At 47.6% G+C, this 138,619-nt stretch overlaps 10 protein-coding genes and 2 long non-coding RNA genes across 22 annotated transcripts; 3 read left to right on the forward strand and 9 right to left on the reverse strand.

The window, feature by feature from the left end:
- Positions 1-1,546: 1,546 nt before the first annotated feature.
- Positions 1,547-3,502, reverse strand: lratd2a (LRAT domain containing 2a). The gene has a single exon (XM_048993717.1). The coding sequence runs from the start codon at positions 2,694-2,696 to the stop codon at positions 1,875-1,877; it is 822 nt and encodes a 273-aa protein (XP_048849674.1). The 5' UTR covers positions 2,697-3,502; the 3' UTR covers positions 1,547-1,874.
- A 2,943-nt stretch (positions 3,503-6,445) lies between these two features.
- On the reverse strand, positions 6,446-20,741 carry fam91a1 (family with sequence similarity 91 member A1). The gene is made up of 24 exons (XM_048993467.1): positions 20,437-20,741; positions 19,482-19,566; positions 18,378-18,529; positions 18,230-18,287; positions 17,776-17,843; positions 17,341-17,454; positions 16,977-17,067; positions 16,274-16,336; positions 15,813-15,919; positions 15,694-15,732; positions 15,155-15,267; positions 13,786-13,895; positions 13,473-13,582; positions 13,268-13,354; positions 13,066-13,189; positions 12,079-12,227; positions 11,281-11,415; positions 11,096-11,209; positions 9,977-10,049; positions 9,728-9,874; positions 9,302-9,406; positions 8,991-9,114; positions 8,827-8,896; positions 6,446-8,378 (listed from the first exon to the last, which is right to left on the reverse strand). Exons 1-24 carry the CDS (start codon positions 20,506-20,508, stop codon positions 8,193-8,195), a joined length of 2,496 nt encoding a protein of 831 aa, XP_048849424.1. The 5' UTR covers positions 20,509-20,741; the 3' UTR covers positions 6,446-8,192.
- Positions 20,742-22,624: 1,883 nt separating this feature from the next.
- LOC125719042 (protein spire homolog 1-like) lies at positions 22,625-40,515 on the reverse strand. The gene is made up of 17 exons (XM_048993468.1): positions 40,138-40,515; positions 37,334-37,365; positions 32,574-32,792; positions 31,467-31,592; positions 30,378-30,452; positions 30,107-30,271; positions 28,993-29,079; positions 28,668-28,797; positions 27,882-27,929; positions 26,816-26,991; positions 26,546-26,636; positions 26,296-26,438; positions 25,578-25,715; positions 25,378-25,448; positions 25,034-25,061; positions 24,816-24,952; positions 22,625-24,708 (listed from the first exon to the last, which is right to left on the reverse strand). Exons 1-17 carry the CDS (start codon positions 40,409-40,411, stop codon positions 24,456-24,458), a joined length of 2,193 nt encoding a protein of 730 aa, XP_048849425.1. The 5' UTR covers positions 40,412-40,515; the 3' UTR covers positions 22,625-24,455.
- A 7,143-nt stretch (positions 40,516-47,658) lies between these two features.
- Positions 47,659-71,320, forward strand: LOC125718837 (E3 ubiquitin-protein ligase UBR5). Of its 7 annotated transcripts, XM_048992970.1 has the most exons (59): positions 47,659-47,918; positions 53,991-54,035; positions 54,113-54,194; positions 54,357-54,433; positions 55,349-55,468; positions 55,665-55,920; positions 56,025-56,184; positions 56,387-56,536; positions 57,133-57,344; positions 57,576-57,692; positions 57,850-57,960; positions 58,055-58,209; positions 58,308-58,425; positions 58,522-58,706; positions 58,790-58,899; positions 59,126-59,238; positions 59,631-59,774; positions 59,853-59,964; positions 60,056-60,210; positions 60,291-60,488; positions 60,568-60,778; positions 60,967-61,093; positions 61,225-61,376; positions 61,461-61,556; positions 62,086-62,209; positions 62,290-62,387; positions 62,476-62,630; positions 62,714-62,805; positions 62,893-63,039; positions 63,148-63,266; positions 63,446-63,572; positions 63,651-63,789; positions 63,868-64,028; positions 64,149-64,388; positions 64,464-64,587; positions 64,673-64,784; positions 64,875-65,006; positions 65,352-65,609; positions 65,689-65,954; positions 66,044-66,255; positions 66,482-66,715; positions 66,807-66,880; positions 66,967-67,139; positions 67,249-67,362; positions 67,533-67,750; positions 67,835-67,955; positions 68,040-68,385; positions 68,473-68,560; positions 68,644-68,788; positions 68,886-69,016; positions 69,104-69,164; positions 69,244-69,425; positions 69,510-69,594; positions 69,716-69,871; positions 69,983-70,096; positions 70,253-70,397; positions 70,490-70,575; positions 70,682-70,918; positions 71,130-71,320. In XM_048992970.1, exons 1-58 carry the CDS (start codon positions 47,857-47,859, stop codon positions 70,892-70,894), a joined length of 8,460 nt encoding a protein of 2,819 aa, XP_048848927.1. In that variant the 5' UTR covers positions 47,659-47,856; the 3' UTR covers positions 70,895-70,918; positions 71,130-71,320. The 7 variants fall into 7 exon arrangements, with proteins under 7 accessions (XP_048848927.1, XP_048848925.1, XP_048848931.1 ...); XM_048992968.1 differs by having other exon boundaries at positions 70,682-71,320; XM_048992974.1 differs by having other exon boundaries at positions 65,382-65,609; positions 70,682-71,320.
- Positions 71,321-73,231: 1,911 nt separating this feature from the next.
- On the forward strand, positions 73,232-76,948 carry rrm2b (ribonucleotide reductase M2 b). Of its 2 annotated transcripts, none has more exons than XM_048993735.1 (9): positions 73,232-73,371; positions 74,171-74,314; positions 74,587-74,703; positions 74,879-75,012; positions 75,365-75,459; positions 75,547-75,680; positions 75,949-76,053; positions 76,279-76,392; positions 76,472-76,948. In XM_048993735.1, the coding sequence occupies exons 1-9, from the start codon at positions 73,339-73,341 to the stop codon at positions 76,622-76,624; spliced, it is 1,029 nt and encodes a 342-aa protein (XP_048849692.1). In that variant the 5' UTR covers positions 73,232-73,338; the 3' UTR covers positions 76,625-76,948. The 2 variants fall into 2 exon arrangements, with proteins under 2 accessions (XP_048849692.1, XP_048849693.1); XM_048993736.1 differs by having other exon boundaries at positions 73,235-73,371; positions 74,255-74,314.
- Positions 76,949-77,807: 859 nt separating this feature from the next.
- Positions 77,808-79,774, reverse strand: LOC125719185 (uncharacterized). The gene is made up of 2 exons (XR_007385031.1): positions 78,919-79,774; positions 77,808-78,456 (listed from the first exon to the last, which is right to left on the reverse strand). It is a non-coding gene; the product is annotated as an uncharacterized LOC125719185 (long non-coding RNA).
- Positions 79,775-83,804: 4,030 nt separating this feature from the next.
- Positions 83,805-91,906, reverse strand: LOC125719184 (2-iminobutanoate/2-iminopropanoate deaminase-like). Of its 2 annotated transcripts, XM_048993737.1 has the most exons (7): positions 90,390-91,904; positions 88,152-88,257; positions 87,900-87,954; positions 87,204-87,272; positions 85,939-85,994; positions 85,718-85,821; positions 83,805-85,597 (listed from the first exon to the last, which is right to left on the reverse strand). In XM_048993737.1, exons 1-6 carry the CDS (start codon positions 90,452-90,454, stop codon positions 85,762-85,764), a joined length of 411 nt encoding a protein of 136 aa, XP_048849694.1. In that variant the 5' UTR covers positions 90,455-91,904; the 3' UTR covers positions 83,805-85,597; positions 85,718-85,761. The 2 variants fall into 2 exon arrangements, with proteins under 2 accessions (XP_048849694.1, XP_048849695.1); XM_048993738.1 differs by lacking the exons at positions 83,805-85,597; positions 85,939-85,994 and having other exon boundaries at positions 85,674-85,821; positions 90,390-91,906.
- A 104-nt stretch (positions 91,907-92,010) lies between these two features.
- polr2k (RNA polymerase II, I and III subunit K) lies at positions 92,011-93,146 on the forward strand. The gene is made up of 4 exons (XM_048993621.1): positions 92,011-92,093; positions 92,332-92,397; positions 92,563-92,655; positions 92,862-93,146. Exons 2-4 carry the CDS (start codon positions 92,337-92,339, stop codon positions 92,882-92,884), a joined length of 177 nt encoding a protein of 58 aa, XP_048849578.1. The 5' UTR covers positions 92,011-92,093; positions 92,332-92,336; the 3' UTR covers positions 92,885-93,146.
- A 1,278-nt stretch (positions 93,147-94,424) lies between these two features.
- LOC125719115 (E3 ubiquitin-protein ligase RNF19A-like) lies at positions 94,425-107,167 on the reverse strand. Of its 3 annotated transcripts, XM_048993620.1 has the most exons (10): positions 106,952-107,165; positions 99,359-100,089; positions 97,581-97,789; positions 97,324-97,468; positions 97,072-97,234; positions 96,534-96,648; positions 96,294-96,455; positions 96,003-96,204; positions 95,787-95,930; positions 94,425-95,697 (listed from the first exon to the last, which is right to left on the reverse strand). In XM_048993620.1, the coding sequence occupies exons 2-10, from the start codon at positions 99,928-99,930 to the stop codon at positions 95,280-95,282; spliced, it is 2,130 nt and encodes a 709-aa protein (XP_048849577.1). In that variant the 5' UTR covers positions 99,931-100,089; positions 106,952-107,165; the 3' UTR covers positions 94,425-95,279. The 3 variants fall into 3 exon arrangements, with proteins under 3 accessions (XP_048849577.1, XP_048849575.1, XP_048849576.1); XM_048993618.1 differs by having other exon boundaries at positions 95,787-96,204; positions 106,952-107,167; XM_048993619.1 differs by lacking the exon at positions 106,952-107,165 and adding an exon at positions 106,588-106,920 and having other exon boundaries at positions 95,787-96,204.
- Positions 107,168-113,104: 5,937 nt separating this feature from the next.
- Positions 113,105-115,753, reverse strand: LOC125719203 (uncharacterized). The gene is made up of 2 exons (XR_007385036.1): positions 114,157-115,753; positions 113,105-113,787 (listed from the first exon to the last, which is right to left on the reverse strand). It is a non-coding gene; the product is annotated as an uncharacterized LOC125719203 (long non-coding RNA).
- Positions 115,754-116,679: 926 nt separating this feature from the next.
- Positions 116,680-121,483, reverse strand: pabpc1b (poly A binding protein, cytoplasmic 1 b). Its single transcript, XM_048993776.1, is given in 16 exon segments — positions 116,680-117,055; positions 117,178-117,276; positions 117,360-117,490; positions 117,571-117,655; positions 117,742-117,864; positions 117,866-117,891; positions 117,972-118,082; positions 118,179-118,269; positions 118,359-118,631; positions 118,717-118,812; positions 119,082-119,219; positions 119,293-119,387; positions 119,520-119,659; positions 119,833-119,948; positions 120,058-120,251; positions 120,919-121,483. Coding segments are annotated over 15 exon segments (1,905 nt in total). The 5' UTR covers positions 121,112-121,483; the 3' UTR covers positions 116,680-117,055; positions 117,178-117,183.
- A 3,952-nt stretch (positions 121,484-125,435) lies between these two features.
- ywhaz (tyrosine 3-monooxygenase/tryptophan 5-monooxygenase activation protein, zeta polypeptide) lies at positions 125,436-134,154 on the reverse strand. The gene is made up of 6 exons (XM_048993779.1): positions 134,004-134,154; positions 130,829-131,134; positions 128,880-129,003; positions 126,546-126,709; positions 126,362-126,457; positions 125,436-126,270 (listed from the first exon to the last, which is right to left on the reverse strand). Exons 2-6 carry the CDS (start codon positions 131,120-131,122, stop codon positions 126,211-126,213), a joined length of 738 nt encoding a protein of 245 aa, XP_048849736.1. The 5' UTR covers positions 131,123-131,134; positions 134,004-134,154; the 3' UTR covers positions 125,436-126,210.
- Positions 134,155-138,619: the final 4,465 nt, after the last annotated feature.

The following is a 138,619-nucleotide window of genomic DNA, read 5'->3' on the forward strand; positions in this document are numbered from 1 at the left end:
GAGTCTATCTCGAAGGCTATAGGCACAAGGCAGGGAATAACCCAGGAGGGGGCACCAACCCAGCGCAGGACAGGGAATAACCCAGGAGGGGGCACCAACCCAGCGCAGGTTGTGTCATCTTGCTCAAAATAATAAATAATACAAAATAATAACAAATGTATCACAATCTTGATTCTAAGTTCATATCTTAAAAAATTGCTGCCCTTCTGTTGTACGCACAAAAAAAAAAATGCATGTAATGTCTAAATGGGGTCTAACAGGGGTATGCAGAATGCGTGCAGGCGTACAGCTGCAAGTTTTATTGTTGCATGTAATTGGAGGATTCTTGTGCTACATTTTCAGAGGAGAGGACAGGCACACAGAGGGACAGGAGAAACAACAGTGCAATACAAGACAAGACAGGGCAACGTAAGAACAAGTAAACTATAAATAAATAATGGATGATGCAATGGGGATAAGTGTGTCCAAATAACTACAAAGGTAGAAAGACACTGGCACAGTGCAGAAGTGAAATATTAACAGCAGACAGTGGGTGAATATATACAAATACACACAACCATTCAGCTTGAGCAATACAGAGATGCCAGTTAGCCTAATGCATGTCACTGTTTTGGGGTACAAGACTGTAGATCCAAACCTAACAACCAGAATATTTGCCAAGGTATTTCATTCAGTCTCTTGTTATTATGTGTTATGTTTCACGTGTTCAGTTTACTAACTCTAGAATCACAGCTATATCTATACTGTCAAAGCTAGCAAACTGAAGTCTGTTTCTTGCTACATGGAAATGGGGAAACTCAAACATGTTTGTTTACCACTTTCCTGAAATGTCGCAGCATTAAAATGTACACCCACACTAAGTATTCACTTAAAGCACCAAGTACAAATGTGACTGACTAGATATACACTCTGACATTCTGTTTGGCAGAGAATCGGAGAGGGAGTTCCTGACTATGCTGATCACTCAGCTAAAATTTACATTTAAAAGAAAATTAAGTTAAAATCAGCGGCAATCACTGAATCCCATCTGGTCAAAACTCTAAGAGGAATCACTCTTAAATATGGCAGGATGCTCCTTATGTTGATTTTTCACACTGGTTTTCATTGATATGAATATATATTTTTATAAGCCTGTCAATTCAAGGTGTTTGTTTAAACTCTTTTAAACTCTAACAGGAGTTGCTTGCCCTGGGTTCAGCTGCTGCAGCCTAGACCGCGAGGGCATCGCAGCGAAAAGTCGCAGAAATCACAGAGAGCGTATCTACTAGGCCAGGCAGTAACGTCTGGAGATAAAATCCAATTACCGCAAAATATAACGGCGAGCCGCAGACTGATTACAACTTTCACGTTGGAGTTCTCTAAGAGTCAGAGAACCGTAACAGTAAATACGGCAGAACGAAGGGAACCATAGATGAATTGATCATAACACATTAAGCGGAGTTCGTCATCGGCTTAATAATTAAGCTTTGACAATTTGTTTGTAAAATAATTAATTTATTGAAGAAGGTGATCTCGGTCGTTAGGACACTGCAGTACTCCCCCTCATTTTTGGCTTGCTAGACAAGAGTTATGTTCTTTTGAAAAACATTTCCACCCAGAGGAGACTGTAAATTACTATCTGGTGAAGCTTTTTTTTTACTCAGAATATTAATGTCATAAAAATCACATGACACCTGCATGACATAATTCTCCATTATAAAACCATCGCTGCAGCGTCTGACAAACAGGGACTGCAACGTCCGTGTTACTCCACATCAACTTCTGCTCATTGTTAACTCTTTCATTAGTCAATAAAATCGTGAATTTATGTGACATATTACGTGTCATAAAATATCTCTATTTTAATTGTTTTTTCAACTAGGAACATGAGATCATTATGAGAGTGCTTCATGAGACGCCTTTAATTGTAAGCCGTCCCTCCTGCTCTCATACTCCCGAATCACCGCAGCCCTGCCGATCTGCTCGATCCTTCTCTTCTCCACGATCAGATCCTCTAGACTCTGAAACTCCAGCACCTGGCTCTTCTTCTCGGACAGTTTCACTTTTAACCGGTACGGCTGCTTTCCGATTCTGATCTCGCCTCCCGTTTTGAACTCCCGCTTACCGAACCGGCACCAGGCGGCGAAGCACTCGGAGTTTCTCCAGCTCAGCTCTCGGTCTCTGGCCCCGACATGCTCCATGGCGTTCCGAACCACCACTTCGGGGTGGAAAGCTTTGTATTTATAAAGCTCATTCACAATTCTCCCCCTTTTACCGTGGCTGGCATCAGTCAAATAACTATTTTTAATCTCGCCTCTGTACAAATGGACCACCTTGAGGTCCCCCACGTACACCACCCAGTGCGGGAACTGGCTAGTGGCCACGAACTCCACCAAGTCGCCCGGCCTGCACTTGTTGGACAGATTCTCTGGGGAAGATGTCACCATGTCCGCGCTTTTAAGGTTCTTCTCGTAGATGCATTCATTTCGGTTATAAATTGCATATTCCAGCTCATCGCTTTTATCGTAATGCGTTGCGTCCTGTACCTGCTCCTTCTCTCTTCCATCAACAGTATCCTCCAGCTCCTCGTCATCGTTTGAGAAGATGTAGGAGACCCCGATCCGCGAAGCGTCCTCTTCAGCGTCCATCCCGTTCGGGTCCGCAGTCGGAACTTCTGCGTAACTTAAATGAGTCAGTTTTTCGACTTGATTCCCCATCCTATTATATGTTTTAAACGTACAGAACCACCTGTTATTGGGAGGGCCGAAACCTTCCGAAATTCAACTAATTTCACGATGCTCCGGGTTTCCAATCCATTTACCGCCGGTGCCGCATGGTTTTTGTGAGGAATCTGGCTGGTCCGATGAACAAACGGTGCATGACAGGAGTCACCGTTCCAGAGTGATGCTGCGTGGAGACTCCTGCATGTCCAGCTAATTCAACGCGACTCTAACATGTGTTCATTTCCACATCCATCTCGGCAACAAAGTTGCAAAAATTCAATAACAAATGCGTCTATTTAACTTACCAGAAATGGTATGCAATTACGTACAAATCAGCCAACGTTAGTGTGTTTATTAAAAAAAAAAAAAAAAAAAACAGCTCTCTCCACGGACGGCTTACCCGTATTGTCGAGAAGGGCAGCTTCCCGCAGCTAAGCTTTGATTGTGCGGCTGCGGGGAGCTGAGGAGACCGGACCTAGAGCCGCCGCTACCGCCGTGCAGGACTCTCACTCCCCGTTTAAAGCAGCAGCGCGCATTTTCCCTCTACTGACAACCGACATGCAGGAGATAGCTGAGCTCAGTGATCCAGATGAGACATTAGTGACTTTATAATTATGGGTCACTGTCTCTAATGTTCAGCGAAAATTTCAGAGCCCCCCACCGGGGTCTCAAGCGGTGCCATCTGTGACCAGTGAAATTACTGGCGGGTTCCAGCTCGCGTTTCCAGGTAGATCGGGCAAAGATTTAGGAATTGATTGGTGGCTACTGCAAACGGATCATCACCATTTTTGTTAAGGTGGGAGGCCCGGCAGCATTTTAAACGAAGGCGCATTTTGGATGCGATGCTATTAAAGAAATGTTTGCGTTATCTGAAACGCCTGAAAACACTTGTTCGGTAACTCCTGACCGCTTTGCAGCCTCCTCGTGCTGAAGTAAACGTGCCTTTAAACACCTGTTCAAATGCTTCAGCCGTGTGAATAAATTTGTTGATAACTGATCATTTATATGTCGTTTTAATTATGCTGGAATACTGTCATAAAACGATGTTGACACTGTGGATGTTTACGCTGCAGTTTTGCACTAGCATCCTGTCCATTTTGCTCGTGTTTAAGGCTCCTCGGGTGTTGTCCTAACTGCTTTGATTCGCAGCTCTACTCCCGCAGCGTGATTGAGACAATCAAGGACTATGCAAATCGTGATGATGCCGATCCTCACTGCTGGATTGGTCGCTTATTGCTGTTTTATATACTTTTCAAGATTTGAGCTGTGTCAGGATAGCATGTCCACATAGGCAGGATTTCCAGAGCTCCAGCTAAGAACGACTTAGTCCTTAGCAGATGCGGTCTTGGGACAGGCCAGACTTTATCCTCTTCGATTCCTCAGCGAACAAGCACGCAGGCAGCAGCACACTATCTCGTTTTTAATGACCTCCCGTGACAGCTGGCCAGGGCGCCGTGTGTGAGAGCGCGCGTCCCTCCGCCCACCTGGGGGAAAGTGTCAGCCAGCCTTCATGTGGCAGTTTGCCAGTCTCGTGTGCCAACATAGCTATACAAAATGTAATTCACAGCAATATTTCATTCCATAAATGCAAAATCGTGACTCGGATGCAGGCAACCTGGTGAGGTGGATTCAAGACAACATAACTAACATAACTTGTTAATCATGAAGTGAATTTCTTGCAAATCGTAACAGTAACATTAGGAACAGCATGAGCCCACCCGAGACTTGGGAGTTCGCACTCACAACACTGGACTGAGTCTGACCCTGCTCCCTTCGTTCAGCTCCAGATTGCTCTGATTACAAGCTTGAGCCTGGAAGTTATGTGAAACCATCACAGGTTCACTGCCATGAGAGTGTGGAGGCAACAGCAGGTGATCAGCCGTTGGTGGCCTGATCTCCACCTGTTATTCTGCAGCCCCCACTAGGTTTTGCAGGCCTGGAATAAACCCAGCTCTCGTCTCTACTGATTCCTTTCCAAATCCATTTCTGGTGGCTCTCAGAGAAAGCAACCATCAGTCAATGCTACAAGCACCCTGCCAGTTTTCACACTCAGGAAAAAGGGTAGCAATTTGTACCGTTGCTTGTCACTGGGCCTTTACCCTCATGGGCCTGCCAATTGTACCCTTAGCTGTAGGTAATTGTAACTTTTAAGGTACAGAAATCGACTCTGAGGTACATTTCTGTACCATTGATGGAGAGCATGGGGGGTCATGAGGTCGCTGGAAAGGGGTGTGTGGCTCCCAATATCTTTGCAAGAGGACGAAGGTCCGAGTCTTTAGAGTCCTGGTGCTCCACATCTTACTGTGTGGCTGTAAGACATGGACGGTATCCGGTGAGCTGAGATGTAGACTGGACTCTTTTGGTACTGCCTCTCTCCAGAGACTCCTCAGGTACTGCTGGTTTGTGTCGAATGAGCGGTTGCTAGAGGAGTCCCGAATGAGGCACATTACCCGCATTGTGAGGGAGCCTCAGTTACGGCACTACGGCCATGTGACGCGCTTCCCTGAGGGTGATCCGGCTCGCAGGATCCTCACTGCTGAGGACCCAAGCGGCTGGACCAGGCCGAGGGGACGTCCACGTAACACCTGGCTGCAGCAGATGGATGTTGATTTCCGGAGGGTGGGACTGGGCCGTGTGTCTGCCTGGGGAGTCGCCAGCCGGGATCCCGAGGAGTTTCACCGTGTGGTGGGTCCGGCTACGCGCTGGATAAGTGCATGTTCCCCAACCGAACCAGACCTGTACCTTTGGGATGTTCCTCAGAGTCCATTTCTGTACCTTAAATGGTACAATTACAGGGATACAGCCCCAGTAACAAGCAAAGGTACACATTTTTACCCTTTTTCTGAGGGTGCATGTCATAATTAGTGGTTCTGTTTGGGACATGTATGCAGAGTTGATACGGCTAGAGAAAGTGGGGTTTTGTAAAACTTTGTCCACTGTGCAGTGCTGAGCTGCCACCTTGTGGCAGAAAGACATTACATTCATCTTCAGCGGGAGTCAGAGGGCGGCAGCAAACAGCGGCCCTGTTGTTTTAATCAAATGCAGACAATGAGGTACATTCCAGGGATACTCTACGGTTTGCTTTCCCCCCCCCCCCCCCCCATCTCCCTCCCTCTCCTACCTCAGTGCAGCTGTTCAGCTCCCTAAAACACATGGCAGTTTGGCCATCCTGGGAAAACAGGCTGGGGGCAGCCAGCATCAAACGAGCGGGAGGGCTTACGAAAGGCGAGCAGTGCAAACAGCCGCGGCAAGGCTCCACCATCCCCCAGACGGAACCAGCGCTTGGACAGAAATCAGCCAGTCGTATCAGATTCTGTTCAGCACCTTTCAGATGCTGCAGAGGACACCAGGCATAGAATGTAGACACAGAGGGTTTCATTCCATAATCATAGCACGGGGCACAATTAAATCATGTAATTAAATCTCGCTCGGTAATGAAATCAAGCGGGTCTCCTTGAGGGTGTTCTTGTGGGAACGACGTGGAGCTGATACAGGTTGATATGCGAAAAAAACAGCTCTGCGTCCACAAAGGCGCGACAGGGTAAGGCATCAACATGTATGTGAAGTCAGCATGCACACATGCCCAACACAGCCGGTGTGCGCATTCGGCCAACAGCTGTGCATCACACTGACATCTCCTCTCCTCCAGCCCAGACCCCCCATTTCTGTGATGTCATCACTATAGCGATGGTAGATCAGGAACTCCCTCAGAGCACGGATCCACAATGAGAGCACAGTAGGCCTTTCTGGGGTCGGCACATCACATATTTATTCATATATTTTTGTTTTACATAGTAAATCTGTGATTGCACATTTCTGGAAGGAGGAATGTCACGGCTGTACCATTTAATTACAGTGGTAGTATTCACAGTCCCAACAAACACACTACAACAAAATTTTCTAAAAAGCAGACCGACATTACAAATCTACAGGTAATTAGTCCTCTAACACTGTGACAGGTGGTGCGATGCAGAGGCCAGGGGACCTTCTGGACTGAAGGAGTGGAGGATCAGGAGGCCAGTTTGCTGATAAGGCTGGCGAATGGATGGGGGGAAAAATACAGGACAGACACAGACACTAGTCATGCTGCACGAGGAGCTCAAGGAGAATCACCAGCAACCACACCAAAGTCCAGCCAAAAATCCCAGCCTGCTCCTGTACAGGCCAGCGCCTCGGAAGAGCCAAGCAGAGTCGAGCCAGACAGATCTAGGCTCAACACAGCTGAGACGGACAAAACTAAGCCCAACATAGCCGAGTCCAACAGAGCCAGAGAGAACCAGGATCAACACAGCTGAGCCAAGCCCACCAGGGCCGGATAAAACTGTGCCCATCATAGCTGATCCAGAGAAAACCAAGCCCAACACAGCTAAGCAAAGCCCAAAATGGCCAGAAAAAGCAAAGCCCAACACAGGTGAGCCAAGCCCAGCACAGCCGAGTCCAACAGAGCTGGACAAAAGCAGGCCCAACAAAGCTGAGCCGAGGCCAACACAGCGGAGTCCAACAAGGCCGGGCAAAACAAGGCCTGATAGCCAAGCCAGACAAAACCGATGCCACCAGAACCGGGCCTGCCCGAGCACATCCCGCCCCAGTGGGTCCTGATGCCCATCTGGGTGTGTGGCGGTTCTGTGACCAGCCTTTGGCTCCTAATGCACAACAGATGTTCCCATCAGGTGATCATTCTGTAAACAGAATCCCAGTGACCCTTCACTGCCGTCTGACAGCACCAGGCAGAGCACATTTGGCAAGCTAATCAGCATCTCCAGCAAATGCATATTCCAAACAGAGCAGAGGAGGGCAGGCCACAGAAGTGCTCTTTGGTGCACAAAGCAGGTCAGCACCCCCGCGCCGACCGAAACACAGTCACCTCCTACCACACCTGACAGTGTCTGGTAGAAATGAACGCTACGTAAGCAATAAAGTTATATCTCTCACTGGTCCACAATCCCAAACATGAGCGCGCGACAATAAAATCCACCTTACAGCGTGTTCTCTTCACTGGCTGGTTCAGTCCAACACTCCTTACGAACTCCTGTGCAAATGAGTCGTGCATTAGGCTACTGACATCAAACAAATTTAAGAGATCTGGGTTCAAGTGCTAGATCAGAAGAGCCTCTAGGTCACAGGCTCGGTCCTACAAAGTTGTTTTCCTGACGTCGTCCATATACACTTGGCCAGCAACTGGCCTTTTCTTATATCTTTGTACATTGTATATATAAGTTATCATTTAGCAGAAATAAGATCTGATAATATTTTTTGTGAGGGTTTAAAAACCAGATTTGCGTCTCAATAAATACCCACGGTGTTAGTTTTGGTGCTGTTTCCTGAGTGTCTCCAGTTTATCAACACCAGTAGGGAGCATCGCAGACACGCCTGTATCTCTGAGTAACACCGGCTATTTACGAGAGCAGCCAATCAGGAGGGGTGGGGTAGGCGGGGCTTGCTGTGGACATGTTGCAGGTTGGCTGGGTGTGGGAGGGTGGACACAAGGCCCTAGGTGGGCTGGTCTTTCTGCAGCTCTGAGATATGGATGGGGGGTGGGGCTCGGCCGCTCCACTCGTTCAGGTGGCCGTCCTTGAAGAGCAGGTTGAGTGCTGGAAGGGGTACGCCGGACTCAGCAGGGGGTCGGCTCAGGTTGCTGGAGACCCCAACCTCGGGGTCCACAGGCTGGGCACTCTCCTGCGGATACAGGTGGATGAGAGGGCAAGTGAGGGTTACTGGTTTTATTTCCCAGAGTCCCATGCTTTTGTACTTTTCCATCGTTGCCGTGTGATCGCAGGCCTTGTAAGTGGGTGACGCGCTATTTGAAGCTACTCTGCACAGATGCGTCTGTCGAGCAGGAAGCTGTTAGGTAAATAACAGGTGGTGCGTATTTGCATGCGTCCAGCTTCCTGTGAGCAGCTACAGCGACTCACTGGACTGGCGGAGTGTGTCATGCATAATTCATTATCCGGGCATTACGATTGAACTTGTGCTGTGAGATATTTGTGGAAATAATCCGCTGAAAGTTATGATGGAAATAATGCAGTTTTGTAACCAATAACAGAAACAGGGATCCTGAACACTGAAGCAAAAACGTCAAACATAATAAGTCCCTGTTTAGGAAAAAGTGAGTGAATTCCCTTACCTGGAAGGACTGGACAAAGCTCAGGACTCTCAAGGACAGTTTTCTGCTGGAGTGAAGCAGCTCCTGCAGACTGGGGAGCAGGATTGAGACTCAGTTCTCTTTTTCATGCATGGAGTTACCGCAGCATCCTGCCAGCACTGAGCTGACAGAGGAAGTCCCTTTACCTGTCTTTGCTACACAGCCGGTGAGAGATGATCTTCTCACAGACTCTGCGGTTTAGCTCAGAGCTGAAGAGAGGCATTCCGAAACACAGCTCCAGAGGGACCCAGTCACCCTCTGATGAGGGCGCTGTGAAGCAAACGTGGGGGGAGGGGGGGGGGGGGGGTTTCAGACAGAAAGAACGGATTATGTCACTGTCCTTCAAGCTAAAAGCAAGAATGACAGATGGGTTACATTCTGGCCTTTAGATTACACTGTTAATTACAAAGTGTTTTAAGATGGGAGTTTTTGGAAGGGGGGGGGGCTGCTTACGTACCTTCATTTCCTTGCTTTTTGTTTGCCTCGCCGTTAATCTCCTCCGTGACGAGCTCGAAGGACTCTGTGCTTCCATTGGCATCATAACCGACCAGCTCGGTGTCACCTAAGACACAGCATGGAGGTTTAAGGTGATGACTGGAGGAACATGCACAGGGCACACATACAAAGTCACATCACCCCCCACCCATCATAATACTTCAGCTTCAGTTCTACTGTTCAACTTGGCAGATTGCTGCGTGTTATATGAGAGTCTGAGCACAATGTCACCCCATAGAATCTCTGCTCCCTGGGGGGTTTACATACCCTTGAGTCGAGTGGCTCACAATCATCGCAGGAAACCCTATGAGAGGCGTAGCTCAACTGCCGTTAGTCAAACTGCCTTCAGCTGCAGCTGTCCACCCCCAACCCCCCCATCCGCACTGACCTCTGCCATCCGAGCACTCGCTCAGCCTCCGACGGTGACGGCTGTTAGGGTTCAGCATGGTCACGTAACCACACAGGTGTTCCAGGTCCACCTTGTCGCGGAGGGTCTTCAGAGCCTTATGTGCACACATATTGGAGTAGGAGAACTCTGGGGGGGGGGGGGGGTTAGGGTTAGGGTTAGGGTTAGGGATACTTAATCATCAATATCGGAACATTGGTCTCAATGTGGAAGACAGTGTGATTTCTTTACCTTCTTTGAGATCTTCTTCATCAAATGGGAACGGGACATGAACGGTTTCTCCATGGCCGTGGAGTCCATGGCCCTGAGCACATGCACATGCACATGTTGTTAAACAGATACCTGGTCATGTCTTCAAAATGTTCTTAGCCAATCATCCACCAAGACATTCCCAGCTGAAGTCAGTTAAATCAGACTATCCCTACACTGTTTACCTACAGGAAGTACCAGGTGACACATTCATATCTAAATGGGTACTTTTAATTTGGGCACAATACTGCAGAGCACCATATCTGTCAACTCCAGCCCCGTGACTGCTGACCTTATCTCCAGCTCCCATCCCAATGGGTTCACCTCCAGCTCCCATCCAGTTGCTCTGGTCTCCTGCTCATATCCTATTAGTTTTACCTCTTCATCACATTGTATTAGGTTAATTTCATGATTCCATCCTACTAGGTTCCTCTTGATTCCATTCTGATGGGTCCACATCTAACTCCTGTCCTATTAGGCTGATCTTTCGATCGCATCCTATGAGGTTCCCCCCCCACCACTTGATCTCACCCTACTAGGTTCCCCCCCCCCACCACTTGATCTCATCCTTTTGGGTCCACATCAGGCTGCCATCCTATTAGGTTGATCTCTCAATCCCATCCTACTGGGTTCCCCTCTTGAACCCATCCAGCTGGGTTTGTCCCCGACTTCCATCCTATTGTCTAGATCTCTTAATCCCATCCTGTTGGGTTCATCTCGTCACCCAGCCCTACTGGGTTCAGCTCCAGATTCCCATATTCACTCCACACTGCTCCACAGCTTAAATACTTAATTTTAAAGATATTTAAAAGGCCACTGTCAGAAATCATGCTTCTACGCTAATCCAGAACATGCACTAAAAGACATCATCTGCTACAGGTAACTTGTCTTTTCCTCTTATCACTAATAACTAATATTAAACGAACTTATACAAATCTATAACAAGCAAAAGGGTCTCCCAGAATAAATTCTGGTTACATGTAATTCTTGTTTTCCTTTGATTGCACAAATAAAATACAGCATAACTCCTCAGTCCTTTTACACCCCTGTCTGCAAGCTGAGGATTTCCACAGCCAGTCCAGCACTTAGTCCAGGCCTTACCTGAATCAGCACAGCCGAATGGGTCAGCGCATCATTCAGCATGGTCAGCACATTGGACGTTGGCACAACGCCGGGGTCGTGGCCCCAGGAAGTGATCAGCAGCCGCTCGTAAGTCTAAAAATAAACCCCCAATCAATTCAACTGCCATTCATAAGCCAGAAACTCAGGGATGGAGCATGGCTGACCTGGAAGATGTCCGGCAGTTTCCGCAGCCTGGAGCCCTTGGATAGCAGAAGGGACGGCGGGCCCTGGCCGGTCACATGGTACAGGTAGAGCTTGAACCAGATAGAGCTGACCTCTGGGATTGCTGGCCCAATGTGCTACAGAGATGTATCGTTACACACTGAGTATCTGAACTGGAACATGCAAACATGACAGACAGAAGGATTGACGGGATTGATGAAGGATTGATCAAGCTGTGTGGGCTGTAGGAGAGAGACCGAGACCCTTTGGGCAGGAGCTCCTCACAGTCCGTCTGGTGCTCAGCATCGCCAGGTCTGGTCGCAAACAGATCCTCAGAGAGGTACTTTACACAGAAGCTCTTATGTGTATCAGCTACATCCAACAATTTTGATTTGATAATTCCCACCAATGAATAATTTCCTCCTGCTGCGCCCCACTAGATTGGTTGTATATAAGGAATATAAATAAGTATTCAGATAACCTTTCAGATAATGACAGGCTTTTCCATGAGCATCCAGCCCAGCAGAGATGCTGCAGCCGAGCAAAACAAGTTCTGCAGTCAACAGCAATCATAATTATACTCTGCCATTTGTACAAGTACTGGTACATAGGAATTCTGTCCCCATCTCACTCTCCTATGAGAGCATGGACTACTCTGCTGCCCATGGCAACGGGCGACCTACCAATCATAGACACAGTCTTAACCTGCAGTGCCACACACTGCCCCATGACACAACACCAGACAAACAGGAGCTGTCAACAAACACAGGACCTCTACGGGCTCCCACGCAAAGCCTCACCTGGGGCGTGCAGCTGCTGATTGGTCGGATTTCGTTGCTAAGCGGTGCCATGGAGACAAGCAGCTTGTAGTTTTTGTTGAGCACACGGCTGCAGGTGGCCGGGTCAAGGCCCAGCAGGCTCTCGCATCGGAGGAGGTCCAAGGGCAGGCCTAGGGACACAGACAGCAGCCTCAGGCTTGCAGGTTTAACCCTATGCTTACAGAAACCGTGTTACATCATGGGATTTCTCTCATGTATGCATTGCCACCCATCGGCCCAGAGGTGTGAGGTAACAGTGCTGAACCACAATACTGTCCTCTATACATTCCCACAAAGTAAATCTGCCTTACTATCACGTAATCTGAACATGCAAAAAGACGTTGAACCTCAGTATCAGTTTTAACACATACTATACTATGCAAAAGTCTTAGGCAGTCACAGGTCTTGTGTGTTTCTGTAAACCAATTACGCCGGTCAGCTGTTAGCTTAGCCATCTCAGAACCTCTCCTCAAATCAACCCTGCATCTGCAGCAGCCGTCCACTACATCAATGTATTTTTGGACTCGAGCACTACCACCCCTTATGCAACTAATTGACTAGCCAAACAACTCAGCCAACACTGAAGTATCAATTAATTAATTGACCTGGTAGTGAAAACATATGGAATGGCTAAGCTGCCCCTGAGGAACCAAAACGGTGCTCATCTAGCCATCCGATGGGATATCAGTTTGTAGAGAACGGAGGAAATTAGTTTATTTTTATTGTGTCACTATTAATTTGAATATGTGTTAATGTATATTAACTCATGGGGAAAAAAAACACAAAATAAAACTTACTACCCAGATAAATAGCTTTAAACAATTTCTTTGACTGCCAAAGACTTATGCGGAGTACTATATGTGATGTCCCACGACTGCTGTGCCATTCTAAATGCTAGACTGGCCTTCCAATGACTTGCCTGCACCACAACACCCTGTTCTGATGTTAAAAACCCCGGTGGCTACGTACCGATATTTGGTAGCTCAGGGTCAGAAGTCAGCTCCTTGTTGTAGCGCAGAAACAGTATCGTATTCCTGAGAGTTAGTGCATGGTCAAAGTAGCGCTGGGCCTCCCCTTCCGCCGTGCTCTCCACCTATAAAGGGGCGAATTCGGTCACCCCAGGGAATTTCAGGCCCCCGGCGGCCGCACCGCCAAAAAGACTCAGCCTTGCCTTCTCGAGCTCCATCAGGAAGCTGTCCAGGGTTTCGTCAGAGAGCTTCCCCACTTCGAACATGGTGACAGCATGACTTTTAAGGTTCTATGGAAGACAGAATTCTTTATCAGTCATGTACAAGGGGACTAAAAATAGACAGACAGACAGACAGCTAGCTAGCTTCCGGTCAAGGCCAAGCACGGTGACACCCCCCCCCACTCACAGGCGAGAGGTTCCCCATCATGAGGAAAGCCGTGAGAGTGGAGTCAAACAGGAAGGCGATCCGCTTGGTGGGACCGGCGGGGATGTTCAAGCTGCTGACGCTGGCAGAGTCTGTAAAAGCAGACAGACGGGTTCAGAGCAGAAGTCTGTCGGTCTAACAGGTTTGATGCCTGCAAGCTCGGAAAAGAAATGCTTAGAAATGGAGCTGTCGGGAGTTTAAGGTAGCAACCAGGGTAAACGTGTTACCGCAAACCCTACATAGAAAGGCCAGAGGTTTCAGATTACAGGGATCCACCCCGATGCCTAGTTCCCACCTTGGTCCTCCAGGCTGGTGGTGTCCGTGTCTGTGGTGGAGGATCCCGCCTCCATGATAGGACTCCCTCCTTCCCACGAAAGCAGCATCTTCTGCGGGTCCATCGTACTTCTGCAAGGGGAGGCTAACACTTTACTGACCGTGGTGCTGAACGCGAGCTTCACGCCGCGCTCCTGTCACGCATACAAATCATCTACTGCCTACATGACGTGCTTCTTTTCCATTTTTCACTGTCAGCCATAACCTGCAGGAAGTTGCATTGTTGTTTCAGCACGGTTACTAACTGCATGACAATCACCACCCGGTTCATGTTCGTACGTTCCACAGTGCCACGGTAAAAGTCATGCGAACAACATATTTTTATGCATTTAAATGTAACTGGGTGTTGTGTGTCAGTGAGCCAAGTCTGTGCGCCTGTAATCAGAAGGTCACCGGTTCAATCCCAGCCTCAGCACATCTGTGGGTCCTTAAGCAAGGCCCTTAACCCCCAGCAACCTGGGCGCCCCAACAGATCGCTGCCCTTCATGGACAGCTTACTCTACAAAGAGCAAGTTGAGGGAGGCATAAAGACAATTTCCCCGTGGGGATTTATTATTATTATTATTATTATTATTATTATTATTATTATTAACTGAATGGCATCCTGTGTATGGATCAGGACTGCACTTAATTAAAGGTAAGCAGTGGAGATGCACTTGTGCACCTGGCCCTATCTGCATGAAGCAGGCAGTTTCAGAAGTCTGCATTACATTAGAGAAAGAGAAGATGCTCAAACTCACACTTTCAAAGGGAGAAGCATTACAAAACAGTCCCAAAACACCTCACCTTGAGGCAACTTTAGGTCCCTTAGGAGGAAATTACCTGAGATAACCTTTGGAACTCAAATAAGGACTTAATTACCTTAAGGAGGGTGGCACACTGACGCAGCAGTCAGCATTACTGTCTCAAACCTCCACGACTGAGGGTTCAAATCCCACCTCTGCTCCGCATGCGAGCACGTCGTTTGTGTGCTTCCCCCCGCAATCCAAAAACATGTATTTAGGCTACCTTGCATCTAACCTGTCCAGCAAAGTACTGGAGTCACCTCCAGCATGTACGTTAGCCTTGTACCCTGTGCTGCCTGTGATACACACCAGGTGGTCAGAATGTGGGTGGGTAAATTAAAATAAACAAACAAAATGTAGGCTATCAATTAAAAAATAAAAGTAACCTAACCATAGGAACTCAATAAATATGAATAGTAGGTTAATGGTGATGCCCATAATGCAACAGAAATGGCTAATTAGTGATGTGTCTGAACATTTAAGGTGACAAACACTACAGATCGTACAGAGCTGTTATTGGATGCAGTAGACGGTCAGGTGACCTACTTGAGCCTGTTAACACAGGGGACGTTCCTCCAGGAGAGGTGAAGCTGGTCCTGACTGATCACCTGACCCTTCTTCACGGCAAAGCCCAGGCGGCAGTACATGGATACGGCGTTCTGGACGAGGAGAGGCACATGAATCCATGAAGGGGCACCAACCACGGAAGCGTGAGACAGCTTACTAAGCAGCGTTTCATTTGATCTGAATGTACATTCACTGCATATTTCATGCAATCTTTTCCGTATCTCTGCAATAAATCCTGAATCCAAATGAACCATGCAACATAACAATCGCAGCCTGTAATTAAGACAAGCAAATTCAGCTGGAAGAAGGCCACAGGCCTACGCCAAGTATCACGGGCTGAGTGGCCTCCTTTACAAGGCTGCGGCGTAAATGTTTACTGTGTGAAAACTGTTATGAGCCGTCACATAATGGGAGGCTGTACTGAGAGCAAGGGAGCCTCAACAGTAGCCAGAAGCTACGTGGGCTCACACAGCCAGCAGTAACAGCATCGTTCAGTTACAGGGACTCAAAGTACGTACCTTCACCAGACCCAGGTCGATTTCCAGCACGTTAGCCAACTGAAAGGAGGAGGAGAGGAATCAGATGGGAACAGGCTCCATGAACAGTGACTGTAAACAAGAAGCATCACGTGACTCACCTCCGACACATTAGTCTGCTCGTCGATAGACACAAAGATCTTATAGAGCAGCGTCTCGAAGTAATCCCCCTGAACCCTGTTCATCACAAATCCCTCCAGCGGTGGGACTGGGAAAGAGGTAGAAGGAAAAGGCTGCGAGTGAAAACGGACATCAGAGACGCAGGAATATAAGCTGGACAAGCGAAGCGAAGCACCAGTGATCAGACTTCGCTCTTCCAGTGACTTTGACCAACATTACGTGCAGGTTCAGGTCCGAAAAAAAGTCCATAGTGGGACTGGCTTTTGGACGGCAAACATTGAGGCACAAGTCAATCAAACAGAAGGGAACGTACACATTTAACATGAACAAAAAGCATTTTACACACCTTTTACCCACAGATGTCTGCAACACTCAGTTACAGAAACCCTTTAATTCTAAATCAATGTGCATGCTAAATGTGCACAAAAGAAAAAAATCTCACCTGAAATGCAGCTGTCATCCGATATGGGAACATCCAGGTATATGTAACCTCGGTTGTACAAACCTTTTAAGAAAGAAAAAGCAGCCTGCCTGAAACACATTTCAGCCGGTCGTGCAAGTTTTCAACATTTATATAATGTCTCGATGTCATTTGTTTAGGGTACATCTCAAACGAAGCACTTACACACAACCAACCACTACCACTCATCCTGGATAGAGAAAGACGGATTCTGGGTGCGGGGAATAAAGAGAAACCCAAACAGAAAGTACGAGGAGAGCGGCAGGCAGACATCAGGGGGCGCGCTGCATAGGGGGCCCGTCAGGGGAACAAATTCCACTACCTATCTGTAGCCGGAACCCATTCAAGCCGCTGACTCATCTGGTCAAAAGCAGGCGACAGCGTGTGTGACAGCCTCCCCCGGACAGAGGAGTACGACGGCCAGGTGCTCCCTGACAGTGCGTTTGACAGGTACATGTAGAAGGTTCGAAGGAGACTCGCTGGAGTCAGATGGAGGAGGCAGGAAGAAAAGCATCTCTCATGTGACTCGCGTCGGTTTGTTATTTTTAAAGCCGAAAAAGCAGACAGGGAGTGCAGTCAGCCACGCGGAACTCGGTGGCCTGGGAACGGGCACACAGGCTGGTCACCTGACACCCGGACTATGCAGAAACAGTCAGCCAGACTGACGCCACGCCCACGGACTCACTCAGCACCACGTTGTACTCCATGGAGCCAGCTAGCTGTGGACCAGCGTCGATCATCTTGTCAATGGCCTTCTTCTCTGCCGGGGAGCAGATCTGGAGGGGTTGGGGGGGGGGGGGGTTGACACATATATCAGCAGTCAGAAGAGCGAAGTTTAAAAGTGCTGTGAAAAGGTTCCAAAAGCTGAAACAGGGCATGAGCGAAGTACCCGGGTCATGTTTCACCTCGTCTCATACATGACAGACAAAGCCTGGCTGCAGATGTGAATGACCCATTCATTCATGGCTGTTCTGGATGAGCACACACTGAACACCTAAAGACCACCGAACCAGGTGGGAGCCACATCATCCAGAAGAGATGCGTCTCACCCTGATATCATCCTCCGTGATGTAGCCCGTCTGCACCACCCACCATGGCTCCACGGCTATCTCCACGGGTTTTGAGGGCAGCAGGTCCCGCGCAGATTTCCTGCGGAAAAATTTCTGGTGGGGGGGAGGAGGCACTGGTGAGCCATGACCTATGAACTACAGACACAACCTTCAGGTCTCATAGGCAGATCCTCGATTAGCTTCCCTGAAAAATGTAAGCTACATCTTAAAAAAAAACAAACAAACACATAAGCTCACTTTGCTTGGCATTTGGTAGGGCACAAAAAGTTCTCGATAACCTCAATCTCTTTTCAGCTGCACTAGTCATACTGTAGTGCCTATAAAGAGCACACAGAGAACCTGTCTGCCATTCCGAGCACAGTAATGAAGTCAGATGTCAGTGAGGTGTGGGCAGCACCGCTGGGAGATTCTTACTTTGGAAGACCTGCACTGGTTCATCAGGTCGATGTACTGGTTCCTGCCAATTCCCAGAAGCCTGAGACCTGAAAGCGGATCGCGGGACAGTCATGAGCAAGGAAGAATGCAAAGGCGTGTTCTGTGGTGACACGTCTGGCTTGACATCATCATCACTCCAGGAATTCAACAGCACAATGGGAGGGTGGCTGGCGTAAGGGAAAGTGGGCGGGGCCTCGGGTTCAAGCGGTGGACGGTGCACATGGTTGGCCAATACCCTTAGTATACACTATGGGTACAAAATAGAGGAAGGTACAGATTACACAATACCTGCAGGAGTACAGAGCATCCGTACACAGTACAATATGGATACATAGTTCAAAGGTCGTGGTACAAAAGAGAGTAAAGGACCCTAGTACAGATTACACTGCACAGAGCACACCTCAACCACAGTCCTCTTCCCAGGACTACTTACAGTCAGCAGCAGTGAAGTTGGGAAGCGAGTCGTAGCTCTTCTCGCTGTTCATGATGTCCTGAAGAAGAGAGACCATGACTGAAGATCCCCCCCATCTTTCAGTAGGTATCCCTACCCAGCCCACATACTCCAGGCCCCAGGAACCTACCTCCATGATTCCAATGTAGTAGGAGAACGGGGTAACCCTGAGGCCCTTAACCATGATGTCCGACAGGTGGTACGGGTACAGCATGAGATGCTCGCGGCTGTACTTCAAGAGCTCCTCATAATACTTCCTCTCATCTTTCTTCACATGCCTCACTGGACAGGGAGAAAAAAAAAACAAGGTTGCGACCTTCAGGGGGACGGTCTCACGCATCTCCACATATCATCTCCGCATGCAAGCTTCAGACTTTCGATCTTCGCTTTTAAGTTGAAAAGCGTCCCTTCCAAATTACTACGACCACAGAATCATCCATCCATCTTTCCACCGCTTACCCTATCCCTGTCCTGACAGCATAGGGAAAAACGCCTGGACAGAATAGGGCCAATTAGCCTAACCGTATGTCTTTGGATGGAGGCAGGAATCCAGTGCAACGTGGAAAGAACATACAAACCACAGAGAGGAGGTCAGATTTGAGCATCCAACCCAGATGGTGTGTGGCAACGGGGCTCCCTGCTAAGCCACTACGCCATCCATTATCAGAATCATAATCTACTAGAATACCTAGTATTCTACCTTCAGAAAAACATGTAGTTTGAACCATTAACCTGTTAGAACAGCTTGGTCTTTTTCTGGAGCAATTCAGCCAGCACCTCCTGGGACTTAAGCCTGAAACTAAGCTACACATCCAGCACCCCAGCTGAACTTCTGGCTGAAAAATACACTGTACCATCACCACAGTGCAGAGCAAACTCAACAGGAAACTAAGGTGTCCTATGTCATAAAAAAACAGAGATTATTTAACATCCTGAACCCCTCACAGTCACTTCTCCAAACTGTATGGCAGCCTACCAAATTTAATAAATGAAAAGCCGTTTACAAAGCTTCCAGTTAGAACTGGACAATTTTATGGGAAGCTTTTATTGAAATTGCCATTAAAGACTTTCGTTCTTGCGGTCACAAGTCCCGCTCTGACTGTTCTTCCTAGCCACATTAACAGAACTCTTTTCCGTAAAGGGCGCAGACAAGTACCGACAGTTCAAATCTAGATCCTCGGATGACAGACGAACACTTTCTAAAAGGCAGAGACATCGGACACAGTGGACTCACCCAGGTTATTGCGAAAGCGCAGCTGGTTTCGAATACTGTACAGCAGGACATGCTTCTCATATTCGCGCTGCGAGTTTCCCAAACTCTGACCGACACCACAAAGGAAGAATTGATGTGTTAGTCGCTCGGCTGACCATACAAGGGGACACAAAAGTATGTTTCAATGCAGCCAATCTGCTTTAAGACCCTAGCACGGTACACATTTTGCTAATCGCCACTGACTAGTTAGCTGGTCATATATCAAAATAAGTGGCCTTAAGCTCACTGATTGTGTAAGTCTGTCAAATGGGTAGGTGGGGTGGCTTTAATGAGTTTCCAGTGTGGAATCGTCACCAGGTCAAAGACATCAGCTAAATAACAGAAGAATGATCACGGGACGACAGATCATTTCAGTAAAAATATGACACTCCGTGGCAAATAGCCTGCTCTTACAAGTATTTTTTTCTCCAATTATTTGCTCCATTGGCTGATCCTGTTTTCTCAAATGTATGTTGCTTTGGATAATTATGCACCAGTAACAGCAACACTGTCAAAGATGATGACCTGGTAAACGGTGTAAAAGGTGACACACTGGAAAATGTGGCATACTAGTAGATGTGACACACTGGTAAAGGTAATGTCATAAAAAGTGACACCCTGGTAAGAGTAATGTTCATACACCAGTAAAGGTGACACACTGGTAAAGGCAATACTATAAAAAGCTAACACCCTGGCAATGTTGGCACGCCGATAAAGGTGACTCACTGGAAAGCATTGGTAATGTTGGCACACTACGGTGACACACTAGTAAACACTGCTGTGATGCTGGGATCAAGGTAATGCTCTACATGGTAACGCGCAGCACCGAAGAAAAAGGCGGCAGACTTTAAAAGGTGACACTGCATCTATCAGACATTCACAAGAGAACTGTGCTTATTAAAAAGACTCGCTTTAGTAGACGGACAGGACCCGATACCTGGCGGACGTTGGCCGGCAGCTTGCTCCAGGGGTAATTCTGCCTGATGTGAAACTCTACGTCCGTGTTCATAGCGACCTTCCGTCGAACCGCTGAAAGCTACGGCAACGAACCGGGCTCCGGGCAAGACTGAGGCCACCTTGCGCCCCGACGCAGCCTACGCTCCCAGTTAGTCCTGTGTTAAAATATAAATTTTCCGTACTGTGCAGCGAAATGTCGGCTTCCCCACTTCCTTATTGTATTTTGGAGATACTCAGCGAGTCGCGTAGACGTCACTTCCGCCTCCGCAGCTGTGGTTCTGACGTCACGCGCCTCGGGGCGGCTGGCGCGGGAGCGGCGGGAGGATGGGTTTATAAGCTGCGCCAAGAGCCCGAGCGAGAGTGGGATAAGCGGGTGAAAGATAAGAGCGCACATATGCACAGAATTTTTTTAAGGATCGAAAAGTGTGTCTTCTGAAAACTGTAATTGTACAGAGACAGAATCTCTCAAAAAAAAGATAGGGGGGTAATTTTTTTAATTTACTTTCCAAATACGTGAACTGGTATTGAGAAAAAAAATCGATCAGTGGTGTCTTCTTTTTCACATATTGCTTAATTCTAGGCAATAACATCCCCTATAAATGGATCAACTGCCAGTTATTTGAAATATAAACAACGTAAAATGATTTTGCTGCATTTGTTAAATTGTTATCTCCTGGTGTCCCCTGAGACACCACGGATAGAAGCCAAAGAAATTAAATCTGAAGGGGGTAATGCTCCATCTGCCACAATGGGACATCATAGATTCAGGTAAGTGTCAGGTAACAATTGTTATGTCTTCCAGAGAGAGACCCCTTGATTACCAGAGGACTTACATTTCAACAGAGAGACCAAGAACCTCACTGTCCTTGTCATAGACCAGCTGTGTTGCAAAGAATCAGGTCTTTCTGTGTCTCAGGGAAGTCAGGGCCATGTGCTACAGCAGTATAGACGCATCTGACTATATTTCTAGTCTAGTCTAGATTTGGCTGTGGTCATGGATCCAGGAGACACACAGCATCATATACAAGCTAAATTTAACCCAAATGTGTGGAGTGGTGGCTCTGAGTCTAGAGCAATCAGAAAGGTGCTGGTTTGAATCTCGCGAATGGCAGGAGTAGTTATGCCCAATTGGGCCCTTAACTTGCAATTGCTTTGTTCTAGGTATGATGTTAATCTACATCTGGCCCTGTAAGCAGGTCCTCCATCTTTCATGAAAATCTTGGGTACTGGTGGCAGGATTGAAAAAACGTCACACTATTCCATTTGAACTGGTGGAGTGCTGAGGCATCACTAGCTGCAGTTGAATTCTCATCCCTGTGGTGGGTGTGGCAATGTGCTGTATCAGCATGTGCTCTTTACCTCAAATGTGGACTTTAAAAACACTGGATGCCTTGTGTTTTTGGCTCAACTCTGCCCTCTGAAGAAAATTAGCCGTTATAGCAGCTCAATAGAAAAGCATCAACAATCCATCTTCCATAAGTGCTTCTTCTGTATAGTGCCAGAGAAAGGATGAGGTACGAGGCAGGGGACACCCTGGTAGGTGCCAGTAACGAAAATTAAACAGGGAGTTTTAAACGTGTTTTGAACTTGAAATTGTTGAAAGGTTGACATTTTATATAGTTTGCAAAGTATTTTTTTCACGTTATTAGTGTATCTGATGCTTTTATCCAGAGCGACTTACAGTATGGGGAAGCATTGCAATTTATTTGTGCTCCCTGGGATTTAAACCCACAACCTTTGTGTTGTTAGCAGAATGCTCTGTTGGTTTAATTTCAGAGTCACTCATTCCAAGGCAGAAGATAAAAGGTACCAATGATCAGACATGAAGTCTGTTTTAAACCTACTGCACTGAGACTTTTTGCATACACTGTGCAACAAAAGATCAAAGATATATCCAAATTTTGGCAGGAGAGCTGTTACACTTATACAACCATACCTGTGAAACAGGACACATCCACGAGGTGAGAGATTGCTGGTGCTAATCCTGGGCGGCATTTGGGCCAGGAATGTAACTGCACTCCCACAGGAACACTTCACAGCTAACCGTCATGGGTTTGGGCCTTAATGCTAAGTGTCGCTCTGACACAAACGCAAGATTGACGAGGAAAAGTTGTGGCTTAATGTTAAACGAGAAGAGGCAGAAGGTACTCAAGAAGAAGATGCAGTAGTAACGACTCACTTCGGATGGTTCTTTATTCTGTGTCCTACACATTCATTCATCCATTCATTGCAGTTGACGTGTCAAACAGTGCATGAGGGGTAATAGCATTAGGACCAGACCCATCACTTTCTGAGCTTCAGGTACAAGTGCCAAGATTGATGAGTTATCATACCGTTTTAAAAAGTCAAATGAAAAAGCAGGTTGATAAATGAAAATACATAGATTACAAACTCTCAGAAGTAAATAGCAATTTAAATAAAAAGTATAATCTATATCTGTACTCCACTCCCAATGTGGGAATATTTACATTTGAATACACTTTCATATGTGCTGAAATAACTGAATTCAAAGAAGTGTCTGAATGTGAACCAGTCTAACAGAGATTAAACTTAAAATGGATACGGTATCAAATGGGGAAAAAAAGCAGAGACGTGAAGGATGTCAGGACATGTAGCCCCCGTGAATCCAAAAAAATATTGAAAACATCCTAGGGTTGGAAACAGATTTTGGTCCACAGAGAGCTCTTACTGCATTTGAGCACCAGGCAAACTGTCGAAGCAGGTTTGCTATGGACTCAGGGGAGCTGGAGAGTTCCAGAACCTCAACCTCTCCTATGAGCAAGTCTTCAGCAACCAACAGCTCTCCCTCCCTCAATACAGCTGTGTTTATAGCTAATTGAAGTAAATGTGCGTTGCGCACACACACAGAGACAAACACATATACACAGATAACATGTATGAAGTAGAAAAAGGGGCACTGCTCCCTACCGCTGGTCCAATGCATCCAAGATATTAACAGAAACAACAGGATCTAATTTAAAAACAAAAAAAGTGTTCTGCCAAGAACCAAGATCACACCACTGAGAAAGTGCAACATTAATATTATAATCATTATTAATAAAAATATACTAAAAATTTTAGCTCAAGGAAACACTGTACAAACACACAGCAGAGACAGTAACATTCATGTCTGTTCCTGCTGGTGCCTCGAGAGGTTCAAGACACGTAGAGACCCTACTGAATGTAGTTGATGGACAATCACACCAGATCAAAACACCATTCAGAGAACATCTTATGGTACCGACCAAACCATTAAGGAAGAGAGGGAAATAAAGCAACCACCCACTATATGCTCTCTCACACACTACTGTATATAATATCAACAAAAGTGTGGCCATGGTTGTTAAAGGTGGTGGTGCATTGTGGGTACCCATCCTGGCCCTGAAGAAGCAGGACAGAACGCTGAAACAAAACTAGCTTTGGCTAACCCATCAGGAAAAGAAGAGTGCCGTGTTTAAATTTCAGACATAAATTTCCAAATCGTACACAAAAAGGTCCTCAAAAATAGAAATTAAAATTCAATAATAATAAAAATATTCTGACAGATTTTCAATAGGCAAAACCTGCATCACCTATGTAAATGCCTCATTCTTCTCTCCTCAGATTGAACCACTTAGAAATAATAAAAAGCAGAGCTTTACTGGAGCTCTAGGCTGCTGGGATGTGTATAATCAGCCCCCTACTGAGTGGAACAGCCCACTTTTCCTGAGATGGGGTCCCCACAAGGCAGGGCAGGGTCCTCTCCCACATCACTCATGTACCTCTGCCCCCTAGTGGGACAAATGTATTACACACTGATGAAGAACACACAGCTACGTTATTCTGAGAGGTGGAAAACGAGCACGCAACTACAACAACACCCATAGCACAGAAATCCCTATGACTGTGCTGCATTGATTCAATCCTCAGCCTGAGTGCCTGTGTCCTCTGACTTCACTGTAACACCTGATGGAGTCGCCCCTGCTCAAATCTAGTCTCCTGAGAGATGACATCCAGCACCTACACCTCACTGATCGTTCTCTCAGATGGACAGTAGCCGGCAGAGTCGGCCGGTGACGCATAGAGCGAGTGTGTCTTGCGATTCAGCCGTGCACGTTTGGTAGCCAGCGACATGCTGCGTTTGCTCGATGAGATGATCTCCGAGATGAACTTCTTGCAGTCTACGCAAACCTCCATGACACTCCAATCTTCTGTCAGTTCCTTGGGAAGCTCCAGGTCATCATGGGATGTCTTTGAGCCATGCCTGGACAACCTTGCAGAAGTGGACACGGCACAGTGTCAGCAGACATGACATGCAAGATCATTTGGTTGGCAGTTCCTCAGCAGGGGGGCACGGTTTTCCCAACAGGTCCACAGTACCTGGAAACCGTGCGGTGAAAGCTGTGCCGACTGCTGTGGGCCTTCTCAGGTTTCGGGGTGGCTTGGCCTTTGGCCAGGGTGCTGGGCCCCAAGGAATAGATGGGCAGACTGGCATAGGGCTTAGAAGGAAGCCGCATCTACGGGACAATGTTGGCATTGTTGGTAGAACATCACATGTCAATCTGAAGGCGAATAGTGTCAAAGGTGGAAAAACCTACCTTTTTACAGCACTGAGAGCATACAGGCCTGAAGGATAGGAAACAGGAAGTGGATATTATCCAATTATCCTACTGCTAAGAACTGTAAGAACTCCCCAGTGTGCATCCTTGACATAAGTACAAAATTGTTCTCTAGAACCAGTGACTTTGGAATGATGTATCTGACCATTGTGTGCTAGAAATTCAATATAAAACTTTTTTTCTCTCTAGGTTACTAAAGTCTCATCGCAAACAGACTTCCTGAGAAATGCTGAACATCATGTCTGTTTTGTCAAAGTTTTTGGGATCTTCTGCAGTTAGATGTACTCTGGGGTGTTGAAGTGCAGAGGGAGGGCATTCATTACCTTTTGCAAAACTGACATGTGTAGGACCAAGTGAAGAAGGAGAACCTCTTGGTTCGGCAGGAGAAGCAGAGCTGTGGGAGGTAAGGAAGCATGTTCATAAGGTACCTGAGCCACCTTCACAGCATCCACATCGGTGATTATCATCTAGTGTTTATGGAAGAATATTAGAGTAGTGTTTCTACGAGAACTGTGACACTGACCTTCCCTTTCTTGAGTGCGTTGTACACGTCCCTGTACTGCTGGAATTTCTCCAACTCTGCCTTAACCAGTACCTGCCGGATGTGCATCACCTCCTCCACTGTGAGGGACAGGCATTCCACTGGGAAGCAGAACTCCTCCTACAACAACATATCACCAGGGTTACCCCTCCAGCCAGACAAGAACTTTGGCAAAGGTTCAGATAGATTTCAGGGGCAGACAGAGACGAGGGCCAAAGCACAAAGACATACTTGAGGGTGGCATACACACTCGTATCCTGGAGACAATATATTGAGCGAAAGGGGGACTGGGCACTGCATTAGGGATCAAGCAGAGAATGGAAGATATTTCCAGACTTTTCTGACTATTTCGGGCAACTTCAGCTCTTGCAGAATAAAGTATGATTGTTGGATGAGAACCCAGACATGCTTTACAAACTCCAAACCGTTCCTTGTGTTAGTTCTGTTAGCAGGGTGGCCTACAGAGTGCAACACAGCTAAGCTTGTGTTCTTGCAGTTCACAGTAGACTATGGCACAGAGATGAGGTAATTGAAAGTACCTTTAGGCTACACTTCTGCCCATCTGCAAGCACCAAACTCAGTCTTGACCTGCCTTTCTGCTAAGGATGCTTACTCTCACACACTCACCTTCAGAGTCCGTACGGCAGGATCCCCACATTATAGTGCATTTCCGGTAGTTCCGTTTGTGAGAGCTACGTACCAGCGACTTTGAGCTCTGTCGTGTTGGCGGCACAAATTGGCGGACACTGGTGGGGGTCTCCTTCTCAATGGAGTGTCTTCTCTGCTGCTTGGGACGTCTCTCTGGTTGGGGGGTTGACGAAATAGGCAGGAACATGGGCGGAGCTTGGAGGCGCAGGGGAGAACGATACAAGAGTTATGATGCAAGGAGGAACTGGGGCATAGTTCAGGTCAGCGACTCTGTTTTGGGGGACGGAGGAACACGGACATACTTTTTCTGCCCTTGGAATCAGGGGAGGTTTCATCCATCAAGGATGTGGATGCACTTGAACTGCTGGCTGATTTGCGTCCTGTAATATCCTCCTGAAGAATACGGAGAATCCAGTGCTAAATAATCCCACACACAGTGACTATATAGTTAGCCTACATGTCCACCTCACCACATTTACCATCCTCAATAAAGAGGTGTTTGTTTTTTTTTTTTTATCAACACCATGTGACTGTAGAAACTAAATCCCAAACGACTGGCGAGTATCACACACCTCTGAGTCAGAGCTGTCAAGTTCTGCCAGTGTGGGGGCTTTCAGCAGCTTCTTCTTCTGGGACAGAGCCTGAGCGCTCGTCAGCCCCCTACCCTCACTCTGGACTAGCAGGGTCCCGTTGGTCAGAGCCAGGGTACTGATGGCCGTCCTCCTGGGGGCCTCGGGGGTGTATGTATCTGTGACCAAAGGCACCACAACACACCTGGGCTCCAAGCACCACAGAAGATGATGAGGGTACCAAACAGCTCCCAAATACCCCCAAGCCCTCTGCAGCTGCAGGCTTTGTAAAAGTTCATTGAAATGAAATGTCTCAAATTCAGATTTTACAGAATTCTCCTTAACCACATATTATATATTTTTTACTTTTGGTAGTTTATTTTATATATATATATATACTTACACATCTTTATTTATTTTCTTCCCTCAAAGCCCTGTGTGTGTGTGTTTGGGGATTAGGTTTATATTACATTGTGGGGGACATTCGGTCCCCACAATGTGATTAAAAACCTGCTATTTTGACGCTGTGGGGACCATTTTTCAGGTTCCCACAAAGATCAGTGAATGGAATCAAAAAACTAAAAATGCCAAAAGTCTTGTATTTTGTTTGGTTACTAACAGTTAAGGTTAGGTCTGGGTAGGGGTTAAAGGTCGTCATGTTGGGATTAGAGGTTTCGCCATAGAAATGAATGGAGAGTCCCCACAAATATATAATTAATGTGTGTGTGTGTGTGTGTGCACGTCTCTGCTTAGCAGGGCTTGGAACAGCATTAGACACACAGAAGCGCTCTTTCTGTCGGGTGTGCCAAAACAGGGTCTGTTCATTCACACAGGCAGCTGGTAACAGCCTAGCAGACAATCCAGGGCATGACTGAGGAGGCAGAAGCATGTGACACACACTGATCTATAAGCGCAGGAGGCCAAGAGCACCACAAGGGGGAGGGAGGGTGGGACTACAGCAGCCACAAGCCGTCTGCAAATTCAGGGCCTGGGGGTTCACAGTGAGACAGACCCCGGCAGAGACAGACAAGTGCGTGGTGCCTAGCTGAGCAGAAGGCGGCATGTTTACCTGGACCGCAGAACTGAACGTGGGGAGTGCTGATGCTTTTCCCAGAACCTGCAAAACACCACCACCTCCTTTAGAGATGATCAACAACAGTGACAGCCTCACCCCTCTACCCCCCAGCGCCTGACATGCAATCATCCAGCAACATGTGGTCACACAAGAACATGTGGGGTGAGGGCAGAGATTCCATAGTAACAGGGATTGGACTACATAAATATAAATGGATCCACTCTGAAAGGAAGTCCTGAAGAGAGTAAGTTTATCTCCAGATAGGAGGAAAAAAGGAGGACAACCTCTCCAGATATCTCAGTGGTCATTCCTGCAACCTTTTGACTCTATGTAATTGACTTGTTGAAATCCCACAGGGAAAATAGGAGAGAACACTGATGGTAGATCTTAAGGTCTACGAGAAGCAACAAGGGTATAGCAGACCAACGCGGAAGATGTGGCTCTCGCACAGTCAACGGTCCTGTTTGAAGGTCTGTAAAAGCCCCTTTCACTATTTTTTTTTTTGCAATGGTCTTAAACACAGGACAAACAGCTTTCTCACCTGTCAAATAAGGCTCTAATGGCAACATAACTGATTGAGCAGAATGAAGCAGGTGAACAGCTGTGACAGTCGGTCAGTCACACAAAATTAACACGAATTGACAAAAATTGACACTACTAACTGGTTTGCGGGCAGATTGTTCACAAATATGGTAATCTTACGAGATTTAATATCCATGGAATTATCCCATCGTACAGCTGCGTGTGGGAATGTGAGCACGTAGCCGCCCGGCCTCTCACCCAAGCGGCTCCTTCGAATCTGATCAGGGGACACCGGCCGAAGCTTCCTCTCGGTCTTGATCTCCTCCAGGATTCGTTCGTGCAGACTGCGTGGCCTTGGAGGGTGGGGCTTCAGTTTGCGAGCAGCCACCTACACGAGCATGCACACACGCACATCAGCAAGCTCCGTTTCCCCCTTGGTATTGATAGTGCTGCTGAAAAAGGATCCGGGGAGGGTGGGTAACCCTTAAGATGGGTAGCTATGACTATGGAGAATAATAGGCACCATTTTAGTGGCATCATCATCAATGACAGCAGACATGCACAAAAGGAAGGGTCGACTCACAGGGTTGAGAGGAGGTCTAGACCTTATGAAGTCTAAGATGACCTCGTGGGCACTCTTCTTTAACCGCGGCGGGATGTCGCCATTAACCTGATAACCAATCAGGAGAAAGGCAGGTCACACTCACAGAATCGCTGATCTACCTAATCGCCACGCTGCCACACCTGCACTTATCATGACAATGCGTCACACAAGATGTTGATCCTGCGCATTCGGTTCGGTTGACCACATGCCAAAGATGGTACATAACAGCATCAGACAGAATGGCAAACATTATTAGAAAGGCGCAGTGAGCCACAGGAATTGGCGTGGTGTGTGGTACCAGCAGAACGATCTCCCCACACTCAGAAGCAGAAGCTTTTCAGTATTATCCAAACCCAGTGTGACTAGTGATAGAAATGGCACACCTCTGATACCAAGCGAGATATACAGCCCATTTGTCAGTAGGCTGCTCAGCAGTCACATGTGATGGGTATTGATGCCATTAGACCTTTAGGCATGTTGATGCATGGGAGAGTCTGCATATCTATCGCATACTTGTTATAAGTAAAACATCTAATGGAGTTAAATATGTATTTATGAGCCACTTTAATGAGGGGGTGTGCAGGCTTAGACATTAGTCATTGAGGGTGTGGTTGATTGTTTGCTGGATTTGGGCAGATGGGCGAGTCTGTATTCACTCCCTTCGGCAGGTACGCACAAAAGTGCCCTGACCAATGTATGCTACTAGACATTCCCCTTATTCACATAGTATATCGCCCAGTTATGTTAACACAAAACCCGAAATTCTTGACGATTAAGTTTAAACAACGAAAGGCCGTCTATGCTGTACAAGTTGTTCATATATTTTCTTACATAAAGAGGGACAAATGTATCAAGGCAGACAAGAAGTGAGAAACAATGCCGATGCTGCTGTAAAACTGACTTTCAGAATGTCATCATCTGTACCCTTTGCTACTAGTAACAAAACAGTTAACAGGTTCGCACATTCAAAAGCAAATACTCTGTGTACTGACCAGATGGAAGGTAAACACTGCTTGTAGAACCTAATGGGTGTGTCTGTGTTCTATCCTCATTCCCGTAACTAGCCTAACACCACCCGCAGTCCCAGACTCACCATGACTTTCCGCAGTTTGTAGCGTTTGGATCGGATGTCGTCCATCAGCATCTCATAGGGCGTCAGCTGGAACTCAAATGGTAAGGGATCATACGTTCTCTCTTCGACTTTCTTCAGTTTGACCCCATGCCTCAGGTCCCTCATGACCTGCACCCAGAACCTGGCCTGAAGAAACAGAGTGGACCGATAAGGCAGTACTGACATAAAGGGAGAACATAAAGAACCCTCTCCCAGAATCCTCTGTTCTGGACCGATAAGCCCCTCTTTATACCCAATCAGCATTCTGCAGCTCTGTCAGGTCTTGGACAGATTCCTCCGTTCTCTCACCCTCCATCTTCTGCAGGTTCTGGTTATTAGAGAGAAAGACCAGACTTTAGATGAGCCGCTTAACGCCAACATCTTCCCAAGCAGTCAAAGTCAATCACAACTCGTGGAGCTTAGGACTCAAGATCTGGCTGTGGACGAATCAGGAAACCTGCAGGCAGGACAGTTTTGGATATGCAGAGATGGCCTACCCAACTCTTCAGGTAAATTCTAGCTTGACACAAGTCAAACGAACAACCTACAAAAAGCGTTTGCTTTTAATAGCTGAAATATATGGACTTTCCTCTGAACAGTATTAAATTGAAGAGGAAATGACAACATTCATGGACAAAGAATCTGATCAACCAGCTGGTTGTCATTCTTCAGGTTCCTCAGCCTACTGCTGTGCTCCCAAATGGAGGAAACTACAAATGGCAGAAGGAATTTGGTCATTCAAATCCAGAGAGTAAAAGTCCAGACCGGGATTTTGTTTCAACCAAGCAGTTGAGTACTCTATGACAGTCACTCTTTATGGTCAACTGGCTGGTTGAAACAAAATCTTGGTCTGGACGTTTACTCTCTGGACCTGAATTACCCAACTCTGATGACAGACACATGAAAAGTACCACAAATACAGCAGTGAAGTTCAACATGGATCTGACAAACAGGAAAGTACATTGGTGACCCTGAAATTTGTCTGGTCCAGCCACCTCAGGCAGCTGTACTGTAGTAGGAAACCACAGGACCAAGCTGGGGCCGGAACTGAACCCACATCTCAGGCAGATAGTAGCACTGCTCACAGCAGATCTGCTACATTGTTTTCAGATCTGTGGAGGGCATTACCCTAAATATTTAAAGGCAATGCAAAACTCTTCCAACCTCTAAGTTCCTACATTGTGGGATACTCCTATCAGACATGACATCACCTTCTGATCTCCTGTAAACGAGGGGACTCAGGAACATAGTAGTCACTCAAGGTCTGAAGATCGAAGACCTTGTGTTAACACCACACCTCTGCACACCCTGCAGGTTCACCTCCACCAACAATGTGACTCACCTCCTTGGCACTCTTGATTTTGTGTAGGAACATCCGGAGCTCCAGCGTCTCAGCATGAAGGGCGCGACATACAGCTTGGTAATGACTGGGGGCGTCCAAGGGGCTGGGTAAGTGAGAGGAGCAGAGCTGCCCCACAAAGGAGGCAGGTCACACACACACACATACACACACAAATTGCTTCATATTTATTGACGATAACATGGCTCGTCCAATCAGGGATGCAGGAATCCAAATCCCATCACAGATCTGCATGAAGCACATTTCACAACATCTTTAAATTTCATATAGAGGAGGTGGAAGGTACCTTGCATCTTGCTCTGAAGGGAGGGTCATGTGAACAGGGTTTATGGTAACGATTAGTTTTGCTTGTGTTGAATAAAATTACCGGGCTCCTTTCTGCTTCTACCCACAGGAAACCAGACCGATAGCCATGCACATTGTTTAGTCAATCCCAACTGCCACCACAAAGTTTGGTCTAGCACAGATAACATGAAGAAAGAATAAGCAGGGGCGCGGCTAGACATATGAAGACACAATTCAAAATCAGAAATTTGGTTTTAGACAACTGTACAAAATCCAAACTGATCAGAAAGAAAGGAACATTGAAAATCAAAACCAAGATATCCCAGAAGTTACTAGAGGGGTGATAATGCTGCTTAGCAGAGACATTCCTGTCTAACTCATGACGCACCATGAGCAGCAGTTAGCAGACCATCAGCAGACCATCAGCAGACCACCTGACATCCCTGCATTACGCTTCAGTGACTTCAGCAAGGAGGAATGCAAAAGTTGTGTAATACCGCACTGCCGCATCGTGGATAAATGAAACATGTGCCATTTCAGCTACAGACGTCACGCACCAAATCACGAGAATACAACTGTATTTTGTCTCAGATTAGATAAGTAAAAACAAAACGATAAATCAAAGGAATGCGTGGGATACAGTCCTAGGAAGGTTTTACACCACGACAGGCGCTTCCACCATATCAGAGGCCCAACTAAAGACATCTAAAGGCAATGAAGCTGCGCAAATGATATGAGAGGTAAGATAATAGAAGGTAAAGCAGAAATCACAAGCAAAGCAGCCAGGAGTTCAGCTATGCCTACCTTAAGGACGTCCCGGTAGCCATGGACACGGCACACATTAGCAGAGTCCACCTCATCAGCGGGAGCCTCGTAGCCCTCGTCAGGGCAGATGTCACCCTCTGCCACATTGGTCATGAGGTCGATGAGGTGCTCCAGCGGAGGACTTAACTCCCGCTCCTCGTTCTCCTTCAACCCATAGTCCAGTGCCTTGTAGATCATGATGCCCAGCGACTCGATCACCTGCGGAAGTAACGCCACACCATTCGGACCTCCAGGCAGGGAGGGATGCCAGGGCTCGCGGAAAACGCACACCAGCAGGGCTGCTTTCTAAAGCAAAGTTCCATGCATCCATTACCCAGTTACCAATGGCAACCAATCTCTGAGACAGATGGTGGTTCCCTCAGAGACGGAGTCATGTTGGGGAATGTGGATGAGCTCATTCAGACAGAATTGTCTGTTGTGACGCTTATCCTTAAGTAGGGCTGGGACATATTTCAATAAAATACTGTATTGTGATTGTGAACATACATATATTCAATTTATGTTCAATTTAGACATCATGTCATGATATAGCCGAAACACTTGTTTTCTTGCATGACTGACGATCATAGTGCACTCATTTTTACACAAAATCTATCAAGGTATGAGTCTGTTGCTGGCATAATTTATCAACAGACACGTCAAATGCTCCATTTGTATCAGAAAAACACTTCGGTCATCAAAAAAAAAAATTAAAACCACCATTTTACCATTTTATAAAAATGCATTTTAAAATATCGTGATAAACATCAGTATTATAAAAAAAATTCATCCATCCATCCATCTTCCAAACCACTATATACTGTCTGCAGTATGCTGTCGTGCCCGTTGCTTCCGGGATAGGCTCCGGACCCCCCCGATCCAGTAGGATAAGCGGTTTGGAAAATGGATGGATGGAAATCAAGCACAGCACAATCTTACTCAGGACACAAAGACCCCATTTCTTGCGCAAACTACACCTCAAGTCATACCCCAAGGTAGACATCCTTTCCATGAGGCACATCCACTTTAGAACATTTCACAGACCAAAATTCTACCCATAATTCCCTTCATTCATATTAGTATGAAGGCCCGGAGCATGTTTATAGATCTAAGTAAATTAGGGGAAGAGCCAGAGCTTTATCTACCTGAGATGACCCCTTGCAAACACACATACGGTCATCAATTACTGAACGCCTCAACCATGACAATTACTAACAAAAACAAGGCCCAACAGAGATCTCCAGTAGAGAAGCCATACTTTTGCGTCTACATGTTGGATGCAAGAACAGTTTTTCTTAAACATGAAAATTGTAACTTCGCAGTAGATCAGTCACATCGGCAAGGCACAAACACACAGCGATCCTCACTCCGTTTCTGCATCAACCTACCCTGTACACACCGAGTGGAATTTGTAGTTTAAGAACCCTAACATCACATAGCATATACTGTAGTCTACCTCAAGCACTGCGGAGAGACGTGGATCTCCAAGCGACATGCAACACGCAGGCTGACCGGAAGGATCTCGCCTCGGTCTGCCAGAGACATACGGCTCCTCAAGCCACCCTTCACTGGGAGGAATAGACACATGCCTATTCTCATATCATAATTTACTATAGTACTATGTGTCAGTGGGAGTTGTATACAGTACAGGGACAACAGAAAAACATACAAATCAGATGCACCCTTCAGTACGGGATCAATGTCTGTGCATCATGCTACATGTTTATTTTACTGGTTCAGTAGTCAGTCAGCAAATACTGAATTCAGTACAAGCACTTCTTAATATATTATTTGAAAGCTACAATCAATCATAGATACTGGATATAACAAACAGTCCCTGCTGGACCCATCTTATTGACCTTAAAGCCAACTCGTAGAGCGTGAGGACATGGACCCCAAACCCAAAGCAGAGACAGAGTTGATGTTACACCATGGCAACGCAAGCGGTGGGAACATGCTGTTCTCCTGGCACACAGGCCACGCCTACACCCGCTTCCCTAACCCCCCCCCCAAATTAGCCAGCAACCTCGTGCGCAGGCTTGTGACTCACAGAAGAGCAGGAGGGAAGAGCAGCTCCTACAGAGATGCTTCTCACGTGGATGCACCACTGCTCCAAACTCGGGGACGATGCCATCACAAAATCTGCTACCAGTGAACATTGATTCATAAGAATTCTACAATAGACCACAATCAACCTTATGTCATTTTGTAGATGAGTACCAAAGATCCAGAGAGTCTATCTTTCAGGAGCTAGATGCACCTTCAATAAGGGCGGTACCTTGCTCAGGGTACCTCAGCAGCACCTTGCTGGCCATGAATTTGAACCAGCAACCTTTCAATCACAAGCATACTTCCCTAACCATCAGGCCACCTTTGCCCCACTGTGACCAACCTTTCCTCAGACTAAAGAATCAGCAAATGCATAACAGACCTTAGGGATGTAACTTCGTGTCAAGGTGTTGAGTGAACTGAGGAGAACAATGAAAATCTAGAGGGAAAGACTAAACGCCAGCCATGTGATGCCATCAAGCAGACAGCTAATTCTGCCAGATTCTACCCCTCATAAACCCCCACCCCCAGTAGAACCAGGAGGAGAAAATTTTTTTAAAGACCAGTCATGTGCCTTCCCAAGTCTGCCGAGAGCCTATCTTAAGGAAGAACCCATTCCCTGCTGAGAGGCTGCTTGACCTCAGTGTGACCTTTTATATAATGATGGGAAACAATGACCTGCTATCGCCGACATGTGTTTTTAGAAGGCAGTGCCTTTAATAGATAACTTGAGCAGTTGCACAAGCAGCAGCCTTAATAATGCTGTTATCCATGGAGATGCACATCCATGTAAATCCCCATTTTAGGCTACACACCAGGAATTGCCAGAACACACACACACACACACACACACACACACACACACACACACACACACACACACACACACACACACACACACACACACACACACACACACACACATTCTATGGCAGGGGACACTAGAAGGGAGGTGTTTGTGTGTATACATGCATAAGAGCACCCAAAGGGCCTTGACTGTAAGCCAGGCTTCACCAGGAATGCGTCTCTGTCAAAGAACAACTCAAAGAAGTGTGACTAATGTTTTAGCAGAAAAAAATCCAGACCAAGATTTTGTTTCAACCAACCAGTTGAGTACTCTGTGACTATTAGTACTGAACTGGTTGGCTGACAAAATCTTGGCCGGGATTTTTACTTTCTGGACATGAACTATCCACTTCTGCGTTTTATTACTTACATTACCTTTTAACACCATGCCAGAAAGGAGGGCTATATTCGCAGTGAGAAAATGGACAGTAAAATAAACAATTTCAAAGGTTAAAACTTCACAAATCAGAAATTGTTGCATATTCTATATCCTAAGATCAGTTTTCTATTAAAAAAAAAAAAATAAAAATCTTAAGAAATCAGAAAAATGATATGTTTTCAGAAGGGAAGTAAAAGAAGGAACTCTCTGCGTTTCTGAGAAACGGATTCCTCACACTGCTCTTAAGCTGAAAAAGCGTTTGTTTCCAAGCTGCTTTTCACAGAGTGGTTTCATTCACACTGGATTCACACTGTGCAGTGCAGTGCAGAGGCGACCCCCACTCCCTCTTTACATGGAGTCAGAGGACATGCGGTATGAGCAACTCAACAAGCAACTGGCCCTCAGGCTGTTTGGGCATCACAAGAAACTCTGTCGGGGGGGGGGCATCAGAGGAGGGTGGGGAGGAACACAACACACCTACTGTTTTAATCCAGTGAGCGGAACGACACAAGAGCACTGCAAGCTGTTAGCCAGCTAGGCTCACTGCTGGGAACCCCGCCTGTATCATGGAGCTTAACATCCAACACCTCAAGCGCATCACAGGAATGTGCACATCAACATTTACTGACCCACTGGCTACATATACCATAACCAGGGCAACAGACAAGCAAAAGCCACAATTGGACCTTTCAAAACACCACCGGGGTAGTCCAGGGGCTCATGCTTGGGACAGGGAAATGACTCCGCAGTAGGGATCTATGACCAGTCATCCACACCCATGGAGAAGATGAACACTCAGAGGTGGATAGTTCAGGTCCAGAAAGTAAAAATCCAGACCAATATTCTGTATCAGCCAACCAGTTAAGTATAAATGAGTCACAGTCACAGAGTATTCAACTGGTTGGTTGAAACAAAATCTTGGTTTGGATTTGCGCCTCATTTCCAAGAATCTCAGAAGAGAGACTCATAGTCGCGCAAAAAAAAAAATCTAAACTCAAAGTATTTTTGTCTGGACTAGAATCCGCAATGAATCGGGAAACTGAAAACAACATCAACCGGGCAGTGCCAGGCAGTTAGAACACAAAGCTCAGCGATTCAACAGAACGGCCACGAGAACAACAGAAGGGCAACGTCCAGGAGCAGAGAACATGCTGAGCCTCAAACACTCCAAGCTGGCATCAGTCTGCTCCACCCAGACGCTCAGTTCCATCAGGAACCTTGACCCACTTACCAGGATTTCTCTGTCAGGACGTTAGAGACCAGATATAAAGCCACCTATCAGGGATTTATCTGTGAGCTGCTACAGAAGCCAAGTCTACAGGACACCAGTGAGGTTACATGCCCGCAATGTGCATGGATGTACTGGGAACAATGCTGAGGAATCTGTTCCTCCGAAACGCAGAGTTTTGAAAGCAGAGCTGCTTCTCCACTGAAGCTGCGTGACCCAAACTCAGACACTTGAGAAATGCATTGGATCATCACTTACCTGAGCTGGTGAGCAAGGCTTCCCATATTCATCTGTGAAGACACAAACAAACAGGGGTCACAGGAGTGCAAGAGCCAGGAATCCAGAGAAATTACCATTTTCAAACACCACACCAATTTTCCCTCCATTAGAAAAAGCTGAACACTGAACCGAACCAATTGTTGTTACCGTTATAATCATAAAAAAGGCACCTCTAATTAGAGGTGGAGATTTCAGGTCCAGAGAATACAAATCCAGACCGGGATTTTGTTTCAACCAACCAGTTGAGTATAGAGTGTCACAGTCTCAGAGTACTCAACTGGTTGGTTGAAACAAAATCCCGGTCTGGATTTGTACTCTCTGGACCTGAAATCTCCAGCTCTGCTGCACACAGTATATAACTCTCAGTTCCCGTCCTCTGAACATGAAGAATACTCTCCCTCTGCCTCTAAATACACCAACTAAACAGTGTTCAAATTTTGGTTCATGTCCACCCTTACTGCCAACATACTCCCACATCCTGCCTAAACACAGCTGTATTCCAGAGCAGTCAAAATCTCATCAAACTGACGCCCCCTAGACCGACCATCCAAGCAGTTACCCCAATAAATGTAAAAAAAACATTAAAAATATTAAATTGGATCTGCTGCAGCCACAGGGTAATGGCTGATGTCACTAAAAACCTGCCGCACGGCCAAAGGTCAGGACGCCATGACCCTTAAAAGCTGAAAAAACCCGATGAAGACGTTCAGAGAACCAGCAGCCTCACAATTGGAGAGGCACTCAGTGACTCATGTTACATCCCCTTTGGAGAGCTCCCAGAATTCCCAGCCCGATCCTGTGTGAGCCACCGCTGGTTACCATGGAAACCTCCCCACCAGCTGGCATCACAGTAGGGGGAGAGTAAAGGTCAAGTTTAGATACCACCAGGCCCTGGTGGTTTTACGTTCTGCTGTGATTGGCTGGTTAATCATCCTCCCAGGAGTGACGATGCACGATTAACGCTCACTTTGTTTAGTGACTCACTGGCAAACAACTTCTGAAACGAAAACGCATTCCGATAACAAAAAATGCTTAAGGTGACAGTGTTAAAAAAACACACACCTACCCATCACACCCTGAAGCACTAGAGAGACTGCAGGGCACATCATAGCCCTACAGACACAGCAGAAAACAAACAGTAATCCCAATGAAAAGTAAAAGACAATTACTCTGGAGGACACAGAGAACAGGGGAAATGTCGCCTTTGATCATTCGACATGGACGTTTTATTTGTAAATCTGTATTCATAAAGCCCTGTTAACCACTTTATAATGACTGACTGCTAAACTCAAGGCATTTGCACAAATGGAAATATGATCCATCACTCAGAAAGGAATATTCATATTCATTCGAAACAGTGGTGTAGCAATGTCTTGGCAGGTGGGTATATTGTTATACCGTACAATTGCGTAAATGCACTTCTCTGACTAATACACATTTTTGACAATTATTAGGTGGATATGCAGTAAATCCTTTTCTCTAGATGTGACACGCCACATACCTACATATATCCACAATTACACCTGATTTCAAGGATACAAAGTGTGTGAAGCACCACAGCATATAGACATAGAAATTAGCGACTGCAGACAAAGTGACAGACTTCAGCCACACCAAGTACCAGCAACACAGACGAGATGCCCGTTATCATTAAACCAAGGAAACCTGTCACTATGATGCTTCCAGGAGGTAGAATGGAAGATCAGCGCACAGACCAACAGACACATTTACAATGAGCCAGCGGGTTCTGCAGTTTGCATCCAGTGTCATGTTTCAAAACGGCAAAAGCGGCCAAAGATCAAACGCCGGCTGTGAGACGAGGCATAAACTGTGAAATCGGATGGAGTCTAGAGCTGCAGTCACTGTGTACTGGGACCAGACTGATTCACACACCACCACTGGCCAAGCAGGAAGACAGCTTGGCGATAAGCAGCCACAGGTAGGACAAGAGCACAGTCCCACCACATCAGACCAGGATGTAGCAGATTTACAGCCACCTTGTTCTGCGAGGGTGGGGAACACAACCGCATGTGTAGTATTTACCACCGCTCCACCCTGAACCACACCTGCTGTAGCTTACCTCAGCTGCTGCCTAGAAGTTCAGCAAGATGTAGGCTGTACAATTTAAAATCCCATCCACATCAGTCAGAGTCATCATCTTGCCTTGTGTTGTGTTCATTAGTTTAAATAAAATATATAACAATAATGATGCCTTTGAAGAATCAATGTTGAACTTAAGCTCAATGTAAATTCAACATGAAGCGTCTCTTCAACTAGTGTTGTTAGACATCGTTTTGGATTCTAGCAGGAAATTGAGCAGCTAAGATTCTGCTAAGGCCTGTTTGGCAACCAATTGACATGACTTTTTACTCATGCACCTTAAAAGACAATTACGTTCATTCCTGCTTTCTAAAAAAATCACAATCTGCATCATACGCAGTAAGCCTCCGTTATCCACCTTGTCCAAAAAGCTTTATCAGCAAAACAAACCTTTTCACACACTGAATTATGCTCAGAACCCATCGCAGTTTTTTCTAGACCTAACTTGTTCCCTATAAACGCTGTGTAACCTATGTTTATCTGTCAAGACTCGGCTGGGCACGGGAACGTTCCGTTCCTTACACCGATTTTGCGCATTTATATTGTACGATCCGTATATAAAGAGACCGCAGCGTTTCTGCCTATGCAGCACTGGTGCCTGGCCGCGGTCCCACCGAGCCTTTCATGCGTGTATAGATGCATGGAGGAGTTGCTGCATGGAGGAGGTCTCAGTACCGACGCACCTGCAACACCTTGGTAACTCAAACTGACGGTTCCGTCTTTCTGTATGCGGACATCTCCCGGACCCTCCACCCGTCCAGCAGGGTAGAGCGGCGAAGCTGCCCTGCATCCCTGGTAGCACACTGCCCACGCCTGCTCCTCGTTGATCGGCTGTCCATAGAGCATCAGAATGTCCTCCAGGGACAGCTCGTCCGCCGCATCCTCGCCGTCCGCGTTCATTTCCCCGGGACCCGCTTCACCCCGGTCTGCAGAGACGCTGATCAACTGCTTGGCCATGTTGTCATTATTACAGTAATTATTATTATATGTCCACTAACGGGACGGGAGGCTCATCCGTTGAACGGAGCCATTGCGGAGCTGCTTCATTCAAACAGCCCCGACGCCTGGTCGCCGCTTTTTATGAGCTCCGGTCATATGACGGCTTCCTTGCCCAGGTCTAAAAGCCGGTCAGGTTTGCGCTGGAAGACGGATCCTCAGTTCTTCACCGCATAAGATCGACTGCATCGTTCAGGTGTTTACCCCTCGTCCGCTGGTGAAAATGTATAAGCAAATAATATTAAGTGTAAACCATAATTAGTAAACCTTTGGGTGATCTTAAACATTGTGAATATATTTCCTAAACCAACACGCATGATTTGGCAGACGGGATGCATGATATTTTTTTTACCTGAAATGGCATGTGGCGTGATGAAATGATCATATTGTTTTAGCTTTAAGTTTTCTTACACACGTGTGCATTTATTAAAGACACGTACTGTACAATACTAGATTCACTTGTTTCAAGTTCTTCAGTAAATTGTTAATGCCTTGCATTTTGTATTGCGTTTCATTTTAACTGGATGAGATGTACGTGGAATGGATGAGAAGAAATGGTTGTATGCAATACGAATAACATTTACTTTATCAAAGTTTGTAAAACTGTTACTGTGTGAAAACGAGCAAACGAATGGGCTGGAATTGGGATAGCTGGGCTTTGCTTCTAGAGCAGGAAACATACAGTTCACATTTACCCTCGCTGTCTGTACAATTTGTACCGCCATCCGCCTTCAGATCAGCAGCTCCTTAGAAAAACTGTAATTACCACCAGATGGCGCAATTTCATTGGAAAGATGGAATATCGCTCGCGTTTTAGAATTCACTATTCATCTATCCATCCATCCATTTTCCAAACCACTTATCCTATTGGGTCGCGGGGGGTCCGGAGCCTATCCCGGAAGCAATGGGCACGAGGCTGGGAACAACCCAGGATGGGGGGCCAGCCAATCGCAGGGCACACTCACACACCATTCACTCACACATGCATTCCTACGGGCAATTTAGCAACTCCAATTAGCCCCAGCATGTTTTTGGACTGTGGGGGGAAACTGGAGTAAAGCCCACGACAACATGAGGAGAACATGTAAACTCCGCACACATGTGACCCAGGCGGAGACTCAAACCTGGGTCCCAGAGGTGTGAGGTAACAGTGCTAATCACTGCACCACCATGCTGCCCCCAGTTCAATTCAATTTATTTTTATATAGCGCATTTTCACGACGGACAAACTCAATCATAGGAAGAAACCAGACTCAGGGGGGAAGTCCAAAGAAAGTCCGAGCCGTTTTGAACTGAATTGCGTCTTAATGACTACATTTAACTTTTACTGTCCATGAGCAGATTCCTATGTGGGGGGCTCCTCCTCATTACGATGCCTTTGATTTATTTCCTTTTTATTCCTATTACACTGATCGTTAAGACCACTGATATTTGTGATGACGGCACTGCTGTCAAGGTGCTTGTATAGTTCATTCCGGACCTGCTGCAGCTTCTTCACGTTCTTCTTGTTGGGCTGAAGCAGCATGGCCTGAAAGCTGACGGGCAGGCCGTACCTGCAGGCAGAACAGCGGCGGCCTGCAGGGCGCAGAACGGCGGCGGCCTACGTAGTGTACGTGTAACAAAGTGCTTCGCTGGAGCTTGGTCACAAATCCATCTCCTTAGATATTTTATTACATTTCTAAGCAGCATTTCTTCTTTTCTTTTGTCCCTTACCGCGAACTCAAAATACACACAAACCCCGAGCGCTGTCTTACTTGATCCAGCAAATGAATCCTTCACAGAAGTTCACTTTCAGCCACCGGACCAGGGGCTCCTGTTGACAAGAGCAGAACAATGGTGCGTGGGACACAAAGAGTTCCTAATATTATATTTAAACTTATCTCCTTCCAAAGCCTTGTGTGAAAAGTGAAATGCAAGCCAAAGTTTGTGCTGCCTCTTGACTGGCCCATATCTCCACATACATACAAACTCCTTCTTGTTCATGGAGAACCAGTTATTTCCTTTCTGGTACTGGAAGTCCCTTTGTCCAGGCTGCTCCTGGGAGACTTGAGTTATCACGTTTCTGAATAGCTATTGAAAAGATCAGGGGCTAAGTCAAGCTGACCTGGGGCTTGACTTTTTGATTTGTCTTTGGCATCAGGGAAAAATACTCGGGGCTACATCCCCGCGTGACCGGAGCTAACGACGCCCATGCCTGCACGTTCTTCCTCTCAACGTTCTGGACGTTCCAGCTCAGGGTATTGTAGTGCGATGCCTTGGCCTGAAGGTGGGTGGCGATCTGTGTTACTTGCTGCCCAGCACAGGAGAAAATAGACAGCCCATCAGAGGCCGAGACACCATGACACAATTTAGTAACTATGGCCAAAAGAGGCTGCATCATCGTGGACCTGCCCCTGTAGACTTACCTCGGAGATTTTGACTGTTGAGACTGTTTGATGGGATACTTCACCATGTCCCATTGAAACCTTGATATGTAGGTTACCAAATCTGCTGGAATGAGAAGGGAGGTCACATTAAAACTGCACTCATTAACCTTACCTGAAAGTCCCTAGTTATACCAACGTGAAACTGAAAGTGAAACAATTAACACATATATACTGCTTCAATTAGATTAAAATATTTGATCTAGTTAGCAAAATAAGTTTGTACTGGTTTAAATACTAATTTCAGACCCATGATCCCAACACAGTCCCTTGTAGCCAAGAAGCCTGAGGATCTCCACTGCTCTGTGGATGGTCACGCTGATGTCTCACCTCTACTGGCAAGCAGGTTGTCCTGGACGTTGTCAAGCTGCTCCCATAACAGCCCAATAGAGCTGAGATCCTGTGACTGTGCTGGTCGCTCCGTTATACACAGAACACCAGCTGACTGCTTCTTCCCTAAATAGTACTTGCATAGTTCGGAGCTGTGTTTGGGCCAATGTCCTGTTGTAGGACCAAATTGGCTCCAACTAAGCGGCTTCCACAGGGTCGGGCATAGCGTTGCAAAATGGAGTGATATCCTTCCTTCTTCAAAATCCCTTTGACCCAGTACAAATCTCACACTTTACCATCACCAAAGCAGCCCCCGACCATCACACCGCCTCCATCATGCTTGACAGATCCAGATCCAGGTTGTCATCCAGCATCTTTGCATTTGGTCTGAAAATAATGAAATCAACAACGGCACTATGTCAGAGAGTTTCTGCTCTTTTGACTAGATTAAGTGTGAAAGTGTTATTCCACATGCAATCATTAACATGTGAGTTCGTGGACAGTCCTCTCATTAAGAAGAGAGACTTAAGGTCATTCTTGATCGTCAAGAATGTAAGGGTTGCACTGCAGGGCCATGCCTGGTAGGCTTTATGGTAATAATGCAAATAATTATAAAAATACTAGATAGCTCCGTAAAAAAGGTATCCTACATTGGCACGTTGCTCATGGCTTAAATGCCTACATAACATAAGCTACTAGCAGCGCTGGGGTCTGCAGAGGTGTACGTTTCAGGTCCGGAAAGTAAAAATGCAGTCCAAGATTTTGTTTCAACCAACCATTTGAGTATAAAGAGTCGCACACACAGAGAACCCAGCTGCTTGGTTGAAGCAAAATCTTGGCCTGGATTTCTACTTTCTGGCCCTGAAATTTCCACCTCTGACTCTCTGGTTTATAGGATAGAAAACATAAAACATTGCACAATTGCACTCAGTAATGTACATTAGTAAATGGGATGTCTTGCTGGCGGGCCAGGGACTGCTTAGTGTGTTATAACTGCATTTCAGATTCAGGAAAGTGGCCAGCAAGGACAATGAGGAGGATCATGAATATAAAATGACGAGGTATAAATAACTGCGCCTGTCTTTCACAGACATCAGACGTCCCGCATTTTATATAGACCAGAATAGGTCTGTCATGGTCAGGAGAGCGACAAGTGGTGAAAATCATACAGGACACAAGCGGTTATTTTTTTAGTTAGGTTATATTGAGTCGTTAAACTTCACCCTAAATAGCATTACTGTTATTTTAAATGATGCAATCATTATTATTTTACAATTACTTCAAAATCTTTCTTATATTGCATCCTTTGAAGATGCAACCATGCATGTGTGCCCATTGTGATGTCATGCAATATATCACGCACCCCTCCCTCCCCATGTTAAACGCCACCCAGTCAAATCTACCTCCCCCCCCCCCCCCACAATGTCAAGCTCCTTCCGACATCATTGTATGTGCCACATACTTAACACCATTCTCTGCACGTGATGGATGTGTTCATTGGCATGGATTTTGAATTCAGTCCAATTTCCTTCTGATACACCAAACGTCACCATTCTCACCAAGTTGGAAGTCACTCGGTGTTAATGATGTCTAGCTGAATCCTTGACAGCACATATGCTTGTAATGTGCTATTTGCTTCACCAGTGCATCGCTTTGGACAAATGCATCTGCTAAATATGTAACATCTATATATGATGATCTGATAAGTTACTCAGTGTTGAATTAGAAAAACAGATTTTGTTGATCCCAAGTGGGAAATTTTGTCTCTACAGCAGCGCATGTTAGAATAGTGTATGAGTGCAAGAACAGTACAGACAGGTCATTTGGAGATTAATGGTCCGTGTCCTCCGGAAGTCACTCTTGGGAACGAAGCCTACGTGGGAACAAAGCAAAGAATCGCTAAAAAACTCGCAGCAGCCAAGTGGTGTTTGACTTAGTACACTAGGTAGTACAGGTGCCTGGGGCAACCCATAAACACGCAACTGAAGACTACCACCTAGTGGATACAGAAGGGAGCACAACAATTTTAGTTTCTACACGGCCCGCTATTTTCAATGGCTCTCATCTTACAGTATTACAGAAGCACGTTCAAATCTGATTCCTCACCTGGGCAGATACCAAATATATACTGAAATTCCTTTGGGATTAATTACGGTAATATTTTTATCTTTGAAAATATGGACAGTATATAAAGATGGGTACTCATTAATTTCCTGACAAGTTTTTCAAGGCCAATGGTCATCATATTTCGCAAAGCGTTTCTGTCTGTTCAGTGCCATTTACTGTGGCGATATCTGCGTTTGTAAACAGTAAGATTAGATCGAGCATGTCAGTGAAGTTAGCTGGCCAGAACATGTAGAAGAGTGAGCGGAGGGGGAGCACACACTAAAGCCGTGACTTTAACGAGCAGAACTCATGCAGCATGTCTGAACTCCGCCCATCAGGAAGCCATCTTAGAGTCAAAGAAACAGGGCTTATTCTGTAAAGCTTACGGCCATTAACTATTTTTTCAGTTATTTCTTAATTTGTTCTTGCTGTTGTATGTCTGTTCTATGCATGTATAATCAACTGTATACTTGCTGACAAAACAGAAAATAAAGAAATGAAATTCAAATTTAAAATACTGGATGATCATGCTTATGATTAGGGTGGATTTTGGTAAATTTTTATATTTGAAATGTTACGTACTCTCTCACTTTAAAAATATGATCCTGGTTACAAATATTAAAACATGCAAACATTATTGAAAGCTCAAGAACTGAGCTTAAGTTACTCGAGTACAACAATATAAATGGGTGTGTGGCTCGGTAGGCTAAGCCTTTGTGCATGTAACCAGAAGGTTGCTGGTTTGAGCCTCAGCCTTGGTAGAATATTCACGTCTGTAGGCCCTTGAGCAAGGCCCTTAACCACTGTCTCCATGGGCCCTGTAGGTAGCTGCCCTTCACTGTGATCCCAAGCTTGCTCTTGACTGGACGTGGCTCTTAGAGATCAGGATGGGGTTAGAAAAGAAGAACTTTTTTTGCTCCCAGTGGGATCAATACAGTATTGTTCTATTCTAGATATAGCATATCAACTATATAAGTGTTCCAGTTCACCCTTTGTCCTACTTAACCAATATTCACCCTGAATAACACTGCAACTTTGGGCCTTTGAAGAGACAAATTAGGAAAACAGTGTGAGTTTCCGCACAGCTTTCCATGCTTATTGTCTAGTCGGGGGGGCTCTTTATCGGGGGCTGGCAGCATTCAGCCCTTGGCCAAAGCTGTCGGTGTGAGGAGCGTGAGCAGGCAGCAGCCAGCCGCGGGAAGCAGGAGGCTGCTGTGCTACAGCTGCTCTCTAAACCCATTTCATTTCCACCCACCCACCCATCCATCCATTCATCCATCTCCTGTAATTACTTATCAATTATCTGAAGATGAAATAAGATGAGGCTGGGGGATTGCTGTTTGCTTCCCAACAGATTCCTGCTAAAGGCACTGTCTACACAGAGCTTTAAGCCGGTACCTCGTGGGAGTTTTACTTGCACGTAAATGTTCTGAGGGCAGATGGAAAGATGATTGGTTCAGAGAGACAACCAATCAGATTGCAGAGGAAGTGGGCCCATTGATTATCTCCCTGAACCAATCTTTTTTTTTTGTTCTGCCCTCAGAACATTTTTGTGTAAAACGCCCATGAGAAAGCTGGTGTCCCTCTGCTTCCAAACCTGAGGCTGAACATCAGTTTCAAAGACGTAGATTACTAAAACTGATCTCACTCTATTTCCATTTTCCTTTCTCTCCATTTTGAACAGTATAATTTAAGAATTGATTTAAGAATATTTAGTATCAAGTTTTCTAACTTGGCATCTGCCAAAATTTGGAGTGGGATGTTTTTGTAATTATGTAATAAATATATAATCCTCTCATTTATAGATAGATAGATAGATAGATAGATAGATAGATAGATAGATAGATAGATAGATAGATAGATAGATAGATTCCCAGTAGTCTGGACATCGAATATATTTATTTTCATATCTGAAATTAATATTTCACGTAATATAGGCCTCCATAAATACTCTATGGCGAAAAACATAATTTGCGGAAAATGGAAACTTCCTTATATAAGAGCAATCAACGCTAGATTCTCATTTTTTATACAGCACAAAAGTTAAAATATTACACAGATTATACACATAATTTATAACTGCGCAACATTTTTTAAAACTTTGCCCTATTTTATGAACAATGGGAAATGGGGGGAATCTAAAACCACATGTGAATGATTAGTGCGAGTCATAACTGTGTGGTTTATAGTCATGTTTAGTTAAATATGACAAAGTCACACACACATTTGAACCTTAATGCAACAGAACTATCTACCCCGGATTCCTTTGATTGTCTTTATCTGTTTGGTCCAGTCACTTTCGCCGAGACATCTTTTTCCGTGATCGCTTACTGACCAATCAGCGTCGAGCTTCTATCTGCACGAACGAGCACTCAGCGGAGTGAACGGCAGCACTAAGATGGCGGAGTGTGGCTGAGGGGGCAGCACATTAATTCCCTGCTTTTCGCGTTTTAGTCGAAATATACGGATCCGCGCCGCATTGTCGGAGGGTGAAAACGACCGAAAGGTCGTAGTTGGAGCATATTTGACTCGATTAGGACAGAAGTCATGACGTCTATCCACTTCGTGGTTCACCCGTTGCCTGGGACGGAGGAACAGCTGAATGACAGGTATGTGTTGCGGGGAAGCGCCGTGAGGCGCTGTGCTGCGGGGTGTGGTAACCCACTCCAGCGCCGGTTCCTCTGTTAGGTCTGGTGGCTATGTTCACACCAACCCGACCCGGGCGGGGCGCGACGCCGAGGCCCGGTGGGGTGGTGGTGGTGGTGGTGGTGGGGGGGGCGGAGAGAGCCGTTAGAGAGAGCGGCCGAGGCGGACAATGCGGTTTGGGGGATGGGGAGCTAAAGCGAGGGAACTACCGCGGGGCCAGCCCAGGACGCGGGCCCGGACGGAATGCCGACAGCCTTCCCTGCGCTTGGTCAGGGCTATTCCGCCGAAATACGGCTGCTGTCGCACGTCCAGCCCGCCCGGGCTTCCGTCGAAAGAAAATGGGCCAGGCATTCGTTAGCCGGCAGAGGCCTTTAGCCGTGGCGCTCGGGGACCGGAAAAAGCCGAATTCGCTCCGAGAGATGCGGTAAACAAGGTCACACATGTAGGGGCTCTGCCGGCGGGTCGAGCTACCTTTCGGTGCTGCTTTGTTCGCGTTTGACACTGGCTGGGTGGCTAGCCGTCTTTGGATGGGCTGTTCGGCGCGTCGCCATGGTGAACCCCCCTCTCAAAGCTCCATTTAGCGCATGGACGTCGGCTGGGGGTGTTCATGTCGGTAGTGATTTATGATACGCGAGTCCCTTGACACTGACGCATTTTACGGCGTTTTACTTCGTTTACGCAGCGTTTTTTTGTCTTTAGGGTGTTTCAAGAGTGTGGTTAACAAGTGAAACGTCAGGACTAACTGGACCTTTTAATCCGGTCGCCTTCGTTGCCTTCACGTAGATCGTGCTCCGGGTTTGAGATGGTACAGCAGAGGTCCATTGACGGGGATTTAAACTGGGGCTGAGCCCGAGCGCCAGAGTGTGGCCACGAAGCTGAGTTCAGGCGAAACAGCGCGGGTGGGGATGGGTCAGCTGCATCCCTACCTGTGTGTCTAGTTGGAAAAATAGAGTGCCACAAAAGTACGAGATGGATGTCCGGTAACAGTTGTTTTGACTACGAGTGGCAGGTGAATATAAACCGCCTTTTTCATTTGGTTGGATTGTCACCAAATGAAATAATTTATGTTCTGCATAGTTTCGTAGGTTTGTGTGTAAATGGATGACTTGTGGTTCTCTCTTATATTGCCTGTCATTTCGAGGGGATTCTTAACTGGAACAGCTTTGCATAGTGGCCCTGCCGAGCCTGTCACTGCCTGCTTCAATTGAAACGGTCCTAAAATAAGCAGACATGAGCCCAAAGAGCTAAATGGTGCTGTTAAGGTGATGTTGCTGAATGGAGTTTGGCCTTATTTAGTAAATTCTCTGATTTTGCTGCAGGGATGATTTTTATTCATGGTCTGTTTACCTTTGATAAGTCATTCATGCTGTTTGTTAGGCGACAACTGGCCTGTAAGGAAGTGAAATTCAGTTGTTTGACAGTAGGTTATAGAGTGCGTTGTGCTTTGGTGTGGCTCTGTCCCCAGAGGTCCAGTGTTCTCAATTGGCACTGTAAGGGTTCCCCCTTTCTCACTGGTACCAGGCGCTGTGTTTCTGTAAGGCCGCTGGTCGCTTAGCGTCAGCGAAACCTAATTTATCTCCTACTGCGCACAGAGCAGTATCCCTGCAGGGCTGAGTAGTGTGCTTTCATCCACACACCCGCAGTCGGTCATTTGTCCACAGCTGTAGATTCTTCTGTTGTTCAGGAGAATTGATCTGAACTTCAGCCAACACGACTCAAATGCGTGGCCTGTAATTTTGCCATCTAGCTTTAAAAGTTAACTCTCTTTAAAAGCAGAGTGTCTTCTGATTTTTAATTTTGCTCCATACGCACAGCTGGGTACTGATGACAATCTCCAGCCGTGATTTTTTTAGATGTTAGTCATATTTGTCCTTAACCCTATTCCTTCCTTCTATTTGTTGCTGTCAGATTACATCAGTTTAAATAGGATAGTGAAAAGCAACATATACCATGAAATACTGACCCAAAGTCCATATATCTCTATACCCATCTCCTCGGGCCCAGTGCCCCTGGATTGTGTGCCTTTCCTTATGGGCTGCCTGTGCTCTGAACAGAGTCATCGTGTGTGTGAGGACTGGAGTAAGTGCTCATCTCTTTTCCTTTTGATTTGGAGACTGGGCAGCTGCTACCTTATGGTGGCCTCTTAAGTGACTTCTCTTATGTGGCCACATGATGGTGTTGACAGCATCATTGCTGAAGCAGGCAGTATCAAGCCATACACCGCTGCTGCAAAATCTCCTGTGACCTGTATGAGCATTCTGCTGATCTTTCCCTCTTGCATGACCTATGTAGGTTTCTCCACACCATTTCCAGTCACTTTGAAACTATTTATAAATACATTACCTTTAGAAGAATGCCTAAAGACAATGGGTAATTTGATGAAAAGGTGAAGGTTAAAAATGACCCGACCTCCTAAGCAGGGGTTGTTAACTAGAGATTGACTAATATGGGTTGTTCGATGGCCACTGCCTTTATTTGGTGGGGGGGGGGGGGTGATGGCCAATATTAGGCTGATTTTTATTTTAAGTAGAAAAACAACAAATAAATAACACATCTGCTTAACTTTAAATATTGACTTAACATTAATGACACAGAAATACTCTGAATGTTAATCACACTGTAAACAAGGACATGCGGCAAGTATTAAAATAAAACAATGATTTAACCACATTCGGTGCCATCTCTTTGGCGTTTCATTATTTAGTTTCTGACGAAAGTAACAAAACATTGTTTCCAGATTGAGATCGTTTCGGCTGTGTGGCAGTGTTTATCATAAAGTGAAACTGATGGAAGTGGGAAGAATTAAGAAGAATAAATTAGTCACATAGGCTCCCTACTGTAGGTGCTGATAAACCACACTACAACACTGACAACGTGAGTGCTCTGCCAGTCATGTGCGGGCATCTCTCTCAGCAATGCAGTCTGATTAATTGGTAGATGCTGACTACAATAAAATGCTTAAAAATCAAGCCTTTTTTTTCTCTCTCTCTGGTTGATCGATTGGTCAACCTGTAGTGTTAACATGACTGGCAGGCACTAGGATACTTGCTCAGTGCTTTGACATCAGATTTGTATTCTGGGTATTCCACATTAAAATCATAAAGGTCTTTCTCATCCATTGTATTGCTTAAAACTTGTCTTGGTTAAGGTACTTTAACTCTGAGTTCCGCAACCACTACTCTTAAGGTGTCTCTAATCTTGGGTAGTAATGCTGCCCATACCATTCGCTGGGTAAGGGTCCTCTCTTTCTTTGAATGTGTGAAATGGATCACTTTGATCTTCCTCACCCGTGGGTATATTTGGTGCTCCTTGCCCTTTGTGTAGAAAATATTCCTTAGGTTGACCTCAACACCAGTTAGTCTGTTGGAAACAGCCGCACACACTGTGGATTTGTGAAGATGCAGACACTCCCTTGTGCAAAAGTCACAGGCTCTGCGTTGCTGTATTGCTCACCACAGAGTTGCTGGAGAATAAATGCGAACACTGGAATGGCAGTGATCTTGGCAACCCAAATGCATCACTGCTAAATCACCACTAAATAAGACAGGGGTGTTGAGAAGGTGAAATGGGGCGGCCTGTTCTTGTACAATTTATAGAAATCTCCACAAAATACTGTGAGCTAGGCTTTAGCATATAAGAAGCAGCCGATGCAGCTGTGGCCCACATTACCTAGCCAGGTTCAGTGAGCAGTGCTGTTGCCTAGCAGCCACTCCTGTCCTGCTTAACAACTGCAACCCCCTCAAGCAAGGTGATTGCTAATCTGCTTACTGCTGTGTTTTCATTAATGTGCCATTAAAATGAAGTTAACAATTAGTTTTTGACCAGGACCACTGCTTTTGGCCAGTAGATGTGTTTCTGATCATACGTTTCAGATGCTTTCTATTCCATTTCCTTTAACACTTGTCAAACTTTGTAAGCTTCTTTGTCCAGATGGCGGACAAGCCTAGACCGACACAGGGAGCGGAGAGACCAACCCTGAACCACAGACCTTTCGAATAATGTTGCTCTATTCAGAGCAGAAGCCTTTCCACTGTCTTGCGACTTTGAAGTTCAGTGTGTGCGTGTGAGCTCTGAGTACATGTGTGTTGTCTTAATGTTGGAAGTACAGTAATTACACATAAAATTAATAATATTGTCAGCCTATATCTTAACCATAGGGATCAAAATGTCATTTATGAATCTGTTTTTCCTGAGCTCAGAGCTGCATTAGTCTTTACGTTGGTTATATCGCATTCACAATGGTGGTCACGGTACTAACACACACACTTTGTTGAAACACCCTCTCGGTTTCTTTCTGGTTTGGTTTGAGCTCAGCAGTAGGTCTATTCCCAGAAACCCCTATGACTTTAACACATAATCTCTGTACTTTTATATGAAGCATTTATAAATGGATTTGTTACTTCCTCTCAGGGAACAAGCTGTGGTTAACCTCTTAGTGTTGCGTATCAAACTTGAGGCTATTTAAAAGTGTTTACTGGATAAGTGGCCTGTTAGATTTGGCTAATAACAAAAGTAGGTGGGTAAATTCATCACAACTTGCTGTTCAGTATATGGATTTTTGCCTGTTCCTCATGTTCTTCTGGGTTCTTTGGTTCCTTCTATGTATGAGTGCATGCAATGTCATGGACTGGCATCCCGTCTAGGATGTACCCTGTACTGCCTGTAACAGCCTCCAGGCCACCATGTAACCCTGACCAGGATAAGCAGTTATAAGATAGCTGGATACATTCATTAAGGTGGGCAAGTGTGGTACATGCCAAACTGTGGCCCATAAATTGCAATGCTGGATTGTATTAATGAAGTGTAGAGTCAAGGCGGAAAGGGATCATCCAACCAGAGACTGGTGTATTTTGACATCCCTTCATTCACTCACTCTCAGTACAGAAGGCTGGAAGACCAGAGCATGTGGTGCATGCCCGGCAGAACATCCCCCCCAGTCCTCCCCATCTCGACCTGTGCTCATGACTGGTGCCCGGAGGCAGCTCAGCACTGAGCAGTAATTGGAACAGATTAAAGCAATCCGGAACGGGGTCACATTCTCATTTCAGTGGGAGAGTGACCTGAAACTTATAGCTGAAGTGCTTCCACAGCGAAAGTCGGTGTCCTCTAGAGCAGTGTTTCCCAACCTTTTTTGAATTGTGTACCCCCTGAGAGATTTTCTCATACCACAAGTACCCCCTTTGTCAAATGTGTTGATGATTCAATAAAAGTAGAACGTACAACTGATTATCAAATTTAAAACATTTTATTAAATCTCCATAACTTGAACATTTAATTCATTAAGCAACACATCCCAGATAGATTTTCTTTCTATACCAGGGCACAGCTAATGGAATGGCTGATAATATTTACCCATCATCAGGGAAATTTAAATATAAAAATTTTTTCCACGTACCCCCTGTAATGTGCTCGCGTACCACTAGGGGTACGCGTACCCCCGGTTGGGAATCACTGCTCTAGAGGCCCAGCCAGAGTCAGAACCTCAATCTGGCCAGATCTGTGCAGGGCTTATGGGTTGTTGTCCACCCCTGGTCAGTAGTGAACGTGTCAGCTGTGATAGTTTGACTTTGAGGCGTTTTGTAGGAATGGGCGTAATTCCCACTGCTGAGCAAACCCACTGCTGGCCTGTAAAAATGAATTACGCAGCTGGAGCTCCTGCCAAGGCACTGGCATTCAAGTGGAGCGGAGGTGGAAAGCAGCTTTGTTTTCGCTTGCCCTCACTGACAGAGTGTTGGATGGGAGGGAGATGAGGCTTCCTATATAGGGAATTAATAGTAAGCCACCATTTCTTACATAGATGGTTCAGGCTGAGTAGGAAGTTACTTGTCCGTTCTTCTAGTTTGACCATGTGACACGGTTAGTGTCTTTGGTTAACTGATGTACTGTACATGATACATTTGTGGCTGATAGCTTAAGGTGTGAAACTCTGCCGTGATGCAGGGCCAACTACCTCCCCATCATCGCTGTGTGGCTTGTGTGTCGTCGTGTGTAGTAATTGAGTTCCTCAGCTTCTATTTTTTTTTTGTCTTTTACAGACTGCGGGAGGTGTCAGAGAAACTCAACAAGTACAACTACAGCAGGTGAGCCGAGCCGAGCCGGTCTGTTCTGGCCAGGGCTCCCGCAGGTGAAGATGCTAACGTGTGTCTTTCTCCCGCAGTCATCCCCCACTGAATGTGCTGGAACAGGCCACCATCAAGCAGTGCGTGGTGGGCCCGAGCCATGCAGCATTCCTCCTGGAGGTAACTGGGCTCCGCTGACGCCCAAAGTCATGCACATTTCAGCTCGTTACTGCTGACTTATTGGTAACGGCAGTGATATTTCCATGGAATCTCTGGGTGGTTTTCTAGTGGCTTCACAGGGTCTGTGGGGGGGGAAGGTGTTAATGAATGTACTTTTTGTAGGATGGCCGAGCTTGTAGGATTGGATTTGCAGTGCAGCCAGATCGCCTGGAGCTGGGGAAACCGGACACCAGTGATGGGTGAGGACATGGACGCCTGCCTTGCATGTACACAAAGAGAAATCATGCACATTCTTCTGTGTATTCTAATAAGCTCCAGATATGTCAATTTATGAGGTTCGTGTGTGCGCGCCCCCCCCCCCCCCCCCCATCCAACTAAATATCGTTAGTTCTAGTGTGCCAGCACTCTGTGGTCGGTGACAGTTGCCTGGCGTCTGACTCATTATCCCTTTTTTAGAGGGTCATGGTGTGCGACAGACTGTGTTCTGTCACTCAGTCCGGTGATGTCCCCTTATGGAGGATGTAATGTGACATTTGAGTGTGGGATTCCTGACCTATCGGCATAATCGTGGGCGAGCCTCTAGGTCTCCTGCCTATGAGCTTCCCTTTATGGGCAGTCTTAAGTTCTGATAGGACCGATCAGGAGCAGAAATTAAAGAGCAGAATGCAACAGGTGCAACAAGTAATGATACAAGTCTGTACAGTCAGAAGCTGAACTCCCCTGTTTGTACGGCAATAATGTGTTAATGTGTTTCGGCTTTAAAGCCCAGGGGGGCCCTGCTGGTGTCAGTCTGACACATCCTGCTCCGATAAGAGGCCTGACATGTGGCCCGCACCTGCAGATCAGTCTCGCGAAGTTTTGGGTGCAGCTCACTCACACACTCACTCGCCTGGCTTATGTAATTATTTTTACTTGATTGTTTTGGGATGGTTAGAGAAGCGTCGGCACGCTTTCCTGGCAGCATGGACTGTTACGCAAAAGTAGGGAGGTCTACCTCCCCGAACGCCGTAGCTACTGAGGCCTCAATGTCTCTCTGCAGTCCTGAGGGTGTTGCCTGAGCGAGTCTCCATGCCCCCCCAATTCATGCCAAGCTGCTCAGTGACATTTTGGGGGGATTATAGGCTTGTAACTCATTTCCCATCTTTTATTTTCAGTTCAAAGCTGAGCAGTGGTTCAGGGACAGGAAGGAGCCCCAGGCCTGGCAGGACTAGTGATCCGCCCTGGTTCCTCTCTGGCTCTGACACACTGGGCAGACTGGCAGGCAACACCCTTGGGTAAGTTTTGGCAGGGCCGTGGCTAACAGCCTGAGCTGACAGCAGGCACATTCAGGTTCTGGGGGTCAGTGGTGTCGGTGCTGGACAGTCTTGACGCCGTTTGAATGCAAAGGACGGTCCTCTGTGGTCCGAGGGGCCAGGCACATCTGTTCCAACCTCTCGACCTGTGTCTCACCTCTGGGCTTCGTCGTGACAGGAGCCGCTGGAGTTCTGGGGTGAACGGTGCGGCCACAGCAAGCGGAGGAGGGGCCGGGGGTGGCAGCAGTGGTGGCACCGGAGGTGGAGGAGGAGGAGGGGGCAGCAGCTCTGGCCGGTCATCGGCGGCGGCGCGGGATTCCCGCAGGCAGACCAGGGTGATCCGCACGGGAAGGGAGCGAGGCTCCGGACTCCTGGGCAGCCAGCCGCAGCCTGTCATTCCAGCCTCCGTCATCCCCGATGAGCTCATCACCCAGGTCAACCCCCAGCGTCCTTGAGCGCTCCCCAGCATCCCTGGGCTTTCCTCCCCTCTTGCCAGAACCCGATGAGAGTTTTTGCTTTTACCTTCTACTTCTTCTAGGCCCAGGTAGTTCTCCAGGGGAAGTCCAGAAGCGTCATCATCCGGGAGCTCCAGCGTACGAACCTAGACGTGAACCTGGCTGTCAACAACTTGCTGAGCAGAGACGACGAAGATGGCGACGATGGCGATGACACTGCCAGCGAATCCTACTTGCCAGGAGGTGTGTGAACAGCTGGGTGGAGCAGCCGGCCCCTTGGGTTTACGTCACCGTGGTCTTCCTGTTTTATCATGTCCTGCTCTTCGCTGCAGCTCCTTTAGGACGTATTCTCGGGTAGTCAGAGCAGCGTGTCGTTCTGCCGCTTGACAATGTGCGCCGCTTCCCAGACGCTTGTGTAAAATGTTTTCCTGTGTGATGGTCCCAGAAGACCTGATGTCCCTGCTGGATGCAGACATCCACTCAGCCCACCCCAGCGTCATCATCGATGCCGACGCCATGTTCTCTGAGGACATCAGCTACTTCGGATACCCCTCCTTCCGGCGCTCCTCGCTGTCCCGGCTGGGCTCCTCGCGAGGTACGTCGTGCTCCGGGGCCTCTGTGCATGGATTGAGCTTCTACTTCCTTACACTGAAGCAAACCAGAGAGCTTACAGCTCACTTTAAGTCATAACTGTCATTTTACCGCTGTGCTCGTGGTAGTTACATAGACCCGTTTTTTTTTTGGGTGACTATACATTAGCCTGTTTGTAAAATGCTTGCCCTCGGGAGGCATACCTTAAGCCACGCTGCTGGCTGCCGTGACCTCCATAAAGATGAGTGCGGCCACACGGTAGGTACAAGCTGCCTTCGGTGTGCTGGATGATTGGCTGAGGTGAAGTACCATGCATGGGCAGGGTCCCAACCTGCAGTGAGCCCTCTGAGAAAGGCCCGCCAGGCATCACAGACCCCCTCCCGCATTTCTGAGACTGGGACAGATTTATTTATTTTTTTTTGCTGTCTTCTGATGCCCCAAATTGGTCTCTGCATGCCTGAACCTCGCAGTACCCCGTAATGCCGCAATTCACCGTTACTTTTCACATCTTTATCTGCTGCAGTCTTTCATTATTCTGAAGGGTCTTTCCCAGAGAGTGGCTTATTTTTATCCCACTGGTGTGACCCCATTGCATACCAGTTCTCCTTCTTCCCTTAGAGCGAGACTCGGAGCTGTTGCGTGAGCGTGAGTCTGTGTTGAGGTTGCGTGAGCGGAGGTGGCTCGATGGCGCCTCTTTTGATACGGAGCGAGGCTCCACCAGCAGGGAGGGCGAGCCCGGCCTGGACAAGAAGAGCATCCCCTTGCAGAGCCCCGTCTCCCTGGGGGAAGACCTCCAGTGGTGGCCTGACAAGGTCAGCTGTTTGCACGTCTGTCTTGTCAGTTATATGCATTGTATTCCATGTCTCCTTTGCTGGTAATGTCCGTTTTCAATCTTGTCATGTGTTTTGTGTTTTTGTAATATTTCTACACCTCCCTGAAGTGGATGTATTGTGTATCAGTCTTAAGCAGGTTATCCCTGCTCTGAGTTTACTGCAGTGGATAGTCACATTGTGTTTATCCTTCCTGTCTTCTCTCACTTGCAGGACGGCACCCGGTTCATCAGCATCGGCGCTCTTTACTCTGAGCTCATAGCGCTCAGCTCTAAAGGAGAGCTCTACCAGTGGCGATGGAGTGAACCTGAGCCCTACCGCAATCCACAGGTACTTTGGTCGTAAGTGCTGAGCCATTGAGGAACCTGGTTCATTGACTTGATGTATCAGAGGCTTTAGTGGATCTGCAACAGATCCAGAGGGTGCAGCTGCCGTGTCGGTTGGAGACCTTGTATAAACATGGCATCTGACCTTCTCTGACCTGCAGAACCCAGCAATTCACCATCCGCGCTCCACCTCCTTGGGCCTAGCCAACGAGAAGATCACTCTCTTGTCGGCTAACAGCATCAGGGCCACTGTGGCGACGGAAAGCAATAAGGTCTGTATCCCCCACCCCCCCGCAGAGTGTCAGCCTGCTTGTCGGCCCATTCCACCTGAATGAGATGTTACTGCTGTTTTTGCTGCATGTTTAGGTGGCCACCTGGGTGGACGAGACACTGAGCACAGTGGCGTCAAAGCTGGAGCACAGCGCACAGGCCTTCCCCGAGCTGCTGGGGGAGCGCGTCATCTCCCTGCACTGCTGCGCCCTCTACACCTGCGCCCAGCTTGAGAGCTGCCTCTACTGGTGGTGAGTGCTCCTCTCTGGCTCCAGGCCATGGGTCTCGGGACTGGGCCTTGTGGCACTCCCGACACTAACGGCTAAATGCTACGCTTTTGTATCCTCAGGGGGGTCGTGCCTTTTAATCAGAGGAAGAAAATGCTTGAAAAGGCCAGAGCCAAGAATAAGAAGCCAAAGTCCAGCACTGGCATCTCCTCCATCCCCAACATCACGGTGGGAACTCAGGTGAGGTGACTGGGGGGAACTTTTCAGTCCAAGGGCAGGTACAGCATGCTCAGCCTGATGTCTGATTACTGATTGGCTGGACCTCCTGCTCTCCAGGTGTGCCTGAGGAACAACCCCCTGTACCACGCGGGCGCCGTGGCCTTCTCCGTCAGCACGGGGGTCCCCAAGGTGGGCGTCCTCATGGAGTCTGTGTGGAACATGAACGACAGCTGCAGGTTCCAGCTGCGTTCTCCGGAGAGCCTCAAGAACTTGGAAAAGACCAGCAAGAGCCAGGAAACTAAGTAAGAAGGCAGCCAGCGGTCCATCCGTCCACCATTATAGCGGCTGACCGTGGATGGGCACTGATCTCTATCTTCGCTCATAGGACAGAGAGCAAGCAGGAGTGTGTGAAGACCGAGATGGGCCCCCCGCCTTCCCCAGCCTCTACCTGCAGCGATGCGTCCTCCATCGCCAGCAGCGCCTCGCTCCCTTACAGTATGTCCTCAGTGGGCTGGGCAGGGACGCCCGTCCCGTCCCACCGCCCTCACACGAGTGGCGGCAGCTCCCTCCCGTGTCCCTGCTTTGCCAGCAGGCTTGCGGGTACCGGGGGCGTGGGCAGCTTGTAAACGTGTAAACATGACCAGTCCCTTAATCTCAGTATCTCTCTCTCCCAAGCTGTGTGTTACCTGTGTGTTCACTAACCATGTGCCATGTGTCACAGAGCGACGGCGCTCCACCCCCGCCCCCAAAGAGGAGGAGAAAGTCAACGAGGAGCCTTGGCCTCTTAGAGAAGTGGTTTTTGTAGAGGATGTTAAAAACGTCCCTGTTGGAAAGGTGTGTGAGACGCTCTGTGGCTCGCTGCCGGGCGGAAGGCGGTGGCATCGATCGCTATCCACTCATTTTCTTTTATTTTTTGTTAAGACTTCATCCCCGATTGGGAGGGCTAGCAGAGTACGACGTATGCGGATAGCCGAAATATTTAAAGTGTACTTCAGTCGTGTTTATACTACTGTTACAAATTGAGATGGATTAGACTCGCGGCACGTCGTGAAATGACCGGTTGATTTTTTCAGTCAAGTGTTGGTAAAGAGCTTCGTCTCTGAGATTATAAAGGTGTGCGTGCCATGCTTTCTGCTGTCTGCTCTTCTCTCTGTGCTGTCGTCACTGTGTGACGTGCTGTTTCGATGACCCAACATTTGCACCAGCTCTCCTCTTTTGAACTCAAGGTGCTAAAAGTCGATGGTGCGTATGTTGCTGTGAAATTTCCAGGGACGTCGAGCAGTGTGGGCAGCCAGAGCGCAGCTCCCTCTGACTCTGACCCGTCCTCACTGCTGCAAGACTGTAGGCTGCTCCGAATAGACGAGCTACAGGTACGCGCCCCACCCACCAGGGATCTTTGCCCCGGAGCCTTGTCCTGACGACTTACATCCTGCTCCCTGTCCCTGCAGGTAGTAAAAACTGGTGGAACTCCAAAAGTTCCTGATTGCTTTCAGCGCACACCTAAAAAACTATGTATACCTGATAAAGCTGAAATCCTGGCGGTCAACGTCGACTCTAAAGGTGCCACGCTCACTTTTCTGCATGCGTTTCCTCCCGAGAGGGTTGCATCTTGATAGCGGTGCTGACTGCCATTTTTGCACCCCCCCTGCAGGAGTCCATGCAGTGCTCAAAACAGGCAGCTGGGTGCGCTACTGTGTGTTCGACCTGGCCACAGGCAAGGCAGAGCAGGAAAATAACTTCCCCACCAGCAGCCTGGCCTTTCTGGGGCAGAACGAGCGCAATGTGGCCATCTTCACGGCGGGACAGGTGAGCCCCATTGTTCCCATCTACTGGCCGCCCCTACAGTGTCCGCATGGCGCTTTATGCTGTGATGTCGTGTTCCCAAGGAGGCCCCTGTCATCCTGCGTGATGGCAATGGGACAATTTACCCCCTGGCCAAAGACTGCATGGGGGGGATACGGGACCCAGACTGGCTGGATCTGCCCCCCATCTCCAGCCTCGGCATGGGGGTCCACTCCCTCACCAACATTCCCACAAACTCCACCATCAAGAAGAAGGCTGCTGTTGTTATCCTAGCGGTAGAGGTAAGTCTTGGAGGAATTTAAGTTTGTGACTTCTTTTTCCCCAATAGTGATTCCTTACTGATCCTAGCCTTCCACACAGAGGCAGGCTCTGATGCAGCACGTCCTCCGCTGTGACTACGAAGCATGCCGTCAATACCTGGCCAGCCTGGAGCAGGCACTGTTGCTTGAACAGGGTCCCCCGGCCCTGGGCGCCGTGCTGGAGCATCGCTGTGACGGCAACCGCAACGTGCTGCATGCCTGCGTCTCCGCCTGCTTCCCTGTTAGCAACAAGGAGACCAAGGAGGAGGAGGGTGAGTAGTGTCACAGGTATAGGCTCAGGAGAACATCTGAAGGTCTCGGAGGGAGTGGAGTTTCTCGCTTTAGGCCAACCGCAATGGGCGCTCTAATTCGTGTGTGATGTGACGTCCCCTGTGAGATGGACGTGGCCGTCCGTCACTGCTGCGTGTCTCCCTGTGACTTGGCCTCCCCTGTCTTTCAGAAGCGGAGCGCTCCGAGAGAAACACCTTCGCCGAGAGGCTGTCGGCGGTGGAGGCCATAGCCAACGCCATCTCGGTGGTGTCCAGCAACAGCTCCGGGAACAGAACGGGCTCGTCCAGCAGCCGGGGGTGAGCAGCACTTTCTGAGAATGCCTCTGACGTAGCTGGGGTACTGTAGCATGGCGTGAGGCATATGAGAGGCTTGCTGCTGGCCCGTATGGGCAGGGCTGGTGTGTGACCCAGGTGTGCCCTCCCCCCAGGCTGCGGCTGCGTGAAATGATGCGCCGCTCCCTCCGAGCAGCTGGACTGGGCCGCCACGAGTCGGGCCCCTCTTCCAGTGAGCACCAGGACCCGGTGTCCCCGCCCATCGCCCCTCCCAGCTGGGTACCAGACCCCCCTCCAATGGATCCAGGTGGGTGTGGCTGCCATCCCTCGATGCCCTGCCCCCATGCCCTTTCTGCAGGGCACTGACCTGCCATGTTCTCATCCATGATAGATGGGGATATTGATTTCATCTTGGCACCGGCTGTAGGGTCGATCACGACCACTGCTTCCAGTACCGGTCAGGGGCCAAGCACATCCACCATACCAGGTGAGCTCTGGGGGGCAGGCCCTCTTTACTGGCTCACTGATGGGCTCTGACTTTGCTGGTTGGATTGTTTTAAATCAAGCTCATTTTCTCTGTATTGTATAATGGGTGGGCAATCTTATCTAGAAAGGGTCTTTCTGTATTCGGGTTTTCACTGCAACTCCATAATTAAATTACTGATTAGCAGACTGATTGGCCTCACACCTGGGTGTGAACAGCAGACCTAAAGGTTACCCCAAAAACCTGCATACATACCGGCCCTTTGCGGATAAGATTACCTAACCCTGTTTGATCATGTTGGCATGCAGTGCTGGTGAGGTGTGTAGCCAGTCGACCTTGGACCCCAGAGTTAGCAATACCTCTCCTGTCCTGTCTTCCGGTATTTTCCTTTCTTCCTTTCCCTCTTCTCGGTCTCATGCACTATTTTATATAAATGATGTATGAATCGATTTCCACGCACTCCTGTCAAGTGCCTTGGGGCAAATCTTCTGCCTCAGAAATGGATTGAATTGAATGTACTGTCCGTTTGCAGGACCCTCCTCTGAGCCGTCCATGGTGGACTCCAAGGACCGGAAGAGCAACGCTCACTTGATCCTGAAGCTGATGTGCAACAGCGTGGTGCTGCATCCGTACCTCCGCGAGCTGCTGTCAGCCAAGTAGGGGCCGCGGCCGTGGGAAGGGACTCTTTGTAGCTGCGCGTATCTGCCGTGCAATGCTCACGCTGGTGCCTTCACAGGGATGCCCGGGGGATGACCCCCTTCATGCTGGCTGTCAGTGGGAGGGCTTATCCGGCTGCCATCACCGTCCTGGAAGCGGCACAGAAGATAGCCAAAGGTGAGAGGGCCGGTTCCCTGCAGTGTCCACAAGGGGACCTTGCGCCCCTTTGGTACGCTCTGACCGCACAGCTCTCTGTGTGCCACAGGTGACCCAGGCCCTGGTGACAAGGAGGACGCGGACTCCATGTTCATGGAAATGATCTGCCCACCCGGCACCAACCCGGACGACTCCCCGCTCTATGTGCTCTGCTGCAATGACACATGCAGCTTCACCTGGACAGGGGCGGAGCATATCAACCAGGTATGTGAGTTCTCTCCCCACCCCCCCACCCCCAATGGCCCTTGTGACTCTTATGTCCAGTGGCTGATCTCTCTCTCTCTCAGGATATTTTTGAGTGCCGGACGTGTGGCTTGCTGGAGAGTCTCTGTTGCTGCACCGAATGCGCCAGGGTTTGCCACAAGGGACACGACTGCAAGTCAGTTTAGCTCACCAACACCGGGTGACATAACGGATCAGGGTCATGAGGGTTAGGGTGTCTGTAAAGTGGCCCATTTCCTTCCAGGCTCAAGAGGACCTCCCCCACTGCCTACTGTGACTGCTGGGAGAAGTGCAAGTGTAAGACCCTGATCGCGGGCCAGAAGTCGGCCCGGTTGGACCTACTCTACCGGCTGCTCACCACCACCAACCTGGTCACCATGCCCAACAGCAGGCGAGTGCAGGGCTGCGTCCACATTGAGGATGATGCATGATATTTATGTCAGATGTCATGTTATGTCAGCCTGGAGTGGGGCTCATTCTGTGCCGGTTCGTTCCACAGGGGGGAGCACATCCTGCTGTTCCTGGTCCAGACCGTCGCCAGGCAGAGCGTGGAACACTGTCAGTACCGTCCCCCGCGCATCAGGGAGGACAGGAACCGCAAAGCAGCAAGCGCTGAAGGTGTGTGTGTGTGTGTGTGTGTGTGTGTGTGTGTGTGTGTGTGTGTGTGTGTGTGTGTGTGTGTGTGTGTGTGTGTGTGTGTGTGTGTGTGGGGGTTAGTTGGAGAATGGCGGGCAGGGTGCAAGGCTGCGATTTTAAAGCAGAGAGGGACGCTGACCCACGGGCCCTGTGCCATTCAGACTCGGACATGCCGGACCACGACCTTGAGCCCCCGCGCTTCTCCCAGCTGGCCCTGGAGCGCGTCCTGCAGGACTGGAACGCCCTGCGCTCCATGGTGCTCTTCGGCTCCCAGGACAGCAAAGACCCGTGAGTACCGCAGCGCTGGTTCGGCCCAGCCTGGTTGGCATTTCCAGGCGCTGAGCCCCTGCCCTCCTGTCCCTCCAGGCTGAGTGCCAGCAGCAGAGTGGGCCACCTCCTGCCCGAGGAGCAGGTCTACCTCAACCAGCAGAGCGGCACCATCCGGCTCGACTGCTTCACGCACTGCCTCATCGTGAAGTGCGCCCCGGACATCACGCTCAGCCGGGTACCGTCCTTCTCCCAGAGCTCTCGTCCCTCACCCAGACTCCTCCTTCCGCTAACCCCTCTCTCTCCCCTCCCGCAGTTCATCGACACTCTGCTGGGGACTCTGGTGAAAGAACTGCAGAATAAATACACCCCGGGCCGGAGGGAGGAGGCCATCGATGTCACCATGCGGTTCCTGCGCTCGGTGGCTCGGGTCTTCGTCATCCTCAGCGTCGAAATGGCCTCATCCAAGAAAAAAAAGTAGGTGCTGCAGTCCTATGACCCCCCCCCAGACGACCCAGTCTCCCGGCTGGGGGGTCCCACGTGTTGGAGCTTGACATTCCCTGACACAGTCTTCCTCCCTCTCTCTCACCCCATCAGCAATTTCATCCCCCAGCCGATTGGAAAGTGCCGGCGCGTCTTCCAGGCCCTGCTGCCCTACGCCGTGGAGGAGCTGTGCAACGTTGCCGAGTCGCTCATCGTGCCAGTGCGCATGGGCGTGGCCCGGCCCACCGCGCCCTTCACCCTGGCCAGCACCAGCATTGACGCCGTGCAGGGCAGCGAAGAACTCTTCTCGGTGGAGCCGCTGCCACCTCGGCCCTCACCGGACCAGCCCAGCAGGTACGGGGCGGCCCGGGGCACGCGGCGGGCCGCGATCCGGGGGGCGCCGCCGGCTCACGCCCGTCTGTGCCGCAGCTCCGGTCAGCCGGCGTCCTCCTACATGATCCGCAACCCGCAGCCCCGCCGTAGCAGTCAGTCCCAGCCGGCGAGGGGCCGCGAGGAGGAGCACGACGACATGGTCTCTGCGGACGTGGAGGAGGTGGGTTGAGACCCCTTCGCTTACAGCCCGCCCCGGCCTGCGGTGTGGATGGATGCCGTCATGCTGTGCTGTGTTCCTGTGCCAGGTGGAAGTGGTGGAGGGTGTGGCTGGGGAGGAGGATCAGCACGATGAGCAGGAGGAGCAAGCCGACGAGAACGCGGAGGTGGAGGGGCAGCAGGACGAGCACGACGAGGATGGTGAGGGCAGCCACCTGACGACACCATTCGGGCGCCGGTGGCTTGCCGCTGTCGCATGCTGATGGCCTCCTGCTCCCCCCCCCCCCGCAGGCAGTGACATGGAGCTGGACCTGCTGGCAGCCGCGGAGACGGAGAGCGACAGCGAGAGCAACCACAGCAACCAGGACAACGCCAGCGGGCGTCGAAGTGTCGTCACAGCAGCCACTGCTGGCTCGGAAGCAGGTACCCGCTTGGCGTCCCGGTGAAATGCAGCACATCTGTGGGAAGGGACTCTTTCAGTGCACGCAACTGATCACGCCTTTCCTGAACCTCAGTGCTGAGTATAGGGGCAGTTCACCCCAAAACTGAAGAATATAGCATGTTCTTAGCGTGTCGACTCGTGTATGCTGGAGGATTCTCGGCTGCCTGTCATCCTGGCGTACATGTGTGTGAAAGCTGCGTTTCTGCGATCCGGCTGCACGGCCACGGGAGGAGCGAGGCGCGGGACCCCCAGGCCCGGCCCCCCTCCCCCCTGCCTCCCACACTGAACGCTGTCTGTTCTGAACCCCTCCTCCCTCCCTCCCGAAGGTGCCAGCAGTGTTCCTGCCTTCTTTTCAGAGGACGACTCGCAGTCCAATGACTCCAGCGACTCCGACAGCAGCAGCAGCCAGAGCGACGACGTGGACCAGGAGACGTACCTGGTGGATGAGCCGCTGGAACGTACCACGGGCGCCGCCCACGCCAACGGCGCTGCCCAGGCCCCGCGCTCCATGCAGTGGGCCGTGCGTAACGCGCCCAGCCAACGTGCTACCACCAGCGCCCCCTCCGGCTCCTCCACTCCCGCAGGTGAGACCTCCTCCGTCCCCACGTCCCAGCTTGGCTGGTTCTCCTTGGTGTCACTAATGGGCTGATGCTGTTCCCACAGCAAGCTCCACTGGCCTTATCTACATCGACCCATCGAACCTGCGCCGCAGTGGGGCCATCAGCACCAGTGCAGCAGCCGCCGCTGCCTTGGAGGCTGGCAGCTCCAGTAGCTACCTGACGTCAGCCAGCAGCCTGGCCAGGGCCTACAGCATCGTGATCCGGCAGATCTCTGACCTCATGGGCCTCGTCCCAAAGTACAACCAGCTGGTTTATTCCCAGTACCCTGCTGCAGTCAAGCTCACCTTCCAGGACGCCGTCCATCTGCAGGTGCGTCCGGCTCTGTCCCTGGTCCGTCTATTCTGCCAGGCTGTGTGGTGCCCCACTCCACTCCATCACCCGTGCCTGTCACCTTGCAGAGCTATGTGGAGGAAAAACTGATTCCCACCTGGAACTGGATGGTGTCCATAATGGATTCCACGGAGGCACAGCTGCGTTACGGTTCGGCGCTGGCCTCCGCCGGGGACCCGGGCCACCCCAGCCACCCGCTGCACGCCTCGCAGCACGCCGGTCGTCGGGAGCGCGTCACGGCTCGTGAGGAGGCCAGCATTCGGGCGCTGGAGGGCCGCAGGTGAGACAGGCCGGAAGTCAGGCAGACTGTAGGGCCTTGGGGGGTCTTTACAGGCCTGTTTGCTACAAATATAAGTGGTGCGGTCATGGGTTCAAGTCCCATGGTTAGCGGAGTAATCATTTCACCCGTAACCCCAGCTGCTCCAGTTGACCCTGCACTTTCCTCACTGGCATGTCGCTTTGTACAGGAGCATCTTTTATATAGATTACATGTGTGTCTGTTGCAGACGCACTGCCTCTCTGCTGAGCGCACGCCAGGGCATGATGTCGGCGAGGGGTGACTTCCTGAACTACGCCCTCTCTCTGATGCGCTCACACAACGACGAGCACTCGGACGTGCTGCCCGTCCTGGACGTGTGCTCACTCAAGCACGTCGCGTACGTCTTCCAGGCCCTCATTTACTGGATCAAGGCCATGAACCAGCAGACCACCCTGGACACCACGCAGCTGGACAGGAAGAGGTGAGACCCCAGCAAGCATTTTTTTCCCACACGAGCCACACCTTCCAGTGTGCTAATCTTTGTGTTCTCCACAAATCACCCTTTGTCTCAGGACCCGTGAGATTCTGGAGCTGGGCCTGGACAATGAGGACTCTGAGCATGAGAACGATGAGGACACTAATCAGAGTGAGCTGCCACCGCGGTCATCATCCACCCATCATCCATCCATAAACCCTGTGCCCACAGTTCTGGCTCACTCTCCATCTTCACAGGTTCCACCATCCATGAGAAGGATGACGACCCCCTGTCTGCAGAAACGGGTCAGAACCATCCCTTCTTCCGCCGCTCTGACTCTATGACCTTCCTGGGCTGCATTCCTCCAAATCCATTTGAGGTGCCACTGGCTGAGGCCATCCCACTGGCGGACCAGCCCCACCTATTGCAGGTGAGGATCCTGCCTTCTGAACTTTGTCTGACGTGTCCAGCAGGCCATACACATCATGGTACATTAAGTGAAATAGTGCACTGAGCTGTCAGGTCCGATGTTCATGCAGCCAAATGCCAGGAAGGAGGATCTGTTTGGGAGGCCAAGCCAGGGCCTCTACTCATCCACATACAGCACAAGCAAAGGCCTGATGGACATCAACCTAGACCGCAGCTGCTTGGAGGTAAGAGCTGAATACTGAGGCACCAAGTCGGCTTCACACAGTGCCACTGTTAGCTTGCGTGTTTGCTATGCTCAGACTCCCAGTGCAGTCACTGTAGTTGTGAGGCTGAATGTTTGTTAGCGTACAGGTGTCTTGACAGCGTACCGGCACTCCCCATGGCTCTTCTGCAGGTTCTGCCCACGAAGATGTCGTACTCGGCCAACATGAAGAACGTGATGAACATGCAGGCTCGGCAGAAAGCTGGCGAGCAGCAAGCCCCTCCCGAGGACCACCTGGCACCCCCCAAGCCCGGGCCATCCGCCCACGACCTGGCAGCCCAGCTGAAGAGCAGCCTGCTAGCGGAAATCGGCCTGACGGAGAGCGAGGGCCCACCTCTCACCTCTTTCAGGTACGTTGGTCCTTTATCTTTGCAGAGAAAGCTGGTCCTTCCAGTTTGATCGTGTCACTGTAACAGCCATCCCCCCCGTTACAGGCCACGCTGCAGCTTCATGGGCATGGTCATCTCCCACGACATGCTACTAGGCCGCTGGCGTCTGTCTCTTGAGCTCTTTGGACGCGTCTTCATGGAGGACGTGGGCGCAGAGCCCGGATCGGTGAGTCGCAGTCCACTGCCAAGGCGGTCAGCAGAGAGCCTTCTGTCTGCTTCGGACGCCCTGTGAAAGCACGTTTCCCTGCAGATCCTCACGGAGCTGGGGGGCTTCGAGGTCAAGGAGTCCAAGTTCCGCCGGGAGATGGAGAAACTGCGCAACCAGCAGTCCCGTGACCTTGCACTGGAGGTGGACCGTGACCGTGAGCAGCTCATCCAGCAGACCATGCGGCAGCTGAACGCCCACTTCGGCCGACGCTGCGCCGCCACACCTATGGCTGTACACCGCGTCAAGGTCACCTTCAAGGACGAGCCCGGCGAGGGTAGCGGCGTGGCCAGGAGCTTCTACACGGCCGTGGCCCAGGCTGTCCTGTCCAGCGAGAAGCTGCCCAGCCTGGACTGTGTGCAAAGTGTCAGCAAGGGCATGCAGGCCAGCAGTGCGTCAAGCTCCGTCACTCATCTGCATAGGGGGGGGGTGCGTTTGTGCAGCCGAGCCGCATCTGAAACCGTTTTTATTGCCTCAGATCTGATGCAGAGGCTTCGGAACCGGGACCGGGAGAGAGAGCGCCGCAGCGGTGGACTGAGGGCTGGTTCCCGCCGAGACCGGGACAGGTGAGGGTGCTGCCCACTGGCCTGTCGCACTTGCCTCTCTTCCGTTTCGTGAAGACGCTCCAACGTGACTACGTCTCCTTCAGGGACTCGAGGAGGCAGCTGTCTGTCGATACGAGGCCCTTCAGACCGGCATCGGAGGGGAATCCCAGCGATGAGCCCGACCCGCTACCGGCCCACAGGCAGGCTCTGGGGGAGAGGCTGTACCCCCGGGTCCACGCCATGCAGCCGGTACTTATGGCCTGAGACAATCTGGGTTCTCCTGCCCGTTCGAGTCTCTGTCGAGCCTGGCCATTTTCACACGCTGACCTCTGCTCCTGTCCTGCAGGCTTTCGCCAGTAAGATCACGGGAATGCTGCTTGAACTTTCTCCAGCCCAGCTGCTGCTGCTCCTGGCCAGTGAGGACTCGCTGAGGGCACGGGTGGAGGAAGCCATGGAGCTCATCATTGCACACGGACGGTACGGCCTGCAGCCCTGTCTTCTCCTCGCCTGGCCCTCTTACTATAGTGCCCCCACCCTCACTCACGGTCTCCTCCTCCTCTTCAGGGAAAATGGGGCAGACAGCATTCTGGACCTCGGCCTGCTGGACACGTCAGACAAGGCTCAGGTAGGAGTCACTCCGTGATTCACCAGGTGGGACATCCTCCTGTCTGCCCGTCTGTGCTCACTCTCTGGTCGGCTCTCAGCCACAGGACAACCGCAAACTGCATGGATCCAGCCGCAGTGTGGTGGACATGGAGTTGGATGACACAGATGACAGCGATGACAACACTCCGCTCTTCTACCAGCCCGGCAAGAGGGGGTTCTACTCCCCCAGACCTGGCAAGAACACGGAGGCCCGGCTCAACTGCTTCCGCAACATCGGAAGGTACGGCTGCTCCAGGGTTCACTGGTGCCGGTGGAAGTGTGTCTTTGTATGACTGCGGTAAGGTGACTGTTCTTCTTTCCCCAGAATACTTGGCCTGTGCCTCCTGCAGAATGAGCTGTGTCCGATAACCCTGAACAGACATGTCATCAAAGTGCTGCTGGGGAGAAAGGTAAGCGGGGCAGGAGAGTGGCAGCTGCTGGGGTTTGGAGTGAATGGAGCATGGGGTGGGTGGGAGCTGCTCAGGAAAAAGGTCGGCACGACGGCATCCCTGACATTGGCTCTCTGAACAGGTGAACTGGCACGACTTCGCCTTCTTTGACCCGGTGATGTACGAGAGCTTACGGCAGCTCATTCTGCACTCTCAGACGGGAGAGGCGCAGGCAGTGTTCGCTGCCATGGACCTGGCCTTCGCCATCGATCTCTGCAAGGAGGAGGGGTCTGGCCAGGTACACGGCGTGCTTGTGTGAGAGTGCCTGGGGCCTGCAGGCCTTCCGTGGACAGTGGGTGAAGACAAGAGGGTTCTGAAGCAAGCCTGATTGACTGATGCTTTGTTTCAGGTGGAGCTCCTATCTGGTGGCGTAAACGTGCCGGTGACTCCGCAGAATGTGTACGAATATGTGAGGAAATATGCAGAACACCGAATGCTGGTGGTGGCTGAGCAGCCGCTGCATGTGAGTATGGGCCTCCGGGTCAGACCGGCGCTTCCAGGTTTTAGTTCTGTGGGTGTGGTTAGAGGGTCACTTGCTCGGCACCTACACTGCGTCCTCTTATGGTTCATCTCGGAAGCAGTGCTCCTTAAAGGACTGTTACTCTGCTCTGGCTCACAGGCGATGAGGAAGGGACTGCTGGACGTGCTGCCCAAGAATGCCCTGGAGGACCTGACAGCAGAGGACTTCAGGCTCCTCGTGAACGGCTGTGGAGAAGTCAACGTGCAGATGCTGATCAGCTTCACTTCTTTTAACGACGAGTCAGGTGCAGCATTCGTGCGGCTTCCGGCTGAGATCCTAGGGCTTACCTCTCAAAGCACCGCTGTTAACACGCCGACATCCTCTTCATCTCCGCAGGAGAAAACGCAGAGAAGCTTCTGCAGTTTAAACGTTGGTTCTGGTCCATTGTGGAGAAAATGAGCATGACGGAGAGACAAGACCTGGTATGGGTTCCTTCTGGGTTTTAAAGCATCACATGGAATCCATTCCCTCCAAACACTTTATGTAGACCGGTGGCAGTATGTCATTATCTCCCTCATCACCCTCTAGGTGTACTTCTGGACTTCCAGCCCGTCCCTGCCGGCCAGCGAGGAAGGCTTTCAGCCGATGCCCTCCATAACCATCCGACCCCCTGACGACCAGCACCTGCCCACCGCCAACACGTGCATCTCGCGTCTCTACGTGCCGCTGTACTCTTCCAAACAGATCCTCAAACAGAAACTGCTCCTGGCCATCAAGACAAAGAACTTCGGATTTGTGTAGAAGTTAACGAGCGCCTTCTCTACGGTTGTGTAATATTACTAGTTCCATTTTTGTAGAATTATTTTTTATTTGTCTATACTATTTTATGATATTCGAAATGCCGTCAATCCCTGGCGGTAACTCTTATTTTGCGTTGTTTTATTTCTGAAGAAATGTACATTCCTCCATTGAGTGTGTAAAGTTGAAGCCCACAGCACAGCCCGCTTAAACTCTTCCCCTTCATTTTGCCCTATAGGATGAACCCCAGCCAAAGACGACAGCAGACATCTTTAAAATAACATTTCACTGTGATTATGGTTTAATTTTCCCCAACCTAAAAAGAAATACTTAATCTCACTCAACGTTCACTGCTGCCTTTGTGAAAAGTCTGTTTTTCTTGTATAGGGGGAGTAGGGAATTTAAAAATAAACTTGACAATGCAAAATATTTACATGTCTCTCTTGATATTTTGGAAAATCAATGGTGGGAAAACCAATGCTGTTTGGAAATCATGAGTTGCTGAACTACATCTGGTCATCAGACTCACTTTCCATCCATTATCAAGAAACTCATCTCTTCCTCTTACAATTCCTCTACTAGCCTGATGCCTCTTTGCCTTCCCTGAATGTTCTTATGTGGTACTTTTGATCACTGAACAGTCTCATTAGGTTCTTGCTTTGTTGGATGACATGTAGCTTTTGCTCCAGTCCTGCTTACACTTTTATGTGGACTTTCACTGGAAGCTCAGCCTAGCTGCACCTATGCTTAGTCGACTCCTTGACAGCCGTGTGTTTGTAATGTGCTATTTGCCTCGCATGTAGGTCGCTTTGGACAAAAGCGTCAGTTTAACTAAGGAGTAACTAAAAGTAAGTCAGTTTAACTAAGGATCTCAGGTCAGGTTGAGGAGCATGCACTAATGCAGTGCATTGTCACAACAATAAACACCTTGGGATCCTGGTTGGACATCCCAGGCAAACGTAGTCTAGTCCCGCCCTCCAGAAATGACCGTCTACCACAGCAAAGTGTTACTTGGGTGTCCCTTCGGCATGACCTAGCCGATCGGGTCTTCGGCAATGAGGATCCTGCGAGCCAAATCACCGTTAGTGAAACGCGCCACATGGCCGTAGTGCCATACCTAACGCTCCCTCACAATGCAGGTAATGTGCCTCATTCGGGACTCCTCTAGCAACCGCTCATTTGGCACAAAGTCAAACCAGCGGTACCCAAGGATTCTCTGAAGAAACACTGTACCGAAGGAGTCCATTCTTTGTGTCAGACCACTGGGTAGCGTCCATGTCTTGCGGGCAGATAGCAAGACAGGGAGCACCAGGACTCCAAAGACTTGGAATTTAGTCCTCTTGCCACGATATCAAGAGCACCACACACCACTTTCCAGTGACCTCTTGACCTCTCATGCTCTTCCAGTCCGTCTACTGACTTCATATGAACAGTCTCCAAGGACAGGAATGTTGCTGCTGAGGTAACTGAACCTCTTGATGAAGTCAGCATTCCTTCTGCAAACAGACAAGACTGCTGATTGCCTGTGTCCAAGAGGTTATTAAAGGCCTGGATCAAGGATGTGTTTTGTTGGATGTGTTAATTGTGCTATTTGTAGTAAATCTCTATTCATTACTGATTGTACAAATTTTGGATGACTGTGTTACTTGAATAGTACATATGTCATTTTCAGCAGTGCCAGTCAACCCATTAAACGACATAAGCGGCTACCAGTTGATTTGTCTCGCACTGTATATGCACTTAGAACAATGGTATTCAAACCGTTTTGACAGGGCCGTCCTAGGGCGGATAAATATGTCCTGATTGCCCCAGCCATTCACACACATAGATCCCACTACCTTGTGAGAAGGAAGGTATATGTTTTCCTGCACAAAGTATATCAAAGTCCAGAAAATTTTTGGATGCTACAAGCCTCTGAATTTTAAATATTTCTAATAGTTATAAGTATATCTGTTCCCACCTCAAATCCCCCACAGTTCTCCGCTTTTTCCCCACACGTACGCCCTCCTTTACGTCCTTCGCGCTTCACAGTTTGAATATATTTGCCTTAGAAGAACTTGCGCCCTCTGCCGTTCTAGCACAGAACAGCTACACAATGCTGCAGGGGGGGGTCGCCGGTGATGCTGACCTAGGGCTCTACATAGACTTCGACAAGCACTACATATCAAACTAAAACAACTCTAATGCTGCAGACATCTTTCAGTTATATTTGGATGTCTTTTCTTTGCGTGCGTTTACGCGCTTAACGTATTTCCATAGGAATGCGTACCTTACGTACATTTTACGTATTTACGTACGCATGCGCACGTTACTTGCCTTTTTTGCGTGTTTGTACGCATGCGCCTCTTTAAATTCACTTAAAGCTCTCAGAGTCAATCGCCCGGAAGCGGGGTGCGGATGGCAGTGGGGTTCGGCGGTTGCCGGGTTCTCTGTCCTCCGCTCTTGCCATGGATCCTCAGAACTTAGCGTCGCAGTCTCAGGTGAAAACCGGGGAGGGAGTCGCCCGGTCGTTTGTGGGACCAAGCTTATGGGAGAGAGACGCCGCGGCCGGGGGAACCTGGCGTTTAGGGGGCACTGTGCCCCGTCCAGATGGTAACCCGCCGGGTCTCCGCGTTAGCAGCTTGGCCTCCGCGTACATTCGTGAACAATAACGTATTACTAAATTCAGGAAGGAACGGTGTTTATCTGTCAGTATTTCATAGTCAAGTGAGAGAATTAACGTACGTATGTATGTATAGGGCTTAGATGTGATGTTGATTTTCTTCTTACATAACTAGTCCACAAATAGCCTTGCACCTGTTTTGGTATTAAATTTAAGCTATCAAGGTATATTCTGATATTCTTAAGTTAGTTTAAAAAATTATGTACCTTACTTTCAAGTTTAAAAATATGCTATTTAAATACGTTAATTATATTACAAATCTTATTTTCCTCTTAGGTAAATATTAGTAAATGTGAACTTTTATAACTTGAATATTCTTTCTCTTGAAAAATCATTTTCATTTTATGTTCGATGTGTACTTGTATAAAATTACCGATGTGTACTTGTATAAAAAGGTTGTGGTTTAACTTGTCGTCAGAATTTCTTATTTACTTGTTACGATGTGCCCTTTTTATTTAAAAAAAGTCTTACATTTATGCACTTAACCAGGAGGACTTAACATGGTGGTTTGACGATGTGTATAAAAGGAGTCTCATGGGTAAATTTGATTGAGTGGACCTCTGTGAGGATACAGCGGCATGAGGCATGTTGACGTTAAACTCCCTATGATGTTGCAGAACGGTTTCCAGGGGAACACAGAGGCAGAAGATGAGCCGCTGTTGAGGAATAACCCTCGGCGCTTTGTCATCTTCCCTATTCAGTACCCTGACATCTGGAAAATGTACAAGCAAGCTCAGGCCTCCTTTTGGACCGTTGAAGAGGTCTTTCATATCCGTCATGCTTCACTCCCGTCATTCTGCTTTCCCGCTTTTAATCTTTAACCTAGTCTGTCTAGTATTGAACTCGTGATGGTAGGCTGGTTAACATTACTTATCGGTTGTGCTTAGTGGTGCACCGATGTGGAAATTTCGGCCGATACCGATAACTGGCTAACCTTTGAGCTTCTGCCGCATGTAGTTCCAGAAGCAGGTGCTTGTTGAAGGTATCTTATCACCTAAAACCAAGACCAAAACTGTGTCCTCGCTCTGCACAGGTGGACCTTTCCAAGGACCTGGTTCACTGGGACCGACTGAAGGCTGACGAGAAACACTTCATATCCCATGTCTTGGCTTTCTTTGCAGCCAGCGACGGCATCGTCAACGAAAACCTGGTGAGTCTGCCCTGGTTGTAGCAGACCACATGTGCTTAGTCTGTAAGATTCCGAATGAGCTGGTTTAAGCACAATGCGTCAATCGGGAAGTGTGATTAGGGGTGTGAGATGGTCAAACCAAGCAGTCTGGTTCCCCATGTCGCTGTGACCCCTGCATTCACCTCCTCCTTTTCAGGTACAACGGTTCAGTCAGGAGGTGCAGATACCAGAGGCCCGGTCATTCTACGGATTCCAGATCCTCATTGAGAACGTGCATTCAGAGATGTACAGCATGTTGATAAACACCTACATCAGAGACCTGAAGGAGAGGTTGGTGATGACATCACGACTCTATCTCTGCGTGTTATAGTGTTCTTATGACCAGAGGTCCTGGTGGTGCTTATAGGACTGTACTTGTAACTGCAGGTTGGCCAGCTCATGTCCCGAATAGATCTGATGTCTCTCCGTAGAAAAATCAAGTCAATGAATGTGATGTGATCTGTGTAGCTCTAGATAACCCTGTGTAAAACATAACAGCATTCACCTCTTTAATGGTTGAACTGGCCACAGATAATCAATGCTCATTCCTGGTGTCTTGCAGAAGTTGCATGTGACGAGTTTAATTCACGCTCCTAATCATGTACGATTGAGCCTGACCACTTGGTAACCCCCCCACCCACAGAGATTTCCTGTTTAATGCCATCCACACCATGCCCTGTGTGAAACGGAAGGCTGACTGGGCGCTGCAGTGGGTGTCCGATGCCAAATCCACTTTCGGTCTGGTTTACCGTTCCTTGTTCTTTCAGCACGTCCTGCTCTGTTTCGGTGGTCATCGGGTGCTGACCCACGTATCCTTCATTACAGGCGAGCGCATCGTAGCTTTTGCCGCTGTTGAGGGCATCTTCTTCTCTGGCTCCTTTGCGGCCATCTACTGGCTGAAGAAGAGAGGCCTTATGCCGGGACTCACGTACTCCAACGAGCTCATCAGCCGGGACGAGGTGAGCCGGGTGGGTGGGACTGAGCTCCATGCGTGGGAATATCTTCACATAGTCTCCACTTTGTGGCCAGTGGGTTAGGACACTGAGTGAAAGGGCATCAGTTCAGGTCCTTGGATTGCCAGCTTGGTGTCACCGTTGGGCCCTTGAGCGAGGCCCTTAACCCCAATTGCTGCAGGGACAGGCTGACCCTACTGTCTCCCTTTTTATGTTGCTTTGGATAATAGTCTCTGCTAAATACGTTAATATAAAATATCTCCTGTTTCTCCAGGGCCTGCACTGCAACTTTGCGTGCCTGCTGTACAGCTACCTGCAGAAGAAACCGTCAGAAGATCGAGTAAGAGATATCATCTGCGAAGCCGTCAAGATAGAGCAGGTCAGGAGAGCACTGAACAGGAAGCCGCCGGCATCATAACGGTCCAGACCTACCGTGGGGCGGGAACCCAGCTTGGCGTGACACGTGCCGCTGTCACTGCTCCAAGAGCAACACCTGGACAGTCGCTCGGAATAAAAAGGCTTCGTTACTGCAGCTGAATGTCGCTTTGGAGAAAAGCAACTTGTAAAAAAAAAAAAAAATGTAAATGTCACCCGTCTGTTTCAGGAGTTCCTGACAGAGGCCCTGCCAGTGAACTTGATCGGGATGAACTGCTCACTGATGAAGCAGTACATCGAGTTCGTTGCTGACCGCCTGCTCACAGACCTCAAATTATCCAAAGTTAGTGAGCTCTGCTATTGGTGAGATGCACCTGCCGTCCTATGGTGTCGCTGTACTCAGTGGCCGATCCCTTTTCCAGGTGTTCCATGCGGAAAACCCCTTCGACTTCATGGAGTCCATCTCGCTGGAAGGGAAAACCAACTTCTTTGAAAAGCGGGTTGCAGAGTACCAGAGACTGGGCGTCATGTCAAACACCATGGACTGTGAATTCACGCTGGATGCGGACTTTTAACGTTTCCCCACCTCACCCCCCTCGCCCAATACTTTTAATTTATTATGCTTAGGATGGTTTTATGAAGTTATTCTGATATTATTGCAACTCTAAAGCAAACCATAGACATTGAAAAGCCCGTCAGTGTGTTTTATATTAGAAGAGAGCTAACTCTGGGGCTAGGGTGCCATGGAGACAGGCGTGCGGGGCAGGGGGGTGGCAGACAGCCGGGCCTCGGGCTGAGCAGAAGCCTCTTGATGTCTCCTGTGGTAATAAGCAACTGCAGCGTTTCCCTGGAGATTTGCATCACGGTACATTCTCAAGAGTATCGACTTTGAAAGCAAACCGTCCCCTTGTGGTTTTTTTTCCATCCTTGACACGTGCGTTATGACATGTGGCAGCTGCCGTTGTTTGCCTCGGAGTCCGTTAAAGTAACAGTTCTCTCTCAACACATGTCCAGGAATCTGGTGTTTGTGTACGAGAGCGGTCACATGAGTGCGTGTGAGTGAGAGAAACAGTATACTGTTCTGCACTTTATTTTTGTATGTTTAGGAACATATCTTGTGTATTTTAGGTTCCTTAAGTGGGATATTTCTGGTGCTTTATATGCAATTTTTATTGGATTTGTTTCAGGGTAAAATGAATGTATGTGTCTTGCAAACATCGTCATGGGGGAATGCTGTTTTGTTTCTGCCATACATTTGTATGAAACAAAAGATAAAGAATCTCATTTCAAATAGGTCTTTGAAAGTCAGCGGTTCAAGTGGGGATTCTAAATTGCTTAAATTCGTCGGTCTGTAGTACTCATGTCTGAGAAGAATTACTGGAAGGATATGCCAGAACAAGCAGTAACATGGCTGGGTAAACGCTGCAGTGTTAGCAGGAGGAGAGGTACGGGGAAGGAGCTGGCCTCGCTTCTCATGGTCATATAAAGGCTAGTGTACTGTCCGTTTTCCTTGCTTCCCTCCTGTGATTTTTGTCCCTCTTGTGGTGCCGTAATTCTAGTATCCCGGCTGTTTGCAAACAGATCAGAAGGTCTTTATAAAGTCTCAGTGCTGTTTGCATGTTGTTGAGAATCACCAAAGTGACGGCAGGACTGTTGTCAAGCCACAGAAAGATGAGGCGCCTGTGCTTTCCGTTACGTTCTTTGCCTCGGGGCTCATAAACATTAAGTTCTTACAAACACCTGCACAGGAAAAGCAGCTCACCTGTCTCTGCCCAGTCAGTTTATTATAAGACAGCATCTGGGAAGGAAATTGCACCCCATGACACGATTTCAGACCATGGGCAGGATCTGCGCCCAAATACTTCACCGACCGTTAAACAGTCACCAAAAGGAAGCGACTGTGCACCTTGAAAGGGAGCGTTTCTGTCGTTTTCAGAAATATCTCACCCACTGTTGACACGAGGAGAAACCATTCAGTTTGCATCTCAAAGCTTGTGCAGCAGTGGTGTACCGGGATTATACTGGGCTCGTTACCCAGAAGCTGCTAGATCAAGACCTTCTTTGTTGATGTGACTCATGCTTTCTAGGGGGTTGGTGTGTGGCTCAAAAGATTAGGACAATGATTGTGATTCAAATCCCAGAGTTGGTTGACTAATTTCACCACAGCGCCCTTGGGCAGGTCCCTTAAACCCCAATTCTTCTAGTGACTGTCTCAACCTGTTTTCTCACTTGAACAATGTGGAATTGGACTGGGGGCAATTTGTGGTTCAGTGGGCTAAGCCTGTGTGGCTGTAATCAGAAGGTTGCTAGTTCAAGCCTGGTCTTGGTATGTATGTATGGATATGTGGGGGGGTCCTTAGCAATCTCTCAGATACATCAGTGGTGAAACGAGGACACAGATGCAGTGCTGTGGAGATTGGAAAATGTAAAATTAATAAGTTGTACAGGAATAGTTCTCAAACTATTTACACGGTTCGGAAGGTCGGAAAATTTTAGGCTCTCCATATGACCAACGTTTAAATACAGCTATACCTCTGCGTACCAGTAGGGGGAAGTCGCGTACCACCCAATGGCCGCAGAATCAGAATCTGGTTGATTTGGTCAGGTATGTTAGCACATACAGGGAATTTCTGTCTGGTTGTCAATTCACCATTAAGATCAGACAAGGCACTGGTCAAATACAGTCCGGTTGTTATATATAGTTTAATAGTTCTTATAGTTTAAGAACAAGGTCTGTAATGTTGGAATCCAGCTAAACATTAAACAGCAACAACACGAAGTCTGGACTGGTAGATACAGTGAAAACGACAACTGAAAAGACGCCTGCCTCGTGGAAACACCACAAGATGGATTCTGACGGGATGCTCACCAGGGTCGATGATCGCCAGCGTGCACTCTGTAGTACCGCCCACAGGCCGTTCCCAGCTCAATGTTATTCCCACTGTAGTGAACACCAGTCTTTGCCAACATGGCATAGTACTCAATTTATGATTTCCCGAAAAGGATGACATAACATCATCAGGTCAGTGATATATCAGGGTGTCGCCGCTGTTTGAGGTGTTACCCACACCCATCACAAAGACATCCAATCAAAATCACGATCTAATGCCATAAAGTAACAGTTTGAGACCTAATCTCAGAAAGACGTGGGCCGTCATCCTCCATGTTTACCATGATTTGGTCACTTTCTCCACTTTTGCAACACAATTTGCTCGGGCTAAAACACAGCAGTTACCCCAGTGCCAGGCAGTTGTTGCCCAGAATGACCAGCTTGGCTTTGCCCTGGCGGATCATCTTCAGCGTCTGTTTGTATCCCAGCACATATTTTCCGCTCTTCATCACCAGCTGGAGCCTGCAGTTGATGGACTCCAGAGACTTTTTCTGCGTGTCAGAGACAGTACATCAGCCGGGGGGGGCACGCAACTGTCAGACAGGACACCAGAGGCCAGCGGATCTTAAACTGCACCGACACTTCAGTGACATTCTGTTCAGTGACATTCCGTCCTGCACATGTTCTGCAAACTCCCATTCTGAAGCGCTGCTGAAGCTGGCTGGATAGCATGTGGTCGGGGGGGTTGCGTCCCTCCCCGCACTTCACTCACCGTTTTCTCCGGATTAGTACTTTCTGCCCCCGCCGTACCCCGAGCGTAACATAAGATAAATAAATCCTCAACCTGTACTAGTACTCGTCCAGAGCGAGAAAAGCCCGAGTGCCCGGCATCCACTGCGGCTGCGCAGTGAGGTCATCGTTGCGAGGAGAAGCGACGCGCCAAGATTTAAAGGGACAGTTTCCAGGAGAGCAGCAACTAAACAAAAATAAAAAAGAAAAACACGTAAAAATAAGGACGGCTGAGCGGCGATCTGCGAAATAAATTAAAGTCAAATGGGTTTCTCTTCCCCTGTTTGTTTGTAACGTCACCATCATTTTGTTGCGTTTATATGTCCCTCCGCGACCATCAGAAGAATGATAAAATTATGGTAAGCACACAAGCGTTAACCATTTGTTATGTAATTAGATCCTGCAGGTGGCGCTGTTTCTAGGTCTTATGTGCCCATTTCAAGTTAAGATTAGATTTGTCATGTATAGCCGTAACACGGAAATTGGCCTATTTCTAGATTGTGCACAAAAAAACAACGTACAGAGATTTTAAAAATAATTTATATGACCATATACATATGGTAAGTTTTGACAAATTACAGATAAGTGTGTACAACTCAAAAATGTAATAACCTGTATGCAGCATTATGGAACTGAAAAGCGCCCAAAGGTACCACCGTTGCATTGAATAGCTATATTTTTGATCCAGGGCGAATTTTAATAAGTTATGTGTCCAAAGTCTTAGTTTACCAGAAGCCGTCATAATAATATGACACAAGGCAAGGACTCGTAACTTGGAGGTTGTCCACCTATCATGTGAGTGCAGGGTTGCACATCTGCGATGTTCGAAACTACGATTAACATTTTTAAATGGTTGGACGGGATCCTGCACACATGCTGTAAAAAACGCGGTGTCAGGTGAATAGCTTGAACTGCATGGGCGGCTGCTCCTCGGCACAGGCTGGCTCCGAAACGCACGCCCCTGGACTGGTCCTCCTCAGCATAAACATCAGCATCAACATCAGCATCAACAGCAGCATAACCGGGACATCCTCACGGTCTCTCATTCACATCGTGCCGACGCTCCTCCGTACACCGGGGCGCCAGTCATGCGTAAAGACGCGTTTGGCGAAATGAAGGTGTTAAGTGACTATTTCAAACAGTCACTCTGAACTCTACACATGCCACGGGAGTTATCGATTTGTATGTTTTTTAATAAACACTTCGGGCTTTTAATTGCTCGTTTTGATTTTGCCTTCATATAGTCAGGATGGGATGTTCAAGCAGCACTCAGACTATAGCAGGAGAGAGGAGCAGAGCAAGAGCGAAGCCGGAGGAGACCAACGGAGCGAGTGTGGTTGGTGAGTCAAAATGCAGCTACATCCACTTTGTTAAAGCCCAGACCTTACGAAATAGGATTTACAGAAACTTATGCTTTGAATACGACCTCTGTTTATCGCCGAAGGCATTGAGTTTAATTTTTTAGCTTTGCCAGACTAGTTGTAATCGTGTTATCTACGTGTCTCCCGGAGAAACTTCAAGTCGGTGGTATTTAGAAACAGCAAACTTTCTCAGGGAAATTGAATGAACAATGCAGATATTTAATACTTCGATTCCCGTGCCATCTAAAACCAAAGGATGCATGTATTTTATTATTAAAGAGTTTATTGTCGTATAGTCATTGTAGCTCTTCATCTCTCTCTTTTATTATCGCCACTGGGACGCGGATCTCATGCTGTGAAATTACCATACAGCATGATTACTCTACTGTTTGTCTCACCTTGATTTATCGATCTTAAAACTTTACATTTGAAACTACACTTTGCCAATTAAATAGCCACTTTAAAGTATTTTTAACTACCTGTGAATTTTTAAATTGAGGAATGCCATTTATTTCTTAAATGCTAGTGGATAATAAATATTATTAAAGACAGAAGGTGTGCGGCTTGATGCTTGCTTGTAAAAGATACACTCGCATTCTTTACCTGACCCGTTATGCGGGTCTTTCTTAGTTCTTTGACGATTTTCTTCCGCATGTTTGTGTCACTGTACACAAGATTATGTGACATCTTTAGTTTCAGGGAGAACCGGAGGTGGCCGCTTTGCTTCGGTTGCGTGCCCTTTCTACTTTCGGTGTACCGTTGCTAAACGACAGGGTTCAAGCTTTCATGATGTGCTTGTCACTAAACGTCCAAGTTTAAACCACACTTGACACGTAGACCCATGTTCTTTATTTAAGCTGCAGTGCGCTGCCTCTGGTTTACTTTTTAACACTGGTTGTCTTACAGTCTAGGTGATGTCTGGAAACATTAACGTGTACAGACTTGTCAGACGTTAATAAGTAACAGGAGTTTTTCTAGTAGCCTGTAAAGTTATTCAGAGGATGGAAGTGTTTCCCGTTTCCGTTCCTGTTCTGTGTTATTGATAATTCATCTTATCGGTCTTTTACATTCCTGACTCTGATAGGTCAGTTTATCTGTTTTGGTAACGTGGTACCTTACTTATCTGATAGGACGATATTTTGTGGTCTACCTCATTTAGCACAGTGCCTGTAACTGGGCCCTGCCTGTCCTATGTGGTTCTTTTAGACTATTCACCAAACTGGTACCTCTCCTAGGTGGCTCTCATACAGTTACGCCAAACTAAACTGATGCTCAGTTGAGTGAGGCTCACTAGAAATTTATGAGAAGGGCAGCTAAGCCATTACAAGGGTGGCTGATTTTAGTTAAACTGAACGAGAACACACTATGTTAACTAATTAGTGTACCTTTATGGGGGGGGGGGGGGGGGGGGGGATTAAAGCCCTCCTACCACAACCCTAGGAATCCTCCTGCTGGTGCTCTTATTGTTCAGTAGAAATTCCAGCACCATTGTTTGGTCTCATGAGCCTCAGTACTGCAGCAGGTTCTTTGTACACAGAGGGGATGTTATTAAGCACACATGACTGAGTAGAGGTTACGGTTAAACTCCTCCTGAGTTCCTCTATCACTGCCACCTAAAACATGGTGGCACTCAAATGAGACGACATATGGTATTGGACTGCACTTAGATACTTTCCTGTCTCAGAACGATTTGTCATATAGTTTTGTGGTGTTTCTGTCACCCTCTCATTTGACAGACGCCCGCAGCGAAAATAGGAGCATCGCTGAAGATGCTGAGACCATCCCCGACCCGGGCCATCTGCACGCTGACGAGACCCCCCCGCAGGACCGCGATCAAGCTGCCGGCGGAGAGAAGGAAGCGCTGGCTGTTAAAGATCCGAATCAACAGGGATGCAGTGAACCACATTCCCTGGAGGAAGAAGTCTCAGATGAGGCCCTAGATGGGGGTAGGGTGAGCTCAGCCTGCAGCGGTGCCCCAGCTGAGTCGCCAGAAGACCGGGGTGTACCCATCATGCCGGTCCCCTCTTCCTGTCCCATTCATTCTCTCATACACACATCCCACCATCCTGCTCGAAGCAAATCTCATTGGAGGGATAAGTAGAACCTAAAGCTGAAAATGAACAGCAATGACATAGAACTGCATAATGTCTGAGTCTGACACGATGCTCTTTCATTAATAAGATTTGAGGCAATAATAATCAAACTCTATTACCACATTGATGCTTAAAGTGATCTGAAAACATCTATATTGGATTTAGTATTAATTTAATACAACCCCTGCTATGACCCGTAAATGGGCCCAGTGATCCCCACTGTGTAGGGCATTGTACTGTATCTACCATGTAACCAGAAGCTGGGTGAGGTATCATTGGTGACTGATCCCTGCTTCATCTCTACACTCCCACTAGCTTGTTTTACCAAGAGGTATTCAGTGAGTAACATGCATCCAGGGGCTGAGGATGCGTGACTGTGGGCCGTAACTCAGTGCTGAGTGTAGCATAGCTAAGCATACGGCAGGAGTCATTAGCTGTGTCTGAGGTGGGAGATTTCTGGCAGACACTGAATGGCTCTTTTTGTCCATTATGAGGATGCTTCTCTGCAGCCTTTGTCTGTCTTTCTGTCCATCCCTGCATTTTATTCAAAATTCAACTGGCTGAGAGAACTGTGCTTGTATGGAAAGGGAGGTCAGAACATTTAATACATCCCAGGACTTGGATGTGTCCTAAATGGTGCTTTAACAGTCTGATTGGCATAAAATAACAACTTACAATGAAGCAGGTTCTATTGCATCAGTTTAATTTGCTCGAAGTACCACTTATCAAAACCACCTAATAGTAAAGTGATCTGCATGGCAGAGTTGACATTCTCCTGCTTATATGCATGCAACTGCTTCTGTCTGTACCGCATCTTTAGTATCTTCAGTGTCTGGGTGGCCAGATAATTCATGTCATTTGACATGGCTTTGACATTTTTGTTTCTATGTTTGAAAGACTCATCCAGCTGTTTCACATTAACATTAGTGACACATGCATGATTATAGGAGACTGACCAATCAGCACACAGCAAGAACTCAGTGCTTAAGTCAGAGGAGGTAATGGGCCGGTGTGTGTGTGTGTTTTCGCTGCAACTCCCTAATTTGATTTCTAATTAGAGGACTGACTGGCTGAAGAGTCCTCACACCTGGGTTTGACCAGCTGACCTACAGGTCATCCCAAAAACCCACATATACACCAACCCTTTGCGGATAAGATTGGCCGCTCCTGGCTTAAGTGAAATTCAGGTCGTTGTAATTGAAATGGTAGCCTACAAATCCCATTCCAGCTCAATGTGTCCCCCATGACACGGATTATCTTAAGTCTTAAACCTGTGTTGTTCTACTGAGCTGGAAATCCCAGTTCAATGAAAAAAACACCACTATATCAGGAGTTATGATTCAGGGGGGATGTTCCACAAAGCAGGATTCGTGCTTCCCCCAGGTACCAAAGTTTTAAGATGAAATGTAAGAACTGAAAGAGGTTGTTTAGGACTAATGCAGCCTCACCATAATCGAAAAACTAACTAAGCAGCACTTTCTGTTTCCATGTGGTCCCTTACTCCTTTCCGAATCAGAGGGGGCAGCCGAGTCAGTCCCGAATGAGCACAGCGACGCCACGGCCCCCAGCCACGAGGAAGCCCATGGTGAGCTGTGCCTAAGCTTTAAAAGCTGTGGGAGATTCCCCTACGGGGATCAAAAAAGTATCGATTATTATTATTATTATTATTATTATAAAACCCACTTACCCATTAATAGGTAAATATGGCTGCTAAAAACTGCTAACATAAATGCTACTTTCAGCTGGTTAGTTCTGCTTTTTACTTTTTCAGCTCCCAGTGAAAATGAGTGAATCCATCCATTCCCGTTCATGAAAATGGAGAAGTTTCCAAAAACCCAAGTGGGAGAACGCAAGGACAGATGCACGCTGTGGACTCATTTCCACTTTCCTGTTGCCAAGACTTAAGCAGCTGAGCGATGGGAGCTTGGGCTCTCGGACACGGCGACTTTTGTGTAAATACTCCCTTTGTACATAATGTAATAACACCGTAAAAACAGGTTACTTCGGAATGCTTTCAATGCTTAAGGCTGAGGCAGTAAATGGATGTGTGTGTTATTCTGCTGTGATCCAGCGAGGTTTCCATGAACAGAGATTTAACGAGAGCAGGTCTGCCATGTTAATGTTGCTGTACAAATAATCTATAACACTGTTTCCCAATCCAGTCCTCAGGGATTCACAGTCAGTCCGTGTTTTTGCTCCCTGCCAGACAGTCCACATTTTTGCTCCCTCCCAGCTCCTGCAGCAAAAACATGGACTGTCTGTGTGTCCCTAAGGACCAGATTGGGAAACATTGATCCATAACAGTCTGAAGATACTCTTAATTTGAGCCCATGTACAATATTATATACATAATGTTGATCGATGCAATAAACACATTTCAGTTGAGAAATGATGAGTCCATGTTGAGACGCTGGTAGCTGCTTCAGGTTTCTGAATGAAGTTCATGTCCATGGCTAGATACAAGTGGGCTGCTGCCTGAGAAGTTACATCACAATACTGCATTAAATCAGTGCAGTCATGAGCCTGAACACAAAGAATGCGCAGAAACAAGTTTGTGCGAAACAGTTTATCAGCTGGTCCACCGCAGATCCTTACATATCACTCAGAACGGGGTCCTTTGGCATTCAGAGACCAGTGTGTCATTGGACATCAGTGATGGGGCCCAAAACTGCAACAGCTTCTACCTCCACAAGTCCCCCCTTAGCAGAGAGAGAGAGAGAGAGAGAGAGAGAGAGAGAGAGAGAGATGTGATGTGATGTTGGAATGAATTCATAGCCCATCTCTGCAGCAAATGCGACCGTTTGAGAGGCCCTTACTCTGGGTAGGCCAGCGACCTGGAAGGCTGCTCTAGCCGGGAAGTTGCTGGTAAAAACTGGGGGGGGGGGGACACATGAATTTATTACTGGGTCCAGTTATGCAGATGCACAAAGTCTTATAATGCTAATTCATGTGTCAGACTGCTTGCATGCCGTGTGTGTGTGTGTGTGTGTGTGTGTGTGTGTGTGTAAGGCCATGGAAAGTTCCCTGTGAGGGGAGGTGGGGCCTGCAGACATTGTCTAGGGGAGCTCGAGTTGCACTGGGCTTCGCAGTGTCCTGTTTCCCCCGGCTACCAGGATACAGTTGCGTACTCAGTTATGTTTGGCAGGGGTCGGGGGGGGGGGGGGGCTGTGTGCCCATATTAGACCATATTAGACCAGTCATCTTATGAATCTCCATAAAAATAAAGCATATAAAGGATTATGTGTTTCTAGATAAACACCATTAACATGATTATTGCTAACTGATAAAATGAACATCCATTCATTCTACTCGTGCAGTGTATACTGGAAAGAAACCTTCACTATCATGCAACAGCACTGGATAATGGACTCAAGCCTCAAATCAAGATCAAAGATCAAAGATATGTCATTGTCAATTCACAGGTTATGTGCAAGACATACATGAGAACCGAAATGTCGTTTCTCGCTCACTGGTGTGCGTACCCTCCAGTTAGAACTGGAAAGTTTAATCTAGATTACAAAATTATAGGCATACTATACAGAAAGACAGATAACAAGACACAGGACAAACTGACAAGGCGTGAGACACATCAACAAAGTGCAAATGGCAACAATATGTAAGTCAGTTGTGCAAATGGTAACAATAGAAGAGGCGGTTGTGCAAATGGTAACAACAGTTAAGGTAGTGATGCAAATGGTAACAATCATACAAGTCAAATTCAAATTATCAACAGAAAGATATGAATGTAAACAGTTCTTGAGGTAGTCAGTGAATATGTTACTGTCCAGGGGCAGAGGGCAGAATGGGGAGGTAATGGACAGACTCTGTCATTTCTGAGTACTGTCACATTCAGACTGGTACAGTTGTTAGTAGATCAATTATTAGTAAGTTTTATGTCAGGTGATCATGAACTATTTAAGCTTTTACATTACTCTTTTTCTTCCTCTATATTTGTTCTTGTGGAAATGGTACCACCCTCTGGACACTTACGGAAGTACAGAATAATTGCATAAGAGTGGATTGTAAGTTGGACTGCAGTTGTTCATCAATCAAGAACTTCCCAAATAGGCACTTTACTTACATTGTTTATAAACGTCGTTCACAAGGTTGAAATCATTTATGTCTGCCAAGAGCACTGTGGCTTTGACAACTAGAAAAGGAAAACACTTTCGTAAGAAAGACATGCAAAATTGTTTGAGCATAATTACATATTATATGCACCATAATTCATCCATCTTCATAGCTGCTTATCCATTAGGGCCTGAAGCTTATCTTACAAAGCAGGTGACAACTTGTATGAGATGCCAGTCTATTGTAAGACATACAGTCACACTGCTGTTTAGGGTCACCAGTTCACCCAGTGCTCCATAAACATGCACACAGACAGGTGGGGGGGGGTCTACGGCTATACTGTTACCACTGAGCCAATACTCCACCCCTTGTTTTAAATATTAAATATATAGTTACACCACAGTAAAATCTTCTATAGCCTAATTCAGGGGTGGCCAATCTTATTCAGGAAAGACTTTTGTGTAAACAGGTTTCCACTGCAACTCCCTAACTAGATTACTAATTAGAGGACTGATTGGCTGAAGTGTTCTCACACCTGGGTTTATCCCAAAAATCTGCATACACACCAGCCCCTTGTGGATAAGACTGGCCACCTCTGAATTAGGCTATAGAAGATTTTACTGTGGTGTAACTATATAGCACGTATAGTGGGTGATTAATATACGGACATTTTGGCCATCTGCAGAATGTGAGTATAGCGTCTTACCATTGTTGTATTCGCAGCCCGCTGCTTTCAGAATCTCCCCCATGTTAGTCAGAGCCTGTGGGGAGAGAATGATGTCAGAGAAGGAGGGAGGGAGATCCCAGCATGGCTAAGAGTGGGCAAAGATGGGGGTGAAAGACAAACTAAAGTGTGTCATTTAAAGAGTCAAAAAACAGGAAGAGCAAAACAATATTGGTTCTGTTTATTTCTGCCTCTTTTTATGAGCTGCTCTGAAAGATAAAGCCAAACCCTCACCTGCTTAGCCTGGGCCTGCACCCCTCCAGTCACCAGCTGTCCCGACACGGGGTCCAATCCGAGCTGTCCTGAGACATATACGGTTTGGCCCACCACGACTGCCTGGCTGCACACAAGGCAAACACCCTGAGCAGGCAGGACCCATCGTCTAAGAGAATGATGGTCTTCACCCCGCCCAATTTTATAGATGCAGGGCCTCTGTAAAATTCTGCCCCCCCCCCCCTAAAATCTGCCAGGGTGTCCATGCCAATATTACACCCCTAAACCTAGGCCAAGTACCATGAGGCAGAACAGAACAGCCCATGGCTTAAACGTACCTTCACTGCTGCCACCTCTTGTTCTGAACTGGAAACTGCAGAATAATGGAATTTCTCAACGAGTTCTCCGCAACGGTTGCAATAGAATTAACTGCAAACACTTCGTATATTTTCCTCTTTCAGTGACCAGGTTGCGTTTCAGCCACCAGGTCCTTAAGCGAAATGGTCGCTAAGTGACATTGGCTGTTCTTCCGACTTTACTTCAGCATTCCATACTCAATTTCTGTTATACTTCATGAAGTTTACATTTTAATATTTTCCTTTAAAAAATTCTTTAATTCTAATATTTTTACCATAAAATGCACTGTAATGATTTATTACTTTATATGTCTTTGCATGTCATAATGACAGTTTAAAACGTAAGCTTTCAGCTTTGGTTTGCACAATATTTTTCCTTTTTCCTTCATAGATTGAACGGTAGCACTAAAACGCATTTCTCGAACTACCTTTCCAAAACGTTCCAGGCCTATATTTGGATCCATACCTTACAATTCTGATCAACTTCATTAATGACCGAGAAAACATAGAAGTCAGTCTTTTAACACTCAGATTTTTTTGAGCTCAACTTTTATATTTTCTTCTTCTTCTTTCTCCCACAACTTTTCGCACTTCTTCCAGTTTGATAAAAATCTTCGTTTGTAAGCTCTCCATCGGTGTAGGCGATGATTTTTTTTTACATCTTCGCCGCCAAAATCTAAATCAAGGGATTTTGTGAGAATCAATTTTATCTTATTTCATCCAACTGCTCGTTTTGGTGAACTCCTTCAAAGTTACTTACAAGAACAGCTGAACATTTTAAATTCCTTTCCCAAAATCTCTTGCATACATTTCACACTAGCATGAAGCCGTGCCGCTCCGATGGAGCTGCAGCCTTTCCAAAACTGGCGCAGTGTTACCGTATTATCCGCCTTTGCGGTAATAGCTTTGGCAAAGGTTGCATGTAAATAGTTCGCCTTGAATGGTGAGATAGCTCCCTGGTCCATAGACTGTAGGAAAGGGGTGGTGTTTCTGGTGGATTAACTACCTTTACATTTGGGTGGATACAGTCAAGATGCACAGGATGTTCAGGTGCATTGCCGAGGAGCAGCATAATTTCAAAACGAATTCCCCTTTGCAAACATTATTTCTTTACTTGGGGTATGAAACTATTCAAAACCAATCATCGAAGACACTTGCATCATCCAAGCCTTCCGACTGTATCGGTGATACACGGGCAGTGTGTGTTTGCTTATGATTTTCACGTACGGGGGTTGTACTGTAGATCAGAAATAGGTTCAGCTTGAATCCAGCGATATTTTCGCTCAATAGTAATGTCACTCTGTCCTTAAATACTTGAAGTCCAGACATTTATTATTCTTTTGGTTAGAATGATTGAAATTCCCTGAATTTGTACCTTAGCAGCATTCACGAACACACACACACACACACACACACACACACACACACACACACACACACACACACACACATATATATATCACTGTTATTGCACTGCATGTTGCACTGTAATAGTTCATGAAATAGTACTAATAATTGATCTACTAAATGCCCATTAAGTCTTGTTAATGATTAAATGTAGGCCTACTAGCGCTTCGCATTTCATCTGAACATTGATCAATATACCCCCCCCCCTTCTCTGAGAGCATGGCAGCGATCCCTCAGTTTAAAGTACAAGTCAAAACTCCGCAGACTAGTTTGTTTTCATAACAGTTCAAAACACCCATACCTACTGTAAAATGGAAAGGAAATACCTCAGGAAGTTAGAGTGAGATCTCTCTAAATAGCGGCAAGCAGAAAAGCAGTTTTATTTATCTATTTATTTGCTATCGCGACTTTTTGGGCAAACTTTTCGAAGCATTTACATTTTAAAGAAAAAAAACGAGTTATAACTGAAAGCATGCTTGATGATGCCCTTCCCTACCTGTAGATGCCCTGCCTCACCGGCGCTTTGTCAGTGTAGGGAATCGACCGCTTAATTGACGCCATCGTGTTCAAACCACACAGCTTCAAAACGGACAGATGAATGGGGTTAAACCCAGTTTAATTTTTTAAGATGTCATGTTAACGACGACACGCCTCTCGTCAAACGACCGTATATGGAAAGTAACCATAGCCTATTGCTTCACTATATACTGGCCAGTCTGCACGCTAACAAGGAATAACATACACAGATTATGGTTTAAAACCATTACCATTTCCTTCCATTTCTCTCGCTTATTGCTTAAATATAGTACCTTTCCAGCCAAATGGATCCCATACACTAGTGCTTTTAAATCGTTTCCAGATGTTTCCATCGTGCGTGGACGCCGTTTAAGAATTGGCCATGGATATAATCCTTATTTTGTACACAAAACTATAAAATCTATCAGCATTCAAAAACGGAACTGAGATCATAACCATAATAGCAGTCAAAATCCCTTATAAACTGAATTGCCTCCATTTTACTCTATAAAACGGCAAACGTCAGAAGTAACTGGTTAGGGGATAGACGACAGATAATGACCAATGTGGGATGCATGTGGTCACAGTGTGCAGTCCAAGTACAGGGTGTTTTCCATGACAGAAGAAAATGAAGGTTTTGAGGTTGTAGCAAGGTTGCATTTCCTGTTAAAGATCAAAATTAAAAACAGACCCACAACACAATATATAAGCACTGCTGTCTACAAACAATCCGTGTTTGCTGTCTTTCCTCATTTTATAGTGGTTTATCTTTTTCTTATAATTATTATGTCTTGTGCAATACTAATAATGCCCATAAAAATCATCAGTTATTACAGTTAATGCGGATAACCAGTCCATCACCAAAATGGCGACAAAACACAGACAGACAGACCAACACAGAGCGCAACACAGCCAGCACTTCCAAGTTCAAAGTACTTACAATTCCTGAGAAGAAAACGGGAGCTCTGAGAAAAGAGCAGAAATATAGTGTTTAATGATTAAACCAGACTCACAGCTGGCTGCTCATGAAAGCCCACCCTTCATGGTGCTGTCTTCCTCGTGGTTCCCTCTCTGCTCAATAGCACCATGCATACTGTGTGTTTGTGGCAAGTCGTTTACAGTCTCGGGATGGTACCTGTGTGACCCGAGGCTGTCGACACCATGGAGTCTGCCTTTAACTCATATGAGGTGCACGCAGAGTTTCACAAGTCCCCTTACATGTTTGCCTTTGGCTCCATTTACCTCCCCCAATAAAAAGATCTTTGTGTTTTAATTAATAAATTGTGTCCCCTTCACCCCACTATCAAACTCCCTCCCAAGGCATTGATTGTGTTGCTGAGTTTTCAAAAATTTCCATTTAAGTGTCTTTAAAATAAATATAAGCTATACCCTTGTATCACGTATTTAAATATGGACTGTACTCCTAAACCACGTCTTCAAATATGCCCTATACCCCTACAGTGCAGACAGTAACTACTAGTTATAGCAATAGTTTTCCGACGTCTATGTATTAAATACCCAAATCAACCACAAGTGTAACTGGAAAATACAGGAACTCTTCTGGCCAATGGCGATAGATCTTTAAAAACCAATCAAAAGACGTTTTATTTCGACGCGGACCGTGAAAACACGCATGCGCGGGGGCGTACAGAAAACGCATGAGAAAGTGTGATAGTTGGAAGTGGTAAGTTTGTTATTTTAGCGCGTATAAGCTTTTAGGTTAAATATGTATTTTAAGATAGTTAGCGGTAGATGAAAGCGGCGATTTTGGAAACGTAGAGGGAAGGATAATTTGCTGGCGCAGTGTATTTATCTCAAAGAACCATCGCAGCCTTTCTCTGTGTTACTGAGTTGTTAGGGAATTTAAGGCAGCAGACGTTTGAACCTCAGGTTCTAACGCTGATCTGATGCTCTTTTTACAGCACACATGGATTCTCAGAAAGATCTCCAGCCGCCCAAACAGCAGCCTATGATTTACATCTGTGGAGGTAATTTCACCGCGATGATCGGCTCCAGTTAACTGATTAATAATAACGCTGTCTGTGACTTTCATTGGCTTAAAGTACCATACTGCTTATGGGCCAGGCATTTCGCTATAAAAGTCCGTATGTGCCGAGCATCAGGCTTCCCTTAAATGAATGGCGCTTTTGCAGAGTGCCACACAGAAAATGAGATCAAGGCCCGGGATCCCATCAGGTGTAGAGAGTGCGGCTACAGGATCATGTACAAGAAGAGGACGAAGCGCCGTATCCTTTCATGCAGCAAGGGCCACGATTACAATGCAGAGATGTGCAGATGGTTTGGTGTAAATGTGACCCATTCGGCGTTTAAAATTGCCTAATGACTACATCTGTGCTGCTGCACTTAATCGGTTTAAATATGAAGATCTGTATGTTGTTTAACTGGAAATTTGTATGCAACTCTGTTTGTTTTCCTTAACTTCCTTTTCCAGTGGTTGTGTTTGATGCTCGATAAACTCACGTTCTTCTCTTCCTGGTTTCACATCAGTTGATTGTTGTGTCCTGTCATGTAAATAACTTGGAAAGTAAAGAGGGCGTTTTACACGCGATGCTGTACAGGTACAGGCTTAAAGACTGGACTCTGGCAGCCAGCGATGTTCTGCTCCTGACTGCGGCCTGACCCGACACGCCCGACCGCAGAACACACTGGGAGGGCAGGAAGCGGTTCTGCAGCAGTTTATTCAGAATGCTTGTTTGCAATAAATGTTTTGATTTCATACGTTGTGGTACTTACAACGGCTTTACCACTGTATTTATAACTGTGCTGAACTGCACTGCACTGCCAATTTATATGGGAAACATCTTAGTCAGTATAAGCAATTCAAATATGACAGGTTGTTGCGTTACCGGCATTTTTAATAACTGCCTTTACCTTGGACCTGAGGCCATGAGCAGATTATGTAAAACTCCATCTGACGCAATACGAATGAACGGGATATTTGACGGATCTAAACTGAACCGTATGATTTTTATTAGTACCCCGAAAAAATAAATATCCCGTCCTTAAAGGGACAGTTCACCCCAAAACGGAAAAAGATATGTTTTATAGGGGCTTTGGTGCTATCTATCCATGTAGGTTGTTCTGCTGGAAGTTGCCTAGTTTTGAAGATAGCGGCCGTAAAAATGTCGGGCTACTCGCGAATAAAATGGGACTGAATGGCATTCTTTGTGTGCTAATTACAGCGCCAGAAAAATACATTTGAGAAATTCAACAGTAATGTCTCTTACCAGAAACCATTACCTGGTTATTTAAGAGAATTCACAGACTTTGTACTGAGCTGTTTAATGTGCGAACTATTTGAAGTCCACACGCCAATTATACCGCTTAACATAAGATATCGCCGAGCTGTTCAGCCATCTAGTCACCACAGGATGAATGCCATTCAGTTCCATTATATCCGTGAGAATCCCAAGCAGAACAACCTAGATGGATGGATGGCAGCAAAGCCCCTCAAAGTTTTTTTTTTTTTTTTAAAGCTTTGGGTGAATTGTCCCCTTTAACTGCTTGGTCGGATGAGGTTTATCGGCGTATTTCTCATTCAAACGTGATGTATGCTTAGTCCTATGGGGCGCATGAGGGGGGGTAGGTTGCTGTGCTTATGGTGTTTCCGCACCGCTGGAACCTTTTTGGGATCATAACCTTTTTGTGGAACCGGGGACTTCTGTAGTGTTCACATCGCAGAGAGTCTGCCCGGTTGTAGTTCCTCGGAGGCAGTTCCCGAACCCTTTTTAGCACTTAATCGAGACTAGGTACTTTTCGGTGGAACATCAGCAGATGGAATTATTCTTGTACTCCAAGTACATTTGGTCCATCAATTGATACGTTTTTGCTTGCGTCTCCATATTTCTGCATCGACAAATTTGATCAATAGCCAAGATGCTTTTGCTTAATATTCTGCTGGGGCAGAAGACTGCAGATGCTGAAAACAGGTGTTAAACCAGTTCCAAACGTCATACCAGTAATCTTCTGCAGCTATAAATGGAAACGATGCACAAAATTTCAATTCATTTATTTTTTTTCAATAAGCATTTACACGCTTTTAAAGCAAAGTAGCAAACAAATATACAAATACATTAAGGTGTCGCGCGGAGGTGAGCAGCGATGCTGGCACTAGTGTTGAGTGAGTGTCACAGGCCAAACGCAGTTTGCTCCGCCCCCCCCCCCCGAAGGAGGATGCGTGTGTGTCGGCCGTCTCCAGAGCAGATGCTGAAACGCATTTAAAAGCTGGTCCTGGGAGACCACAATCTTTGGTAGGAAGAATGAGTAAGTGAAGGAGAAGCTGATGTGAGCTGCGTGAAAAGCGCGTAGCTTAGTTGTTTGTGGAAAGGCACCGTGAGTCACAGGAATCACGCAAGGGCACCGGACTGGCCCGAGACCCCCCACCCTGCTCCCTCACTTCCTCCATTTGGCTGGTGGCAATCCGATCCTCAGGTCTGCATTGCTACTTCCCGGATGAGAGTGCCTGGACCTGGCACCCATGACCCCTTCGGAGGGTTACAACAGCTATCCTTCAACCATCGCCAGTTCGTGGGACGTCTGGCAGGAATCTGAGAGCCCTTACTCTGTGCTGAGGTGCGCGTGGGCATGGCCCAACATCACACAGCGGCACAGGCCGATGCACTCACAACCTAGTCTACAACTCTCAGACCTGAAAAGGTGTCCACATCCCCTCACAGAACCAGCAGGGGGCACCTTAAGATAGCGCCTCCCCTGTTCTAACCCTAACCACATCACCCGTACACATCCAGCATTTCCTCTGTAGCGACTTTACTTGACGATCTTGACTGGAAAAAAATAATAAAACAGCCAAAGAGTCCGAAAGCTGCACTATGGGCCGGTGCCACAGCACTTAAGGCGTCTCATTTTGCTCTGAATGCGCTTCATCGGGGGGCTCGCGGGAGCCCTCGGGGGATGGGGGAGCCCGTGGGGGTTCGAGCTCCACCTCGGGCGGCTCGGAGCAGCGGCTGCAGTGTGACTCGGCCACAGAGGGCAGGCTGCCACTCAGGGAGGGTGAGTCACACTCACTGGAGGTGCCACTGCGTTGGCTTAGCAACTGGGCCTCCATGTCCTCGCTCATCTCCCCAGCTTTCCTGCGCAGCCTGGCCTTGCTCTTCCTTCCAGAGGAGGACGAGTCCCTGGCCCACCTAGACACCCCTGGGCCACGCCAACCGCTGCCAGCCTCGTCCACGCCACTCCCACCGCTGTGGTGACGCAGTTTGCCGCTTCTGCACTCGACATCCACCTGCACCTCCATGCCGTTACTATCCCTGTGGACAGACGAGAGGGGCACCAGTGAGCTGACCGGGTGGGACAGAGGGCCCTATGCGAGAGAGGGGAGGGAGGGAAGCGAGCTGACCTATCAAGGGGCGCATAGGTGCTAAGGACAGAGCCTGCCATGGCCCTGGTACTGGCGCAGTCGCTGGGCGTCCCCAGGCTGACGGTGCCGGACTCCCCACTCAGGCTGTGTCTCTCCTTCTGAACATCCGCTTGTACCTCCAGCCTGAAACAGACGCACATCATCATACTGCCCTTCTTGCTGGATGCCCCAGAACCTCCACGTAACCCAGCCCACCTGACCATGGCGCTTCCCGATAGGCTGCCGGTGATGCTACCCCCTGCCAGGGCCGTGGTGCTGGCCGTCTCACTCAGGTTATCCCGTGTGGCCCCCACACGGTCCATGTGGCTCCCGCTGGCGCTCAGGCTGCCCGTCAGGCCGCCCACACTGCCCTCGCCAATGCTGGGGTTGTTCTGTGCCTCCGCTGCCGAGGTGGAGTCTGTGGGACGGAGCAGGACCATCTCAAAAGGGGGGGGGGGGGGGGCAGGCTGGCCAGCTGATTGGTGGCACCCGTAAAGACAAGAGTACCTGCGGCCGCCGTTCCATTTGCTGCATTCATATCGTTCTCGTCGTCGAACTCGATGCGCACGCCCCTGCCACTACGGGCAGACACACCGCAGCCACCGCTGCGGCACAGCGAGATGGGCACCACCCCATAGACGTAGGCCAGCATTATGGGCACCCCGATGCCTGCGGGGAAACAGCGGGCACTCAGTGCTGGCCAGACGCAGCATGCGCCAATCCCACAGAGGCAAGGCGGGGACCTACCGACCGTGACTGCAGCCACCACGGGGGAGACTATGACAGACAATGTGACACCGCCTGCGATCACCAGGTTTCTCTTGTGCTGTGAGACGTCCTTCCCTTCGTAGCGACTGTGAATCTGGGGGTGGGGGGGAGCAGTCATTCACACCCATAGCACTCAGTGGGAAGTCTGCACCCTGGTGTTACCCAGCATCCAGAACAGAGGATCACCAGGGAAGGGGAGCAATAAGCCATACAAGACTCAGATCTGAACTGGCGAGTTTAACCAGTTTCCAACACCCTGATGTTAATCATGTTGGGATTTGAACCCACAACCATCATATTGTCAGGGCAATGCCCTACACGTTGAGCCAAAGGAGTTTAGTTCTGCTTGAACTAGCCTCACTCCCACATATACAGGTAGGGTACTGAGCATGGACCCAACTTCCTCTTGATGTTCTCTACCCATATTACCATTTCACCCTTAAGACTCCCTAGCAGTGCATGTTTGGCTCTGCTACTCCCCACCCCCTGCCTGCACATGTACAAGCATGTGGCCCACCTTCCTCCCCACGTATACGGGGATGCCGATGATCATGGCAGGGACAGCGATGCCTGCGATGAGTGCGATGCCCACTGGGGCACCCACCAGCGTGCCCAGCTGCCACAGGATCTTCTTCTTGCGGCTCCAGGGCTTCTTGCCCCAGAAGGTGCATCCAGATGGGCTGCAGGCAAGAGAGACAACGCTGGTCTTACTACCTGATCGGTCTCTCCCTCCACAGCCATCTGAGTGAGCTCTCCCCTCCTCCCCCACCTGAGATAGTGCAGGTCGGAGATCTCCTTCATGCACAGCCAGCAGAACTCACACCCACACACGGCGCACGTCATGTGGTTGCAGCTGCCATCATTCATCTTGATGATGTAGGCGGCACAACGAGGACAGGGCTTGATGTCATCCGCTGTGGAGAGTTGTGTTCACTGACCTCCTGAATACATATGCAAGTCCCGCCCCCAGTCACAGTCCCCCCCTGATATACCGCTGGCCCTCTCCCATCCCCAACGCTGACGTACCAGCAGCCCCACTCTCCTGACTGTAGCTGAGGGAGGAGGAGCGCAGGTTCCGCAGTTGCAGGCTCTGCGCCCTCTGCTGGCGTGCTGCGTCGCACGTCTGGTTCGGATGCCACAGCTGCTTGCAGTGGTAGCAGAACTCCGTCCCACAGCCCTCCCTGCCGCATGTGATTTTGGGGCAGCTGGCGCAGCCGAAGGCTATGACTGCATACCTGCACCGTGTGAAGAAATGGGCTGCGTCAGCGAGCGAGTACAGCAAGAGCCAACCCTAGAAGCCAGGTTCTATCAACTTCAAGTAGAACATGAAATGGAAGCAGAGATTTCACCAGAGTAACACGGGTAAGAAGCTGAACCCTGGCTACTTCCCAGTGAAGAGGGTGTACAACTCTCGTTTCAGTAGTTTGAGAATAAACACGAAATATCTATATACAATATGATAGATACGTGGTTTTACTGTTGTACAAACTATCAATTCCTGTAAACATACAGATGTATACAATGGGGGGGGGGAAGGCTGCCACTTATTTTGAAGCAGCCTCTGAGCTACTTTAATGTCCATTTGCCCAATGAATTCTGTGTACATTTGTATTTAAATATTTCTGAAACAGAACAGTTTAGACCAGTTTCCTTCCTTCCTTCTCTGTGGATTTTCCACCATAACTATGATCTGACAGCATTATTTGTATTTGTCCGAAGTTCAGGAAAAAGTCTTAGGAGATTATATGGTTGTCATGTGTTTATTATTTATTGTTTCTGCAAACAAAACATACATAGTGCTGCTAATTGTATTCATGGGTTTCAGTATAGAACTTGTTGAGATGACTGCAGTTTATGTATCACTACTCTCTGAACATTTTCAGCACATTTTAATACTTTACTGCGATACTGATAAGTGTGAATTTTGCTCACTATAATCATGATATTACATTTTCATAACATTTCATCTCCACATTGTACTATTGTATTTTTCCCTTAATTGATCAGAGGCCCATGTTTTTAACGGAAAAAATTTAAAATTTCAAGCTGAAAACGATGGGACTTTTTTGTTCAGCTATTTCTCATGTAGCCCCCTTGGGGGGAGCACCACATAGCAAGTGGCCCCCAGGTAATTTGAGTTTGAGGCTCCTGCTGTACAGGGCTATGGTGAGCTTGAAGCCTATCCCAGGAGAGGCAGAGGGCATAAGGTAGGGGACATCCTGAATGGGATGCCAATTTATCATACGACACTTGCATGCACACAGAGACAATAGGTGTTTTTACTGTGAAAGGACACAAACACCTGGAGAAAACCTATCCGATGCAGGAAGAACATCACACACAACCCTGGTGGTGTAAGGCTATAGCAGTACCCACTGAACTACTGCACCAGCTGCTAACAAATAGCATTGTTATTAAATTCAACATTAACCAGACACAAAGCTTGAGAAGAGAGCTGGAATCACAACAAAGACTTCTGGGGATTATGGCGTTTCTGAGACTAGGGATGTTTCTCAATACCAAGAATGTAAAGATTGTATTTGTGGTCTTGGCAAGAGTGGTCTTGCAAACTTGGGGCACAATGAATCATGGAACTGGTCTTGTTTGGCAAGGATGCACCCAGGGTATCCTTGGTATTTGGGCGGGGTAAGAATAACATCCAGGGATTTTTACTGTCCTCTGTAATTCTGTTCTTAGTATTGGAACTGGTCAGGAGAGACCACCAAACAGCATGCCAGATAGGGGCAGGATGGTTAATTGCCTCTTTCTCGCAGACTGGCTAAGGCAGGGGAGTTCAGACTTACCCACAGTCTGGCGCAGGGCACCAGCGGCAGTCAGGGTCAGCCACCAGCCAGCGCCGCAGCATGAACTCCTCGTACTTCTCCATAAGGGCGCGGTCCGCCAAGATGGTGCGGATGTCGTGTGGGTTGAGGCGCTCGGCACACTCGGGGCAGCTGATGTTGACGCGGCTCTCTGAGATCTCGATGCGCAGATACTGGCGCAGGCAGTCGGCACAGGAGCGGTGGGGGCAGGTCATGATGTCGGGGAAGCAGTCCCGCGCATGTCGCAGCAGGCACAGCGGGCACTCCAGGAGCTCTGTGGAGGGAGGCTGCGGAGAGGAGCGCGACGAGCACGATGACGAGGAGCCAGAGTTCCCCCTCGCCCTATCCATGCACATCTCAGAGCGGATGCTCTCCACGCTGGCGATGCCATCTACGCCAAGGTCGCGGGAGCGGCGCTTGGGCTCACGGCGGAAGAAGGAGCGCAGTGAGAGCCGGCGCTTCCGTGGGGCCTTCCTGACGGAGGCCAGGCTGACCGAGGAGGTCGCAGAGTGCAGGTCGCGATCGGATCCCATTGACCGCTGCTGCAGGTTCATATCTCCTTGAGAGGGTGGGGTAAAGGGGGCAGGACTCCCACAGGAGATGGCGGCTGTTAAGACATTGTGTCTTCCTACTGCCAGACCACGTCCTCATGCAGTCCAGTCAGGCATCGGCAGCAAACTCTGGATCCAGGAAGCTGAAGGAACCTCTGGAATCTGGGCGAGTGAGAAGAGGAAGAGAGAGAACAGCTTGTTAACAAAGGGCCATTGTGACAGCTCTATGGGTGCCTTGGCTTCCAACTCACACAGTCTGAGAACATAGTAAAATGTGGGAGAGGAGCAGGACTGTTATTTTACTGTAGAACAGTGAGCAGAGGCATTGCTTGGGTACTTTCCCCACATGCTACTTCTTGATATAAGGAGGTGGAATTTGACAGAATGTACTCCTTTATTAAGCTGTAAATGAACCGATCAGCCAAGTAGACTTGCATACCATTTGCACAAAGACCCTGTTCATTAATAAGCACAACTACACTGACATTTTATGCAGCTCTCAGAACACTATTGACAAATATTTTAGCAAGGGAACCTCAACAACCTGCTCACAAGCTCCCACAATTACAAAATTGTGGGCAGCGGTGGCCTAATGGTTAGGGAAGCGCATTTGTGATTGAAAGATTGCAGGCTTAAATCCCCGACCAGCAAGGTACCACTCCCTGGGCGCTGAATTAGGCGCCCCCTGCTAGGTCATGTATGGGTTAAATGCAGAGGACACATTCGTGTATCAGGACTATGCTAATACTTAGTGGTTGTGGCATGTGCATGTCCATAAAAACCAGCCAATGTGTAACCTGTGCAGTAGTAGTTCTTCTGTGAAGATACAGATGTCAAAGAGAGAATAACAGGACACAGAGGGCAGCTGAAATGCAAACAAGCTGTCAAAACGTTGTCTGTGAAGACTAAGACATCATTAAGATCAGGGTAACCTTAACCCCGTCAAAGCTATTAAGGACACCATAAATGGATATGTTCAGAAAAGAAAAATGTTTGCATTTAATCACAATATGACAAACTGTCTATGTAGGAGGCCCTGGACTGGCCATTTGCTAAACGCTAAGCTTAGCAAAAGCTGACCCCAAGACACCTGCGGTAATTACAGAGAGTATGTGCGAATCTCTCACCATAGTGGGAGTTTCTGAGAATGTCTGTGACCTCCCTGTACAAATGCCATCTCCCCGACTACACTGGAAAGGCCAATGAAGCTCACAAATGGAGGAAGATGAAAACATGACCACTTTATCCTACTATAAAGTGATTCAAGCCCAAGAAATTTAAGCTTTGCACTACACCCAGAAACAAAAGCAACTATGACAAGCAACAGGGCAGTAATGATTTACCAGGAAAATCTCACCACACACACACACACACGTTTTTATTAATATCTGTGTGGGGAGCGTCCATTCATTTCTATGTAAAAAAACCCTAACCCTAACAATGGCAACCTTACTCCTACCAAGCCCTAACCTTAAGTAACCAAAGAAACTTTTTACATTTTTAGTTTTTGATTGCAGTCACAGATTTTTTTCTATGAAATTGAGTTTCCCCTTGTGGGGACTGAAGAAATGGTCCCCACAACGTCAAAACAACAGGTTTGTATCACATCGTGGGTAAATTTGGTCCCCACAATGTAATATATACATAACCACCACCCCCCCCCCCACACACACACAAAGTACCAGCCAAAGTCCCTCAACACAGGAGAAAGAGCCACCCCACTATAGGACCATTACACAGGCTTTCCAGTGAGAGTGACATTCCACAATTGTACTAATGGCATGCAGCCAGCATGACATTGTGCTGCTGTTGCAACCAATGCTTAGCATCCGTAGCAACAGCATCATTTGTATAAGTATGTGAGTAATGTACAGAAACGCAGCGTGTATATTGATATGAACATATCAACATCAGTCCCTTCTTATTATTACTGAAATAAGACACTATACCAGAAATTAGAGTCCTTAGTTACCAAATTACCATTGCAGAATGTGCAAAACTTGCCTACAGACTAATTTAGAGAATGAATATTCACTATCAATATTACTGGTTTCCAAGGAGACTGACAGCTGCCCAGCGCCAGGATGAAACCTGACACAGTTTACTGGTAAATTAATGATTTCCATCACTGAGCTGCAAAATGACCATGAGAAACTATCCCTGCCCATTTCTGCTAGGATACTGTATGGTGACAATCAGCACGGATTCAAACGCTGTTCAGCAGAATTCAATGAACATCGCTCTCTCAACCACCTCTGCCCTGAAACACAAAACCATGTTTCCATCACAAATCTTAAACACTGGCAGTTCATCATACATTACTTCCACTGATTATTGATTCAGACGTTAGAGTCTCCGTCTGAACACATTACAGCTCCGAACACAAAGAACGCAAATATGAAAACCACAGCATCAATTGTATCATGAGACTACAAAGAGGCAGAAGCAAAAAGTCCATTCAGCAAACCTTAAGCTGGAGGACATAATAGACAAAAATCAGTCAACAATACAGCAAGCAGCTCCCTCCTTCCTCAAGTGCACAGATGAGGAAATTATGTCAGCAGACAGGCATTCCACAGCCTCCACTGTGCATGTGTGTGTGCTGTGTGTGTGCGTGAGAGAAAGAGAGAGAGAGAGAGAATGAGAGCAGCTGTGTGCTGTCCACAAACAGCGCCAATCCCATGGGAAGTTCACTCATCAACCACAGGAGCACGTGCTCCACTCCGGCTCCCAAGAGCTCCAGTGCCAGGCAAAGCCACAGCAGAGTCGGCTCCAGGGACGGGGACACACTGTCCTCACACCAGGTCCCATTCAGGCCCCTTAACCACAGCAGCACGTCCTTGGCCTCGACCCTGCATGACACACAGCTGTACTCTGCACATTCTCCTCCAATACCATGAAAATATTACACAAGCTAAAAGAAAGCTAGTGGAAGGAGAAAAATGGTTACAAAGAAAAGCAATAAGAGTAGTAATGGCTGAATGTTGCACTGCTCTTTCCTGCTTCACTTCATGTTTCAAGTACCAAGCACCAAGCAGAGCTTTAAAGATCAACAGGGAGGACACACACGGGCACGGCACCATCTGGCTGCCAATCAAACATCTTATGACGGTGTTGCCAAATGGGCCATCTGAGCTGCTGTGAGGTCCCCAACATGCGAGACACCCAATCAAACACACTTCTGTGTACATGTCCAAGGAAAGAAAACATGAAATAGAAGTCGGGAAAAGAAACAGGACAGTCTCACAAAACCTTTGTCTCTGGGTCTCACGCAGCAGCATAAAAAAAATTGCCCAGCCACCAACTTTCAGTATAAAAAGAATTACAGGATTAACTAACAGAATATTGCAAGTGAAAAGCTTAATACCTCAACATATAGAAGCAATACATAAATATAGCTACCATAAAAAAATATATTTTCAGATGAAGACTAATTATTCCTTCTGCTTTACACAAGACAAAAGCATCCCCAAGCTGATTGACATTCACTTTTTCCACTACAGGGAGTTCTGAGTTTAATTTAATGAATATTTTATAGAAATGGTTAACTCCACATATGTTGTATTAAGGTCCAAGCTCCAAGTTCTGACACATTCTAATAAGTAAATCCAGGCTTCCTTTCACACAAACACTGAGCCTGCCTTTCAGCTGCTGTCGTCATGCAGACACTCACACCTACTCCTATCCTATGCAGCTGCATCGTTAAGCCCAAACACCATGCAAGGTCACATCCTCCAGCACTGGGTTGATAACCATTTGCCTCTGGTCATTACCTTCCAAAAACAGCAAGGTTTCAAAGACTTTGTGTAGCTAGTGTATGGGGAGAGGTGCCTGTGCTGTGTAACCCAGGTTAGCAGCAGCCATCTGCTAAACTTGCATAGCCAAGGTGATTCACATAACTGGCAGATTTTCCCCCAGCTCCAAAGTTGAATATTTTTTACTGAGGCTGTTTGGGTCGAAGAAGCCACAAGCAACAGTACAACGGAATTGTTGGTGTGCTGTGACAAGCATGACCAGAGAAGACATGCCAGTGGCCAATTATAACTAAACCAACAGCAGGCTATCAGATTCAGCTTTAAGTCTCTGCAAACATCACAAACACGGTGAGAAAATGATCTCAGATCTCTTGAAACAGCCATCGTGTCCCTTTCCACATTCACACGGGCCTGATTGCTAAGTCAGATGTGGCAGTGATACCTTTATTTTCCATTTAAAAATAGCCCTAAATCTGTGGTTATTTAATCAACCACCAGTCTTTCCATGGAAGCATAAATGGAAACAGAACTGAGCTTAATTCTGCAGAATCATCCCCAGCTAAAAAAAAAAACTAATTCAGCAACCAGAGCTTTGTAGAACTTTACAGAGAATCAAATTTTTCCATTTATGCAAAACTCCAAACAGTACATTTACAGGAAATGGGATGGCAGTGCTGGCAAATGACGATAACACAGAAAAAAATATCCTAGCCATGTCAAACACTTTTGTATTGGAAGACTTCCATTAGTAATATGCAAACTAAAACTCCTCCTGAGGAAAGCACTAAACAGGATGAGTTTTACATACAATAAAAGCTAAATTATAGGTCAGTCAGCTCACAGTGTGCCATAAACCTAAATACAAGAAGTGTTACAAATACTGCTGATGAATCCCAAGGCGATCAATAGGAATTGCTGTCACTCGATGCTGTTTACTGAAAAGGCATGATAACTTTGAAAAATGAAGAGTTTACATTTAATTTCAGTGGGGCTGATTTTAAAATTAAAACTGAACTACTCACTGACAAGTCTGAATATATATGACTGAAGCCCTTAGCACTTATGTAAGTCGCTCTGGCTAAGGGCGTCTGCCAAATCCTGTAAATGTAAATGTAAGCCGTGGCTTTACCATGACAAGTATATGCAGTGTCCAAGTTAAAGTGAAATTCCCTCATGAAATAAAATTGCCAAGGTAAGGCTGGAATCCAGTAACGACTGAAAGTTCCCCAGGTAAAAACAACCAACCTATTATACACACAACACATAGATCACTGCTATTAAGGACTGCATTTCTACTGTAACATTAATGCAACCTTAGGGCATCTACTCGTAAAAGCACCAAGCAAAACTGCAAATTCTCAACCTTTTGTTGATCAGAAAGAATGAGTTCAGCTCTGATTTTAAGTGCAGGAGTGTCCTGCTGGCTCAAAGACCAGTGAATCAGCTGGAGATTAAGACCTGGATAAACAAACCCTGCAGGGAATTACGATTACAAGTAAGTACAGGCACCAGTATATTTCTGTTAAGCAGTTTACAGGCTAACAGCCTGGATCTCCAGAAGGAATAACCACCAAGTGAGTCAGGTTCAACCACCTTTATTCACTCATGCTGTTTGGCGCCACAGCCCTTTCAACACAAAGGCAAATAAAGTTAAACTGGAATGTTGTGTTCTGATGTTTGTGCACTTCTTAATTGCCTGAGTCAGAACTATAATACTGACTTGTGTACAACATTCAAACGGCAAATGCTAAATGAAAATGTCACAAGCTGACGATGAATATCATTACTAAATGCTCAAACATTTTTTTTGTTCACCGACCTCTGTGACCAATGCTATGAACTGTTCAGGAACGTGCCACCTTCAGAACAAATGAGCAGATTCATATTCATTCAATGCTATTTTCTCAAATAAAGATACAAAGTTTAACTGGATAGAAAATAGTTCTTGATGACCACTAAAACAGAGAGAATGTAGAATCTAGAAATGTCATCCTGTGACTGCATCCAGCAAACCACTGAGCTCTGGGCAGAGAAACATGGAGAGGTAGCACTAGCTATAGGACACCATCACATGTACACCATCACTGTTCTCAGGAGTGTAATGCAGAGCGACACTGCAGCCAAATTTAAGGTCACACTGAAGAACAGCATAACACACTTTTCCTGAAGCAGGGCACACTAATGTCCCACTAAAGCACCAAGGCAACTTCTGGGGCTTGCGAGAACTTAAAAGTAATTTAAATTAACCGTGTCCTATATTTTCTACTTGATCATTTCAAATATGAACAAGCTTAATAAGGAACTATGCAGAGTCACTGGTGTTTCTGAGATCTTGCATCATTCAGCCTGAAGAGCTTAACAGCCTTGGGCCAGCAGGTACATGGTGCGTACAGAACTTTAACCATACTGCCAGGTCATTGGCAGGACTGAGGGCCAACGACAGCTCTATCAAGCCCAGCAGGGCCATATTAGTGGACAGACGGCACTTACAGACATGGGGTGACTGCACCCCATGACCAAATTAAAAAAGCTAAAGACCGAAGCCGGAACCCTCCCACGGACCAAGCCGGCCTATACTCCGAGAGAGCGAGACGGCTTCCTCTGGGACTTCCTAGGCTGGGCTGGGCTCAGTTCTACGTGACTATTTTCCATAAGGGCCAGTTAAAAGCACAACTGTATTTTTACTAAAGTGTATTTTTCAGTCTGTGTCTTAATGCCGTGTCTTATACATGAATATTTCGTGCACTACGATCAACGAGATGGAAATATCATCTGTGTATGACCCATGGATCATACAGCTGAAGATGACAAAGATACTTCGACCTAACGGCAACTTAACCGCTGTCCAAACCAGACAACACCAACCCGAGACATTATCATCATCATCATTATCATCAATATTTACCGGAATTCCGACCCAGACCAGTCCCTCCGAGTTACCGCCACCAGCAGCACACGAAACTCTACGAACCGGCAGGGGTTTTAGCAGCCCGCCGGTGGGTGGCTTGGCACACACATGTCATCGGGACAGCCGGTCCCTCCGGGTTTGTGTTACGGAGAAGAGCTCGGTCTGAAACACCAGCCCCGCAGCCGCTCACATAGCACAACCAGAAGCGCAACTAGTGACACGCTTAACCAGCTAGTTAACTATGCACACAAACGTCAAGGCGGGCTGTACTCGCAAACTTGGACAGGGACCACACCGTTACCGGACCGGGACTCAACCGCCAAACGAAAGGAAAGGAACGGGAAGCTCGCGAGCGACCCACCGTTAGGGGACAGAGGGACACGAAGCCCCGCCGACGAGCGCCGTCCGGTGAAATACGTGACGGAAAAGTCCTCACGTACAGCTAGTTTCTCTACAGTTTCACTTCGGGCTGCCGGAATCCCACCGCGGTTCGTAACCGCTCCCTCTGACCAAGACTTGCTAACGTCCGACTCTCCTCCTCCTCCTCCACCACCCGCCCCTTCTGCTCTCTCGTCCACAGTGCCACTCCCGATATTCTCGCGAGAAGACAAACACCAGCGATGAAAGAATCAGCTTCTTCTCGCGAGATCGGGACAGCCGGGGAGGAGGGGGGATTTAAATGTCATGTGTGAGAAAAACGTCGGCTGCTTTTCATGTTCGGTGGCCGGCTGGTGGTGCTGTATTCGCTGCCGTTTCATCTACGCAATACACGCTCTTTTGACGTAAATGTTGCAGTTTCTGCCTCAACGCCAAATTAATGTTAGTGAGATTACAGTACAAATGTATCCTGAGAAAATACCGTCCCGACTATGACCTTTGCTTTCAGTGCATCAAAAATAAATAATGCAGTCCATTTTTTGCTTTACTGAGGGATTTTGATACTATGAGTCCGTTCACCAGATGTGCTTAGCCTTCACAATACCTTCCCAAACGGCTCTTATTTTGCTTTCAAGTTAGAAATTTATTTTCTCCGTATTATAGTGTGTGGTTAAGAGAAATTCAAACAAATAAAATTGATGACCAATTTAACAAAACACATTTTTCATCTGCCAGTTGTAGGAAGATAACCACATATATGCAGTACATGCACATGAGCGTAAAGTAAACAAATACAACAGAGATAAGAAACCAAACTTGTGCACAGTGACAACAAAACAGAGTTTGATGCAGGGTGTTCCCTTGCCTTGTGCTGTCTGCTTCCTGTGTACATAGAGTAAACAGATATGGGAAATAAATAAATGTTATTTTGGTTTGTGGTTCGAATGATTTGTAAATATTTGCTCTTCAAATATCCTACTATATCCAGGAAAGGCCTTCAATAAATCAAAAGTCATTACATCCATGTGCCAAACCTCTATATATATATATATAGTTCATATAGACATGTAAGAAATGTAGGTTACCATGAGAGAAGTTTGGCTTTGCATATTATCAGTGTAAAATGTATCTGTGGCCAGCTTTATGCTAAGGGTGACATTGCGTTTTAAAGATCTTCATTAATCTGGCGTAAGTTCTGTCTCGACATCTTCTTAGATGGGAAGAGTCAGCCAAGACTGGCAAGTTGCTGTAATACAAAGCATTGCATTTAACAACAGTGCTTCTGGAAATATGTTTGGCGACATTTTTCGAAAAAGTATATGAAAATAGTGGAGAATCTTCCCCTGTTTGAGGAAAGCAAGGATGTCTAAGTTTCTTCTTGTCAAAACACTACAACTCGCGACATAAGTGTAACCTTGTAAGTGACTGGAGCAGCTGAATAATTGAAGGATTACCAGGCTGTCCTAGTGCATATTAGCAGGACCAGCTGGAGAAAAGTTTTTTTTTAGAAAAGCACTGACTGATGCATGACTTTGTGCCAGTCACTCCAATCTGTGCTCTGTCGTCCATCTGGGCTGAACATTCTACTTGTGACACATGAGTAATATCTGCAAATATCGTCAGTTTTGTCTCAGTAGAAGAAAATGTAATTTCGTCAATAACTCTATAATAAACCCTTGTAATAATGAATCTGGTACCTCCGAGGAAAATGTTGGTGTGGTGGTTCTTTTCTGACTGAGCCTGACCCAAAAACACAGCAGGGTTGCTCTCCGTCTCTGCAGTGGTTTGGCTTCTGAGACCACAGAATAATAATTATTCCCATTCACATGTATGACTGCTGCCTCCCAGCACAGCATCTGAGTGGCAACGCAGCTGAAATCTGGCACAGAACTGATTTTAAACAATTCATAGCTACATTTCCTCATTGTTTCATTGCTATTCGAAGTTTCCGTCTAACAGTTAAATGATCTTATTTTTCATGCATTCCATGTAAACAAGGAGCAAATATTAGTCATAAACATAAATAAAGCAATGGAAAAACTCCTACAGTGTAATTTACATTTGTCTGGGATTATTCTACAGCTTTGTTATTACAGTTAGGATCAGCGTGCAGTTTGTATGTGCAGTACAGCATGCTCGCATTTGTTGTCCTTAAAACTGCTTATCATTATTGTCTTTTTTCAGTTTCTAGGCAACAGTCTGAACACTGTTCCCTTGGCTCGCCTGCGTCTGCTCTGGGTACACAATAACGTCTATTGTCTCTTTTTACTCTGCACATCAGTGTGAGTTGACATCTGTGAGTTTGGGTTGAGTGATTGGTCACATCAAGGGTTAACATTTGTACTGAATGCTGAGAGACCTAAAACTACACAGAGGCTAGAAGTAACCGCATTGATGGAGCCATGAGCAGATCACATGACTGAGGAGATCACATGACTGCAGAAGCATAATCCCGAGTGTCTAAGTCAACATGCCACCTATTTTCCACCCCAGCATGACCTGTCAACAACGGTGACATAGTTTCCAAAGTTTTGAAAACTAGAATATTTTATCCCGTATTTGTCTGATAATTCAGCATTCAATCAGTGGTGTTTAGCATGTATAGCTATTTTTAATAAATCAAATATATTTAGTTACATCTGTGAAGCAGGGGTGATTCTAGGTTTTTTTCTTTTTTAATTGGCACAGAAGGGACTAAGCACCAATCAGGGGTGACCATGGGAAATCAGAAAATTCTATCAGGAAAAAATACACAAAAATTGGCTTAGAAAACATAGAGTATGATAGATGTTATTATCATTATCATTATTTTTGTTATCATCCTCATTAATGACCTTTATGCCCAAGGAACATCATTAAAGAGGTTCTCTGATGTCTGTTTTGATTCATGTGGTTTGCGTCGTGTCTCTCACCCTGCTTGAAAAGCATGGTACTGTGATTCAACATTGCAAATCAAGCAGCTATTGACAGCACTCTCATCCAATGGCACTGGGCACTGACAGACTGTCAGATTGACAGTATTTTACTCTATTGGTGTTGGGAAAGCACCGGGGGTTATGTTTCGGGGTGGGGGAAGTGCCACCCTGTGTGGCCCCTTTAGACACACCCCTGCTGTGAAGTCAATCCATCCATTTCCCATAACCACGAAGAGAGTCTGACAGTGAGCCTGGATCCTACCCACTGGAGCATAGTACATGAGACAGGAGACACCATGGATGGGATGCCAGGAAATCCCAGGATGGCACCTGGAGACACTAGCATTGGTGGACCCCATTGTGGCCAGCCGAATTGTGACCAGTCGTCATGGATGCTCTAGCCCAGTGTCTCTCAAACCGGTCCACAGGGACTTGCGGCCGGTCCACGGGGGATCCCAAAGGATCGGTTTGAGAAACATTGCTCTAGCCACCAAGGCATACCCAGTGTTGATTGTAGAATTATCGCCATCTTCTGGTCAAATGTAAAAGCGCACCCCTTACATGTCACCAATGATTTAGCCAAAAATAAAACGTTACAAAGATGTTAATTGCATAACATCCGGCACTGTGGATGATTTTCCTTCATCGGTCACTGGAGGGATCATGATTTTAGCGTCCTCTCGTTCGGGATAAAGTCAATGATGTCAGGGCTTGTGTATTCGTGTATTTATGGGGGAAGACAAGGCAGGATGGCGGAGTTCTGATAAGTGCCTAAATGGGTTTCCCCCATGTGTGGGGACTGAGCTATATCGCAGAGAAGAAGCACAGCAGTCTGCTTCCTGGACAGACATTCTGCTTGTCAAGTAACACAGGGGCAGTGTGGCTCAGTAGGGTTGTGTCTGGGATGTTGTGCCTGTCATTGTAATGTCTCTGGCCCAAATCCTAGTACTGCCAACGACATGGTGCTCTTGACCAAGCCCCTGAATTCCTAGTTGCTCCAGAGTGATGAAACGTACTTTAGCATCTGATAAATGTAAATGGCACTTTGCTTAATTCTTCTGAGGTTTTATGCAAATGAGACTACCGTAGTCTCTGTTTGCATAGTACTTTCCTAATTCAAAGCACATCAAAAGGTACTTTTGGAAGCATTTCCCTTCTGGATCAGAGTGTAAATTCTCTCCTTGACAAGTTCTGATCCAGTGTGATGGATTTGCAGTCTGTCTATGAATGCTTTCCTCCAGCGTTTCGGGTCAAACTTTTCTTCATGCCAACACCTCCGTGCACGGTTAAGCAGTGGTGTAAAAACTCAGATGGAGCAACAACAGAAGAGCGCAGCAGCAGCTGAGCAGCACGCTGGCTGGGGAATTCACCTTGAAGTTTAGGTCATTTAACAGGCATTTATTTGATGCTTTTTTTTCAGGGAATCAGCATGCACGAAAAATATCAGTGAACCACATAATAAACATGCATGCAGAAAAGAAGCAAGCAGTAAAGCACAGAGACAACATGTGTAATAAACAGGCCGTGTGACGGGACATGGTAGAGGGGAGCTATATCATTACATACATGTATGTAGGCAGACTGCTGTGTATGTCTCCATTGAAAAACTGAAGAAAGTAGCAGGACTGCAGAAAGACAACAGCACAGGATTTATCTCCAAATGAATGTTCAATGGACCGCGTCTCATAAACAGTCTGATAAATATACAATAAGAACAAGAAACAGACACAGCGACCACACACAGAGTCGACGCTGTGCCGGGATACTTGAGGAACTGTATGCTTTCGGTAACGATGCGGCACTCAGATGAAATCGGGGCCAGAACAACATGCTAAAGTTTCCCAAGATCTTCAGAGAACAAAAACATGCAAAGAAAAGCCAAGCATCCTCTGGAAGTCCCCACTGGGGTGTGGTCTGTGTAATTTCTGAAATATACTGAGGATATAGGCCAGCTAGAACTGGGCTGGGGCCGATTATGAGACAGTGGGGGCCTTCGACACACTAGGACACCCCGTTGCATCACAGCCTTGGTGTTTGGAGAGAACTACGTTGAGGATTAAGACACCAGATGGAGAGATTGTTAGAAAACGGATAATTCCCCTCAAGAACCCCTAGGTTTGGGGAAGAGGGATTTTAGGGGTGGGTCTGAGATGAGCTGATGGCCAGATGTTTGAGAGGAGGGCTTTAGCTACTAGGATTGATGACAGTCAGACTGCTAGTTACAGAGTGAAAAAGACAGGCACGCCTGGTGATGGACAAAGAGGGACGTAACCCCTGGACGTTGCTTCGTGTTGCCTGACAAATTTCCTATCGCTCTGTAATGTGGCCGACAATGAGCCAAGCTTCAGACTCAGGGCCCTGTCCATCTCCTTGTCACAGCATCTCCTCCTGAATGGTGTCAAATACGCCCACCATGCTTTCTGATTGGTTCACATGCGCTGGCCGAGGGCCATTGACCCACTGGAACAGGAAGTGGGGAAGCAATGGCGCTTACTGAAGAGGAAACGGAACATCCTGATTGTGCTGAGGTCAAGGCAGCGGTAGAAGAGTTCGGACAGAGTTCAAAAGGATATCAGACTCTCATTCAGTCTTTATATCATGCTTCTTACCAGTTTCGTTTGGACGAGAGTGTGCACTTATATTGCTGGAATAAAATAATTTATTTTATTTAAATTATTTTAAGTATAAATTATTTTAAGTATTTAAAATAGGGCGATGATTGAGATTTTTGTCTTACTGTCTGTAGTCCTGAGACAATGCGTCTTATCCATAGACGCATTTTTGGAATTTCTTTAAACCAGGGTTGTTCTGGGTACTTTGGGGATGGGTGTTATACTCTCCTACATTAGTTTACGGAGAAAAATTCAAGAGCTGTCCACTGGGCATGAGCAAATCCCTCCCACCTCTGACTCTGAACGTGACCGCCGCGCAGACAGGCCAAGGATGAAAAGGTTTTCCGTGACGAGGAGATCCCAGTTAATGCTAACGCTGTTCCAGGGACAAACATAAAGCCCACTGGATTTACATACGCAATAGGTAACTGCTGCCAGCTTCAAGGAACAGAGACGGGATCCAATCTAATGCCACTTCTGGTTTATGTCCTCAGAGGAGCAGGAGAGAACCCAAGAGTATCACAGAGCTAAAGATCCCCTCCCCCCAGCCGACTGAGCTGTGCCCATAGGAACTCCAAGGCAGAAAAGCTGCGCAACACAATGCCAACATAACAGAACCATGTCAGAGGATTTATTCTGTCTGTCTTCTAACACCAGCTAAGGCCCACAACATGCATGCATATTTCGTTACGAATAGTGTGACAGCTCCAACCCCCGCTGACTTCCCACAATCCCACAAACCAGGTCCTGCATTCGCTCAGCTGTCTGTAGCTAAGCAGCAGTGTTGCCATGCAGCGCTCTCATGTAAATCCATCTTTTGGCAACTCTATTAGTTCCCACTGTGTAAAACTCAAAGTGACGGGACCATGCAGTGTACTGCCACCCATTTTGGGACTTCGGGACTTGTCTGTCGCATCTTAACTAACACGGAAAACGTTACAGCTTTTATAATAAAGCATTTCCCCTTATTTATCAAATGCATAGCAAACTCTGCCAACAAACGTTAACCTTTGCAGGTCCAGGCAGATCAATGCGCGGAGATAACATGGGGCCACTGACAGGAACGTGTTGCTTTTGTCACATGGATAAAAGGAGCCAATTAAGACATCCAGTCCAGGCTCTGTCCCTTAAACAAAGGGTGACGAGCCGAAGCATTCCACAGGTCTGCTGGCAAACTGCAAACAGGGGTTCAATGTGAGCAGCTCAAAGCTGAAGTCCAGCCAGACAAAAGACCAGGGAGTGACACTTAATAATCAGCCACTGGCGTGTCAGACAGGCTTGGTGTTCGTCACCTTTCCCATGGGAAAAAGAAAAACACTCAATGTATTACAGGTCAAAACTAATCCTTACAAGGATGACACATGTTTAAATTGCTCTGAGTATTTTTCCTCAGCCGTCAGATAAACAGCAGTGCTAATAAAACATTTACTTACATTTCACTGATTTGCTTTTATTCGAAGCAGCATACATTTTTTTGAGAATGGAATAATAGGGTTAGAAGCTTTGACCAGGGGCCTAGCAGTGAAATCATTCTTCCCTACTCTGGGATTTGAACCAGTGACCTACTGATCGCAGGCAAACAGTCTCTGGTTCTTAATGGCCCCACAAACCATGAGAGAAAGATAAAAGAATGAGACCCTGGGGCCGTTAGGGGCCTGTACCTGCAGAAGGGTTTGGACTCCTGGTGCTGACAGCAGGATGCACTGGACCCCACCCTGCGCCTGAATGCGGAAGGTGTCCTGGGGATATGGGTGTGGAGGACACATAGCAGAAGGGAGGGTCCCCGCGTCAGAGTGCGAGAGCAGATCCACCCTGCGTACTTCTGACTGCCACACAACAAACGCTGAACCAGAGCTACTTCTCCTGCTTGTGTACAAGAGGGCCTCTTGTTTTGCTGAGGTGTTAACGGCATCGCAGTCCACCCCGGGTGCTGATGAGCCCCAGAAGCTCTCCTTGCTGGAGATACTTCTCCTCCTCTCCTCTATATGCTTCTCTGTTATCGCCAGGTAATACTTTGGAGGGAATGTTAGCTGTTTCTTTCAGTATCTTCTCAGCTGTGGGGGAACGATCCTCAGTCATTTATTTATTTTCAGATGACCTACCTTAGGATCTTTTGACTCAAATGAGATTTTTTTGTCTAGTTTTGATTTCTTATAGCAGGAACTGTAAAAGTATGAAACAATAAACACAGATGCAGCTTTACCTGTTCATCCAATCTGTACAAGTTATTGTATCTGACCTTATGTAGACGTATCCCGTCCAGGGAAGGAGAGAGCAAAAATGTGGACCGTCTGGTGGTCCCTGAGGACTGGCCTGAGAAACAATGCTGAACACCCAAGGAAAACATGTTGTCTCTCTGTGCCCTGTTGTCCATTAAGCAGCCATTTTAATGATGCATTATGGGTTACTTACGTTAAATGTTAATATTCTCGCGACATAATACCCCCCCCTCTAGCCTGTGGTGCCTCGTTTCTGGGGCAGGGATGTTGAGATACACCGAGTTCGTCTCCACCGCTGATGTGCTTTCGTACCGCTGCTCTGCTTGTCAGGCTCCGCCCCCCCCCCCCCCCTCCCTGAGTACGGTGCGGTCGCCACACCTTTCACACCATTTATTGTATTTATTTATTGAACAGAACATGTAACATATTATTGTGTATCTTGCACATGTTGTTTACATACTTCATGCCTCGGCTTGTTTTCATTTACGGTGCTCAGGGAGTAGCTAACCGAGTCCCAGTGTGCTGTTGGGGCGGCGTACTGCACAGGGGGTGAGGTCTCGCTGCCTGTGATCAGACAGTTGCTGTTTCGAGTCCCGGCCTCATCTTTGGTGGGTGACTGTGCAAGACCCGTTCACCTCAAAACATGAACACCAGGTAAATGGTCTGAGTATGTGTTCAGATCCCAGGCCAGGCTTCACTCTCGTGTGTGTGTGTGTGTTTCAAAGAAAAGCTAGATGGAATATATGAAAAGTTCCATTCTGATGTACTGGTACAAATGGCAAATATAGGTTCATTACATTAAAGCGATGAAGAATTCAATCTTAAAGCCACTGACGCCAATGAGAGGAGCTGCCTGCTTTCCCACCCCCACGTTAGACCTCTTGATCCAGACAAAGGCGTCTCCTGGTTTCATGGTGCATGCGTGTGCAGGAGTCTGCACTGCGTGCTGGTCACCAAGTAAAAAAAAATAAAGGTGGGAAAAGCCCTAAATTATTTACTTAAAGCAGTGGTTCTCAAAGTCGGTCCTCAGGCCCCGCTGTCCTTCTTGTTTTCCTGCTATCCCTGCCCTACACACCTGAGTCCCAGCTGTCTTTCAGCTTCTGATTGACTGAACACACCTGATCCAGGTAATCAGCAGTGTGTGGGGCAGGGATAGCTGGAAAACAAGCAGGGCAGTGGGTCCTGAAGGACTGACTTTGAGAACCACTGGCTTAAAGGAAGGTAATCCTCAAATTAAGGTAACATAACCGCTGAAACTCAGAAGTAAATTTCCATCACACAAGCCTCTTCCAATTGCTTGTGGGCTCCTCCGCAGCATTAATAACCTTCGGATCCTTGCTATGGACTGGGGGGGGCAGTCTGCCGCGGGAAAACGGCAGCTGCCACAAACTGAGACGTTAACATATGAAAGACACTGGCGACGGCCCAGTTGGAGCACGATGAAACACTGTCCCGGCAGGAAGTCACAACTTCTGGGCTGGAAGAGGAAGCATGACCGACACTGAAATAATTAACAGGTGAGGAACGAAGGGAGTCTTCATTAGTTACGACAAACGAAATGCCTCCCCTCCTCATTTGGGTTGAATGGGCTCATATACCCAGGAGATGGAACCCCAGTCACATGGAGCGTCAAACAGTTTACGCCCCAGTCCCCCCCCCAGCTTAAACTGGGTGCAACCAGGGGGCAGTTAAATGCCAGGGAGGCCCAGCCCAAGACAGGGAAAAGTTAAACTGGTGTACCCCACCATTTGGTAAGCTGTATCACCAGCCCCCCCCAGACCATGTTTTACAGCCAGCCCCCTGATTAGCAGACTATTCGTTGCGTTGTCATAAATTCCCCCACCTTCAACTTAAAAAAAAAAAAAAACACAAAAAAAGTGCTCCTTCCCCCACCACGTCAGCCTAAAATCACCAGAAAAATTAGTGACCCAGGGAACCCCCACAGGCAGCACCAGCACACAGCAGTCAGTGTTTAAGAGTTTTATTAAAGCAAGCAAATGCAGTTCAGGAACAGTTCACAAGTGGGAGCTGGCAGCGAGCCACTGTCCCAAGCACTCACACGGTAAAAGGGATAAAAACAAGGGAAGGAATGAGAGAAGGATGGACGGCGCGGACGGACGGACGCACGCGCGCATAAACCCCAGGCTCTGCATGTCTCTTCTCACTACGTTTCTTTTTTTCTCGTCTTTTTTTAGTAACAAGGTCCAGCTCCTTCTCTAGACCTGGCAGTCAGCAGTTTCCTTTTTTTTAAAAAGTGTGTTTTTGTGTTTTTTCAATGTTTTCTGTGTTTTGTGTTTAATTCCCCCCCCCCGGGTGAAACAAGCTTCAAGGTTCCCCATTCCTAAAAGAACAAACAAAAAAGAAAGGTTTTAGCCATCAGGGTCCCCCGTTAAACCAAGTAAATAAACCAGATGACCCCGAAAAGCCCCCGGTTGGGCCCTGACCACACCATGGATGTCCCACCTCGGTTTAAACACTTGGAACACCGGCCGAGTTGGTCACGGTCTTTTGGGCGGCCTCTTTGGCCTGGTGAGCCTGCAGCACAGCGACAGCCTCATCCACCTGCAAGAAAGAAGCGTTCAGGCACGGCCGGGACGCACCGCGCCATCGAGGACCCCGGCGACAGCAATGCCCCCCCCCCCCACCTTGGAGCGCAGGGACTCCGGGGACTCGAGCATGTGCAGCAGCTCCGAATTGTCGATCTCCAGCAGCATGCCGGTGATCTTGCCGGCCAGGCTGGGATGCATGTTCTGGATGAGCGGGAAGAGCCGTTCACCTGGGGGAGGGGAAGGGCTCAGTATGAGAGCAGTGCATTGTGGGATGGCGTTAGCAGTCAGGGCGGACTGGGGAACTCACCCAGCATCTGCTTCTGCTCCTGGGGAGGAGCAGCGGCCAGCATGGAGGCTGTCAGGGGCTCCTGTCCCTGCACGTGGACTGCAGGCTGCGGGAACACAGGGACACTGTCAGAGACCTGGCTTTGGGGCAGAGGTGAGCGGGCGGCGGACGCGGGGGGCGGGACCCACTCACCTGCTGCATAGCCACTTGTGGCTGCGTGCCCATATGCTGCTGGGGGTTCCGCACTCCGGCCGCGTACTTGTACTGGGGCACGCTGCGCACGGGGGCGGCGGCGGCCGCAGCAGCCGCAGCGGGGGGGGCGGGGGCCCATGGTCTGCGCGGCTGTGTGGTCAGAGGAGGGAAAAGGTTACACTGAGCCAACAGTGCCGCAGATCAGGCTCCCCCGGGGGGGGCCCACTCACCAACACGCTGGGTGGACATCAGACGGGGCATCTGGGAGGTGGGGCGCACGGCGCTGAAGGCCTGGGGTCGGGGGGCCGAGGGCCGCATGGCGCCGGGCATGTTCTGGAAATCTGATGGGGCAAGAGGACAGAGGTGAGCAGATGGGGGTTGGGTGGGAAGGCGAAGTGCTGCCTGTAGTGGTGGTGGTGGGGGGGGGGGGGACTCACGCTGTGGGCGGACTCCCTGGGTGGTCCAGCGTGGACTGGGCCTCAGCTGGGCTATCTGGCTGGTGGGGTAGTAGGCGGCTCTATTCTGAGTCTGAGGACAGAAGGTCAATCACCGTTCAATACTTGTGTAGTAACCGAGTATCACTTAAATAGTAATGTGTGATGTCCGACCCCTCTGACCTGTGGAATGGCAGCCATGAAGTAGCCCGAGGGTGGGGCCGGCTGGTAGGGATTGATGACGGGGTTGGGCACGGCACGGACGCTGGCCATCCTCTGCATGTACTGGTTGGTGAGGTGGGCCTGCCGTTCCTCCTTCCTCTGGGCCAGCGCCACGTACAGCGGCTTGGTGGCCACGATGCGGCCGTTCATCTCCGTCACGGCCTTGGTGGCCTCCTCGGGGGACGAGAAGCAGACGAAGCCGAAGCCCTTACTGCGCCCCCCCTCCATCATGACCTTTGGGGAGAAACGACAGACCCGGGGTCATGGGGAGGGCAGGGGGAAATGCCACGGCCCACGCCCCGAGCGGCCAAAGCCTCACCTTAGCGCTGGTAATGGTCCCAAAAGGTGAGAACTCCTTCCTGAGACGCTCGTCGTCGATGCCGTCATCCAAGTTCTTCACATAGAGGTTCACTCCCTGTCACAGAGGGTAGTCAGATAATCTGCAGACATCACTTTGACAGATGCTAACCTGGACATTAAACAGGCATATATATTGATTCATTTAGCGAAGCTGCATCATCTACATGCAAAGAAAACATCAACACATACGTGATTCCAGCATTCCAGCTCACAAAGGTACTTCGAAGGATTCACAAGTGTCTCATATGGTGCCAAGACTGAGGCTGATGTAGGACGACCCTATTGGTCCGTACTACAGCCGAGGGGATGGGCGGAGGGCCGCACCTGGTAGCGGGTCATGCGGTCTTGCTTCATCTGCTCAAACTTCCTCTTGAGCTCCGTCTGGCGCTCCACCTTCTTCTGGGCACGGCCCACGTAGATAAGCTTGCCATTCAGCTCTTTCCCGTTCATCTCATCCACGGCCTGAAAGGCGTGAGCGGTCAGCATCTGCCTGGCACCTTCACGTCATGGTTTAGAGCAGAGGGAAGCACCTCACCTTCTGGGCATCTTCGTGTCTCTCGAAGCTCACAAAACCAAAGCCCCTGGATTTCCCGTTCTCATCAGTCATGACGCGGATACTCATGGCCGTTCCTAAAAAGGGTGCATATAGAAAACTCGGCACTTACTACATAAAATGGCTGAAGAGCCCAACAAAAAAAACACACACACACACACACACACACACACACACACACACACACACACACACACACACACACATACCGTATTTGCTGAAGACCTCCTTTAACTTCTCATCGTCCATGTCTTCTCCGAAGTTCTTGATGTAAACGTTGGTGAACTCCTTGGCACGAGCGCCAAGCTCCGCTTCACGCTCTTTGCGGGACTTGAAACGGCCCACGAATCTGCAGATTAACGAATATTTTTACGCACGTCAGACCTCTGAGAAGCACTATGCTCATTTTCGTAGTCTTAATACAAATCTGATAAGCTCACCAAGAAACGGCAATGTCTATTAATTCTCGAAAGGAAAGCATACGGCAAGTCGGACATCCTGCGTGAGGGGGGGGCAGCTTACACTTTTCGGTCGTTCAGCAGCATGCCGTTCATTTTTTCGATGGCTCTTTCGGCAGCTTCCTGAGTCTCGAAGTGCACGAATCCGTACCCTTTCGATCCGTTCTCATCGCACACCACCTTGGGGGAGACGTGCAGGTAAGCCACTCCAAACTGGCCACACCAGTTGTCTGACACGTCACAGTCCCACGTCATATGAGATTCAAAGACCACAAGCGCCACCGCGTACCTTGCAGGAGAGAATGTTGCCGAAGGCAGAGAAGGTGTCATAGAGGGCCTTGTTGTCAATGGACTTGTCAAGGTTCTTGATGAAGATGTTGCCAACCCCACTCTTCCTCAGGGACGGGTCACGCTGGGACCACATGATGCGGACCGGCCGGCCCTTGATCACGTCGAAGTTCATGGTGTCCAAAGCACGCTCGGCTAGCGAGAGAATATATCACGGTTACCCAAGCACAGGGACAGAAACCAAAGCATGAGGACCAACAATAGTTTCCACAGAACCTTTTCACACACACACACAGCTGACACCCCTCATGCACCACGGCTCTGACTACTACACATACACAACCTGGGGCTGCGGGCACGGGGGGTGGGGCGTGTTATCGCGTGACAGATAGGGGACTCTCACACCACAGTAGTGAGATGTCCAGAATCGGTGGTTACCACCACTCAAACCAACGCATTCGCACGCCCTCCGAAACTGGCAACCTACTGGGCACAATCACCATACGGGGGGGGCTGAAATGAGTTGTTGAGTAAAGCTTCAGAAAAATAAACACAACCCTCGAAATGTCGCCCGGATCATTTGCTGCACGCTACGAATCTCTCTCGCTGATTAAAAGGCCAACCTCCAAGGCGTATCCGGGCCATTGCCGTATGCGAGCCCGAATAGGCCTTTATTTCCTCCAAATCACGCACAGACCCCCAACCAGCCTCCGTGCCGCCTAGAGACACCTTAAGAGTTCCGTTAGCAAAGCGATCGGGCTAGTTTCGCCGTTTAAAGCCCACAGGCCTCCCGCAGGGCCAGAACCATCCTGCGGCCGATGCGCCTAGACACGCCTTCGCGGTACCGGGGAGAAAGGCTTACCGTCGGCGGGCTGCTGGAAGTTGACGTAGGCGTAGCCGAGCGAACGCCGGGTGATCATGTCCCGGCACACCCGGATAGACAGGATGGCCCCGGCTGGGCTGAACTTCTCATAGAGCATGGCCTCGGTCACGTCCTGATGCAGATCGCCCACGTAGAGCGACGCCATCGGATAGCTGGGAGCGCTAGGGTTCATCTCGGAACGCGCCACGGACGACCAGGAAGTAACAGGAAGCGGTTCAGAGCCCGGAGAACGTTTAAGAGCAGCCCACGGAAAGCTCTAAGAGGAGCGGGAGTGAAGTCCAACACAGGCCCCCGAGAAACGGACCCCGACCGGCCAACGTGATCTAAATACTGTGCGTATAAACACCCTCCGGACGCCCCCACCGGCTCCCCCGCTGCGCGGATTTCACTATAAAAACGAACAAAAAATATTTTTAAGAGTTTTTTTTCTGATTTTTAATTTTTTTTTTAATTTTTTTGATTTTTTTAATAAGGTGTGCCGAGGCTAGCTCCGGAGCACACACTCACTCACACCGCACTAACAGCCGGGGTTTAGGGGAAGGATAGCGGAGCAGCGCACTGCTACATATACCCTCGCATACGTCACCGGAACGAAGGACCCCGCTTTATGACGGTGTGGGGGGGGCGGCGGAAGAGGTGTTCCTTCTACCGTCATCGCCACAGCGGTTGGCTAAAAATATTGAATTTGGAGATTTGGACCAATAACATTCTCGAACAAAATAATTGACTAACCATCAATCCAACACCAGAATGAGACAGAGGGGTGGAGCCAACGAGGACCTGTAGAGGCGCGCGCTGGGAGAGGAGCAGGGGGCGTATGCGAATAACAGGGATAGCAATGCTGTTCATACGCATTGTCGTCTACCATGTCCAAACCTGACGCATTATTACCATAATAATCTTATTTGTTAACTGCTAACCTATCTGTCATGCTGTAAGCGAAATTTGCAAAACGTCTATTGCGGTTACATTAATATTTCAAATTTACCCCGCGATTCTACACTATTTTTATGCCTATGTTCGGCGGCTACAGGTAGACTATTTAATAGAAGCCCCACTATTAGAAAAGCAGAAAGTCCCTAATGTGTGCCCCTCAGTAAAACCATCCCTTATTCACAGCAGATCCGACTCACAAATTTGGATTTTGTCCGGCACAGTAATGTGAGAAGCGCCCCTCAGGCCCTCCCAAGAACGTTGTTATTTTAATATCACATATAAAAAATAATAGGTCATGTCTTTGTAAATATAAAGTCCAACGGTGTCAATATACTGATTTAAAGCACTTAGCTTGGCAGACAAAGTTTATGTAAGGATTGCATAAGCAGAATGGTGTCCGACGAGAAAAATAAGTCACGTGGTTGTGGGCCGGACCCGGGGGTGAAGCGCGAGATTAGCATCTCTAACCGTGTGTGTATTGTCACAATATTAGGGTTGCCAACTTTGGTCAGCTGGCTGGAGTAAGATTCTCAATTCGAGACAAGTCTGCACACGCATTTGCATGTTTTATTACCTTGTAAATAGTCTGTAGGGCCTGCAAACTAACCCAGGTTAAATTTATAATGGAACAATACAAATACGATGGAATATTTTTGCGTGAGCGTGAGAGTCTGAAAGCGTGAGTGTCACGCCAGAGGCATGAGAATTGACAACCCTGCAATTTCGACGTGATGCCATGTTTGAATATCACTGGAACCAATTTCCCATCTATGCGATAGCTTCTCGTGGAGGTACACGCAGATGCTGTCAAAATGTTTGTTAATAAAGTTCTCGTGCATCATAATCGTATGCATTATACGCCTTTAGGTAGCTTTTAAACATACTGTGGACAAGCGGGTACAGAAAATGGATGGCTGGAATTCTAACTTAAAATGTAGACGGCATCTTTAACTGCAGGGGGCAGTATTGACAAACATGCACAAAAACTAATATATTAACATGTATTCAAATAGCCACATATTTAATCATCTTTTCATTTGAAAGGAACAACATACTGGTGAGTTTAGCATTTTATAAGAATGGGAAATAGACTAACAATGTTACATAAGTGGGTGGGGACGGTGTGGTTTGTTTGCACAGCCGGTTAAGCCCCTGTGCCCGAGAATTGTCACATATCCGTTGGGCCCTTAAGTAAGGCCCTAAGCCCAAAAACTGCTCAGATAAAAGCTTTGCTGTAACTTGTATGTCCTCAGAGGAAAGGAAGATGGGATATGAGAAAAGAAACCTACCAATGTACATGCGTGTGGACTGTAGAGAATAAAAGGTTTGATGTAACAGTGATAACATCAAACGTATTAAAAGTGGAACAGTTAAACTAAACATTTATATAGTGGTGACCTTAAAAGTTACTGGTTTGAAGGTGTAACATGAATGAGCAGAAGGCTTCCAGTAACTGATTCCTAGATCCTGAAGTAGTAAATAACCGATAAACTCCAGTGCAATGGCAAAATAAGTGTTTGCATCCTTGTCAATTTACCAGCACATAAGCTCTGAATTCAGTATCCCCTGAACTCAGCAAGTGTTTTTTTCCTCCTACTATTCCATACTTACAAGGACAACATGCACGTTGGTCTAAATCTTTGTTGCCTCAGTGAAGAGTCCAGTTAATGAAAGCAGGACACAAAATGTGTCAGGTGTAAGTTCCGTCTAACTGCCCTGATAAAGGCTGATGTTTTTAGGGATAAGTGTGTTTCATGGGAGTGAGTGAACAGTGAACCTTGTTAGTGTAAAATGTGGTCGAAATCCAGATAGACATGTGGTGTAGGATAGAGGAAGACAGCTCTTAGGCACAAATAGTTACGGGGGATAAATGACATCATGTGCCAGGAAGCATCTCAGCCAGACAGGTATTTGCAGAGAGCAACATCACCCTGGTGATGTAGGTGGGCTTCAGCGTTAGGCTGGGATTCTGTGTTTAGGGTACAAGGAGGGAGCTTCCTGATCTCGACTGGCCCATCTTGGCTCACTCAGAGGGATTTACAAAGCGGTAAAGAATCCACATACAGTCCTGTATGTCACCCAGGGAACCATATTCAGGAAGCAGGGTGACATTGCCAGTGTAACCTCCAAGTTAATCCAGTTTAGTTTACAGTGGAAACAAGAGAGAGTAGCGAGTCTGCAGTTAGTGGCCCAGTTTTAGCACAGCTGAGATGGTGAATTTTAAAACTGTAATTCACTGCAATGTAAAGACCGACTCCCTAGTAGATTCTGTAGACTACAGGTTGACAAGGGCTGATTCTCACTCACTTCTCCGTATGCTTCTGCCCCAGGAGGATATCCCTCTTGCAAACATTCCTCAGCTGTTAGTCTCCTGTCTCCTAGGCTATACACAGTGCTGAGGGCAAGGAGCTGTTGCCACACCCAGTTGCAATGAAGGGGTCACTTCCTAAGATTCCAGGCCAGGTTTCTCTAGTGTCGCACTCTCTTGAGATTAAACTGCCTCCTTGAATAGTGCTGCACTTGAAAAACTATGCAAAAAGGACAAGTTCAGTCAGCTTTTCTGACAGGAGAGTTCAGTGACTCATCCAATAAAAAAAACACCTTCAAAGGATTAGTCTTTAAGTCCAGGAATACGAACTGCACAGCAATGTAGGACCTGATTAGGATGATTAATAACGCAGTGCGTGTATGTACATGTGAGGTGCATGCAAGGTGTGCTGCGGCCTTTCTGCATCCTTGATGTTGACTGACTCGCTGTGACCCTCAGCAATGTTGTCTACTTGGCTGTAGCACACTGAGTCATGGCCGTGACTCACTGGGCGGGTGGAACACATCGGGAGGACAGGCGGACTTTCACTGTGCTCACCACATCTGAACCCAAGACAGTCCTTCAGAACCATTTATCATCAGCCAGACTTTAAAGATGCATTGACCCACTTCGCACACCATCTTTTTTTTTTTTTTTTTTAAAAAAGCCAAAATCCTAATGCACATAATTTGTACATTTTCATTTGCAGAGCAGTATAAAAAGAAACTGCTCAATTTAGCTTTAGTTCTGGGGCTGACCTAAAAGGCAGACAGTTATACAATTCCCTGTTTTCACTATACCTTCTTACACATACTGTTAGTGGTAAAAACAAATCTGCAGCCACACATGTGAAGCCTCACTCACCATAACATGGCAGAGCAGCATTATAGGGCAGTGTTTCCCAATCAGGTCCTCGGGGACCCACAGTAGTCCTCGTTTTTGCGAGGGAGCAAAAATGTAGACTGTCTGGCAGGGAGCAAAAACATGGACCGACTGTGGGTCCCCAAGGACCTGCTATAGAGAAGCTGTCTCCTGTGTTAGAATGACCTCCCCAGCTTAGCACGTCCTGTTCACCTCGGCCACCCTGAAGTGGAGCAGAGCCATGTGAGGCTGGTGCAGCGAAGCGTCTCGTGACTGTGGAAAGACCTTCACATAACCGTCCGCTCATGATGCCATTACATAAAGTCATCGTGTCCCCAGGGATGCATGATGACACCAGAGTTGCCGGATCCTACATCACAGGAAGCTGACAGACATTTTAAAGTATTTTATTCCACTTACATGAAATGACATTTCCCCTCCAAACAACAATTATACTTGGGTGAAATTTCCGAAGACATGAAAGATAGCCACCCCCGACAGCAAGGTCCCTCTCCTCCCATGAAATTCTCTTGGTCACATGCGACAAGCAAGTATCAAAATAGGAGATAAAGGAGAATGCGATTAAAAACCCTAATAGGAAAGAGGAGTTGCTATTTCACTGCTCTGCTTGATACACATTAAGATGCAGCATCAAAGCCCATTGCCTGCTTGCTTTGTTACTTGTTTTTTAATCTCGTAAATTATTACACAAATCTTAAAAAGTCACTTGAGGGTCACCTAAGAAGAGCAGACTTCAATAAAATGGAATGTCATTTTTCCTGCCCACAGCATCCATCTCACTCGATGCTCTTCCTGCCTGTCTCCTACTTCCAGGCTCATCTCCGTACCCTGGTTGCACCACGACCCACCCACTGAACTACACATGCCAGACACTCAGAATGTTTCACCTATACGGAACGTACATATACAATAAGCTAGCTATGCCTGCTGCCCGCCCCCCCTCCCCAACCAGCCCTACACCCTCCCCCTTTATAACCCCTCAAGTACGCACAGGCCCAATACACCAACCACCCTGCACACACAGAAAGTCGAGACAGAGGCTGGTGAGAGTGTGAAAGAAAGAAGCAGGTCACGGAGGTGGTCTCAGTGCTGAAGATGAGCTGGGATGACTGACAGGTAGAGCGGACTGGAGAGGCGGCCGCCAATCAGTTGTCCCGACGGTCCTCGTTATCGTCACCATCCCCATGGGCGTCTGATGTCCACAGCTGAGGGAACACAGAGCATACCTTCAGACCTGCTTCAGGACCATAGTGCAGTCGGGCATAAAGCTCGTCTACTCTTGGAGGCAACACTCACTGTCAAGTTGTCCCTCAGCAACTGCATGATCAGAGTGCTATCTTTATACGAATCCTCATTCAGCGTGTCGAGCTCTGCAATTGCCTCGTCGAAAGCCTGCAAAGAGAGGCATGGAAACAGCATCAAACAGCTGCATTTAGGGAGACCTCAGACTGCCCACCTCCACATCACCCCCCTGCCGTACCGATTTGGCCAGCTGACAGGCTTGCTCAGGAGAGTTGAGGATTTCGTAGAAGAAGACTGAGAAGTTGAGGGCCAGGCCCAGACGGATGGGGTGTGTGGGCTGCATCTCGCTCTTGCTGATGTCAAACGCTGCCTGATAGGCTTCCTGGGAGCTGGAGATGATGGCTGGCAGAAGAGAAACAAGGAAGCAAAACAAGTGACACATCTGCGTCACAGAGCAGCTTCTCCCGGAAATGAGGCACTATATTGTTGTATCCGAATGGATTCTTCCAGCTTTGCCTGACCTTTAAAAGGCACTTTGAAATAGAGGATTCTCATTGACTGCTGCCACAGCTCTCAGCAGCCAAGCTTACAGTGACAGCAACACAGGTCATTAAGAATGATCTAATAGATTTGCTCAGAGAGCATCCAATAGAAAAGCGCTGGTATACAAGTAGTGGTGTTTTTGACTGTCTTGAATAGAAAAATCACAGTATATGCAAGACCAAGAACTGCCGTAAAAGTCAAACCAGAATTGGAAAAAAAAGTATTGATTTGCTGTGAATTAGCACATATCAAACACCACTGGTGCACATGCTTGTTAGCCTGAAAACCCTCTTTGAAGAGAACATACGACTCCCATGTAGCATGTCAGACATTCTCAGCCGATGTCACTTCCTGTCTGCTAACCAATTGCAGCCTGTTCTAGGGAAGACTCCGCTTCTTTTTATACACAGGACAGAATCTGCCCATTCCCCCACAAAGAGCTGGTGAACAAAAAAAATAGATCCTTTTCAAAGGCTAGAATGACCCAACTATGTGTGGATGAAACGTGAAGGTACAAGCTGGCATCAGGATTAATACAGGAGGCAGTGAAGAGGCCTTCAAAATAGACATGCTGGATACTCATCACGAGAGTAGAGGAAGGGTGAGAAAACAGGTCCATCTGCAGGGAACTGCAGGCTCTTCTTCAGGGTAACAGAAGCTGCTCATGATATCAGTTCGTGTGCTAACAAGCCACTGAAATTGTTGGGAATAACATTCGATTTTACTTAATAGGATCCACATTAAAACATGAGCAGATTATAAGCCAATGAAGGCAACCCCCCCCCTCCATGGAATAGAAGCAGCCCCCCGTCACCCAGGGACACCCAGCTACTATGGGCACTTCCGTTCACTGTTAATGTCAGGCCAGATTGCTGTGAGGAAAACGTGTGGCAGTGCACGCAGACGCACATTTGCATGTCAGAGTAGCCATATGGGTTCCTCTGTGAATCACCGACGTCATTCTCTTATCCAGTTCTGACTAAGGAAACACAGTGAAACACAGTGAAACGTAGGAATATGTATTCTGAAACCTACAAATGTGGGAAAACACTCATACCGTCCCTCAGCTGGAGCTTCTGTCCAGGGAGTCATGATTTGTACCACAACTACATCAGGGTATTTCAGCTGGAGAAATGCAAGTACCTCAACTACAGACATGAGAGTAGAACTCCTCCAGGGAGAAAAAAAAAACCCACAGCCGGGGGCCTATGATTGCCGTGGGCTTCGGTGTTCAAACACGGACAACAATATGCCCCGTGACATAAAAGTGAATGATAGCAATGAGTGACACAGACACGATTGGCTGACAAGTTCACACTGAATTGAAACGCCGCCATTTTGGCTCAGCATGCCGCACGATTCCCCTCTTCTCCGCCACGTCAAACCAGCTGTAGCATGTTCACTGGCTCTGGCCATCGGGCTTGTGAGGACTTGTCCCGCACACTCCAAGCTGGGAGAAAGAACCCATTGGAAGGCTGACGAGCTCCCGCCTCCACTCCACCCACCATGTGCCGAAGCATCGCGGCGACAGTCCCCTCCCATCCCTGGCCATGTCTCAGCGACCCACCATGGTTTGATTCCATAATCAACTCCCCCAGCTCATCACATTTTTGCAGCACGGATTTTAAAGACCCTGTGATTACATTCATGCTAAAGAAAAAAAATACATTTAAAAAAATGAAATACTGAAGTAAAAAAAAACGAAGGACATATTAATAATAGACAAACCTTTAACAGCCCACAATGTTCAGGGTTGTTAGGATGTGTCAAAAGCACACTGAATTTGAGCTCAAAACAGTGAGGACAAAGACCATCAGATGGGGAGTTAGAGCCCCCAGGAGGAGGGGGGGGGAGGGGACTTTTAGAGTAAACACTACAACAGCTGTGATACATAGCAGGAACTGGAAAACAAGCTCTCAAAGTGACTTACTATGACATGACCCTCCAATAACAAACAAGCTCATCTTCACTCCCCAGGTGAAAAACAGGTCCCCCCCACCCATCAACCAGGCCCAATTCAAACACTTACTCTTCTTCTCTGCTCCCACGGCCACCTCTGCCAAGTAGCGGAAGTAGTCTCCCTTCATTTTCAAGTAGAAGACTTTACTCTCAGCAGGGCTTGCTTTGGGGATGAGAAATTTGTCCAGGAGAACCTTGAACATAAATACAAGAATAATCAAACAGCTTTCTGTCATTATTAAGCTCTTTAAAGCACATTATACAATGCATCATCACAATATGGCAGCAGCAGGAATACCGATCATGGTGTTATGCACCGGTACAGAATAAGTGTTGCAGGGAGTCCAAACTATACCGTTGGAGCAATTCAGAAAAAAATGCTCCGGCACCCCCCCCAAGCCGTTCAGGGGAATGGGGGGAAGGGGCTGGCATGTTGAACTTTTGTTGGATTTTTGATACTGGCTAAAGTTTGCTCCAGAAACAAAAGCACGCTTCTGATCATGTCACCCTTCACTGCCACCAACAACTCCAGTCCTCAACGGTGTAATGTAGTTTGAGTGCCAAGTAAGCTTCGGTGTTTCACCTGTATAGTGAGTGTCAGGGAAACACATCGCGTATGCTGTAGTAGTGCAGCCATTAAGGATTAAGGGCTGAATGTATTCCAGCAGCTGATCAGAAGGTTTATACAAGCAGCGCAATCCTTAACACTGCCAGGTACCTGGACTGCATGCCTGCCTCTAGTGGGGACAAAGACTGAGGCTCAGATGACACAGACGCACCAGCTAGAGCCCAGAAACATAGTGCCCACTTAACCCTGGAAGAAATGTACCGACTGGCAGAACTGGCTCCATGAAATGGATCAAACCGACGCTGCCAACAAGTTTCTGTGTAAGTTGACCTTTATCCTGTGGTTTGCTGAATAGTCATATTTATACAACCACATTATGTAGAGTATAGAAGTCTGAGGGCCAGATCTGCTCCACAAATGTGCCAGAAGCCAAATGGCTTATTCCATAAGTATCTCCTGCCCTGCACTGCTACAAAAAAGGCAATTTAGCATCAGATATCCAATTTCTTACACCCAGAGAATAAATGCAAAGACTACAGGAACCACGGGATACCATTAAGTGTCGTTTGCAACCGTTACATTCTTCCCAATTAAGAAAGCACTTCAGAAAGCCATCAAAAAGAAGGCTGCAACTAGAGAGCACAAACCGCACATTCCAGATAGAGCTAGAGTGAATGACACAAGTTAAGCGGTAAAGAGTCTGCTTCACATATCTGATCTTTTCTCCTTCCTTGATCATTATACAGCAATGCTAGTATATATCAACATTGGCACCCCCAAGGCAGTCAGGATGGGCACAGATCTAGGGCCTGTATCATGAAACTGGATTTTTGGGTTAACAAGAACTTGTCCGATTTAAGGAACTCTGGGCTAAATGTAAGGGGACTAACATAAAGTCCATTTAAAGTGGAGTACCTTAAATCCGACAAGTTATCTAGCTAAGCAACGAATCTTGCTTCGTGATACAGGCCCCTAGTCAACGAACACCCTCACGTACTTGAATGCCAACTTTGACCTGAATCTGAGAGCAGCTAATTTGGATATGTGGGCTAAACTCCACCTGAGATCCAAAGATTTCCCACCTCAAGCAGACAAGAGCAAACCACACCTCTGATTTACAAACCAGCCATACCCGTGTTGACTTGCTTTGGCGTTGAGGCAGTGTGGTAAACCTGTGCTCGCTGCTCACTGGCTGAGCCATATGGAAGGTTCCTTTTATCGCTTGCCTGAACACGCTTCATCTATTGCAAATATGCAGGAAAGAGAGACGAGGTAGCATGTGCAATCACCCTCCAGTGACGGCGTGGAAACCAACCAAATCCACTGGAGATTCTACTCCATCTTGTGTAGAGGGGAAGCCTACTGCAAACGTCACGTCGCTGTTAGTGAGGAGAAAAGAACGGTCCCATTCAGAAAGATTTTGCGGCAAATGGAAGAAAAAGGTGCCTCACCAGGACATCCTCGCAAATATCCTTGAGCTCCTTCTCAATCTTTTCCCGGTACTCCTTGGTCATCTGCTGCTTCTTCTCGTTGGCTTCGGTCTTCTGCTCGATGCTGGAGACGACCCTCCAGGAAGAGCGACGGGCTCCCACCACGTTCTTGTAGGCCACAGAGAGTAGGTTGCGCTCCTCGTTGGACAGCTCACCCCCCTGTTCTGTCACCGCCTTCATGGCGGCCGCCATGTCGTCATAGCGCTCCGCCTGCTCTGCCAGTTTGGCCTTCTGCACCAGCTCGCTCTTATCCATGGCTGCTCAGTACTGTGGCCACAATGAGATTGACAGTAGTTCCAATTACAATCTCTAACTGTCAGCTTTGAAGTGTGCTAATGGACACATGATCCGCGAACGAACAGCCGGCACTACCTGTCTGCTGGTATTTTCTATGCCAGTGTGAAACCAGCTGCCAGGTGAAGGAAAATGTGACTTAGATGAGACGACATGTAAATGAGCTCAAGCACCTTTCGTCCTGTTTTCCAGACACTGAACTAGGTGATTCTTTCACGTTTATCTGAACACCGCTTCATGCAAACTAATACACACTATGAATTCTACAAACTGAAAAACGCACACCCGATGAGCAAAATTTAAAGGATTTGGTACTTAATGTTTTAACACATGCAGTCATTTTCTCCAAGGCAAAGGTTTTTGAACTATTAACACAGTCATTAAACAATATACACGAAATGGCACACAAGTATCAGACATGAGAAGCCTTAAAAAAGCATTTACATTGTAAATGTCTTTCATTTAAAACGCAAGACCGTTAGATAAACCATAAACCAACATGCCGTTCAATTTTGTGTTCGCTCTTCAGATAAAAATTACTGGGTAGCCCAGATGGGACATGAATGATTAATAGATTTGACCAAAATTAAAATTAAACAACTTTCAGCCTCATATCTTTCAAAACATTTCAAAATCACGGTAGAGAACAATATCAGCTACGAGGTAACAGTTGCTGTGAACTACAGAAGTGACCGAGTGATAAATTCTCTTTTTTTTTTTGTGGACATTTCGAAAGCAAGAAATCCTCGTAAAAATGTCCAAATACAGGTTAATCTTTATCGTCTGTTGGATGCAAAGATGACTGAAAACCCCCTGGGTTCACATCAGAGGGAAGTTGGGGATTTAAAGCTGTTCCTCGGAAAATGTTTGTCTGAGGTCTGGGGTCTCAAAAAAACTTTATTCTGAATCTGGGTCAACTGGATAGACAGGTTTATGCAAGTTATAATTTTTAATCCTTTATAGTCTATTATATACAAAATGAGAAGCATGCTATGGAACAAGGATGGGCCCTTTGTCTTCCAATGTACTGATGTATCCATGCTTGAAGTAAATCTGGGGAATGCAGGACAATCTGTTACTCAGGGGGAGGGGGGGGGATTGCTTGCCGAGTTCTGCAAAATCCCCAGACAGACATGCTGCTCACTGTCACCATCACCTTGCCTCTGCTGAAGGGCCTTCAGTTTTTAACTAAAATGCTTCCAAAATTTTCCTTAAGAGATTGTTTTAAGGCATTCAGCATTTTAGAACTGTATCTACTTCTCCCTCAGTGGTCATCACAGATTATACCTTTAACACAAAAGATGTTAGTCTCCATTTTAGTTGCAAGTAAATCAAACAACTAGTACAATAAAACATTAGCAACTTCAAGTTATTACAGCTGTCCTGTTTTAAAGCACACGGCAAACACTGTACTATCAACTTTAACTGAAACTAGTTTCACTGCACATGTACAATGACAATGAAGATATTCCACAAACCAGTGAGTCTGTAGCACCTTCATAAGGCAACACGCACCACCGACACCCACAGCTACACACACGCACTACAGTAAGCCTTCCACACTTCCCTACTTGCATCATGCAGAAGCGCCTCGAGGCATCACCAGTAATGTGTATCAGCAATGCCCCGCCATGTACAATCAATCCTTATTCTTCATCACGATCAGTCGCCCAGAGCAGTGTTATCCTGGCAATACGCACATCCGTCCGTGGCAATCTTAAAATCCCGCCATGACTGTCTAACCCACATGGACACAATGCGGGCAGTACGTTTGCCGTCTCCATATGTGTCAAACCGAAACTTATTTTCTTGTAAATTTACCCGTGGGATCATTTACTCGTCGTAACAAAAACAGGACTACGCGCGAAAATGAAGTTTAGTGCCAATGCATTGTAACCCAAGATCACATTATAATCGAACTCGCCTAAAGGGTCTGAAAAACTACAAAATACACTTTATAAAATGGATTTTTTTCTCCCCAAATCCTAAAAGTGTTAAAGCAGAAATTCGGTGAGCTGGCAGCGTCTATACCTGCGCGGCCTCGGCCACACCCAGAGCCCGGCGCTACCTGACCCAACCTGTAGGCGGGGGGCCGCGCCTTGTCACGCCGCCTGGGGCAGAGTCGCGCATCGGCGTCCAGCCCAGAGCTGACTCCCTTTGTGCGAACAGCGTTTGTCAAGTTAATTCGCTTTATACGAGGTAATTTCTAAAGTGCCGCTGGCCGGCTTCAGGCTCACATACAGCTACCCAGCCGCCCCAGTGACCACAGGTCGGGGAAACCCGCTGAGGTTAAACTGGCTTCTCGGGAAAACGGCGGCACCGTTTGCAGAGGCCAGCGCACAGCCGCCCAGCCCGGTTCGGCCCTGCCCATTCCGGCCACCGCTTATGTGCCTCCCTGCTACAGTTCGGGCGGCGGCCCGCTATCTGTAAACGCCCTCAAAGAGGGTCTGTCACACTGCCCACCCGTGGCTACCAGACCCCTGGAACAACTGCACCTTTTAAGGGGTCGGGATGCTAACCGAGCCGTCCTCGAATACCGGGTCCAACTGAGTCAGTCAGAGCCAATGTCGGACCGACGCCCAGTCGAAACGGGCTACCCGGGAAGGAATACCAAAAGCGGGATAAACCGACACCGAACCGGTGGAACGAGGCAACGACGGGCTGCGGCACAGCCGAGCCACCGCCGCACACCTACTGCTCTACATCAAGGCGTTAGAGGAAGAGCAAGCAAGGTGAGACATTACAGGAGGAAGATGAGTAGGGGTGAAGATGAGGAGGACATGATGAAGAGGCGGCGGCGGGGACGCGCCTGCAGGCGACACGGGACCGGACCGCGTCCTACCTGTGCGTGCGACGGCAGGACTCCTCGCGCTGGCCACACAGCTGACTCTGGCTCTGTCAGACTAGCTCCGCGATCCACGGGGTTTCCCTCAGATCAGCAGCCCGACGAGCAGGGGCAGGGCAAGGGACACTTACGTCAAGCGCTACCAAGGCAACCGCTGATTGACGTTCGGCGCGCTGAAAATGCGACCCGCGGCGCGCTTTTCCCTCCGCCCGCCTTTCATTCACTCTCATCACGTATTCCCCCATTCACTTCCTTTGTTTAACGGTACCCGTGGCCGGTCGAGGAGGAGCTCTGTTTCACTGACCATAGTCACTAACCCAGCAAAGTGGCTATAAAATGAGAGCGGTTCATATGCGCAACAAACCTTTCGGGAGTGGCTGGGACAACAAACCTTCCCAGTTGGTCATGCGCCCCCTGTGAATTCCATGATCCTGTTCGCTGTACCTTGGAGATGGAAATCCCCTTTAAATATTTTTAGTTCTGGGTGAGGGCTACCCTTTAAAAACGTATTGTTAATTAAACGAATTCTCTTTCATGTTCATTCAATTTTATTCACATTCTGAGTCTTTCAGGCGTCCGTACATCATTACACCACGCGGTGGCGATAGTCGGTGGCAAACGAACTCCGATCATTCATTCATTGAAGAACGGAATCTGAACGGTGCTGTTTTACTTCTTAGTGAAACAGAACCTCGCGAACCTCTACTGTTGGTATGTTCTTACTCTGTCCACATGCACCCCCACTCTTCCATACATATATGGCCAGTAATTTCCAAAATGCACATTCCCTGGTAAAAAGTACAACAGAAATACAATTAAAGTAAGACTGAAGGCCCATGAAGGAAAGGAATTTCACTGGTTTTAAAGGCCAGCGCTGTGGACCGTAAATCGGATCAGTGGATGCACAGTTTGTGCTGCAGTGGTACTATTTTTGTCCGTTTGGAGTCTGATCCACAGGGAGATTTTCTGTCATGTTTTCTGTGCAGATCTATTTATTAAGGCGCTAAACTGCTTCATATTGCATAGCTGCTAATTGTGTCCTAAGTGCACTGATCTAAGTGCGGATATGTAAAGGTAATTAAATATATATATGAACTTCCTGTTATTTAATGAGGAAAGGTCACTGAGGAAGGGAAGGTTTCCATTCCTGTTGGCTGGGAGCCAGGTGCTGTTTGCTCCAACTGACTGACACGCCTAAAGAAACTCTAAGCATTAGCCAGACTACACAAGTATTCTTCAGTTTCTGCTCAAAGGTTTATCTTTATGAAAATACAAAAACTTAACAAATCCTGACATGCAGTATGACTTTAAGAGTCCCGTAGGAACCCAGGGTTATTGCATGGTGATAGATGATGAAGAGAGTCAATACTGAACCAAAGAGGCCTGCACATTCCCAAAATATTTTTCTTTATAATTCATGTTTAAATATTGCCCTACAAAAGTAGAGAAAGAGTTCTAGTTGCACATCCTAGACAGCCAATCCAATCTCCACCCTCTGCCGCCGCCATTCCAGTGTCCACCCTCTGCCGCCGCCATTCCAGTGTCCACCCTCTGCCGCCGCCATTCCAGTGTCCACCCTCTGCCGCCGCCATTCCAGTGTCCACCCTCTGCCGCCGCCATTCCAGTGTCCACCCTCTGCCGCCGCCATTCCAGTGTCCACCCTCTGCCGCCGCCATTCCAGTGTCCACCCTCTGCTGCCACCATTCCAGCGACCACCCAGAGTAACCTCCTGCAAGACTTAATTCACATATGTAAAATCTTACCTTAATCTGTAAGACTTGGGCCTTGAACATTGCACTGTTTGCTCTGAAGTTACAGACTCATTAATGCTGCTGCCCAGGGGGAGAACAGCTCCATAATTTGCAATTCACTCATTCCTCCATCCAATCAGGCCTGCAGCCAGTGGAAAACTACTCAGGACAGTACAAAGCTTGTGGCAGGATACACACTTCAAACTTCACACACCATCTCACAAAGACATGGTGAGATATAGGTGAATGATTACCCTGCGCCAAGTCTTTGGGCCATGGGATGAATCTTGTGTAAAGTGGGAGGGAATATACAAAGTGGAGGACAGGATTGCATGCAAAGCCACCAAGCGGTCTGTTTGAAATGCTGCCATTATCCAAAGAAGCTCCATTCTGCAGGATAAATTAAGGAACATCAGACATTAGCTGCAGGACGTGGTCACACTATGAATCTTATCTCACTTTTCATACCATCTGGTATGCTACTGTTTTTTACCCTTTTCAGTGTTTCAAGACCTAAAATGCTTCTGCAGGTATGTGTTCCTAAAGAACAGGTTAAACCGGTAGGAGGTAAACTGCTTGTTTCACAGCTTACAATAGCGGAGCTCAGGCTGACGCGCAGGGCAGCCCTCTGGTGGTGGGTCGGGCTCAGCTGGTGCTGCTTAGTATCGATGGATATTAACAGGTATTGGTCATTAAATTGGGGAAATGAGACTTAAAGGCCGAGAATGGCACCGAGGCCAGCAAACAATGAAACTCATTATTTTGAAATGATGCATCTTTTTTCCCTGAAGTGCGAGTCCCAGCTTATCAAGCAAGAAAACCTGCAAGACTGCACAGTGTGCTGGATTTGCTTCCCTCACCTGTGGATTACCCTCCGGACTGGGAATGACCCTCCAGACTGACGATGACCCTCGGGACAGGCAGTGCTCTTCCCATGGGCGGTCCTGTAGGGAGCACTGACTGCAAGGTCTGTGTACGGTGTCTTGTACTGTAGTACCAGGGAAGGACCCTCTGCTTTTGACTGATGGTCCATCGGAGGAGGCACAAGCAACTGCAGGGGGCATATCCCACGCAACACATTAAATAAGACAACAGAAACGCAGGGTCCAATACTGAAAATGCAAACGCATAAAAACCGCCAGACATGGAAAGCGGCCAGCGGTTAGGTTACATAACAGCTATGTTCTCTCTCCTAAGCCAAATCACCTTCCCCTCACACTGGGGTTATGTTTCAAAAAAGCCCACTAGATGGCGATGCTGCACCAGAGCCAGAGAAGGAGCACCATGAATGTCTGGAGGGTGCAGCAGTGGGCGCGTGGAAAGGAAGGAGTGTCGAAATGTTTTCTATTGGCTGAAAATGCTGTCAATAAGCATCATCTCAGAGAAAGACCGGTTAGGCAATGACTATGATTAATAGACATCTATAATTAAATGCCTGATTCATATTTCTTCATATAGCGTAAGACACTTCCTGCGCTTGTTTACACTTATTTCCATACTTCCAGAAAAGGAAAATACTTGCATGGTTTCACCCACTTTGCTACAGTCTATTACTGTTGACACGCCTACCCTTTGACACGCCCACGAACCTATAGAGACACCCACAAACCTTTAGACACGCCCACATGTCCACTAACCATTCGATACACCTGCTACTACAGCCTGCAGAGACATATGCTTGGAGAAGGAAGGAGGTTTAATTCACACATACACTCACTATGAGCAGTTAAAAGTCATTCCTCTACATGCAATCTGCACACACCAGGGCTGGAATTTCAACCCTGAACGCAGGAGATTTGAGGCTATAGTGCTCCTTGCTGTTCAGATGTAAGAGATTTAATTTAGATGTGAACATTTTAAGCCCAATACAGACAGTTCTTGATTGACATAAGCATTCCGTAAGCGGAAGTCAAATGTTACTTTGTATTTACCTTTCCATACCATTCAAGACACTTTATAGCAAAAAGCACATATGCCAAAAATATACTAGTAATATATACTAAAGTACACATATTAAATAAAAGACTAAATAAAATGCAAATTTTCCTACAGGCAAATATTGCCTATTTGCGGTGGCACTTTCATTAACTTTACGTACCACGGATATTTTTTTGTGAGATGGGATTTACTTAAGTCGGCTTTATGTAAGTCAAGAGCTGCCTGTTTATCCTTTATAGAACTGGTACATTTTCACAATTGATTGTCACACCTTGGGCCTCCTGCTTAACTTCTGCTCAAGTAAATTTGACTTACACTGTCCCAGACTTACACAAAAAAACACCCAACAAACACATTATTTATGAATAGTGCTTACACAAAGCATCTGAAGTATGTTAAGTGCGAGTTGTCGTTGCCAGGCAAGGCAGGCAGCTGTATCTTTTAAGTTCTCGTGTCTTGTGCTATGAACACATCCATTCTAATTAATGCAGTATTTTAATCAAATGTAAAATATTAATTTCATTGACTCTGGCCTATGTTTTATTACCAAATTTAATATGTCTGACATTTACTAGAAAATTACCAGAATATTAAATGTGTAATTTTTTAAATGTCTGTGTTTACAACAAATGCCTAGGCTAAGCTAGGTTAGCCTAGGGTAGCCTAGGTTAGGTTAGGCTAGGCTATACTAGAATTGGCTAGGCTAGGGTAGGTTAGGTTTCGGTAAGCTAGGATAGGCTAGGTTAGAGTAGAATTGGGTAGGCTAGGGTAGGGTAGGCTAGGTTTGGGTAAGCTAGGTTAGGTTAGGGTAGACGAGGATGGGCTAGACTTGGCTAGGCTAGAATTGGGTAGGGTAGGCTGGAGTATGTTAGGCTAGGGTAGCCTAGGGTAGACGAGGCTGGGGTAGGCTAGGGTAAACTAGAT

This window comes from Brienomyrus brachyistius, chromosome 23, assembly GCF_023856365.1.
Source record: "Brienomyrus brachyistius isolate T26 chromosome 23, BBRACH_0.4, whole genome shotgun sequence".
Lineage (NCBI taxonomy): Eukaryota > Metazoa > Chordata > Actinopteri > Osteoglossiformes > Mormyridae > Brienomyrus > Brienomyrus brachyistius.

What these genes read in the sequence shown, in the direction of transcription:
- LOC125719115 (XM_048993618.1), bottom strand. Translation starts at nt 99,930, where the DNA reads ATGAACCTGCAGCAGCGGTCAATGGGATCCGATCGCGACCTGCACTCT. An exon ending in TCCGACCTGCACTATCTCAG is followed by an intron (nt 97,235 to 97,323) that starts GTGGGGGAGGAG and finishes TCTTGCCTGCAG; the next exon opens with CCCATCTGGATGCACCTTCT. An exon ending in GGTGGCTGCAGTCACGGTCG is followed by an intron (nt 96,456 to 96,533) that starts GTAGGTCCCCGC and finishes GTTTCCCCGCAG; the next exon opens with GCATCGGGGTGCCCATAATG.
- ywhaz (XM_048993779.1), bottom strand. Translation starts at nt 131,122, where the DNA reads ATGGATAAGAGCGAGCTGGTGCAGAAGGCCAAACTGGCAGAGCAGGCG. An exon ending in ATATTTGCGAGGATGTCCTG is followed by an intron (nt 129,004 to 130,828) that starts GTGAGGCACCTT and finishes TTTATGTTCAAG; the next exon opens with GTTCTCCTGGACAAATTTCT. An exon ending in CCTGTCAGCTGGCCAAATCG is followed by an intron (nt 126,458 to 126,545) that starts GTACGGCAGGGG and finishes CTCTCTTTGCAG; the next exon opens with GCTTTCGACGAGGCAATTGC.
- LOC125718837 (XM_048992968.1), top strand. Translation starts at nt 47,857, where the DNA reads ATGACGTCTATCCACTTCGTGGTTCACCCGTTGCCTGGGACGGAGGAA. An exon ending in TCCAGTGGTGGCCTGACAAG is followed by an intron (nt 57,345 to 57,575) that starts GTCAGCTGTTTG and finishes TCTCACTTGCAG; the next exon opens with GACGGCACCCGGTTCATCAG. An exon ending in TCCCAGGACAGCAAAGACCC is followed by an intron (nt 63,573 to 63,650) that starts GTGAGTACCGCA and finishes CTGTCCCTCCAG; the next exon opens with GCTGAGTGCCAGCAGCAGAG.
- fam91a1 (XM_048993467.1), bottom strand. Translation starts at nt 20,508, where the DNA reads ATGAACACGGACGTAGAGTTTCACATCAGGCAGAATTACCCCTGGAGC. An exon ending in GGATGACAGCTGCATTTCAG is followed by an intron (nt 15,920 to 16,273) that starts GTGAGATTTTTT and finishes CCTCTTTCCCAG; the next exon opens with TCCCACCGCTGGAGGGATTT. An exon ending in CGGCTGTGTAGCAAAGACAG is followed by an intron (nt 8,897 to 8,990) that starts GTAAAGGGACTT and finishes CCTGCTCCCCAG; the next exon opens with TCTGCAGGAGCTGCTTCACT.
- LOC125719042 (XM_048993468.1), bottom strand. Translation starts at nt 40,411, where the DNA reads ATGGCCAAGCAGTTGATCAGCGTCTCTGCAGACCGGGGTGAAGCGGGT. An exon ending in AGCTGCAGAATGCTGATTGG is followed by an intron (nt 30,272 to 30,377) that starts GTATAAAGAGGG and finishes CTGTTTCTTCAG; the next exon opens with GCCAGGTTCTGGGTGCAGGT. An exon ending in CTAGACCTCCTCTCAACCCT is followed by an intron (nt 28,798 to 28,992) that starts GTGAGTCGACCC and finishes ATGCTCGTGTAG; the next exon opens with GTGGCTGCTCGCAAACTGAA.
- polr2k (XM_048993621.1), top strand. Translation starts at nt 92,337, where the DNA reads ATGGATTCTCAGAAAGATCTCCAGCCGCCCAAACAGCAGCCTATGATT. An exon ending in TATGATTTACATCTGTGGAG is followed by an intron (nt 92,398 to 92,562) that starts GTAATTTCACCG and finishes GCGCTTTTGCAG; the next exon opens with AGTGCCACACAGAAAATGAG. An exon ending in CAAGAAGAGGACGAAGCGCC is followed by an intron (nt 92,656 to 92,861) that starts GTATCCTTTCAT and finishes TTCCTTTTCCAG; the next exon opens with TGGTTGTGTTTGATGCTCGA.
- LOC125719184 (XM_048993737.1), bottom strand. Translation starts at nt 90,454, where the DNA reads ATGGCGTCAATTAAGCGGTCGATTCCCTACACTGACAAAGCGCCGGTG. An exon ending in GTGAGGCAGGGCATCTACAG is followed by an intron (nt 88,258 to 90,389) that starts GTAGGGAAGGGC and finishes CCTTGTGTGCAG; the next exon opens with CCAGGCAGTCGTGGTGGGCC. An exon ending in GAACGACGTTTATAAACAAT is followed by an intron (nt 85,995 to 87,203) that starts GTAAGTAAAGTG and finishes CCCCCCCCCCAG; the next exon opens with TTTTTACCAGCAACTTCCCG.
- rrm2b (XM_048993735.1), top strand. Translation starts at nt 73,339, where the DNA reads ATGGATCCTCAGAACTTAGCGTCGCAGTCTCAG. An exon ending in ACTTAGCGTCGCAGTCTCAG is followed by an intron (nt 73,372 to 74,170) that starts GTGAAAACCGGG and finishes ATGATGTTGCAG; the next exon opens with AACGGTTTCCAGGGGAACAC. An exon ending in CAGACCTCAAATTATCCAAA is followed by an intron (nt 76,393 to 76,471) that starts GTTAGTGAGCTC and finishes TCCCTTTTCCAG; the next exon opens with GTGTTCCATGCGGAAAACCC.
- lratd2a (XM_048993717.1), bottom strand. Translation starts at nt 2,696, where the DNA reads ATGGGGAATCAAGTCGAAAAACTGACTCATTTAAGTTACGCAGAAGTT.